The following is a 144,179-nucleotide window of genomic DNA, read 5'->3' on the forward strand; positions in this document are numbered from 1 at the left end:
AGAAACAATGTTGTGGGCTTTGAAGATAGGGGAAGGAGGCTGTGAGCCAGGGAATGTGAACTGGAAGACCTCCAAAAGTTAGAAAAACAAGGAACACCATCCTATTGATACCTTACTTTTAACTCAGTGAGACCTATGTCAGCCTTATAATCTACAGAAGTTTCAGAGAATAACTTTGTTGTTTTGAGTTACTAAATACGTGATAATTTGTTAAAGCAGCAATTAAGAATGACTACAAATAATATTGACTTGTTTTAGAGATTATATGTATAATACTGCAGAGATTTGCCATGTACAATCATTTTTCCAGTTATTGACTTATCCCAATATATTTTAATTTTATTTTTTCCTAATCCTTTCAGCAAGTATGGTTTTGCCTTTCCCTGTATTTCTTCTACTTTAAAATAAATTTTGAACATATCTTTACTTCCCTACTGAACCATACACTTGTTGATGGCAAAATTGAAGCTTTCTTGTCTATCTCCTTTAATTCTTGGTATATATTGCTCAGTCAATAAATCTTTGGCAGAAGTATATTTTAGACTATATAATCCATACAGTCTATTCATTAAAGTACTAAAATCTTCAATAAATTTCTCTGTCAATCTGCATCCATTCTTTTTTTATGGTAAGGGCATAATTTACTTTTGAGCAGGTGTTTTAGAGGAAAAGCTGCTTAAATTTTTATTTCCATGTATCGTTGCTGTCATTGCTACCTATTATTATTATTCGGTTGGTCGGTTCAGTTGCTCAGTTGTGTCCAACTCTTTGCGACCCCAGGAATCGCAGCATGTCAGGACTCCCTGTCCATCATCAACTCCCGGAGTTCACTCAGACTCACGTCCATCGAGTCAGTGAAGCCATCTAGCCATCTCATCCTTGGTCATCTCCTTCTCCTCCTGCCCCCAATCCCTCCCAGCATCACAGTCTTTTCCAATGAGTCAACTCTTCGCATCAGGTGGCCAAAGTACTGGAGTTTCAGCTTTAGCATCATTCCTTCCAAAGAAATCCCAGGGCTGATCTCCTTCAGAATGGATTGGTTGGATCTTCTTGCAGTCCAAGGGACTCTCAAGAGTCTTCTCCAACATCACAGTTCAAAAACAGCAATTCCTCAGTGTTCAGCTTTCTTCACAGTCCAACTCTCACATCCATACATGACCACAGGAATAACCATAGCCTGAACTAGACAGACTTTAGTCGGCCAAGTAATGTCTCTGCTTTTGAATATGCTCTCTAGGTCAGTCATAACTTTTCTTCCAAGGAGTAAGCATCTTTTTAATTTCATGGCTGCAGTCACCATCAGCAGTGATTTCGGAGCCCCAAAAAATAAAGTCTGACACTGTTTCCACTGTTTCCCCATCTATTTCCCATGAAGTGATGGGACCAGATGCCATGATCTTCGTTTTCTGAATGTTGAACTTGAAGCCAACTTTTTCACTCTCCTCTTTCACTTTCATCGAGGCTTTTTAGTTCCTCTTCACTTTCTGCCATAAGGGTGGTGTCATCTGCATATCTGAGGTTATTGATATTTCTCCCAGCAATCTTGATTCCAGCTTGTGCTTCTTGCAGTCCAGCGTTTCTCATGATGTACTCTGCATATAAGTTAAATAAGCAGGGTGACAATATACAGCCTTGACATCCTCCTTTTCCTGTTTGGAACCAGTCTGTTGTTCCATGTCCAGTTCTAACTGTTGCTTCCTGACCTGCACACAGATTTCTCAAGAGGCAGGTCAGGTGGTCTGGTATTCCTATCTCTTTCAGAATTTTCCACAGTTTATTGTGGTCCACACAGTCAAAACCTTGGTCATAACTTATAAAGTTAAAAAAATAAAAACCTTACAAAATTAGCAAAAAAAAATTAGTTGTTTTGATCTTTCATATAAATATACCCCAAGATTAGACATAAGAAGTATAAAAGAAGTAGAGATATTGAATGAGTCTAAGTTTTCTAATTTGACTACTATTCACATTTACTAAAATAGGCAATGAGAAATAGAAACAATGATTTTGGCTAGAAAAGATAATGTTATAAAACACATTTTGAACTCCTCTAAAACAATATAGATGTGAAATCAAATACCTAATCCTTGTGGTTTTTCTTTAACACCGACTTTTCAGGATCTCACACTTATTTTTGTGTAGCAATGTGGTACTGCAACCAAGAGTAGAGACTCTGTATTCAGGATGCCTGGATTCAAATCCCAGCCCCACTGTTGCCTGGCTGTGTGATATTTGGCATGTTTACTGTACTTCTTGGTAAATCTGCTTCCTCATTTGTAAAATGGGGATCTCTCTATCTCAGAGAATGGTTGTGAAAATTAAATGACACTTTTAAAATGCTTAAAAGTAATAACTTTAACCTTTTCTGTATCTATGTGAATTTGAAATTTCCCAAGAATGCCTCTCTGAGCTATTCTTAGACTTGTTGTTTATCACACTGCCTCTGGTTATCAGAAACTTTGCTCGTATAGGCAGAAGAAGACAGCAATACTGGAATGAGTATTCTCAAGGTTTTTGCTACCAGAAACAAGCTATTGCTGTTACTTCTGGCTTCTGCTTAACTCTCAAAGAGTGAAATACAGAAGAAACTCCCATGGATACTAAGGCCACTAGACAATAAGAACTACAATGATTCAGAACAAAATCTCTCAAGCACTTGACTTCAGGTGATTAATTGTTGTTAGATGATGTGTACCAGCCAGCAAGACTGAAAAATATGTCCCCTCCTTTCTAGTAAAGTGCTTGAGAGAAAAATATCCCTAAGTTTCATGAGATTAGTAGCCCTCCTTTCTGAAAATAATTCTATGTTCATTCATTCACTCATTTAATTATCAGAAAAATACTGAGCACTTAAAATATGTCTGGTATTATTGTAGACACTCATACATGAGGAAAACAAACAAGCAAGGTACCAAAACATTTGCCTTCATGGAGTTTACCATCTAGTGGGAGATAAAGATAAGCAAAATAAATTATCTATATGAGATAGTAAGAAATAATGAATGGTCACTGGGACAGGAAATAAGAACAAAACAAGAAAAGAGATAGCTAAGAGGTTTTGTATTGTTTTTAATAAGGTGGCTAAGGATTTAACTATTTAGTGGAATCTTATAAATATGGTTTATATCAATCTGATAAATTACACCTCCCACTTGCTCAGCCCTAAATGACTTGTCTCTGGAGAAAATTTGCCGATATTTTCTTAGAATTTTAAGTAAATTCAATACCAGACCATATTTTCTTGTTTCCTAGGGAGGAATTTCCCAGATTAATAAACCTTAACAAAGTGTCTGCCTTCTACTTAATCTGAATATATTCAGTTTTAAATATATATTTAATGTATACTATATATCTATATGGGCTTCCCTAGTGGCTCAGTGGTAAAGAGTCTACCTGCAATACAGGAGTCACAAGTTTCACAGGTTCAATACTAAGGTCAAGAAGATCCCCTGGAGGAGGGCATGGATCCCATTCCAGTATCCTTGTCTAGAGAATCCCATGGACACAGGAGCCTGGTGGGCTACAATCCATAGAGCCACAACGAGTCAGACACAGCTGAAGGGACTTAACATGCATCCACACATATATCTATAGAGAGAATATGTAAGATATATATTTAACGTATAGTATAGCTGTGAAAAGAAGAGAAGCAAAAAGCAAAGGAGAAAAGAAAAGTTATAAGCATCTGAATGCAGAGTTCCAAAGAATAGCAAGGAAAGGTAAGAAAGCCTTCCTCAGCAATCAATGCAAAGAAATAGAGAAAAACAACAGAATGGAAAAACTAGAGATCTCTTCAAGAAAATAAGAGATACCAAGGGAACATTTCATGCAAAGGTGGGCTCGATAAAGGACAGAAATGGTATGGACCTAACAGAAGCAGAAGATATTAAGAAGAGGTGGCAAGAATACACAGAAGAACTGTACAAAAAAGATCTTCATGATCCAGATAATCATGATGATGTGATCACTAATCTAGAGCCAGACATCTAGGAATGCAAAGTCAAGTGGGCCTCGGGAAGCATCACTACGAACAAAGCTAGTGGAGGTGATGGAATTCCAGTTGAGCTGTTTCAAATCCTGAAAAATGATGCTGTGAAAGTGCTGCACTCAATATGCCAGACAATTTGGAAAACTCAGCAGTGGCCACAGGAGTGGAAAAGGTCAGTTTTCATTCCAATCTCAAAGAAAGGCAATGCCAAAGAATGTTCAAATTACCGCACAATTGCACTCATCTCACATGCTAGTAAAGTCATGCTCAAAATTCTCCAAGCCAGGCTTCAGCAATATGTGAACCATGAACTTCCAGATGTTCAAGCTCGTTTTAGAAAAGGGAGAGGAACCAGAGATCAAATTGCCAACATCTGCTGGATCATGGAAAAAGCAAGAGAGTTCCAGAAAAACATCTATTTCTGCTTTCTTGACTATGCCAAAGCCTTTGACTGTGTGGATCACAATAAACTGTGGAAAATTCTGAAAGAGTTGGGAATACCAGACCACCTAACCTACCTCTTGAGAAACCTATATGCAGATCAGGAAGCAACAGTTAGAACTGGACATGGAACAACAGACTGGTTCCATAGGAAAAGGAGTACGTCAAGGCTGTACATTGTCACCCTGCTTATTTAACTTATATGCAGAGTACATCATGAGAAACGCTGGACTGCAAGAAGCACAAGCTGGAATCAAGATTGCTGGGAGAAATATCAATCACCTCAGATATGCAGATGACACCCCCTTTATGGCAGAAAGTGAAGAGGACCTAAAAAGCCTCTTGATGAAAGTGAAAGTGGAGAGTGAGAAAGTTGGCTTTAAGTTCAACATTCAGAAAACTAAGATCATGGCATGGCACCTGGTCCCATCATTTCATGGGAAATAGATGGGAAAACAGTGGAAACAGTGTCAGGCTTTACTATTTTGGGCTCCAAAATCACTGCAGATGGTGATTGCAGCCATGAAATTAAAAGACACTTACTCCTTGGAAGGAAAGTTATGACCGACCTAGATAGCTTATTCAAAAGCAGAGACATTACTTTGCCAACAAAGGTCTGTCTAGTCAAGGCTATGGTTTTTCCAGTGGTCATGTATGGATGTGAGAGTTGGACTGTGAAGAAAGCTGAGCACTGAAGAATTGATGCTTTTGAACTGTGGTGTTGGAGAAGACTCTTGAGAATCCCTTGGACTGCAAGGGGATCCAACCAATCCATTCTAAAGGAGATCAGTCCTGGGTATTCTTTGGAAAGAATGATGCTAAAGCTGAAACTCCAGTACTTTGGCCACCTCATGTGAAGAGCTGACTCATTGGAAAAGACTCTGATGCTGAGAGGGATTGGGGGCAGGAGGAGAAGGGGATGACAGAAGATGAGATGGCTATATGGCATCACCGACTCTATGGACGTGAGTCTGAGTGAACTCCGGGAGTTGGTGATGGACAGGGAGGCCTGGCATGCTGCAGTTCATGGGGTCGCAAAGAGGCGGACATGACTGAGTGACTGAACTGAACATATGTATTAATATAGTAAATATATATACTAGGGAGAAGGAATTATGCCTATAATTTCATTTGTGTTTTCCATGCTCAGCTATTCTGACACATGTGTGGTGATATTTCATAGCTGTTTTGATTTGCATTTATCTGATGCAGTGATGTTGAGTATATTTTCATGTACCTGTTAACCATGTATATGTCTTCTCTGGAAAAAATAGCTACTTAGGCCTTCTGCCAATTTTTTTTTAAATGGCTTTTTTTTTACTTTTTTTTTTTTTTTTAATATTGATTCAAAAGCACCTTTGGCAAAAGGCCTGGAGGTGTGAATGCAAGTCATGCCTTTCCTCAGGTTCTGCTGGATGCTATCATCTTAGGGAATGGAGCTTTAGGAGGAGGGGCTAGAAGAAGTGCTGAATGTGTAGACAAACCCTCTCTGCTTGGTGGCCATCATCACCATGCTATCAGAGGTGGAGGCTGCCCTGTCAGTTGCTTGGAGCAGAAGTTCTGAGATCCGGGCTCAAACTGACTCTTCCTTTTCAGTGTGGGTTTACCCCAGTGGAGTGGGGTGCTGAAACAAGTGGGGCCCATGTGCAGATAGAGGTAAAATTCTTTGCCCGTTTAGGTATGTGTGGCCTTTCAGTTCAGACTCAGCCTCGGTGGCAAGTTCCATTTGTCTTTCACAGCTGATCACTTCCCCTTGCTTCCAGCACTCCTGTTCTGTGATGAAATCACTCTGCAGGGCTGGTGGACATACTGGGAGATTAGCTGTGGTGGAGAGACTGCTAAGACATTGCTTAAGTAAGCGCCAACAAAGGCCACTGCCACGCCAGGCTGTTCCCTGTGGTCCCCAGCCACCCTATTTCTCACAGCTCTCCTCCAGCCAACCAAGTGGGTGGAGATTCCACATAAGATTCAGGGACTGGAATGCTCTTTCTGTGGCTCTCTGTGCTCCCTTCCCAAGACAGGTGTCTCCCTTTTAATCTCCCTTCTTCTCTGGGTTCCCTCCCAGGGTCACTAGTCCCCACTTGATTGTTTTTCTTTCCTTCCTACCCTATTACAGCCTTGTACAGGAGTCTCTCTGCCAGTTTCTGATTATTTTTCAGTAAGAATTGTTCCACAGGTAGATGTATCTTTGATGTATTCATGGTAGGAGGTGAACTCCACATCCTCTTACTCTGCTATCTTCATCTCCCCCTCACCATCATTTATTGACAAGACTTCTCTGTATTGTGTTAGGCTGGAGATTTTATAAAAAATTAGTTGACCATGTAAGAGTAGATCTATTTCTGAATTCTATCCTCTTCTATTGTTCAATTGCTTCATTTTGATCACATTGTCTTGATTACTGCATTATTGAAATAAGTCTTCTTAGATTGTTCTGGTTTTAGAAAAGTGTTTTGCCTTTTCTTGATTGTTTACCTATATTTACAATTTAAAATCAGCTTGTTAATTTCTTCCAAAAGGTTTTCTAAAAATTTGAATGGGATTGTATTCCATCTATAGATCAATTTGGCATGTCCAATTTTAGCAGTATTGACTCTTTCAGTCCCTAAATATAATGGGTCCCTGCATTTACATTTGTCTCTGTACGTTTCTCTGCGCAAAGTTTTGGTTTTTTCCGGGGGGATGTTTTTTTTTTTTTTTTTTTTTTTTTTACTATTTTACTAGGCATTACACTGAGTCTGTAGATCAGTTTGGGTAGTATGAACATTTTTTTCAATATTCTTTCAATCCATGAACAAAGAATATCTTTCTATTTATTTTTGTCATCAATTTCTTATAGTTTTCAGAATATAGAGTTCCAGAAAAACATCTATTTCTGCTTTATTGACTATGCCAAAGCTTTGACTGTGTGGATCACAATAAACTGTGGAAAATTCTTCAGGAGATGGGATTAGCAGACCACCTGACCTGCCTCTTGAGAAATCTGTATGCAGGTCAGGAAGCAACAGTTAGAACTGGACATGGAACAACAGACTGGTTCCAAATAAGAAAAGGAGTACGTCAAGGCTGTATATTGTCACCCTGCTTATTTAACTTATATGCAGAGTACATCATGAGAAACGCTGGACTGCAAGAAACACAAGCTGGAATCAAGATTGCCGGGAGAAATATCAGTCACCTCAGATATGCAGATGACACCACCCTTATGGCAGAAAGTGAAGAGGACCTAAAAAGCCACTTGATGAAAGTGAAAGAGGAGAGTGAAAAAGTTGGCTTAAAGTTCAACATTCAGAAAAAGAAGATCATGGCATCGGGCCCATCACTTCATGGGAAATAGATGGGGAAACAGTGGAAAGTGTCAGACTTTATTTTTCTGGTCTCCAAAATCACTGCTGATGGTGACTGCAGCCATGAAATTAAAAGATACTTACTCCTTGGAAGAAAAGTTATGACCAACCTAGATAGCATATTCAAAAGCAGAGACATTACTTTGCTGACTAAGGTCCGTCTAGTCAAGGCTATGGTTTTTCCAGTGGTCATGTATGGATGTGAGAGTTGGACTGTGAAGAAAGCTGAGCACTGAAGAATTGATGCTTTTGAACTGTGGTGTTGGAGAAGATTCTTGAGAGTCCCTTGGACTGCAAGGAGAGCCAACCAGTCCGTTCTGAAGGAGATCAGCCCTGGGATTTCTTTGGAAGGAATGATGCTAAAGCTGAAACTCCAATATTTTGGCCACCTCATGAAAAGAGTTGACTCATTGGAAAAGACTCTGATGCTGGGAGGGATTGGGGGCAGGAGGAGAAGGGGATGACAGAGGATGAGATGGCTGGATGGGCACTGACTCGATGGACGTGAGTCTGAGTGAACTCCAGGAGATGGTGATGGACAGGGAGTCCTGGCGTGCTGCGATTCATGGGGTCGCAAAGAGTTGGACAAGACTGAGTGACTGAACTGAACTGAACTGATATATATTTCAGGGTCTATAGTTTTCAGAAGTAAAAGTGAAGTTGCTCAATCATGTCCATTTCTTTGCGACCCCATGGACTGTAGCACACCAGGCTCCTCCATCCAGTGGATTTTTCCAGGCAAGAATACTGGAGTGGATTGCCATTTACTTCTCCAGGGGATCTTCCCCACCCATGGATTGAACCCGGGTCTCTGCATTTCAGGCAGACTCTTTACCATCTGAGCCACTAGAGAATCACTTCAGTTCCTTGGTTAAATATATTTCTAGATATCTGGTTCTTTTTGATATGATTGCAAATGTGATTATGTTCTTGATTTCTCTCTTGATTTCTGATTCTTCTTTATTAGTGTATATAAATGCCACAGGTGTCTGTATATTAATTTTGTTTTCTGCAACTTTACAGAATTATTAGTTATAATAGATTTTAGTGGAGTTTTTAGGGTTTTCTGTATATATTATCTGCAAATAGTGACAGCTTTACTTCTCCCCATCCAGTTTAGATACACTTTCTCTCTTTTTCTAGCTTAATTGCCATGGTTAGAGTTTTCAGTACTATGTTGCTTAAAAGTGGCAAGACAAGCACCCTTGTCTTGCTTCTGATCTTACAAGAAAAACTTTCAGCTTTTCACCATTGAGTATGATGTTAGCTGTGGGTTTGTCATAAGTGGCCTTTATTATGTTGAGGTATGTTCCTCTCCGTACACATTGTGTTAAGAGTTTTTACCAGAAATGGATATTGTACTTTGTCAAATGATTTTTTCTGCAGCTATTGAAATGATTCTGAGATTTTCATTTTTGGTTTTGTTAATACAGTATATGATACTGATTGATATTCCATATCACCTAATGTGGTGTTTATTCCCTCCATTTTCATTTCAGGTTTATATTGTTCAGCTCTGATTGATTCTTTTTATATTTTCTAAATTGTGTTGAAGTGTTTAATGCATTTCTCTGTTCTTTTTCTAAACTCACTGAGCATTTTTACAAATATATTTAAATTATTTTCATTTCATCAGAATACTGGGGTTTAATCTTGTTTCATTTAAATTATTATGTGATTTCTGTCTCCAGATTGGGCATAGTATAATACTTTAAGCAACTATGGACTTATTATCTCCATTTGATTTCAGTTTCACACCATTTCTCCTTACTCACACTGCAAATATTTAATTTGGTTGCTATTTGTGTGTGCTAAGCCACTTTAGTCCTAGCCAACTCTTTGAAACTCCATGGACAGGCTCCTCTGTCCATGGTATTCTCCAGGCAAGAATTCTGGAGTGAGTTGCTATGCTCTCCTCCAGGAGATCTTCCCAACCCAGGAATAGAACCCCAATCTCTTATGTCTCCTGTATTGGCATGTGAGTCCTTTACCACTAGCACCACCTGGGATGAAAGTGAAAGTGAAAGTCGCTCAGTCCTGCCCAACTCTTTGCGACCCCATAGACTATACAGTCCCTGGAATTCTCCAGGAAAGACTACCTTTCCCTTCTCCAGGGAGTCTTCCCAACCCAGGAACCCAGGTCTCTTGCATTGCAGGTGGATTCTTTACCAGCTGAGCCACAAAGGAAGCCCAAGAATGCTGGAGTGTAGAGCTTATCCCTTCTCCAGGGGATCTTCCCGACCCAGAAATCGAACCGGGGTCTCCTCCATTGCAGGCAGATTCTTTACCAACTGAGCTATCAAAGAAGCCTTGCTGTTAACTAACTCACGGTGGATTCATGTCAATCTATGCCAAAACCAATACAGAATTGTAAAGTAAAAATTAAAAATAAATTAATTAAAAAAAAATAAAAATAAATAAATAAATAAATATTTCTGACCCCCCCCAAAAAAAAAGAATCATGAAGACTAAATAAATAATAAGCAGAAATAAAAATGCTAACAATAACATATATGGAGAAAACTACTGCTTTAAATAGTTTTTGTGATAATAAAGACTAACAGCTTTGGCAGGTGATGAAAATAATGACTCTGTTAATGTTTTGAGTTCAGTTCAGTTCAGTTCAGTCGCTCAGTAGTGTCCGACCCTTTGCGACCTCATGAATTGCAGCACGCCACGCTTCCCTGTCCATCACCAACTCCCGGAGTTCACTCAAACTCATGTCCATCAAGTCAGTGAAGCCATCCAGCCATCTCATCCTCTGTTGTCCCCTTCTCCTCCTGCCCCCAATCCCTCCCAGCATCAGAGCCTCTTTCAAAGAGTCAACTCTTCGCATGAGGTGGCCAAAGTACTGGAGTTTCAGCTTTAGCATCATTCCTTCCAAAGAACACCCAGGACTGATCTCGTTTAGGATGGATTGGTTGGATCTCCTTGCAGTCCAAGGGACTCTCAAGAGTCTTCTCCAACACCACAGTTCAAAAGCATCAATTGTTTTGAGTAGATGACAACAATTTTCTAAGACCAAGTCTAGCAGAAGAAACATTTTCAAAGTATTTTGGGAAGAAAAGAAGATATCACTTTTGGGGCATGCATCTTATAAAAGTTGTAACAAATTATGACTTGGTAAGTGAGAAAGAGAACATCAAAGATATATATGGATATTTGTTTTAGGAAATGTTGGTAAAAGGGATTAAGACATTAATAAGTCCCTATGAGATAATTTCCAGGCTTACCATAACCTGATGGCATTTTGTTTTGATTCTGCTTAGGATGAAATCACTTGAGTCTTCCAATATTGGAATCCCTTTGGAGGAATCCCAGGATAGTTTTGAATCATAATTAATCTTTCCCTTCAGTAACTAAGATTATAGGAGTATCCCACCTAATTTCCCTGTGGGGTTAACTTCATTATTCATGAACCACTTATCCTGCAATCTCTGTCCATTTTCTACTGCTTGAAAATGAATTAAAGATTCTTGCATATTTTCTCCTGTAAGTCATTTACAAATGACACTATCTGGAAGGGTATTTCACGAAGACTGGCAGTACAGTGTCTTTTATTAAAAAACATAAATTCTCTGAAAGATCCAATATACCCCTAGGAAAAAACTGATGTTGAAACATATTAAAAATCCCTGCAGTTGACTAGAAATGACATTTAAACTAAAGGCCCAAAGAAATTTGACAGTGCTCTCTTGAAAGCATTATGACAGGAACTCCTTTAGTTCTATGAATTTTATATGAACAACATTTTTTTTTCCTTGAGACTGACAGTTGGAGATAGATTCTGTTATTACTGAAAAGTGCAGACATGTCCTTTTAGTTCAAAATGAAAACAGCCATTTGTGATAGATAAATGTTTCTTTTCTTCTGTTTTAAGTTACTAATCCTCAGGGTAAATATGCCTAGAATGTAAACAAGGTTTGTTTTTTGTTTTTCTATAGCTATTACTTACAATAGGACAGTATGTCAGATTCACCTAATTCATTTTCAGGTATTTATTCTACAAATCACTTATCATGGTGCTTCCCTAGTTCACAATGAAACAAAACTAGAACTGCCCTGAACTCATCAAATTTTTCATATATTTCCCCAGTTAATAACCTCATATGCTTTATAGTTCAGAAGGATATAACTGGCCAAGCATGGGAAAGAAAAAAATTGACAAAGAAAACATTATACTTAGAATATCTAAAATAAGGATGTAAATATCCAAAAGAAATGTTTCTAGTAATATGGATTTGCTTTGCATTCAAGATAACCATACCAATTTTCTGTTAAATAATGATGGTAGACAAAGAGGCATACCTCTGAAATGCATATGAAGACAGTCTACAGTTATTTTTTTGCCATATCAATAACTAGAGTGAAAGTGAACATTCCAAATAATCAAACAAGGAACTGTCCCCATTTTGAGAATATCTATGTGAGTTTGAGTTCTAACCATTCTGGATTTAAATTTTTATGGTTTGCATCAGCATTTTTTTTTCCATTTGAGAATTGATAAACATATAAATCATATTGATAGCTACTATTTTTATAAATGAAAGTAATCTTCTTTTTTGCTGTGTATTTTATATTCTATAAGCTGTGTCTGCATTTCTCTTATGAATTATATGAAACAAATATTTCTTTCTTGTTTGTCACAAACTCTTGAGCCTGGGATGACTCTTCAGGTATGCAATATTGAATGGCAATGCCAGATATTATCTTCAATAAGGTATATAAATAGAGAAGTAGTTTGAAGAATTTCACTTTCAGTGGGTCATAACCTTTATTTTAAAGATTTCCAGTAAGACATAGTTATCCCATTTTTCACTAATATTAGGAAATGGATTTTGATGATTTTTAAATGTGTTTTACTAATCAATAAATAATAGGCATAGCAAATATTGATAATAGCTAAATGTACAGTAATTAAAATAGCATATCCCTTAAAGCAAATCAGCTAATTTCACTTGGTTTTCAATTAAAAAAAATAGATACACTTAAAACTTTCTAATGGCAATGTATTTGCAATGGATATCAAACAAATGGAAATAAAATTAGAAATATAGCAATAGAAGAGGCTGAAAAACCAAAGTCCAACCTCCTGGTTGTTGTTGCATTGATAAAATTTCTGTCTAATGTGGCTAAGATAATATGTAAAATAATGTCATTCATTATTTAACACATAACACATAACTTACAAAGGGGAGAATTTCTAATACAGAACATTTAAATTCAATTTGGAAAGCTAAAGAATGAAATTAAAGTCTAAGGCCTAATAACATTAGCCATAGCAATGTATCTTTCACTTCTTTGTTTAATTCTTAATAGTTCTTTCCTACTGTATACTTTAAAAATACATAGATGATTTCTCCCTTTCATTAATTCCTCAAAAATTAACCTCTGTGTTCTCATAATTTGTGGGCAATAATTTGACCTGGAAATAAATTAAGAAAAAGAAAATTTACTCATTAAAGATATTTTATGAAGTTCAAATGAGGCATAACCCAGGAATATTGGCTGTACTGCTTAATGTGTACCAAGAAATATTGAGCTTGGGTAGATCTTCATCTTTAAGCCAAGTAAAATCTACTTATGTATGTGAGTCTGTAGAGATTCAAGTAAGTTAAAGCCTCTGCAAGACTGCAGTTTTTGAACTAGTGAATATTCCTTCTTCAAAATATCTTCTCTTTTGTTCTTTTTTGTGGGCTTTTCCGGTGGCTCAGGTGGTAAAGAACTGCCTGCAATACAGGAGACTTGGGTTCGCCCCCTTGGTTGGGACAATCCCCTGGAGAAGGGAATGACAAACCACTCCAGTATTCTTACCTGGAGAATTTCATGGACAGAGGAGCCTGTCCATGGGCTACAGTCTACAGGGCCACAAAGAGTCAGACATGACTGAGTGACTAACACTTTCACTTTCCTTTCTTGTTCTTCCTTAAGATTAAGACTTCCTCCTCTTGGGAATCTGTTCATCATACAACATTGACTCCTGAAATTTCTGCCTATTCTCTGCTTTTCCAGAACTTCCTACTGACAAATCCTCATAGCTATTATGCAAAAACTATTATCTTTTCTGCTAATCTCTTTTAAATATAGTCTATTCAAGTATTCTTTCCCACCACTCTATTGTACTCTACTATCCAAGCATACCATTAGCCTGTATATTATTTAAACCCTTATTTTATTCTCAGTTCTAATATTACTTGACTTAGCAACAGCATTTATTAAGGTTAATCATTTGACTTCTCAGACATGATTCATTTTTCCTCATACCTCTATAGTGTTTCTTAGTCTCATTTTCTCACTTTTCCTATTTTCCTAGACCTTCTAAATCTGAGGTGCCCAAATGTTTACTTCTTAGACCTCTTTTATTCTCTGACTACCTACACTCACTTGTTTAGTAATCTAATCCATTCCAATGTCTTTAAATGTCATCTATATGCTGATGATTGCCAAATTCATATCTCCAGAATGGACCACTCTCCTAAAACCAAGACTAATGTACTCAGCGTGCTAGTCACCATCATAACTTTCATATCTAACTTGTATCTCAAACTAAACACTGCCCTCAAACCAGCAGCACCCATAGATTTGTACCTCTGAATGAATGACAACAGTCTTTTCAGTTTGCTCAATTAAAGACACTTGGAGAAAGGAATGGTAACCCACTCCAGTATTCTTGCTTGGAGAATTCCCTGGATAGAGGAGCCTGGTGGGCTACAGCGGATGGGTCGCAAATAGTCGGACATGACAGAGATACTAACACTCTGGAGTCATCTTGACTCCTTTCATTCCCTCCTTGCTCTCTTCATCTAATCCACCAGGAAATATCTTGAATTTATTTTCAAAGTACAAACAGGTTTTACCACTTCCAATTGTTGGTAATCAAATCTCTCTTGGATCATTGAATTAACCTTATATCCAACACCTTGCTTCTCCTTGCTCCCCTAAAATATACCAATATCCAGATAATTTTGTATAAACAAGTTATATTACTCTTCTGCTGAGAATCACCTACTACCTACTGTTTTTTCATTTATTTTTTTATATTTTAATTTATTTTTAATTAGATGGTAATTGTTTTACAGTATTGTGTTGGTTTGTGCCATGTGCTGCACTGTGCTTAGTTGCTCAGTTGTATCCAATTCTTTGTGACCCCACGGATGGTAGACTGCCAGTCTCTTCTGTTCATGGGTATTCTCCAGACAAGAATACTGAAGTGGGTTGCCACCGCTCCTCCAGGGGATCTTTCCAATGCAAGGATCGAACCCAGGTCTCCTGCATTGCAAGTGGATTCTTTATCATCTGAGCCACCAGGGAAGCCCAGGAATACCAGAGTGGGTAGCCCATTCCTTCTTCAGGGGTTATTCCAAACCCAGGAATCAAACCAGGGTCTCCTGCATTGCAGGTGAATTGTTTACCAGCTGAGCTAACAGGGAAGCCTGATTTCTGCCATGCATTAGCATGAAATCAGCCATAGGTATACATATGTCCCCTCCCTCTTGAATCTCCTTCCAACTACCTATCATTTTTTATAAAAATAACTAAAATCCATATAGTGGCATTAATGGATTTCACAGTATGGCCATATTTTATATTTCTGACCTCATCTCCTCTATTACAGCTACCTCAATACCCTATAGCTCTTTTTTTTTTTTTTTTTTTCTTTCCTGGAACATATTTTAATCCAAGTATCTAAAAGATTCACTCCTTTTCTCTTTCTTATCTTTGCATACTTTCATCTGAGAGGCCCATCTGAGCACTTATTTAAAAGTTCCAATGCCTTCTTCTCAATTTTCATTCTCACTCTGTTTTTTGTTTTGTTTTGTTTTTGTTTTTTGCTTTTTACAACCTGTCACTTCCCTGATCGCTCAGTTGGTGGAGAATCTGCCTGCAATACAGGAGACCTCAGTTCCATCCCTGGGTTGGGAAGATCCCCTGGAGAAGGGATAGTCTCTCCAATCCAGTATTCTTGAACTTCCCTTGTGGCTCAACTGGTAAAGAATCTACCTGTAATGTGGGAGACCTGGGTTCAGTTCCTGGTTTGGGAAAATCCCCTGGAGAAGGGAAAGGCTACCCACTCCAGTATTCTTGCCTGGAGAATTCCATGGGCTGTATAGTCTATGGGGTCGCACAGAATCACATACAACTGAGTGAGTTTCACTTTCATCACTCCCTAATGTTTATTATAAATTTTTTATTATATTCAGTATTTGTCATCCCTATGTTGCTTCCAATACTCCTCACTACAATATGAATTGCAAAAATGCAAAAGTATTAGTTTTGAGTCTCCAACATCTAGAACTATACCTGCAAGCAATGTTCAATAAGTATTGGTGGAATGAATGGACACATTGTGAATATATTATAATTATCACGATATTATCATGTCTGCTGCTGGTACTGCTAAGCCACTTCAGTCATGTCTGACTCTGTGCGACCCAATAGACGGCAGCCCACCAGAGTCCCCAGTCCCTAGGATTTTCCAGGTAAGAACACTGGAGTGGGTTGCCATTTCCTTCTCCAATGCATGAAAGTGAAAAGTGAAAGTGTAGTTGCTCAGCTGTGTCCAACTCTTAGCGACCCCATAGACTGCAGCCTACCAGGCTCCTCCATCCATGGGATTTTCCAGGCAAGAGTACTGGAGTGGGTTGCTATTGCCTTTTCTGTTATCATGCTTAGTTAAGGGTAAGTTGATAAAAAGTAAAATCCAGAATCGATAAATGGGTTATAATAACTAGCAGCATAAACATATAAATGTAAATATCATTCTAAAATTAAATATGCTATTTACTAGCTATCTATCTTACTGAACATTTTTTTACTTTAAAAGTGGAAGTAATATATTATATATAATAATATACAATATTGATGAAGTATATTAAGACACTGTCCCAGTAAAACACAATTCCTGATGATACAAGCCAAAAAGAAATATGTAAAATTGAAGTTTTTGTAAGGGTGAATTATATGGAATTGGGTTCATTACCCAAGCGTGAGGATATTCCTTTGACAGAAGCAAGGTGTTTCATAGTCTTGTAGAAGAGCTAAAAGGAGAATATGCACATGGACAAAATGAAGAGAGCAGAGAGCTCTGTCTGAGAACTTTTATCTTCTCAAAATAGTGAAGTAATGTTGTTAGCTGAGAAAGACTGGGGAGAGCCAGATTTAATGGAGGTAGGATATAGTATAGTTATTTTAGAAAATGGGAATGTGAGTTATTGCTCTCACCCTTTGTTCATAGTTCCTTATATTTTATACTATCCTCTGAGTGTATTTGAGGGTGTGTGTGCATGCGTGTGTGTTGACTAAATGGGATAAATTGGAAAGAATTTATCTTTGTTTATGTATCCACTAACTGTATCTTCACACTTATCATTCCAGGATATATGTAAGTCTATCTTTCTGCTTATTTACAACTGTTTCTTATCCACTGAGTACAGCTTCACACATATCTTTCCAGGATAAACATCACATTATATTCTCAAGGGAAGATTTATCAAAGTAAAGCTGATGGGTTGAAACATATATGAACTAGAAGTGAAGGAAGGGTAATAGTGCTTTTGACCCAGAACCATGCTGGAAGCTCAGTTAGAACTGGTTATGAATTACCAGTATGGTGTCAGTTTTTAAGCCATGACCTGCTAGACTACTAAGTGCTATCAAGTAAACCATAGCAACAAGCTTATTTCCATTAAGCATATTATTATTATTATTTTTTTACTTTACAATTCTGTATTGGTTTTGCCATACATTGACATGAATCCACCATGGGTGTACATGCATTCCCAGAAATGAACCCCCCTCCCACCCCCCTCCCCACAACATCTCTCTGGGTCATCCCCATGTACCAGCCCCAAGCGTGCCGTATCCTGCATCAGACATAGACTGGCAATTCGATTCTTACATGATATTATACATGTTTCAATGCCATTCTCCCAAATCATCTCACCCTCTCCCTCTCCCTCTGAGTCCAAAAGTCCGCTATACACATCTGTGTCTTTTTTGCTGTCCTGCATACAGGGTCATCATTGCCATCTTTCTAAATTCCATATATATGTGTTAGTATACTGTATTGGTGTCTTTCTTTATGGCTTACTTCACTCTGTGTAATCGGCTCCAGTTTCATCCATCTCATCAGAACTGATTCAAATTCCAATTCATGTGTAAGTCCCATATTAAAAAGGTCCTAGGCATTCTCTCACCCCACTCCAGTACTCTTGCCTGGAAAATCCCATGGACAGAGGAGCTGCAGTCCATGAGGTTGTGTTCTTGCCTGGAGAATCCCAGGGACAGGGGAGCCTGGTGGGCTGCCGTCTATGGGGTCACACAGAGTCAGATACAACTGAAGTGACTTAGCAGCAGCAGACATTCTCTTTATTAAGGTACGAAGGCAACTTGGGCTTCCCAGGTGGCCCATTGATAAAGAATCTGCCTGTCAATGCAGGAGCCACAGGAGCCACAGGTTCAATCCCTGGGTGGGGAAGATTCCCTGTAGTAGGAAATGGCAACCCTCTCCAAAATTCTTGCCTAGAAAATCCCATAGACAGAGGAACCTGTGGGCTATAGTTTATGGGGTTGCAAAGAGCCAGACACAACTGAGCACACGTGCAGGCACTCTTGCACACACACACACACACACACACACACACACACACTTGTATCAACTTGAAAGTTCTGCAGCAGATGAAAACAATTAAGATACATTAAAAGATTTTAAAAAAGAATCTCCCAAGGACACTTTAGACACATTTATAAATTACAACTCAAATGCCTTTAGAGATTTTACACCTTGCAAATTTATGGGATACATCATGGGATGTTGCTTCAGAACTTGTTTCAATTTGCTTTTCTTCTTTAGCATTGCTAAACAAATTTTCTTACAAATTTGTCCTAATATCACACAATTGAAGAGACTGTGTGTGTGATGTCACTTTTATTTAGCTAGATAAACTGAGAGATAATTATAGGATTAATTTTGTCCAAATTAATTATTGAAATGAAGAATTAAGGTTATAAAAGAGTGAAATGGAATGAAGAGGATGAAAGCAACTGATTTTTCAATTGTCAAGTTTGAATATGTATTTGAAAACTTAACCTACAGATTTGCATTTAAAAGATCTAGCAAGAATTCAAGAAAATGAGGTAAATGAGCAAAAAGAATTGAGAAAAACCAAGAAAACAAAATAATAAAACTAAACAGAATTTCTAGACTCAGTTTCATCTCAACGTGAAATCTCTCTTCTTTCTTCCCTAGTATAAATTTTACTATACTTTCTTCTGTTGGAGAAGGAAATGACAATCCACTCTAGTATTCTTGTACATGCCAGTGTACCATAAGTAGTTATGCTAACATACAGACAATGTTGTATTAACTTTCAAAGTCATTTACTATGTAAGGTGATATAGCATTGTGGTTTTGATTTGCATTTCCTTGAAGATTAGTGGTTTTGAGCATTTTTTATATGCTTATTGACCATTTGTATGTCTTCTGTAGAAAAATGTCTATTCAGGTCCTTTGCTTAGTTTTCAGTTGGGTTATCTCTTATTTTGTATTTTTTTCCTACTGAGCATATATATATATATATATATATAAAATCAACCTATTATTGGATATATGGTTACAAATATTTTCTCCCATTGTATAAACTACTTTTTAATTTTGTTGATTGTTTCCCATACTGTTCAGAAACTTTTTTTAATTAAAGAGGAAGAAACACTTCCAAACAAACTTTATGGTGCCAATATTGCCCTGATACCAAATCAAGACAAGAACACTACATGAAAAGAAAATCACAGGCTAATAGAATAGCTTTAATGAACAGAGATGAAAAAGCGCTCAATAAAATACAAGCAAATTAATTCAATAGCTGATTAAAAACATAGGATACCATGTTCTGGTGGGATTTATCCTGGGATACAAGGATGTTTCAAACACTTAAATCAGTTAACATGATACACCACACTAATGTAGATAAATTAAAGATAAAATGAAGGATAAAATCACATGATCTCAATATATACAGAAAACAAGCATTTGATGAAATTCAATATCCATTCATGATAAAAACTCTCAACAAAGTGAGTCCAGAGGGAACATACTTCAACATAATAAGGGTCATATATTACAAGCCCACAACTAATATCACACTCCACAGTAAAGTTATAAACTTTTCTTTCAAGATCAGGAACAAGACGAAGGTGCCATTCTTACCACTTCTGTTCAACACAGCACCACAAGTTCTAGACAAAGAAATTAGTTAAAAAAAAAAAAGCCATCCAAATCAAAAAGAAGAAAATAAAAATAACTGTTTTCATATGATATGAACTTCTATATTAAAAAACAACCTTAAAATCTCTATCAAAAAACTCAGAACTGATAAATGCAGTAAAGTAGCAGGATATAAAACCAGCATACAAGAATCAATTGCATTTTTATACACTACCAAGAAATCATCAGAAATGGAAATTAAGAAAACAACCCTGCTTACAATAACATAAATCAAATACCCAGGAATAAATTTAATCAAAGAGGTGAAAGATATGTACATTGATATCTGTAAAACATTGATACAACCTACAGGAGCAATGTAATTTAAATGTATGACCTGAAACTGTGAAATTGCTAAAGGAAAGATTGCCAGGAGAAATACCAATAATTTCAGACTTGCAGATAATACTATCCTTATGGCAGAAAGCAAGGAGGAACTAAGAGTCTCTTGATGAAGGTGAATGAGGAGAGTGAAAAAGCTGGTTTAAAACTGAAGATTCAAAAAATGAACATCATGGCATCCAGTCCCATCACTTCATGGCAAACAGATAGGGAAACAATGGAAACAGTGAGAGGCTTAATTTTCTTGGGCTTCAAAATCACTGCAGATGGTGACTGAAGCCATGAAATTAGAAGAGGCTTCCTCCTTGGAAGAAAAGCTATGACAAACGTAGACAGCATATTAAAAAGCAGAGACATTACTTTGCCAACAAAGGTCCATCTAGTCAAAGATACATTTTTTTCCAGAACTCATGTATGGATAAGAGAGTTGGACCATAAAGAAAGCTAAGTGCCAAAGAACTGAAGCTTTTGAACGGTGGTGTTGGAGAAGACTCTTGAGAGTCCCTTGGACTTCAAGGAAATCAAACCAATCAATCCTAAAGGAAATCAATCCTGAATATTCTTTAGAGAAGGACTGATGCTGAAGCTGAAGCTCTAATACTTTGGCTACCTGATGCAAAGTGCCAACATATTGGGAAAGACTGATGCTGGGAAAGCTTGAAGGCAGGAGAAGAAGGGGATGACAGAGGATAAAATGTTTGGATGGCATCACTGACTCAATGGACATGAGTTTGAGCAAGCTCCGGGAGATGGTGAAGGACAGGGAAGCCTGGCATGCTGCAGTCCATGGGGTGGCAGAGTCAGACATGACTGAGCAACTGAACAACTAAAGAACACATGAGCGAAAAGTTCCTTGATGTTGGTCTTGGCAGTGATGTTTTGGATTTGACAACCAAAAGCATATGAGACAAAGGCAAAAATAAGCAAGTAGGAATTCACCCCTTTATGTTTAATTGATGTATATTTTTATAGTTAAAATAGGTTTCTTATAGACAGCATACAGTTGAGGTTTTTAAAGTACTCTGTTAGTTTTTAATCTTTCAATTTGTGTATTTAGATCATTAAAATTTAAAGTGATTATTGATATAATTGAGTTACTATCATATCTGTAAATGTTTCTATTTATTCCCTTGTTCTTTGTTTACTTTTTGTCTTCCACTCTTTTACTGCTTTCTCTAATTTTAATCAGCATTGTGTATGATTGCATTTTTTTCTTTTCTCTTAATATACAAATTATTTCCATTTCCTCCCTTTAACCACTTCTAATATTGGTGTCATGTATTTCATATATCCATAAACTATAATCATAAATAAACTGTTATCCATTAGACTAGCTAAGAATGGCACAATAAGGTTAAAATTCAGTGTCCTCTTTTACATTGAAGTATATTAGCATATGTTTAAATTTCTTCATAATACTCTGCTTTATAGTTTATAGCTTGATGTGTTTTATATTAACTTTCAAGTATTATTTTTTTAAGAAAGTTTTCACCCTTGAAGGGTAGCATATAATAAAAGTTTCGCCAAACATTGAGGTAATTCAAATTAATGACATGGAATTATACATGTAAGGATTTTTCCAAAAAGCAATTCTGAATAAAGAATTAGAGCCAAATGAAACATCTTTTTATAGACTGTCCAAAAAGAACAAGCAAACTGATTAAAAACAATTCCACATAATATATATTGGAGAAGAATAAATATGTTTTGGAGTAAAAGAATTATTTTGGATTTAAAAGAATTCTTTCTACCATTCAGATTTATAAAACAATCTAAAAAAAAAAATCTGTACCCATATTTTATATCTAATTCCTCTAGTGAAAAAAAATGGTATTAAATAAAACCACTTTTAGAGAGTCAAAGTAAAGAATGGGAAGTTTTAGGTATGTAACTTGGAAAACTAACTGTGTAAACTAAACTTAACAAATTTAAGAATTTAAAGATATGAAGAAAAGATAAATTATGAATGACAAAGTTTTGGCTGCTATCCTCTCCCTAATTAAGAAACTTAAAATTTGTTAACATACAATTACATTTAGAATGCTAAATGTTGTAAAAATAAGCAATAGTCTAATTTATTATAGCATTTATATTCAAGAGGATATAAGTAATTACTTCCTTGCTTTCAATTTCTCTGTTCTAATGGGAAGTATTTGGAAGCATTCACTTCTTATTTGAGAAAAAAAATTTTTTTTGGTAGGGAAAGTATAGTTTGTTTGTTTGTTTTCGTGCTTTCAAGTTTAAATTTCCAGGATTCATAATCTAATATTTAGGAGACTAACACTGATTAATAATCCCAAATAAAGACAAAAACATAGTCATATTTACTGTCTAACATGATACAACTATTCCACATGGGCTTCCCTGGTAGCTCAGCTGGCAAAGAATTTGCCTGCAATGCAGGAGACCCCAGTTCAGTTCCTTGGTTGGGAAGATCCACTGGAGAAGGGAAAGGCTATCCACTCTAGTATTCCAATGTCAGTTTGTCATTTGAGGATTACTTGAGATTATTCATCAGTCTTAGTCTCCTAAAATATTAGATTATGAGTCCTGGAAATTTAAATTTGGTTAAAAAATATGCCAATATAGAACACCATTCTTTTTTTTGTGTGTGATTTACGTATTTATTTATGGATGCATATTTATAGACATTGAATGAAGTTAGAATTTCAAATAGTGTTCACCTGTCATGAAATTCTAGTCTTCTTTTTCATTTTTTCCCCCATTTAAAAATGTAAAATCAAAGTTATTTCACAGACCTTATGAGAACACCATTCTTTAGTGTAGCAAATTACAGTCTATCTGATCTTGAGATACAAATGCTTAATAAATAGCTTCTTAGCCACTTCCCCTGGAGACTATGAATCAGTGTTACAGGAAAGGAAGCAGAGTTCTGGAATATGTCTTTTGAATCAGACTGGTGATTTTTATAATCACACTTTTCAGAAAGTTCCATTTTGTAGGGCAGCAAGAATCAACATTCAGAGTCTTCTATATTGTTCTAGTAAGGTCATATTTCTCAGTTCATTTTTTCTTATGAGAAGAGATCTCTCCAGATTTTTATCTTCCTAAAACCAGATCAGATAGCAACTCCCCAAGATCATTTATTCTGTGATATCTGTGTACTTCACACATAATGTTTTTCATGAATTTTTAAAAATAAATTGTTAACATATTTTTGTTTATTAATAGTACCAATATCCCAAGCAAGAATTCTGGAGTGGGTTTCCATTTCCTCCTCGAGGGAATCTTCCTGACCCAGTGATCAAACCGGTGTCTCTTGTGTCTTCTGCATTGACAGGCTAACTCTTTAAGCCACCTGGAAGCCCAGTTAAAACCAAAAGGATGGTAACAACACTGCAACAGGGAAGAATCCAGCATGAAGTGAATTCAATTTCACAGAAACAAAAGGCAAGATAGTTTTTGAAGGCTGGGATGTGCTAAGGAAAGGGTACTGAAGAGTAGAAAGGGGATTTGCTCCATTTGACTAGACCAGGAGGTATGCTAATTGGTGCTTATTTGGAGGAGAAACAAACCTCTCCTATCTTTTAGACAGGAGGCAGTAGTACAAGTTGGAGCATGGTGCTCCTTATGTTAGGACATTACCCTTGCAGCTGAGCAGCCTGTGTTGTGAGAGCTATCCTCCTGGATGCTTGCATTTCAAAGAGAAAGCTCTTAGGTCCTGGAATAGATGGTGCTTGTTGATGGAAGATTTATATCTCAAAAGTCTGAGAAGGGATTTATAATTGCAAACTTTCTAAATTAACTACTCTTAAAGGAAGTTCTGGGGCCTATCAGCCAATCACCAGGTTTTGGCTAGAACAAACATTAAATTTTCCTGGCAGCACTGAGCATTCTTATTTTCTTCAGCAGGCATTTTAGAGAGTGGCTGGGGTCATCCTAGGGACAGAGACACTAAGTTGTTAGAATATATGTTTGAGCTCAGTCAAGTCTTTTAATGCAGGGATTTGAATGAAGTCATTATGTGCTAAATGGATTTTTGTATTTTTCCATATAAAGTTATAAAGTTAACTATTATCAACAAATATCATATTAGACTATGAGTGGATAAAATGAGTAAAGAAAACACACAAAAAATGATTTGTATATACAAATATATGCTTATGAAAATTCGGAAAAACATACGCTTAACAATTACAGTTCTCATTCTGTAACTGGTCACCACATGGCTGTATTTGGTATTTATATCTACTTTCTTCCCTGGTGGCTCAGATGATAAAGCGTCTGTCTACAATGAGGGAGACCCGGGTTCGAGCCCTGGGTTGGGAAGATCCCCTGGAGAAGGAAATGGCAACCCACTCCAGGATGATTGCCTGGAAAAGACTATGGACAGAGGAGCCTGGTAGGCTACAGTCCACGGGGTCGCAAAGAGTCGGACACGACTGAGCGACTTCACTACTACTTCTCTTCCTGATGGTCCCTTGTGGCTCAGATGGTAAAGAATCTGCTTGCAATGTGGGAGATCTGGGTTCAATCCCTGGGTGGGAAGGTCCTCTGGAGAAGGGAAAGGCTACCCACGCCAGTAATCTTGCCTGGAGAATTCCATAAACAGAGGAGCCTGGCAGGCTATAGTCCCTGGAATCTCAAAGAGTTGTACACGACTGAGCAACCAACACTTTTTCACTTTCATTTTCCTTTTGCTAAACATTTAAGTGGCTTTTTCCATAAGCAAGTAATATATGTGTGAGATGACAATGACTTCACTCCTGAACAGTCCTGTTTAAGCTGTATTATACTTTTCCATTTATTGTAATTACTAGCACTAAGGACATAGTACTAAGAAGTTCCTTAGATTTTCTGCATTCCAAACATAGTCTTCCTTGTCTGCACTGTGTAAAAACAAGTTGATTTCTTCTTGATAGTTAGAATCAATCACCCCAGCATCTTCCTTCTTTGTCTGTTGCTTCACTGGCATGAAGAGACTAACATATCTAAGTATGCTTTTCAAATTTCAGTTCATTGCAACCACTGCTACATTTCTACCCTCTAGTATTCTCTATATTTTAAAACCTGAGGAGAGACATAGAAAAAACAGAGCAAAATCAATTTCAACAAATGAATGTTAATGTGTGAATTGAAAAATTAACTGTATAGGATTAACAGCAAAGTAGATACAGCACAAGAAAATGTTAGTAAAGCTGACTACACAACAACAGAAAATATGCCACAAAAAATAAAGAAAATTTAGAAATTAAAGAAAAATAGAAAAAATAAAATAATTAAGTAATAAAATAAAAAATAAAGAAAAATTTTAGAAGAAAATGAATATATCATCAGTGATCTGTGAAAACTTCAAGTAACCTAATATACATGTAAGTAGTCATAGATGGGGAAACAGTGGAAACAGTGGTTGATTTTATTTTTCTGGGCTCTAAAATCACTGCAGATGGTGACTGCAGCCATGAAATTAAAAGACGCTTACTCCTTGGAAGGAAAGTTATGACCAACCTAGACAGTATATCAAAAAGCAGAGACATTACTTTGTCAACAAAGATCCATCTAGTCAAGGCTATGGTTTTTCCAGTGGTCATGTATGGATGTGAAAGTTGGACTATAAAGAAAGCTGAGCGCTAAATAATTGATGCTATCGAATTGTGGTGTTGGAGAAGAATCTTAAGAATCCTTTAGACTGCAAGGAGATCCAACCAGTCTATCCTAAAGGAGATCAGTCTTGGGTGTTCATTGGTAGGACTGATGTTGAAGCTGAAACTCCAATACTTTGGCCACCTTATGCAAAGAACTGACTCATTTGAAAAGACCCTTATGTTGGGAAAGATTGAGGGCATGAGGGGGTTTGGGTGAACTCCAGGAGTTGGTGATGGACAGAGAGGCCTGGCATGCTGTGGTTCATGGGGTCGCAAAGAGTCAGACATGACTGAGTGACTGAACTGAACTGAGTCCATAAAAGAAATGAGATATAAAACATTATTTGAAGAAATAATGGTGGAAACATTTTCAAATTTACTGAGAAACCTAAAAACCACAGATCCAAAAAACTGAATGAAACTGGAATGCAAGAAACCCAAAGAACTACAGCAATAAGTCAGAAAAGGAATAAGTAAGGGTGAAATACAGAATTTTATTTTTCTTATCCTAAATTGATGTAAGAGATAAGTGAAAGTTTAAAGAAGTCATGTTACAAAGTATTGAGTATGTAGAGCATATATAAAAGTGAAATCAACAACAGTGAAACAGGGATGAGAGGGAGGAACATGGGATAGATATTTTGCTGTATTTCCTGCACAACACATGAGCAGTATGGTACTATTCTAAGTAGCTTTAGATTACTCAAAATCTATCTTGCACACTCTTTTGCTACATTACTTTTTAAGTGTAATTGATAGCTTAATAGATTAGATAAAATTGAAGCATAGAAATTCTCAATTAAAATACGGAAGTCTAAAAAAATTGTGGGGAACTAATCAATGAACAAATGTAATGAACAGAAAAGAGAAAATTTTTAATCAAAATATTTGAAAATCACTTTATATGTAAATAGTTTAAATACAGTTAAAAGGGAGAGATTGATAGATTGGATTAAAAAAAAAACAACTAAGTGCTGTCTGTATAAAATTGATAATTTTTTAAAGAGCAGATTAAAAGTAAAGAGATGCAATAAGATATAACATACTAACACTAATCAAAGGAAATTTATAGTAGCTACAATTCTATAATTTAACATAAAGTCAACTTAGGGCAAAAGAAGAGTATCAGGGACACTTTACAATGACACAGAGATCACTTTTATAAGAAAAGATATAAAATTCCTAAACATTTATGTTTCTAGCAACTGTTTTAACTATATTACCCTGGTAAAGTATGATGAGGCCAGACACATATCAAGAGAGGGAAGATGGGGAAGTTTTATAGTTTAACTTAAATTCCCCTGAGAATAACATAGTACAGCATGCAGGGCCACTCAGGTTTCTGTGGAAGAAAAGGGAAAGACAGGGGAAGCTGGTTTGAAAATGAAGAATTTGATTAATTTCAGCAGCTATGGGGCATAGGACTGTCCCTAATTATCTAGTACCTCACTGGGGAAATTAGGGCAGGCACTTAGTGGCCCAGAGTGTGAGAGTGAGATGTCCAATAGAATGATTGGGAATGTGGACTTTGTTGGATGCTCAAGGAGAGGAAGTAACTAGTCTCTCTCCAGGGCCTCAAAACTGGATCAAGATAGCACTTTAAAAAAAATATACCAGGAGTTTCAAAATATATGATACAAAAACTAATGGAAATTAAAGGAGAAATAAACAAGTCCACAACTATAGTTTGGCATTTCAATACTCCTGTCTTGATAACTGATATATCAAACAGGCAGGAAATCAGTAAGAATATAGATGACTTGAACAGCACTGTTTGTTAACTTGACCTATTTGACATTTATAGAACAATCCAAATAATATCAAAGTACATATTCTACTCATGCTCACACACAAAATTCACCAAGTTGGGTCATGTGCTAGATCATAAAATATACCTTAAACAATTTAAAGAACATAAATTGTACAAAGTACTTTTAATATCATATAATGAAATTAAATTTGAAATTAGTAACAGATAGATAGCTGGAAAAGCCCTAACTATTTGATGTAAATAATCCATGAGCATTGCTTCTTGGCCTTTTGCTAAAATCACATGTAATTAATCCATGGATAAAAATAAGATGACCCAAGAGAAAATGAAATTTATTTACAACTAAATGAAACTGAAATTTATAACAGCAAAAATCTAAAATGCTGCTTAATCAGTGCTTAGAGAGGTAAATTTGTAGCATTAAATGTATATATTAGAAAGGAAGAAAGATATAAAATCAATAACCTCAGTCTCTACCTTACTACACTGGAAAAGTTGAGTGAATTAAAGCAAATAGAAGAAATATATTAAAAAATTAATGCAGAAATCAATGGAAATGAAAAAAAGGGAAAAAAACAAAAAAAATAGGAAGACAAAAATTTTGTTCTTTAAAAATAAAGGAGAGAAACATCTAGACAGGGTAGGTGAAATCTCTAGACAGGGTTGCTAAAACAAATCTCATGGAGGTAATGGTTTTCCAGCTGAACTATTTAAAATCCTAAAATACGATGGCATGAAAGTGCTGCTCTCAGCATTTCACCAAATTTGGAAAACTTAGCAGAAGACATAGCACTGGAAGAGATTCATTCCAATCCAAAAAAAGGGCAATGCCACAGAATGTTCAAACTACCATACAATTGGGCTTATTTGATATGCTAGAAACTTTATGCCCCAAATCCTTCAAGTTAGGTTTCAGCAGTTTGTGAACTAAGAACTTTCAGATGTATAAATTAAATTTAGAAAAGGCAGAAGAACATCAATATGTCAGCAAATTTGGAAAACTCAGCAGTGGCCACAGGACTGGAAAAGGTCAGTTTTCATTCCAATCCCAAAGAAAGGCAATGCCAAAGAATGCTCAAACTACTACACAATTGCACTCATCTCACACGCTAGTAAAGTAATGCTCAAAATTCTCCAAGCCAGGCTTCAGCACTATATGCACCATGAACTTCCAGATATTCAAGCTGGCTTTAGAAAGGGCGGAGGAACCAGAGATCAAATTGTCAACATTCGCTGGATCATCAAAAAAGCAAGAGAGTTCCAGAAAAACATCTATTTCTGCTTTATTGACTATGCCAAAGCCTTTGACTGTGAGGATCACAATAAACTGTGGAAAATTTTTCAAGAGGTGGAAATACCAGACCACCTGACCTGCCTCTTGAGAAACCTGTATGCAGGTCAGGAAGAAGCAGTTAGAACTGCACATGAAACAACAGACTGGTTCCAAATAGGAAAAGGAGTGTGTAAAGGCTGTATATTGTCACCCTGCTTATTTAACTTATATGCAGAGTACATCTTGAGAAACGCTGGGCTGGATGAAGCACAAGCTGGAATCAAGATTGGTGGGAGAAATATTAATAACCTCAGATATGCAGATGACACCACCCTTATAGCAGAAAGTGAAGAACTGAACAACCTCTTGATGAAAGTGAAAGAGGAGAGTGAAAAAGTTGGCTTCAAGCTCAACATTCAGAAAACTAAGATCATGGCATCCAGTCCCATCACTTCATGAGAAATAGATGGGGAAACAGTAGAAACAGTCACTGAGTTTATTTTCTTGGGCTCCAGAATCAGTGCAGATGGTGATTGCAGCCATGAAATTAATAGACGCTTACTCCTTGGAAGGAAAGTTATGACCAACCTAGACAGCATATTAAAAGCAGAGACATTATTTTGTGAACAAAGGTCCATCTAGTCAAGGCTATGGTTTTTCCAGTGGTCATGTATGGATGTGAGAGTTGGACTGTGAAGAAGGCTGAGCACCGAAGAATTGATGATTTTGAACTGTGGTGTTGGAGAAGACTCTTGAGAGTCCCTTGGACTGCAAGGAGATCCAACCAGTCCATTCTAAAGGAAATCAGCCCTGGGTGTTCATTGGTAGGACTGAGGTTGAAGCTGCAACTCCAATATTTTGGCCACCTGATGCAGAGAGCTGACTCATTTGAAAAGACCCTGATGTTGGGAAAGATTGAAGGCAGGAGGAGAAGGGGATGACAGAGGATGAGATGGTTAGATGGCATCATTGACTCAATGGACATGAGTTTGTGTAATCTGCAGGAGTTGGTGATAGACAGGGAGACCTGGTATGCTGTGGTTCATGGGCTCGCAAAGAGTCAAACATGACTGAACTGAGTACATCATGAGAAATGGAGAGCTGGGTGAATCACAAGCTGGAATCAAGATTGCAGGAGAAATATCAACAACCTCAGATAAGCAGATGATACCACTCTAATGGCAGAAAGCAAAGAGGAACTAAAGTGCCTCTTGATGAGGGTGAAAAAGAAGAATGAAAAAGCTGGCTTAAAACTCAGCATTCAAAAAACTAAGATCATGGCATCTGATCCCATCACTTCATGGCAAATAGAGGGGGAAAATGTCAAATTTTATTGATAGTGATAGATTTTATTTTCTTGGGCTCCAAAATCACTGTGATGGTAACTGCAGCCATGAATTTAAAAGATGTTTGTTCCTGGGAAGGAAAGCTATGACAAATCTAAGTAGTGTCTTAAAATGCAGAAACATCACTTTGCTGATCAAGGTCCATATACTTAAAGTTATGTTTTTTTTCCAGTAGTCATGTTCCGATGTGAAAGTTGGACCATAAAGAAGGCTGAGCTCAGAACAACTGATGTTTTTGAATCATGGTGCTGGAGAAGACTCTTGACAGTCCCTTGGAGAGCAAACATTTCAAACCAACTGATCATAAAGGAAATCAATTCTGAATATTCATTGGAAGGACTATTGCTAAAGCTCCAATACTTTGACCCCCCTGATGTGAAGAATCGACTCATTGGAAAAGACCCTGATGCTGGGACAGACTGAAAGCAAAAGGAGAAGTGGGCAGCAGAGGATGAGATTGTTAGATAGCATCACTGACTCAATGCACATGAATCTGAGCAGACTCTGGGAGACAGTGAAGGAGAAGGAAGCCTGGTGTGCTGCATTTCATAGGGTTGCAAAGAGTCAGACATGACTTAGTGACTCAAGAACAGCAACAAAATAGTAACCAAGTATAAAGAGAGATAACAGGAATTATCAGTATCAGAAGTAAAGCAGCAATCATCACCACTCCTATGCTATGCTAAGTCACTTCTATTGTGTTTGACTCTTTGTGACTCCATGGACTGTAGCCTGCCAGGCTCTTCTGTCCATGAGATTATTCAGGCCAGAATACTGGACTGAGTTGCCATGCCCTCCTTGTCACCATTGTTCCCATGGAAATATTATATACAACTCTATGTACATAACTATGACAACTTAGATGTCATGGACTTATTTACTGATAGAGGCTAAGTACCAAAACTCACCCAAAGAAGAATAGACAAACTGAATATCTTTGTAACTATTAATGACTTTGAATTAGTGCTTAAATACATACACATACATATATATATATATATATAATGAATGTAAAATAAAATAGTTATGTAAGCATATATTTACATATAAAATAAAATAATAATAATGAAACCCTTTTAACTGGAAAAAACCCTGATGCTGGGAGGGATTGGGGGCAGGAGGAAAAGGGGATGGCAAAGGATGAGATGGCTGGATGGCATCACTGACTCAATGCACATGAGTTTGGGTGAACTCCGGGAGTTGGTGATGGACAGGGAGGCCTGGCATGCTGAGATTCATGTGGTTGCAAAGAGCTGGACACAACTAAGCAACTAAACTGAACTGAACTGAATGAAACCCTCTGCCCAGATAATTTTACTGATGAATTTTATCAAATATTTAAGGAAGAAATCACACCACTTTTAAGCAATACTATATCTCTTTCAAAATGATAAAAGTGAAAGAAATATTTCCAAACTCATTTTATGAGGCCTGCATTATAGTAATACCAAACTAGATAGAGACATCTCAAGAAAACTGCAAGTATCTCTCATGAATAGAGACACAGTCTCTTCAGCAAAACATTAGTGAACAAATCCTGCAGTACATAAAATGGCTAGTACATCATCAAGTGTGGCTCATACCAGGAATGTAAGGCTTATTCAGCATTCATAAATCAATAGATGCAATGTATCATTACAAGGAAATCAGTAAGAATTTCTGGGAGGCTTACATGGTTTAAGGGCATCCCCAGTGGCTCAGAGGTTAAAGCGTCTGCCTGGAATGTGGGAGACCTGGGTTTGATCCCTGGGTCGGAAAGATCTCCTGGAGAAGGAAATGGCAACCCACTCCAGTACTCTTGCCTGGAGAATCCCACGGAGGGACGAGCCTGGTAGGCTACTAGTCCATGGGGTCGCAAAGAGTCAGACACGACTGAGCGACTTCACTTTAAATGGTTTAGAGGACAAAAAAGTAATGCAAGAATCAGATGAAGAAGAAGGTCCCTAAGAAAAGCCCAAGATCTTATTTACAACTCCTAAAGGACTACTTTCTTTGCAGAATTATAAGCTAGAAATGCACTGTATCACTCAGCCCTCTCAGCTCAACATTTATATGATATGATATCCCTATAGTCTAGCTGCCTGCCAGAATGAAGTAAATACTGGAGGAAGATAATGTCCAAAGGCTCAAATTATCAATTCAATTTGTCATTCATAAAGTTTGATAGTTTGGTGTGCAAATCAAATAATCCCTCTCAAAAGACAAAATATTGAAGAGAGATGATGGCAGATGGATGACTAGTGTTAGAATAACTAGATAGCATACCTCACAGCCTGCTTAATGAGGAAATTGAAACTTAAATTGACGCTCACTCCAAGGCCTGCATCTTTGTTCTTTATCATGTTGCTCTCCACAATCCTCTCCATGGAGTAGGAGACTGACAAATAGACAAGCATAACTCATGGCCATGATTATAATGCCAGACTTAGGAGGAAGCGAAGAGAGAGACCCATTCTGCCTTAGATATCAAAGAAGACTTTCCATGAATAGAGAATTTGATTTATTTGATTCTGCGGTTTTCCTGAAAGCAGAATATCCAACAGATTTAAATATCATAGGTTGCATTGGTTTAATTGTGACCCACAAAGTACATGTTGCAGTCCAATCCCAGGAACTTGTGAATGTAACATTATTTGGAAATACAGTCTTTGTAGCTACAATGAAGTTAAGGTGAGGTTGTTAGGGTGGTTCCTAATCCAGTATGACTGGTGTTCTTATAAAAAGAGGAAAATGCTATATAATAACAGAGGCAGAGACTGGAGTGATGCAGGTACAAGTCAAGGAAAGCCAAGGATGGATGGCCACCACCAGAAGCTGGGAAGAGGAAGAGGAGGATTTCATTCATATTCTCAGAGGAAAACCATGGCCCTGCTGACACCTTGGTTTCAGACCTCTAGCCTCCAGAACTAAGAGGGAATGACTTTATGTTGTTTTCAGCCACCCAACTTGTGGCAATTTGTTACTTCAGCCCTTGTAAACTAATACCTAGACTGACCAAGGATGCTAATCCTTGCAGACAAGTTTATAAACTTGCAAAGGAGCAAAGTATCAATCAAGACGAGAATTCTGAGTGAAGGGAGTCAATGAGATAGATTAGTACAGGAGTCTGGCTACTGTTAGAGATTAATCCTAAATTCATGGAGGGGCATTATTTCTCAAGATGGTATGATCACCTTAAGGAAGAGGAGAGAACAGACTCTCGGACAAAAATCATCTATCCCACAGATAGGAAGACCTGTGAGATGGGATTGTGGTGGGGGGCTCTGTCAAGGTACTAGAGTGTTTTCCAATAACACAGAATTCCCATGAGGGAATAAACTGGTGGCAGAAATCCAGGAAGGCAAACTCCTTTTCAGTATTGAAGTGACAAGCAAATAATGCCCACTTTTCCTGAGAGGCATAAATGATCCATTTCTTTCTACAAAGGAGAAAAAAGGTTATGTCCTCCCCACCCTACATATCTGTCAAGTATGTAAAGACTGAAGTTAATAAATATGTCCCAACAACCTAAGTGATGTGCAATGACAAGCATCACAAATGTGTTTCTTCTTTTCTTTTTTTTTCTCAGCACTAACCAAGGGCAGTGCCCTTAGTGTCAAGCACAGTGCCTGACACAGAGCATCTGCTGGATGAATGTTCACTGGCTTAATGGGAACTTCTTCCAACTCTAATACTCAGCTACTCTACACATACAACAGAAATCTAGGATAACAACCTATTGATTTATTTACCCTTACTTTGCCATTTTAAATTAAACCCAGTGCACTCACAGAGAAACTGCACTGACTGTAGCTATCTGGTATGTGATTCAGATTAATTGCCTCTGCAGTCATTCATGAGTTTTGGCACTGTTTGTATTTTGGTAGGCAAAATGAGGGGGATTTATTTTTGGCCTTCTGCATCAATCTTTATTTGGACAATGAAATGAATCACTATAAAACCTCACTGTCAAAACGGTCGATGTGATTTGGTAACATAAAGTACGTGATTACCTGGCCTTATAGTTCCTTTGGGTTTTCTGCTGTTGAGAATATCACCTGCATCTTTCAATTGCAAATATTTGGGCATTTAGCCAGTTTCCATTTTACTACATAAAACTGACCTGAGAATTCAGAAACCATTCCAATCAACACTTATTAGAAAATTAAACAATTTGCAAGGTCCCAAATGATAGACGGCAATGAAGAAATGCATTGTACATGTGCTTTCAATATAACTTTTCAGAAGTAACTTTGCTTTTAAATATGAGGACAATGCATACCTGTTTGTCCTAAGTGGTCCTAGTTTAAACCAGATTGTTGTTATTGTTGTTTAGTCACCAAGTCATGTCTGACTCTTTGTGACCCTGTGGACTGTAACCCAGCAGGCTCCTTCTCTGTCCATGGGATTTCTTCCCAGGCAAAAATACTGAAGCAGGTTGCCATTTCCTTCTCCAGGGGATCTCCCCAACCCAGGGATTGAACCCTGGCCTCTTGCATTGCAGGTGAATTCTTTACCACTGAGCCACCAGGGAAACCTTACAGCAGATGACCTGCTGTAATTAGGAATAGCATTCATATTTAATTTCCAATTTTCCCTGTTTGCTTGTAAAATATATGGTCACACTTGTATATAACACCTTCTTTAGTGTTTCATAAGTGAATAGATTCTAGGAGCCTAGGAAGTATAAGATACAAATATTTATAGCCTTCTGGAAATGGCAAGACAAGAGATGTATCATATACAACACAGGTTCAGCAAAATGAACAATGGATCAAGGATAGTGGATAGGTTAGTGAAAGAACAAACAAATATATCCAGGCAGAAAGGAGAAATGAGCCATCATAACTCAGGAAATAATAAAAAGTATCATGGTACCAGAAAGCCTAGCAAACTGCAAGAATAAAAAGTCAGCAAAATCTGATGGCAACGATTGTATAAGTTATTGTTTATCGTGCATCTACTCTGTGCTAGGACATGGATTTAATGATCTATGCACACAGATGTATTAAATACCCCTACAGATCTAGGAAATATGCATTTTTGTCCGTGTTTTATATGAAAATGGAGACCCAGAGAGTTTAAGTAATCTGTTGAATGAGTTACGTGATGGGAAGTTTTTCATGAAACTGGACCCACCTGGCCTACAAAACTCTGTATACTCAAATAGAGCACCTTCTGATATTTCTCCAGGCCCTGTGATTGATGACTTCTGATCCCAAGGCCTGATACTTGGTGTTTGTAAAGCATAGAAAAATCTCACAAGATTTCATGGAAAGGAAAAGAGAAAAAAACTGAAAAATGGCAGGTAAATAAATTTCCTAAGGTATTAGTGGCACAACACTAGACCCACAAACCATCTAGTAGTGATACACTTACTTATTGATATCTCAGAAATAAAAGATAAAGAAACTGAAGATTTAAAAATACATACTTTACATCATGGTTTCAGAATTAGGCTGAAATTTATGTAAAACAATATATCCTTATCAACAATTTATTTATTAAGGTTCTACTTGGTAAATCCTATGTACTTGTCAACTTCATATATAATTCTAGATATTACTTGAGAAAACTTTTAAAATTATGTTTGTGACTAATATCTTTCAATATGTAAGATAAAAACATAATTATTTTCATGGTTATTCTGAGACTAACTCAATGATCTTCAAGTCTCAGTGAAAACTATCTTTGAGGTTATTTCCAGTTTTCCCAGGACTCATTTGGGATCTATCCTTACTTATGTTCTTCTTCATTTAGTGAATCACTAAATTCATGCTTTCTCAGAAGCTCAGAAATCCCCTGCCACCAGGAGCTATACTTAAATATTGCCTATAAATAAAACACAGAATTTTGTCATGAGAGGGAGGATTATGGAATAAATGCATGTCTGTAGAACATTTTTGAGGATGAAAGTCATTCCCAATGGGAATAACAACATCTTTAGTTACCAAGCAAACACTGATTGAAATCTGCTCATCTGCAGGTGACAATAGTAGTAAAGAACCTGCCTGCCAATACAGAAGATACAAGAGACGCCAGTTTGATCCCTGGGTCAGGAAGATCCTCTGGAGGAGTCCCCGGCAACCCACTCCACTATTCTTGCCTGGAGAATCCCATGGAGAGAGGAGCCTGGTGGGTTACCATCCATAAAGTCATAAACAGTTGGACACAACTGAAGTGACTTAGCACAGTACACACCCTCTGCAGAGCATGAACAAGTGATCACAGAATTTACCAGGCTGAAACTCTGTTTCCCCTAGATTTAGACCACATATTATCCAAACTTCTCAGCCACCTGGAGTTACCACTGACTTCTTCCATTATGCCTCCATCATATTTCTGTGTGGGAGAACAGTTCCCTATTGCTCCCTTCTTCACGTCATTCCAATTGTTTATTCAACAAGTCTTATGAACTCTCTCTCACTCAATTAACACCATCATCCCTGCTTGCCAGGAGCTTTTCAAGTGTTCCTTCATTGGTCTTCCCGCTTCTGTTTTATCTTAGGTCAACAGACTTCTATAAATGTTCACATAATAAATCCTTTCAGTTTTTCACGCAATCCATTTCCAACCACAGCAACTCAAATCAGCTCTAGTAGCAGGATAGAATCATAATCACAAGTAAATAAATAGGTGTGGCTGTGTTCCAATAAGACTTTATTTACAAAAACAGGAAGCAGCCAGGGAGTCATCGCCTTCATAGTTTGATAACCTACAGATTGTATTAAGTCTCTTAGAGAAAAAATAGCAAGCAAATAGACAATATTCATGGATTAGAACAAAGTCTCATATTTGGTATATAACACTACTTACAGTCATTTAAGGCTTATTCCTAACATATCTTTCAAGTCTCATCTCCTGATATTTTCACTCACTCACAATATTTGCATGATATCTGGCACATAATAGATAATTTGTAATATAAGTAATTCAAAAGTCAATCAGCATTCTGAGCACCTACCATGTATAGACATTGTTCAAGGCTTTGGAAATACAGCAGTAAGAAAAACAAGAAAAACTTCTGGTCTCAGGCAGCCTATATGCTGGTAGGAAGGAAACATGAAAGAAACAAGGAAAGAAATATATAGTATGTCAGGTATGACATAGTGTGTCATAGTATATTTAGTCAAAGTGTCAAAGTGAAGTTGCTCAGTCATATCTGATTCTTTGCCACCCCCTGCACTGTAGTCTACCAGGCTCCTCCATCCATGGGATTTTCCAGGCAAGAGTACTGGAATGGATAGCCATTTCCTTCTGCAGGGAGTCTTCCCAACCCAGGGATTGAACCCAGGTATCCTGCATTGTAGGCAGACACTTTTATCATCTGAGCCACCAGGGAAATCCTAGTATATAAAGTATATACTATGTATACAGATGCATAGTTCGTCAGTGCTAAAAGTAACACAGAATAAGGTAATAAAGAATGACGATGAATCCTCTTTTTATTAGAAAATCAAGAAAGTTTTCATGTATAAGTTGACATATAAGCGGACTTGAATAAAGTGGTACATTAACTCAACACCTCTATAAAAGTGTTGAATAAATGAATGAATTACAAGCCCAGGTGCATTTAAGTGTCCCACAGTTTTCTTCATGCCTTTGACTCTTTTTCCCCCCAGGTTTTTGCTCCCACTATATTGACATAAGTTAGTGACAGTTAATGATTTGGGGGAATGTCTCCCAATGTACCTGAGTGATATAACTTACTCTTATAAGTTACAGCACATTACTGTGCCCATGGGGAGTTATTTTCACTAGTAGAAGTACAACCTCCCTCCCAGATACCAGAAGAGAAGTATCAGAATATCTCAAATCATAATAAAATTTAACCCTTCCCTTCCCATGTGATCCCAACATGTATTATGGATTAGACCTTGATCTCTCTAAAACGAGTCTAACTAATTCTTCAGTTCCGTTGTGAGAGCATTTTCATGATCTGCTATTATAACACTCAGTACATTGTTTTAAAGTTAATTGCTTATACATTTATCTCATCCATATCATGAGAGCTCTTTCAAAGCACAGACTCCATCTTAATCACTCAGAAAATCAGGATGCTTGGCACAGAGTTCCCATTAAGTGTTCATCAAATTAAATTGATTATTTGCCAGTCGCAAATTTTCTCTACACCTGCCAAAACATTCAAGACACAAGTACAGTGGAGAAACTTCTTTTAGTTGTCATTCAAGGACCTCTTGAAATGCAGCATTTAGCTGAGGATCATTATCTCTTTTGTGTTTTTACTAAACTAAGAGTCTTAACAATAAAATAAATGTTACATTGAACTGGCACATAATAATTTAGTGGTTTAATTTGAGACTTGGAAGTCTGAAATATAATATTGTCAGGCTTTGGCCCCTGAAGGATCTCAATATTCCGAAATTATTTTAAAGAGGATTCACTGCCCTGTCATTTCTTCCTGTTCAATGAACAGGGTCTTAATCAAAGAGATCAATTGAGAATACTCTTTACTTCATTTAATTCTACGTGTAATATAGCTGGCAGATTTCTAATGGGAATAAAGGGAGACTGCATGAAAGAGAAACAACTTGGCTAAAATTTCTTTGCTATTATATGCCTTCTGGAAATATTTTTTATATGCCCAAGGCTCAGATTCAGGCTTCCCCAGTGGCTGAGTAGTAAGGAATCTGCCTGCAATGCAGAAGACACAGGAGACACAGTTTTGATCCCCGGGTTGGGAAGATCTGCTGGAGGAGAACATGGAAAGCTACTCCAGTGTTCTTGCCTGGGAAATCCCATGGACAGAGGAACCTGGGAGCGTACAGTCCACAGGGTTGCAAAAAGTCACACACGACTGAAGTACCTGAGCACGCAAGGCTCAGATTCAGATTGCTGCTGCTAAGTCACTTCAGTCGTGTACAACCCCATAGAGGCAGCGCACCAGGCTCCTCTGTCCACAGGATTCTCCAGGCAAGAATACTAGAGTGGGTTGTCATTACATTCTCCAAAATTCAGGCTACCATATAGAAAATTCTCTTACCCAATAGATACACACATAGAACTTTAAATAAATAAATATTTTCTTCTCACATTTTACTAAAAGCCACTCATATTGAGTGTGACTTTCTCCAAATACATCCTACCTAATTCCATACTATCCAAGGCAATGGAGAATAAAATATATTTTGAAGAACAGTAAACATGACCAATTACATAGTTTTCCTACTGTTCATGAAGAGGTATAATTGACTCATCCCTAGAACTGAAATTACAAAGAGGAGAGGAAAGCATTAAATTTCTGTATTAAAAACAAATATCTTTTTGCTTGGTTTCAAGAGAGGGACCAGTGTTGAAGGCTCAAAGTCACAGTCATTTATCCAGGAAAGTTTTGATTATTTGTTTGTAGAGCAAATTCATAGTGCACCAGGTTTAAATTTAAAAGGATAGACTTAGACCAAGATGTTACATTGAACAGAACAGAAAACACTTTCCTGGTCTAAATCATAGAAAATGGTGAATCATATATATATATATATAATTAAAATATTAAAAATACATCTCTGAGACTACAGAGATGAAAGAGAAATGCCCAAGTGGTCTAAAAACAGAACAAAACCACAAACCCAACCAATAGCACCTCATAATCATTTTGTTAACCAAGCATCAAAACTGAGCAACTGGTATTGTACTGTAACCAGATAAGGAAATTGTAAGTAAAAGAAATGTCTACAAAATGAGAGTAAAGACAGCATACTTTAAGTAGCAAGAACAGGACTCCCAGTCTGAAGCTGGATTTCAGGAAATGTTGACCTCATTTATAAATGTTGGTCTAGAGTTTTGTTCTGGAAGTAAGGAGAGATGAAGTCATGAATAATTGACACCCTAAGACTAAAATACAGTTTTGAAGATCAGTTTTGTGCAAACCATATAGTATATGAATAGAAACCCTAAATGTAAAAATCTCACATACAATGTATTTCAGAACTGATAAACTCAGTGGAAAAGAGGCAGAGGTAACCAGGAAACAATGCTCTGGAAGGCAGCCTCACGGCACCACCCATGTGAGACTCCTGAGATGTAATCCATGGAATTTGAACTCTTTGACCACAAGTATGTTTAACCAGTGGATATATGAGAAAGTTATACGAAGAATGACAGCTAAAAACTGCATAACTGGGAGGACTTATGATTGGGAATTAGAGCTGTCTGAAAGGGACTTTAAAATAAATGTGATATGTGTAAAGAACTAAAAGGGTTAATAACATCTATAAAAGGGGGTGAAGTGTGGAGAAAGATCAGACAATTCTTTTAACCAACAAAGCAGAAATTTTAAGAAGATTATTCACTATCTTTGTGACCTTAGATGTGTACTCCTCCCATCAGTTTCCCATTGAATTGATGTGGGACTTATTACAGTTAAAGGATATAGTAGCTGGTGCAACATGGCAATCCAGTTCAGTATTTTTGCCTAGAGAATCCTGTGGACAGAGGAGCCTGTTGGGCTGCTGTCCATAGGGTCACATAGAGTTGAACATAACTGAAGTGGCTTAGCATGCATGCATGCATTGGAGGAGGAAATGGCAATCCACTCCAGTATCCTACCTTGAGAATCTCAGGTAAAGAGGAGCCTGGTGGGCTGCTGTCTATGGGGTCGCATGGAGTCAGACACAACTGAAGCGATGTAGCAGCAGCAGCAACAACATAATCAATCATTGCATACGAGCAGTTATCACTAGAAGAGATGATGGCATATATGTAAAATATAAAGAGGCTAAGAATTAGCAAATAAAAAGTTTTTGTTTAGATTAAAACTTTTTAAGAGAAAATCTGAAAATCAGAGAATAAAGAAGGGTGAAAGCAAATATAATAATGTTTTATGTAAATTGAAGATAGACAAAATTTAAAACAAATAGAATTGGAAAGAAGCAGAGAAAGTTTAGGATACACAAGATTAGTCTCCGAAATGCCAGTTATTCCTAATATAAATAGAGAGACAAAAGTGAGAAGGATTAACAAAGAAATAATATTTGTTGGGGATTAAAAAATTATACTCAGTCCTAAATGTGATTAAAAAAATGAATCCATAACTGAACTGCAGATTATAAAGAATCTCCAAAATTGCATGAAACAAAAAAGAGAACACTTATCAAGGTACAGAATTACACTTTTCATCAGCAACAATATACATTAGAGACAACAGGATTATGTCTTCAAATTGCTGAAATAAAAATATTAATAATTATGTTTTAAAAAGTCAAAATGGATCTGCTGCTGCTACTGCTGCTGAGTTGCTTCAGTCGTGTCTGACTCTGTGTGATCCCACAGACCGCAGCCCCCCAGGCTCCCAAGAACACTGGAGTGGGTTGCCATTTCCTTCTCCATAAAATGGATCTAAATGATACCATTTCTAACAAAATGTGGTCCATTGGAGAAGGGTATGGCAAACCACTTCAGTATTCTTGCCTTGAGAACCCCATGAACAGTATGAAAAGGCAAAAAGATAGGACACAGAAAAATGAACTCCCCAGGACCATAGGTGCTCAATATGCTACTGGAGATCAGTGGAGAAATAACTCCAGAAAAAATGCAGAGAAAAAGCAACATAAAAAATGGAGCCAAAGGGGAAAAAAAAAAAAAAAACCCAGTTGTGAATGTGACTGGTGATAGAATTAAAGTCCAATGCTGTAGAGAGCAATATTGCATAGGAACTGGGAATGTTAGGTCCATGAATCAAGGCAAATTGGAAGTAGTCAAACAGGAGATGGCAAGAGTGAACATCGACATTCAAGGAATCAGTGAACTAAAATGGACTGGAACGGGTGAATTTAACTCAAATGACCATTACATCTACTATATCTACTCAGATGACATAATATCTAAGGCAAGGATCCCTTAGAAGAAATGGAGTAGCCATCATAGTCCTCAAAAGAGTCCGAAATGCAGTACTTGGATGCAATCTCAAAAACAACAGAATGATCTCTGTTCATTTCCAAGGCAAAAAAAAAAAATCAATATTACAGTAATCCAAGTCTATGCCCAACTGGTAATGCTGAAGAAGCTGAAGTTGAATGGTTCTATGAAGACCTACAAGACCTTTTAGAACTAACACCCAAAAAAGATGTCCTTTTCATTATAGGGGACTAGAAAATGCAAAAGTAGGAAGTCAAGAAAGACCTGGAGTAACAAGCAAATTTGGCCTTGGAGTACAAAATGAAGCAGGACAAAGGCTAATAGAGTTTTTCCAAGAGAATGAACTGACCATAGCAAACACCCTATCCAACAAGAGAAGACTCTACACATAGACATCATCAGATGGAAAACACTGAAATCAGATTGATTATATTCTTTGCAACCAAAGATGGAGAAGCTCTATACAGTAAGAAAAAAACAAGACTGAGAGCTGACTGTGGCTCAGATCATGAACTCCTTATTACCAAATTCAGACTTAAATTGAAGAAAGTATGGAAAACCACTAGACCATTCATGTATCAAATCCCTAACGATTATACAGCAGAAGTGAGAAATAGATTTAAGGAAGTAGATCTGATAGAGTACTTGATGAACTATGGATGGAGGTTCGTGACATTATACAGGAGACACGGATCAAGACCATCGCCAATAAAAAGAAATTCAAAAAAACAAAATGTCTGAAGAGGCCTTACAAATAGCTGTGAAAAGATGAGAAGCAAAGGAGCAAAGGAAAGATACCCATTTGAATTCAGAGTTCCAAAGGATAGCAAGGAGGGATAACAAAGCCTTCCTCAGTGATAAGTACAAAGAGATAGAAGAAAACAATAGAATGGGAAAGGCTAGAGATCTCTTCAAGAAAATTAGAGACATCAACGGAACATTTCATGCAGAGATAGTCACAACAAAAGACAGAAATGGTAGGGACCTAATGAAGCAGAAGATATTAAGAAAGGTGGCAAGAATCCACAGAAGAGCTGTACAAAACAGATCTTCATGACCCATATAATCATGATGGTGTGATCACTCATCTAGAGCCAGACATCTTGGAATGTGAAGTCAAGGGGGCTTTAGAAAGCATCACTATGAACAAAGCTAGTGGAGGTGATGAAATTTCAGTTGAGCTATTTCAAATCCTGAAAGAAGATGCTGTGAATGTGTTGCACTCAAAATGCCAGCAAATTTGGAAAATTCAGCAGTGGCCACAGGACTGGAAAAGGTCAGTTTTCATTCCAATCCTAAAGAAAAGCAATGCCAAAGAATGCTCAAACTACCACACAATTGTACTCATCTCACACACTAGCAAAGTTATGCTCAAAATTCTCCAAGCCAGGCTTCAGCAATACATGAACCATGAAATTCCAGATGTTCAAGTTGGTTTTAGAAAAGGCAGATGAACCAGAGATCAAATTTCCAACATCCACTGGATCATCGAAAAAGCAAGAGAGTTCCAGAAAAACATCTATTTCTGCTTTATTGACTATGCTAAAGCCTTTGACTATGTGGATCAAAATAAACTGTGGAGAATTCTTCAGGAGATGGGAATACCAGACCACCTAACCTGCTTCTTGAGAAACCTGTGTGCAGGTCAGGAAGCAACAGTTAGAACTGGAGATGGAACACCAGATTGGTTCCAAATAGGAAAAAGAGTACGCCAAGGCTGTATATTGTCACCCTGCTTATTTAATTTATATGCAGAATATATCATGAGAAACGCTGAGCTGGATGAAGCACAAGCTGGAATCAAGATTGCTGGGGAAATATCAATAAACTCAGATATGCAGAAGACACCACCCTTATGGCAGAAAATGAAGAAGAACTGAAGAGCCTCCTGATGAAAGTGAAAGAAGAGAGTGAAAAAGTTGGCTTCAAGCTCAATATTCAGAAAATGAAGATCATGGCACCTGGTCCCATCACCTCATGGGAAATAGATGGGGAAACAGTGGAAACAGTGGCTGACTTTATTTTTGGGGACTCCAAAATCACTGCAGATGGTGACTGCAGCCATGAAATTAAAAGATGCTTACTCCTTGGAAGGAAAGCTATGACCAACCTCGACTGCGTTTTAAAAAGCAGAGACTTTATTTGCCAACAAAATCTCTCCCATCAAGTCTACTGTTTTTCTAGTATTCATGTATGGATGTGAAAGTTGGACTATAAAGAAAGCTGAGCACCAAAGAATTGATGCTTTTGAACTGTGATGTTGGAGAAGACTCTAGAAAACCTCGGACTGCCCTGAGATCCAACCAGTCCATCCTAAAGGAAATCAGTCCTGAATGTTCATTGGAAGGACTGATGCTGAAGTTGAAACCCAATACTTTGGCCACCTGATACAAAGAGCTGACTTATTTCAAAAGACCCTGATATTAGGAAAGATTGAGGTGGGAGGAGAAGGGGATGACAGAGGAAGAGATGGCTGGACGGCATCACGAACTCAATGGATATGAGTTTGGGAAAACTCCGGGAGTTGAAGATGGACAGGGAGGCCTGGCGTGCTGCATTTCATGGGGTTGCAAAGAGTTGTACACAACTGAGTGACTGAACTGAATTGAACTGAAATGATATCAAATCTGGTTTTGAATTAATCTAAGCAATGCATCAACCTAATGGAAATTTGCTTAGTCAGTTATGTGGAATTTCTTTGGTCCTGTATTGCATATCTGTCTAAGCATTGAGTGTTAAAAGGTTTTAATATGGTCAGCAGAGGTAAAGGGACCAGATTACACTCTGAAATGAAACAGTTTTGGACATCAGTGTCTGATGATCTCCATTTTCTGAGAGTTTAATGATCAGAGATAGAAAGTAAACAAGTGTCATCACTGAATTAAAATAACAAGTATGTTAAGTACTATGAAGGGCAAAGATGAATTACTACTAACATGTAGGACAGGAAAACCTGTAGGCTGGGAGTCGAAGACGAGAGACTAAGAGAATTGCAGCTGTTAACTATGTGGGATTAAAATATGAATGAGACTTAGAGCTCCATATAATAAGATGAATTCCAACTAGAGGAAAGGATACCCCATCATTTATCTAAAATATGTTATAATTAAACTTTATAATAAATTAATGCTAAGATTAACTTAGTCCAACTGTAATACAGGTTAATTTAGTACTGTGCATTCTCATGTTGGCACTTTTATCTTTGTTTATTGATTTCAAAATTAACTTTAAATACCTGAAATAGTTACTTTCTATTATTATTATTAAGACAAGAATGAAGAGTCTTTCCTCCCCAAAATAAGTCTGGTAGAAAAGATTATGTGAAAATTCTCTTTGAACATATATTATTCTTGGTCCCTAACATCTCGCCTCAGATTAGTTATCAAAAATATCTAAGCAAATAGTGTAAATATCTTCTCCCAAATTATTAAAGCAGCTTAGTCTTTATATTATTTAAATGAAGTTATCTCCAGGTTTTTATCATTCAACTAATTTGAGAAGATAGGCAATTTCCCTTTTAAGCCAGTCTCTTCCATAGGGTAGTAATTATAGATTCCCTGACAAAAGTTAATGAAGAAGAAAACCACCATACTTGTTTCATCACTATTCTATTCTGATGTGACATTTCCTACAATTAAAGTAATCTAATAAGCACAACAGTAAGCATTTGAAAAATTTTTTTCTGGAACTAGGCCTAAAGCTTAGAGTATGGTGAAATCATTGTTCTTTGGGAGTCCTAATATAGGGAGTTTTTCTTTAGGGTTCCTTAGGGGTTTCAATGTATTGAGAAGTTATTATTTTTTTTTTTTGGATGCTAGAGATTTTTTAGTAAAAAAGACAAGAATAGTAACACGAAAAAATGGAATTTGGTTGGAGAAGGCTCCTAACTAAGCATACTTCTAGTGTTACATTATAGACTTCATACTCTGCAGGTTGCATTAGAACTACACAATAATTGCAGTCTGTGAGTATTTAGAATCAATTATTTCCTATGTTCCAAGGTTAAGGCACGCCTGAACACATCACAGCATGATTGCTGTGGTCAGGATCCATAACATTTTACTTAAAAAAAAGCTTTTACTTTCACACCCCTAACCCAATTTCACAATGAAATACAGTAGCCAGTTCTGAATATGTACTAAAGCAGATAGTTATACTTCTTTTCTTATTTTAGAAATTAATTTCAGCAAAATATCATAGTTGAGTCAAAGAACCCCTGAAGACAAGAAAGAGTTGAGGAGAAAATAATCCCATGTTTTGAAGATATATCATCTGGGAAACTTCTGAGACAAGTTCCTTTTCTACCATTGTTTTTTCCTTATCTATGTACATAGTGTGTAGAGTAAATATAACTAGCCAGCACAGATTAAAAGGACAATTTCCTGTTTGATGGAAAAGTCTGTGGGACCCTATGATGGTTCACCAAGTTTTTTCCTCAGCTGAGAGGACAGTCTAACCCAGTATTTCTAATACTACCTAGGGCAATCCTAGGCTTCCCAGGTGGCTCATGGTAAAGAATCTGCCTGCAGTGCAGGAGACATGGATTTGATCCCTAGGTCAAAAAGATCCTCTGGAGGAGGAAATAGCAACCCAGTCCAGTGTTCTTGCCTGGAATCCCATGGGCAGAGGTGCCTGGTGGGCTATAGTCCCATGGGTTCACAAAGATTTGAACATGACTTAGCAACTAATCAGGTGCTTCCCTGGTGGCTCAGAGGATAAAGCATCTGCCTGCAATGCAGGAGGCCTGGGTTCGCTCCCTGGGTCAGGAATATCCCCTGGAGAAGGAAATGGCAACCCACTCCAGTGTTCTTGCCTGGAAAATCCCAGGGATGGTGGAGCCTGGTGGGCTGCCGTCTATGGGGTCACACGGAGTTGGACACGACTGAAGCGACTTAGCAGCAGCAGCAGCAGCAGCATGGTGGGAACGATTGAGAAGGGAACAAGAAATATTTGAGTAAAAAAAAAAATCAATTTCTCTCTTTTTTTCCCACTCAACTTTTAGATTTTCATTTTTAAGTATGGTTGGACTCCTAGCCTTTTTTACATCAAATCTTGGCTCAAAAACACTTTCTAATTTAAATACAATCCATTTGAACTTATACATTTTTTCCCTTTTAGGTCTTGTTCTTTTGAATTATTTAGTAGAGTATTCTTAAGGCAATTAAAGGGATCCATTCAGCAGGATTTAAGCCAACAAATCAGTCAGCAGTTTTCGGTCACCTCATAAAGCAGTTAAGTATTACATCCAGTCCATGTATTTGATATTTCACATGCTTTCATAATAGAGCCATCAATTTTCTGATTTGCAAGCCAGCTGACAGAGTTAATACCCCAAAGGGCTATTGCAGTGTTAAGCTCCTAAAATTGTTTTAGACTCACCCATAAATTAGACTATAGTCCAATCATGTATGATTTTATCCTTGTGCTCCTTGAAAAAGCATGAGCTCAATGTTCCAGAAACAACACTCTTTAGAAAAATAGCCTATTGGATCCATTGTCTTTTATTAACTTTTGATACTGACTAAATATTCAGGCTCATCACAGCATGCTGTAAGTTACATAAGCAACAATAAGATACTACTTGACCTATCATTTTTGAAGTTGATGCTTTAAGTATTAGCAGAGCCTGACATATTCCAAGACAAATACGAAATATTCAAAATGTGAGTTAAAAGCTGTCTATGATCGTTTGCACTGCTTGGCTAGAATAAGGCCTAACTTTACAAAGAGATAAAGCTAAATTTTCATACACCGTGATTAAATCACATAATGATTTTGACTGAAAATTATCCCTCCTAAAGAAAGGAAATCCCAGAAAAAAAATATAAACTATGACAGAGTAAGTTTTTAAGTTTTCATGACTCACTCACCAGCTCATGTTATACAATATATTTTTTGTGGTTTGTTAATAATCATCTCTGTGCCAGACAAGAAGTTTGTTCCTGAATCAGCACGTATGAGTAAAGTAAGTTTACAGATATCAGTGATACAAAAGAAAAAGGAGCACACACATTTTCTACCACGTGTTTGTGCTCAGCCGCTAAGTCGTGTCCACCTCGTTGTACCTCCATGGACTATAGCCCACCAGTCTTCTCTGTCCAAGGGACTTCCTAGGCAAGAATGTTAGAGTGGGTTGCCATTTACTCCTCCAAGGGATTTTCTCAGCCCAGGAATCAACTCAGATCTCCTGAGTCTCCTGTATCAGTAGGTAGCTTCTTTACAACTGTGGTACTTGAGAAGCCCTTATATCACTGTTTCTAGATTATATAAAAATCTGTCCCAGAATAATTTCAGTAGGACTCCTAAAGAAACTTTTCTTTGACTTAAAAAATTTGAGTTGAAGAATATGAAAATATTCATGAAACTATCTGTCTATACTCATGTGCACACAAAGTTATACTAGAAAGAATGGTACAGTGTAATCCAGCTCACTTCTCCCCTATCCTGCCTCCAGTTAACTGGAATAGCTATTCACCAACTGGAATAGCTACTCTAAGCTATTTACCAGCTGCATCCTAGTTACCAATCTTAAAGATAGATTTTAGCCCTTTATCTACTTGACTAATCTTCAGTGCTTGATTTTATTGACTGCTCCCACTCTCACCCATACAACTCCTTTTTGAACAGAGTGCAATTCATGTCTTCTTGTAACACTCTAGTTTTCCTACTCTTCTCTGTCTGTCTTACCAGGAGATTTTCTTCCCATGATACTATAACTTCACCTTAGTTCAGTCGCTAAGCCATGTCCAACTGTTTGCAACTCTTTGGACCACAGTACGCCAGGCTCCCTGTCCATCACCAACTCCCAGAGTTTACTCAAACTCTCCTCCTTGGAGTCAGTGATGCCATCCAACCATCTCATCATCTGTCATCCCCTTCTCTTTCTCCCTTCAATCTTTCCTAACTTCAGAGTCTTTTCAATGAGTCAGCTCTTCACATCAGGTGGCCAAGTATTAAAGTTTGGTCCAAAGTATGGTCATCTGAGTTAAGTTCACCCATTCCAGTCCATTTTAGTTCACTGATTCCTAGAATGTTGATGTTCACTCTTGCCATCTCCTGTTTGACCACTTCCAATTTACCTTGATTCATGGACCTAACATTTCAGGTTCTTATGCAATATTGCTCTTTCCAACATAAGACCTTGCTTCTATCACCAGTCACATCCACAACTGGATTTTTTCTTTTTTTTTTTTTTTTGGCTCCATCTCTGAATTCTTTCTGGAGTTATTTCTCCACTGATCTCCAGTAGCATATTGGGCACCTACCGACCTGGAGAGTTCATCTTTCTGTGTCCTATCTTTTTGCCTTTTCATACTGTTCATGCGGTTCTCAAGGCAAGAATACTGAAGTGGTTTGCCATTCCCTTCTCCAGTGGACCACATTTTGTCAGAACTCTCCACCTAGACCCTTCCGTCTTGGGTTGCCCTACATGCATGGCTTAGTTTCATTGAGTTAGACAAGGCTGTGGTCCATGTGATTAAATTGGTTAGTTTTCTGTGATTGTGGTTTCAGTCTGTCTGCCCTCTGATGCCCTCTCTTAGCACTTACCTTCTTACTGTGGTTTCTCTTAGTTTGGACATGGGGTATCTCTTCACGGCTGCTCCAGCAAAGTGCAGCCACTGCTCCTTACTTTGGATGTGGGGTATCTCCTCATGGCCACCACTACTGACCTTAGACGTAGGGTATCTCATCTTGGCTGCTCACTGCTCTGGAGCCATGCAGCCATGGCTCGCATGAGACTATAGTCCTGATTCTGTATTGATTTCTCATGGAAATAGATCTTCCCTTCTGTTTCTTCAAGTTAACTCACTTCTCATTTCCCCTGTTTTCCATCTCCTCTTTTAAGGTACTTTTTCTAAAAACTTTGTCTTCACTGATGTCAATAGTTTTGACTGGTGTAACTATATGCAGACTATATTCTTAGAGGGAGTCCAATAACCAGTGCCCTTCTTCTCTATCTGGATTCTGATCATATAGAGAAAGAAGATAGAGACTTAGGTGGGTAGAAATGAAAACATCATATTTACATTTTTGAAATGACCAGTGTCTTTGAAAGTGAGCTATATATTTGGGAATGTTGAATGTCAGAAAATAACATAATAAAATGAGGAGTTACCCACTCATTCATTGGCAATAATGGATGACTGTGGTATGCTTTGTGGAAATATTATTTGTCTTTAAAGCACATCACATGACAAAGAATATTCAAGAGCACATGCTTTCTATAGATAGCATGACCCCCCAAGATAAAGGAGAATGAAAGATGCTGAGTTTCTCATATTTGGTTTGTCCTTTCAGATAATCAGATGTAAATAAGATAGATTGAGGAAAGATTATTCCAGAAGCTTTCTCCCAAAACTGAGAAAAAACACTTTCTCCCACTAAATTTAATGATAACTCTCAAATTCATATTTCTGATGTTATTCTCTATTTGAGTATATATATTCCACAAACTGAAGGATATATTTGACTCACGTCTCCTACAGATCTTTAAATGCAACATGTTCAAAATTGAATTTACCATATTCTACCATTAACATACTTATTTTGTACCTCATCTCAATGAATAAAATATTCAGTTTTCCAAATATAGAAATATGAATCCTTTCCTTCATTTCCCATATCTACCTGGTCAATAAAATTTATCAGATCTACCTATCATCACTTGATTTGATCCAGTTTCTTCAATGCATTTTATCATTGACTTACTTTATCTTAATTTCTTATTTGTATATACCAAGGACATTTAAAAATTGTTTTCATCTCTGTCTGCATGCTAAGTTGCTTCACTTGTATCTAATTCTTTACAACCCTAAGGACTGTAGCCCACTAGGATCCTCTGCCCGTGAGTTTCTCCAGGCACAAATACTGGAGTGGGTTGCCATGCCCTTCTCCAGGGTATCTTTTTGACCCAAGGATTGAACCCACATCTCTTATGTCTCCTACATTGGCAAGCCAGTTCTTTACCACTTGTGCCACCTGGGAAGCCTATCCCTGTCAAGCTATTCTAAAAAGCTTTCTCCAAACTGTACTCAAAGTGACATTTCCAAAATAAAACTATAATGCTTATTACTGGTATTGATAATGATAGCTTCCTTTCACTCTGTAATTACAATGTGTCTGACATAATCTAATATAGGTTATCTTATTGATTACACACACACACACACACACACACAGAGTGGTATAGGTAACAGTATTATCCCTACTTTAAAGGTGAAAAAGTTGTCATTTGCCCAAGGCTATATTCTATGTTGTAGAAATAGATGTCTTATTTAAGAAACTAGGCACTTAACCATTATGCTATGCTGCCTTATTTCAAAAGAACAAGTAAGTAATCACTCTCTTGAATAATTGTAAAGTGTTTCCCCTTTGTCTTTAAAATAACATCAAAACACTTGGCTCAAAAGACTTAGTGATCTTACTAATACTATCCATCCATCCAAACATCTCACAGTTCACTTTCATTATGGAACTGTGTTAAATGGCCTTCCCAGGTGGCGCTAGTGGTAAAGAACCCAGTAGGAGAAGACATAGAGGTATGGGTTTGATCCCTAGGTCAGGAAGATCCCCTGGAGGAGGGCATGGCAACCCACTCCAGTTTTGATGCCTGGAGAATCCCTTGGACAGAGGAGTGTGGCGGGCTACAGTCTACAGGGTCTCAAAAAGTCAGACACAAATAAAGCAACTTAGCACATATGCACCATGTTAAATATTGCTTCTACAATTTTACTCATCCTATTCTCTCTACTTTGAAAATCCTTATATGACCCTATATGACTTCTCTGATTGAATAATATAGAGGATTCTTGAAATTCTTTGTAGCTAACTCTAATTTCTTTCACCTCTAACCAGGAGAAATGACTTATTTCTGATTCTGTGATGTGCATGCATCACAGGTAGGAATGGATTGGATCACTATTGACTTTGAAACATATTGGAAGGTGATGCTTAGGTGCTACCACCCAACTCCCATCTCAAGCAAGCTCATATACTCACTCACTCTTTGGTATTCTCTTTTGTATCCTCCCTATGCCTTGTGACTTGTATAATAAAGTTTTAGCAGCACTTCTCTGGTGGCTCAGACAGTAAAGGTTCTGTCTACAATGCGGGAAACCTGGGTTCTATCCCTGCGTTGGGAAGATCCCCTGGAGAAGGAAATGACAATCCACTCCAGTACTATTGCCTGGAAAACCCCATGGACAGAGGAGCCTGGTAGGTTACAATCTATGGGGTCACAAAGGGTCGGATACAACTGAGCGGCTTCACTTTCACTTTCAACATACCTACCTGATTCCCCCTCTTATTCTCTAAATTCTTTGCTTAAGTTTGGGTTCATGTGTTTCTATCACCAGTCTTTAAAACTGATAAGAGAACTATTTTGAATGCAGAAGACCAAAATTTGAATCATGGCTTTGCAGTTTAGTCATCAAAAAGAGCCATGTTGCAGTCATGGGGTCTCAAAGGGTCAGACACGACTGGGTGACTGAACAACAATCAAAGATTGGCATAGCTTGGCGATATCGCTGGTTTGGTTTCAGACCACCCCAATAAAGCAAATATCACAATAAAAGCAAGTCACTCAATGTTTTTGGTTTCCCAATGTATATAAAAATTATGTCTTTATTATGCTGTATTCTGTAAAATGAACAATAGCATTATGTCTAAAAATGTATACACATAATTAAAAAATACTTTATTGTTAAAATACACTAACCATCACCTGAGCCTTCAGTGCATTATGGAAGTAACATACAAAGATCACTGATCACAGATCACCATAACAATTATAATAATAATGAGAAAATTTGAAATATTGTGAGAATTATAAAAATATCAGGTACATAAAGTGAGCACATTTAGAAAAAATTTTTTTGTTCTTTCTTTTTTTCTTTTTTTAAGTCACTCAGTCATGCCCAACTCTTTGCAACCCCATAGACTGTAGCCCACCAGGCACCTCTGTCCATGGGATTTTCCAGGCAACAGTACTGGAGTGGATTGTCATTTCCTTTTCCAGGGCATCTTCCTGACCCAGGGATTGAACTCATGTCTCCCATATGGGCCAAAGGAGTCTTTACCACTGAGCCATCAGGGAAGCCCTGAAGAGAGCATATACCACTGGACAAATGATGCTGATGAACTTTGTTGACTCAGGGTTGCTATGAAATACCTGTGAACTGTAATAAAGTGAACTGTGATAAAATGAGGTATGCCTGTAGAAGTGCAAGTCATCTAGTTTCCATACCTTCAGTTTTCTCATTAGAGAATGTTCACAGGAAATAATTCTATCCTCCATAGTTATTCTGAAAATTAACTGATAAAGTATATCCAAAAGGAAACAACATATTCCAGACCTACAAAATGATGCAATATATGCAAATTACAAGCAAATATGTAAAATATACACAAGAGTAGCAAATCACCCCAAAATAATTCAAACTGATTTAGTGAGTTACTGAAATAATTAAGAAATTCTCAGTCAAGTTCGGTTTGGCTACATATTCCATCATGTTTGTTCTCGAGATACTGAAAATCTAATTGTGTTAATGCTTTTTATGTGATGGAGTAATACTCTAAATGACTTTGATAGGACAGTGATACCTCATAAATGGTGACATAATTCTTAATAATAATCTTTCTCAAAAAATGGTTTGCAGCCTTATCATTGGTTTCTGTAGACAGATACATTTGCAGAAGAGACAAAAAAGGAAATAAGAATTTGTATTTAGGCCAGCCTTTCTAAAACATGGGACTATTGAACTTTGGGTAAAGATTTTTTTTTTTTTATGTTTTAGGGATTAACCTATGAATTTTAGAATATTTAGCAACTTTCCTCAACTCTACTAAGAGATCCCAGTAAGAGTCAACTCTCTTACTGGCAGTGTGACACCCAAAAATGTCTCCAGATATTGCCAGATATTTGGCTGACAACCATTGATTTAGATTAGTAAAAAGTAACTAATAGGTGGCCCTCATAAAGAACTTTGGGGCACTCATAATAAATGCCAGAATACTGCTGACTTTGAGGTCATGTTATGAGTGTTGTAACTATGGCATTATTAATACGCTCCAGAATGACTTGCTGTTTTCTATTTCCTTTTTTTTTTTAAATCATGTAACCTCACAATAGCTGTGTCCCTGATACTCCAATAAATGCATATAAGTTTTTCTGTGCTATGAGTAGCTTATTCTTAAGCTTAGCTTAAATGGATAATGTTGAAAGAGTAGAGATGCCTTTTTTATTTGAAGTCACTCAGTTATTAGCTCTAGAAGGTCCATGAGTGGAACACCTCTATTCCAGTTGGTAGGATTTTCACAAGGCCACTCATGGCAAAACATCAATGAAAATAAATAGACTATATGCAACTGAAAGACAAAGACCTTTTCAAATAAACACTAGACACTCCTTCTGTTTTCTCTGTCTCTTTTTCCCCATCTGAAAATTGTCACATGAATTCAGCATTGGGTATAGAACAGGACAAGTTTTAATAATTAACCACCTACACAGACACTGCACTGGCTAATTTTACTGACACATCAACCCAGGTTCTCATAGCCATTTGTGGAGGGGGGAACAAAAAAGCTGCTTTAGAATAGACCTATTCTCTATGTTTTCCCATGAAAGTAGTACACGTGTGTGCAAATCAACATAGGTGTAAACATTGCCTCTCTCTTTCTCTGTTTTCTTCCTTCTTACCTGACCATGATTTCTCTTTAATTTCTTACTTGACTGATTTTTCTTATAGCTGCTTGAAAAACTAATGCAATTGCAGGCTACATTGATAGATACATTGATATAAAGTTGGGTCTATGAGGAAGAGCATATCTACTACTTGGGGCCATTCAGCCTGCAGCTGTGTTGGGGCATTCTTACACAGCAGTAATAATAATGCATTTCAGAGTTACAACGAGCTCTTCTTTTAGTGCCAGGTTTTCTCTTTATAATGTCTGCCTTTATATTCTTCAGGATAAGTAATATTTCAGGTCTCTTTCTTATCATTTTAGGTAATGTTAAGGCTCTAACTTTAAGGATTCTCTACTAAATTGAATCATCCCGTGATAACATTCATTCCATTATTTCTCAGATTTTAAAACATTTTAATTACTAGGTAGGATTTGTATGGACTTCCTTGGTGGCTCAGATGGTTAAGTGTCTGTCTACAATGTGGGAGACCTGGGTACAGAAAAGGGAATGGCACCCCACTCCAGTACTCTTGCCTGGAAATCTCATGGATGGAGGAGCCTGGTAGGCTGCAGTCCATGGGGTCGTGAGGAGTTGGATACGACTGAGCGACTTCCCCTTCACTTTTCACTTTCATGCATTGGAGAAGGCAATGGCAACCCACTTCAGTGTTCTTGCCTGGAGAATCCCTAGGGTGGGGGAGCCTGGTGGGCTGACATCTATGGGGTTGCACAGAGTCGGACATGACTGAAGTGACTTAGCAGCAGCAGGATTTGTATACTTTTATTAATTTTCATCTACATACCTTGAAAATTTGTGAGAACTCAAGACAAATCCAGTTTTCATATTTCTAGCAAAGAAAAGAACAATTATTATTTGTCTCTTATGATGGGGTTCAGTACTACTTCTTGTCCTGTCAATATAATGTGTGTGGGTTCAGTTGCTCAGTTGTGTCTGACTCCTTGTGACCTCACAGGCTGTGGGCCACTAGGCTCCTTGGCCCATGGAATTTTCGAGGCAAGAATACTGGAGTGGATTGACATTTCAATACAACTTGCAGAATGACTTAAGAAGATTTGTAAGAATCTGACCTCTATCTGTGGCAATACTCAACAGTCAAAGCTTCTGATAGTGATATCATCTTCATCCCTGATTTAAAAACTGATTATCTTTCTATTTTCTATCAGAGTCGATTCCAAATAATCAATATTAATAAATGAGTAGAGAAACAATGGTTATGTGTGCATTTTATTAAAATTCAGGGTAAATCTTTTATTGTCTTTTCTTAGAAAATGTTATTTTTTGTATAAATTTATCATCTTTTTTATATCACATAGTATAACCTTCATTAAATTCTGTCCATCTATGGAAAAGTCTCATGGAAATGTTGTTTGCAATACTTGGCAGCCTAGAGAGTTGTTCTTACCTTGATGTGTTGTGATTATAATAAGTGTGATAAGATATGACTTGTTATTGATATAATTTTATTAAATTGAGTGTCTATTTTTAACTGTATTCTTCCACTGAGATCTCCCTACAAAAAAAAAAAAAAAATTTGAGGTTGAAAGACAAAGGTTCAGTTCAATTCAGTTAGTCACTCGGTCGTGTCCGACTCTGCGACCCCATGAATCGCAGCATGCCAGGCCTCCCTGTCCATCACCAACTCCCGGAGTTCACTCAGACTCACATCCATGGAGTCAGTGATGCCATCCAGCCATCTCATCCTCTGTCGTCCCCTTCTCCTCCTGCCCCCAGTCCCTCCCAGCATCAGAGTCTTTTCCAATGAGTCAACTCTTCGCATGAGGTGGCCAAAGTACTGGAGTTTCAGCTTTAGCATCATTCCTTCCAAAGAAATCCCAGGGCTGATCTCCTTCAGAATGGACTGGTTGGATCTCCTTGCAGTCCAAGGGACTCTCAAGAGTCTTCTCCAACACCACAGTTCAAAATCATCAATTCTTCGGTGCTCAGCCTTCTTCACAGTCCAACTCTTACATCTATACATGACTATGGGAAAAACCATAGCCTTGACTAGATGGACCTTAGTCAGCAAAGTAATGTCTCTGCTTTTGAATATGCTATCTAGGTTTGTCATAACTTTCCTTCCAAGGAGTAAGCGTCTTTTAATTTCATGGCTGCAGTGACCATCAGCAGTGATTTTGGAGCCCCCCAAAATAAAGTCTGACACTGTTTCCACTGTTTCCCCATCTATTTCCCATGAAGTGATGACACTAGATGCCATAATCTTAGTTTTTTGGAATGTTGAGCTTTAAGCCAACTTTTTCAGTCTCCTCTTTCACTATCATCAAGAGGCTTTTTAGTTCCTCTTTAGTTTCTGCCATAATGGTGGTGTCATCTGCATATCTGAGGCTATTGATATTTCTCCCAGCAATCTTGATTCCAGCTTGTGTTTCTTCCAGCTCAGCATTTCTCATGATGTACTCTGCATATAAGTTAAATAAGCAGGGTGACAATATACAGCCTTGATGTACTCCTTTTCCTATATGGAACCAGTCTGTGTTCCATGACCTGCATACAGGTTTCTCAAGAGGAAGATCAGGTGGTCTGGTATTCCTATCTCTTAAAGAATTTTCCACAGTTTATTGTCATCCACACAGTCAAAGGCTTTGGCATGGTCAATAAAGTAGAAATAGATGCTTTACTGGAACTCTCTTGCTTTTTTGATGATCCAGCGGATGTTGGCAGTTTGATCTTTGGTTCCTCTTCCTTTTCAGCTTGAGCATCTGGAAGTTCACAGTTCATGTATTGCTGAAGCCTGGCTTGGAGAATTTGAGATTACTTTACTAGCATGTGAGATGAGTGCATTGTGCAGTAGTTTGAACATTCTTTGTCATTGCCTTTCTTTGGGATTGGAATGAAAACTGACCTTTTCCAGTCCTGTGGCCACTGCTGAGTTTTCCAAATTTGCTGGCATATTGAGTGCAGCACTTTCACAGCATCATCTTTTAGGATTTGAAAGAGTTCAACTGGAATTCCATCTCCTCTACTAGCTTTGTTCGTAGTGATGCTTTCTAAGGCCCACTTGAATTCACATTCCAGAATGTCTGGCTCTAGGTGAGTGATCACACCATCGAGATTATCTGGTTTGTGAAGATTTTTGTATAGTTCTTCTGTGTATTCTTGCCATCTCTTCTTAATATCTTCTGCTTCTGTTAGGTCCAGACCATTTCTGTCCTTTATAGAGCCCACCTTTGCATGAAATGTTCCCTTGGTATCTCTAATTTTCTTGAAGGGATCTTTAGTCTTTCCCATTCTGTTGTTTTCCTCTATTTCTTTGCATTGATCGCTGAGGAAGGCTTTCTTATCTTTTCTTGCTATTTTTTGGAACTCTATATTCAGATGCTTATATCTTTCCTTTTCTCCTTTGCTTTTCACTTCTCTTTTCACAGCTATTTGTAAGGCCTCCCCAGACAGCCATTTTGCTTTATTGCATTTCTTTTCCATGAGGATGGTCTTGATCCCTGTTTCCTGTACGGTGTCACAAACCTTATTCCATAGTTCATCAGCCACTCTGTCTATCAGATCTAGTCACTTAAATCTATTTCTCACTTCCACTGTATAATCAAAAGGAATTTGATTTAGGTCATACCTGAATGGTCTAGTGGTTTTCCCTACTTTCTTCAATTTAAGTCTGAATTTGGCAATAATGAGTTCATGATCTAGCAATAGAATGCAATTAATTGTACTTCTGAATGTACAATTTTGTGACTTAAAATTATAAATAAGTACTATAAAATTAAAGCATTGTATTTGGGAAACAATTTTAAATATTATTTATAAAAATGCTCTAGTCAAAGTGGGCATTCCTTGTGGCTCATCTAGTAAAGAATCTGCCTGCAATGTGGGAGACCTGGGTTCAATCCCTGGGCTGGGAAGATCTCCTGGAGAAAGGAAAGGCTAACCACTCCAGTATTCTGGCCTGGAGAATTCCATGGACTCTATAGTCCATGGGGTCACAAAGAGTCAGACACAAAGTCAGACACGACTGAGAGACTTTCCCTTTCACTAGTCAAATCATTCGAAAATACGTTAAATATATAAAATATTTATTTCAATGTTATTTAATATGATAACATATATAAAGGCTATATGTTTACACACAAAAGCACATATAAAAATATATATTTATTTCTCCATGTGTAGGTATTTGATTCAAAGATATTTTATTTTATTTTATTTTTTCCATTTTAGTTTTTTTTATGTATAAAAATCTTTTATATGTAGATACATACAAAACAATATACATGTTTTAGGGTAGCACATACAATATTGAGATATATTTTTATTTATTTTTTTTTCAGAATCAATGCAATCCTGCTTTTTATTTTTTTATTTTTTATTTATTTATTTTTAATTTTTTTGTAATTTATTTTTTATTTTACTTTACAATTCTGTATTGGTTTTGCTATTTTTTTTTAACTTTATTTTACTTTACAATAAAAATCCTGCTTCCTTTAGTGATCTACTATATATTGCAACATACAGAATTCGGGGGATTTACTATGTCTCAAGGCAGATAGTTCCTTCATTTGATGAAGGTGACAGTGACCAGTATCTTCCTTAAATGCGCTGGGAGCCATGTCTTTCTAAATCACATATTAATCATGATTTTGCCCTCAACAGTGACAAAGAATAACTTTGTGCTCTTTCTCTGTCCCTTCACAGTGCTTCAGATATTTGAAGACAGCTGTCATGTGTCTTCACTAAGACCTCTTTTCTCTGGGGAGAAACTTTCTAGGCTTCTTCCTCTTTTTTTTGTTTTTCTCTCTCTCTCTTTCTCTCTTTTTCTTTTATTTTTTCTCCCACTGTGCTTCATGAACTTCCATCAGCTCACCATTCTAGATGCCCTTCACTGTACTCTCTCTTATTTTTCAATTCCTCTTTTAAAACGTGGTACTCAGAATTCAACACAATACTAATTCATGTGGTTTGAATGGTATGCAACACAAGCTTAATATTTTTATATTCTATTCTCTAAAATCTATTACTGCAATCTAGTAGGAGTACACAAGTGATTTTAATACTACATTACACCATTGGTTTATTTTAAGGTTGTGTTTAAGATATCAGAAAGATAATGATAGCCAAAGTTTGATAATACTGGACAAGATGAAGCAAGGAGTCGTTATCATTTAGGCCAGCACCAAGGTGAAAGCTGGACTAAATGGCCTATCACAAAAATCACAGGGGTAGAGAAGATTGTCAGTGGCAGAAGCTAGACAAAGGATACCAATAAAAAATGACAAATGCTGAACAGGGCTATTCCACTGGAAAGCAAACATTTTGGCAAACAAACAGTAATCAAGAAATCTTGAGGTACTAAAGAATCACAGTACTTTTAAAACATCTGGGGGAAAAGGAAGCTTTTTTGGAGTAATCTGATAGTACCAGTATTATTAGCATTCAAGCTTTAATTTGTAGTGTGAATTTCAATACTTTTACTTGGATCCATTTTATTAATAAGGAGATTATTTATTTATTTATTTATTTTTTATTTTACTTTAAATTCTGTATTGGTTTTGCCATACATTGACATGAATCCACCACGGGTGTACATGCGTTCCCAAACATGAACCCCCCTCCCACTCCCCTCCCCACAACATCTCTCTGGGTCATCCCCGTGTACCAGCCCCAAGCATGCCGTATCCTGCATCGGACTTAGACTGGCGATTCGATTCTTACATGATATGTTACATGTTTCAATGCCATTCTCCCAAATCATCTCACCCTCTCCCTGAGTCCAAAAGTCAGCTATACACATCTGTTTCTTTTTTGCTGTCCTGCATACAAGGTCATCATTGCCATCTTTCTAAATTCCATATATATGTGTTAGTATACTGTATTGGTGTTTTTCATCCCGGCTTACTTCACTCTGTATAATCAGCTCCAGTTTCATCCATCTCATCAGAACTGATTCAAATGTATTCTTTTTAACGGCTGAGTTACACTCCATTGTGTATATGTACCACGGCTTTCTTATCCATTCATCTGCTGATGGACATCTAGGTTGCTTCCATGTCCTGGCTATTATAAACAGTGCTGCGATGAACATTGGGGTACATGTGTCTCTTTCAATTCTGCTTTCCTCAGTGTGTATGCCCAGGAGTGGGATTGCTGGGTCATAAGGCAGTTCTATTTGCAATTTTTTAAGGAATCTCCACACTGTTAGGAGATAATTTATTAATTTGAGATAAATTAACATAATGATTGATGATGGGTTTTTAATTTGTACAACCATTTTTGGCAGCAGGTTAGTGATTGCTACTAAAGTTGAAGATGCAAAATTTGAGACCAGTAGTTTTCAGTGTCTATCCAAAATTTCTCTCATATATGTAAACAAAGAGATGTATATGAGCACCCTCAATACTATCTATAATGACAAAAAAGGTGAAAATTTTTCTAATAGGGGAATAAACAACAAATTATTAACTGAGGTTAAAAAGACTATATTAGATCTTTATATGTCTCCATAGTAATGTGCCAATGAAGGTCCGTCTAGTCAAGGCTATGGTTTTTCCAGTAGTCATGTATGGATGTGAGAGTTGGACTGTGAAGAAGGCTGAGAGACGAAGAATTGATGCTTTTGAATTGTGGTGTTGGAGAAGACTCTTGAGAGTCCCTTGGACTGCAAGGAGATCCAACCAGTCCATTCTGAAGGAGATCAGCCCTGGGATTTCTTTGGAAGGAATGATGCTAAAGCTGAAACTCCAGTACTTTGGCCACCTCATGCGAAGAGTTGACTCATTGGAAAAGACCCTGATGCTGGGAGGGATTGGGGGCAGGAGGAGAAGGGGACGACAGAGGATGAGATGGCTGGATGACATCACTGACATGATGGATGTGAGTCTGAGTGAACTCTGGGAGTTGGTGATGGACAGGGAGGCCTGGTGTGCTGCAATTCACGGGGTCGCAAAGAGTCGGACATGACTGAGCGACTGAACTGAACTGAACTGAACTGATAGTAATGTGGGCTTCCCAGTTTGTACTAGTGGTAAAGAATCCACCTGCCAATGCAGGAGACCCAGGAGACGCCGGTCCAATCACTGGGTCAGGAAGATTCCCTGGAATAGGAAATGACAACCCACTCCAGTATTCTTGCTTGGAAAATTCCATGGACAGAGGAGGCTGGCAAGCTACAGTTCATGGGGCCACAGAGAGTCAGACAAAACTGAGCAATCAAGCACACACACATGGACACAGTAATATGGGAAAAACTGTTGGCCAAAACATGTTAAAAATGGTACCAAATATATCCATAGCCAAAATAAGTATAGAGTACATAAATTTAACTGTTAAAGAGAAAGGGACTCTCAGATTACAAAACAATAAAACATCTAAATAGAGTTTAAGAGAAGCATATCTAAAGTGTAACAATATGGACTTTAAAAGTAAATGGGAAGAAAAGATGTATTAGTAAATGATAAAGCAAGAAAGTAGAATAGCTATTTTAATAGTATCAGAGAAAATACACTGAAAATTAAAGACAATGAAGATAAAGATCTACTAATGTTAATGAGAAACAATCTGCTTAATATATACAATTCTGAATGAATGGGTAAAACTAAAGAGCTGCAAAATATCTAAAGCAGCCATGATGAAACTATAGAGAAAAATTATGACAACCATATCATATTAGAAGAGTTTTAAGACATCTATTTCAATAATTGAATCATTAAGCAAAAAAAAAAAAAAAATTAATGAATGATTAAAATACCAACATAGAGCATTGACACAACACATTCTTTTAAGTGTGCTTACATGGAATACTTCCAGCAATGACATTTTTCCTAAATAACTATGTACTGGCCCATAAAGAAAATAATACCAAAGAATCAGTAATATATGTATAATTTTCTTTAAATACATGTCAAAATTAGAAATCAATATAAAACAAATTATAAAATACAATTTTGGGAACTTAAATGCTGCTACATAATAAATGAATTATTTAAGAAATCATAATGCTAATTCACATCGACCATGGGGTTCTCGAGGCAAGAATATTGAAGTGGTTTGCCATTCCCTCTTGCAGGGGACCATGTTTTGTCAGAACTCTCCACCAGGACACATCTGTCTTGAATGTCCCTGCATGGCATAGGTCATAGTTTCATTGAGTTAGACAAGCCTGTGATCCATGTGATCATTTTGGTTAACTTTCTGTGATTGTGGCTTTCTTTCTGGAGGTGGTGAGATTACAGTTCTTAATTCTGTCTGCCCTCTGATGGATGAAGGTAAGAGGCTTGTGCAAGCTCTCTGAAGGGAGATTGTCTGTGGGGAAAACTGAGTCTTGCTCTGGTGGGCAAGGCCATCCTCAGTAAATCTTTAATCCAATTGTCTGCTGATGGGAGAGGCTGTGTTCCCTCCCTATTAGTCTTTGGGCCTAAGGTGGACCAATCCTGGAGTTTACAAGCTCTATGGTAGGGCTACTATATGCTTGGTCCCTCAGTTGTGTCTGAGTCTTTGTGACGTCATGGACTATAGCTTGCCAGGCTCCTCTGTCCATGGGGATTCTCCAGGCAAGAATGCTGAAGTGGGTTTCCATGCCCTCCTCCAGGCTGGCGACCTCCAAAAAGAACTTATGTCAACACACGCCTCCCAGAACTGCTTCTGTCGGTGCCTTGTCCCCACAGCACACAACTTCCAACCCATGCCTCCTCCTCCAGAGACCCTTATAATGCTCACAGGCAGGTCTGACTCAGTCTCTTGTGACATCACTACTCCTCTCCTTGGGTCCTACTGTACACAAGGTTTTGTTTGTGGTCTCCAAGAGTCAGTTTTCATTGCAATCCCAAAGAAAGGCAATATCAAAGAATGCTCAAACTACCAAACAACTGCTCATGTCACATGCTAGCAAGGAAATGCTCAAAGTCCTTTAAGCTAGGCTTCAATAGTACGTAAACCAAGAACTTCCAGTGTACAAGCTGAGTTTAGAAAAAGCAGAAGAACCAGATTTCAAATTGCCAGCATGTACAGAATCATAGTAAAAGCAAGGAAATTAAAAAAGAAAACATCTACTCCTGGTTCACTGACTATGTTAAAGTCTTGGATTGTGTGGATCACAACAAAGCTTGGAAAATTCTTAAAGAGGTGGGAATACCAGAGCACCTTACCTGTCTTCTGAGAAACCTGTATGCAGGACAGAAATGCAAAAGTCATAACTATACGTAGAACAACAGACTGGTTCAAAATTGGGAAAGGAGTACAATATGGCTGTATATTTTCACCCTGTTTATTTAACATATGCAGTGTACATCATGCAAAATACCAGATTGACTGACTCACAACCTGGAATTAAGACTGCCAGGAGAAACATTAGCAACCTCAGACATGCAGGTGATATCACTATAAAGGCAGAAAGTGAAGCTACCAAAGTGAAGAGGAAATAAAGAGTCTCTTGGTAACAGTGAAAGAGGAGAGTGAAAATGTTGGATTAAAACTTAGCATTCAAAAAATGAAGATCATGACATCAGTCCCATCACTTCACGGCAATTAGGTGGGTAAAAGATGCAAACAGTGAGATTCTATTTAATTAGGCTCGAAAATCACTGCGGACTGTGACTGCAACCATGAAATTAAAAGACACATGCTCCTTGGAAGAAAAGCTATGACCAACCTAGACAGCATATTAAAAAGCAAAGACATCACTTTGTCAACAAAAGTTCTTATAGTCAAAGCTATGATTTTTCCAGTAGTCATGTATGGATGTGAGAATTGGACTATAAAGAAAGTTGAGCACTGAAGAACTGATGCTTTTGAACTGTGGTGCTGTAGAAAACTTTTGAGAGTCCTTTGGACAGCAAAGTGATCAAACCAGTCTATTCTGAAGGAAATCTATCCTGAATATTCTGGAAGGACTGATGCTAAAGCTCCAATACTCTGGCCACCTGATGAGAAGCACTGACTCATTTGGAAAGACCTTGATGGGAAAGATTGAAGGCAGGAGGAGAAGGGGACGACAGATAAGATGGTTGGATGGCATCACTGGCTCAATGGACGTGAGTCTGAGAAAACTCCAGGATATTGTAAAGAAGAGGTAAGCCTGGCATGCTGCAGTCCATGCGGTCACAAAGAGTCAGACACAACTTAGCAACTGAACGATGAACAACAATGCTAATTAGAAAATATTTATAACTGAACAATCTGCAGAACATATTAGGGTTAGTGGCTAGAAAGACTCAATATCATACAATGGTCCATTGTTAACCTCACTAACATTTAACTTCAGTGTAAATACTAAATACCTTTTCTTAAAGTTTTACAAATTCATGTAGAAAACAAAGGACAGAATTGCCTATGCAATTTTCAAGATATGTAAGGGTATACTTGCCCTCCACATATCAAAACTTGATACAAAGCTAAATTAATTAAGATGGTGGAGTGCTGGTAAAGAAATAATAAAGGTAAAAGGAAAAATGCTCAAAAACAGCTCATTGTAAAAACTGGAAATTTGCCTGTGATGGAGGAGTCATTGCTTTTCACCATTTACAGATGAAGAAAGAGACACTGAGTTTTAGAAACTTGGTCTAGATTCTGTAGCAAGCAAGTAGCTCAGTCTACTCTGTCCCAGATTTTTCAATGTGAGAATTTGATATCTCAACCTCTATGCTGCTGGGAGAGAAGAGGAAACGTGTGCTATAAAGAATCATGTGTTAGTGATTGGTGTTGATCATCCAACATTTCTGGTGCTGTCATTTGGTGCACATGATAAGCTGCACTTCTCAATTTATTTTGGAGATAGGCATGATAATGAGAATTGCTTTGGACAACAAAATGGGAGATTACATAGGGTATCTCACTGCCATGCAGAGGGTGAAAAGTAACTGTATGATTTAGATTCTATGTTTCTCTCCCAGTGCTGTTTTGATTGGATCTCTGACTGAATTTGCTGACTATGTTGTTTATATAATTTGAGCAAAAATCACAACTTTGTTATTTGAATCCACTGATAATTGGCAGCATAATCTAGCCCTACCTAACAAAATACAATAATTATGAGGGGAAAAAAAGGACCATTAGACTGAAAGACATATCACTCAATCTTTGTACCTAAGTTAAATCATGAAATTAATTTTTACTTCTTTCAAGGCCACACTTTAACTCACACAGACTTTGACTCAAAGTTAATCCAGTCAAAGAATTTTTTAATTTAAAATGCAAAGAAGTCATAAATTAATCCCCTGGATTCAAAATGTCACAGAGATAGATTGGGCTAATGGCTAAAGCTCTATATGGTTAAACTTGTGTTTTAATCTCCTATAAGAGAGATCTTGATATTTAAGAGCCAAATCAGAAAGGAATCAAATAATGTTGGTACAATTCTTTTCAACTGGCCTGAAAAGCCATACGGTAGAGTAGTGGTGACTTACCACATTGAGATGATCTCCTGGGAAGAGGATAAATGAAGTATTTAATTCCTGCATATGATTCAAAACCAGGAAGCCAAATCCCAACTTGTGTTTTGAGAATCAACCATCAGGGTAATTTCTGGCAAGAGCCCTTCTATTCTGTTAAGACAGAAAAATGTATGAATGATTCAGATTAGCTTCCTGGCTTGATGCAAATCACAGGAAATTGCTTAAATTTCTACTATTCCTCCTCTACAGAGAAACTGCCTGTGAGCAATTTGCATTTTTTATTCATAGAACACAGAAAATTAGGTTAGTAAATTTTATTATTATCAAACACCATAGCTTTGTCAGATATGTGAAGTGTCAACTACGATTTATAAGTATCTAAGTGAAAGGAACGAAATATTTTAGGGCTGTACATGGAAAGACATAAAACTACAAATCAATTTGTGCACTAAAAGAAAAATCGTATAAAAAATTTTATTTTCTCAAGTTAAGAAATAGGAAGCTTCCTATTTAATGATTAGAAAACTATTTATTCATTCATCCATTTTAAAAATTGTTTTTCAGTCTTGTTGAAGTTCAGTTTCGAGAAGGAAATGGCAACCCATTCCAGTATTCTTTCCTAGAGAATCCCATGGACAGAGGAGCCTGGTGGGCTGCTGTCCATAGGGTTGCACAGAGTCAGACCCGACTGAGGCGAGTTAGCATGCATGCATGCATTGGAGAAGGAAATGGCAACCCACTCCAGTATTCTTTCCTAGAGAGTCCCATGGACAGAGGAGCCTGGTGGGCTGCTGTCACACAGAGTCAGACATGACTGAAGTGACTTAGCAGCAGCAGCAGAGGTTCAGTTGCTAAGTCATGTCCAACTCTTTGTGACCTCATGAACTGCAGCACTCCAGGCATCCTTGTCATTCGCCATCTCCCAGAGTTCACCCAAACCCGTGTCCATTGGTTGGATGATGCCACCCAACAGTCTCGTCCTCTTTCATGCCCTTTTCATTCTGCCCTCTTCCTTCTGCCCTCAATCTTTCCCAGCATCAGGATCTTTCCCAAGAGTCCCAACACAAAAAACAAGAACAACACTCTTAAATTTTCAGAAATCTTTATTTTCATTTTGCTACATTTACCATAATTTTAGCTATTAACTCATTTCTTATTACAGTTTATTTTGAGAGAAAGTATAGAATTTGAACTCAGAACTAGGTTTGAACATTAAATCTAATAGCGATCCTCTTGGCTTAATTTCATAAACTCACAAAGCCTTAGTTTTCTGATCTAAAAACTAGAATAATATTTACTCCATAGGTTTTATTCTAATTTGGGAAAATATGTAGAAAACTTCTAAAGTGCCTAGAGTACTGTTGTTATAACTCAGTTGCTCAATCGTGTCTGACTCTTTGCTACCCCATGGGCTGTAGCATGCCAGGCCTTCCTGTCCTTCAACATCTTCTGGAGATTGCTCAAACTCAAGTCCATTGAGTTGGTGATGCCATCCAACCATCTCATCCCCTGCCATCCCCTTCTCCTCCTGCCTTTAAGCTTTCCCAGCATCAGGGTCTTTTCTAATGAGTAAGCTCTTCACATCAGTTGGTCAAAATATTGGAGCTTCAGCTTCAGCAGCATTCCCTCCAATGAATATTCAGGACTGATTTCCTTTAAGATTGACTGGTTGTATCTCCTTACAGTCCAAGGGACTCTCAAAAGTATTCTCCAACACCACAGTTCAAAAGAATCAATTCTTCAGTGCTAAGCCTTCCTTATGGCTCAATGCTCACATCCATACATAGCTACTGGAAAAACCATAGCTTTGACTAGACAGACTTTTGTTGGCAAAGTAATGTCTCTGCTTTTTAATATGCTGTCTATGTCAGTCATAGATTTTCTTTCAAGGAACAGCATCTTTTAATTTCATGGCTGAAGTCCCCATCTGCAGTGATTTGGGAGCCCCCCAAAATAAATTCTCTCACTGTTTCCATTGTCTCCCCATCTATTTGCAATGAAGTGATGGGACCAGTTGCTATGATCTTAGTTTTTTGAATGTTGAGTTTTAAGCCAACTTTTTCACTCCCTTCTTTCACTTTCATCAAGAGGCTCTTCAGTTCCTCTTCACTTTCTCCCATAAGGGTAATGTCATCTGCCTATCTGAGGTTATTTATATTTTTCCCAGCAGTCTTGATTCCAGCTTGTGCTTTATATAGCCTGGCATTTCATATGATGTAATCCGCATATAAGTTAAATTAGCAGGATGACAATATACAGCCTTGATGTACTCTTTCCCAATTTGGAACCAGTCTGTTGTTCCATGTCCAGTTCTAACTGTTGCTTCTTGCCCTGCACACAGATTTCTAGGAGCAGGTCAGTGGTCTGGTATTCCCATCTCTTTCAGAATAAAATACTGATGAAATAAATCAAAGAAGACACTAATAGATGGAAAAATATACCATGTTCATGGATTGGAAGAATCAATATAGTCAAAATGAGTATACTACCCAAAACAATCTACAGATTCAATGAAATCCCTATCAAGCTACCAGCGGTATTTTTCACAGAACTAGAAAAAATAATTTCAACATTTGTATGGAAATACAAAGAACCTGAAATAGCCAAAGCAATCTTGAGAAAGAAGAATGGAACTGGAGGAATCAACTTGCCTGATTTCAGGCTCTATTACAAAGCCACAGTCATTAAAACAGTATGGTACTGGCACAAAAACAGAAATATAGATCAATGGAAAGCCCAGAGATAAATCCACACACATATGGACACCTTATCTTCGACAAAGGAGGCAAGAATATACAATGGAGTAAAGACAATCTCTTTAACAGTGGTGCTGGGAAAACTGGTCAACCACTTGTAAAAGAATGAAACTAGATCACTTTCTAACACCACACACAAAAATAAACTCAAAATGGATTAAAGATCTAAACCTAAGACCAGAAACTATAAAACTCCTAGAGGAGAATATAGGCAAAACACTCTCCAACATAAATCAAAGCAGGATCCTCTATGATCCACCTCCCAGAATACTGGAAATAAAAGCAAAAATAAACAAATAGGATCTAATTAAAATTAAAAGTTCTGCACAACAAAGGAAACTATAAGTAAGGTGAAAAGACAGCCTTCTGAATGGGAGAAAACAATAGCAAATGAAGCAACTGACAAACAACTAATCTCAAACATATACAAGCAACTTATGCAGCTCAACTCCAGAAATATAAAACCACCCAATCAAAAAATGGGCCAAAGAACTAAATAGGCATTTCTCCAAAGAAGACATATGGATGGCTAACAAATACATGAAAAGATGCTCAACATCACTCATTATCAGAGAAATGCAAATCAAGACCACAATGAGGTACCATTTCACACCAGTCAGAATGGCAGCGATCCAGAAGTCTAAAAGCAAAAAATGCTGGAGAGGATGTGGAGAAAAGGGAACTCTCTTACACTGTTGGTGGGAATGCAAACTGGTACAGCCACTATGGAAAACAGTGTGGAGATTCCTTAAAAATTTGCAATTTCTTTAAAATTGAGAAAATAAATGAAAAATAATGAGAAGTCAGTTTAAGGCAGGAGTCTATAAAAACATACTGATGAGATAGTAGTAAATATTAGACAATAGATATTATTTGAGATAAATACAGATTCAGTTCAGTTCAGTCCAGTTCAGTTCAGTCACTCAGTCGTGTCTGACTCTTTGCGACACCATGAATCGCAGCATGCCAGGCCTCCCTGTCAATTACCAACTCCTGGAGTTCACTCAGACTCACGTCTATCGAGTCAGTGATGCCATCCAGCCATTTAATCCTCGGTCGTCCCCTTCTCCTCCTGCCCCCAATCCCTCCCGCCCCCAATCCCTCCCAGCATCAGAGTCTTTACAATGAGTCAACTCTTCGCATGGGGTGGCCAAAGTACTGGAGTTTCAGCTTTAGCATCAGTCCTTCCAAAGAAATCTCAGGGATGATCTCCTTTAGAATGGACTGGTTGGATCTCCTTGCAGTCCAAGGGACTCTCAAGAGTCTTCTCCAACACCACAGTTTAAAAGCATCAATTCTTCAGTGCTCAGCCTTCTTCACAGTCCAACTCTCACATTCATACATGACCACAGGAAAAACCATAAGCCTTGACTAGAAAGACCTTAGTCAGCAAAGTAATGTCTCTGCTTTTGAATATGCTATCTAGGTTGATCATAACTTTTCTTCCAAGGAGTAAGCGTCTTTGAACTTCATGGCTGCAGTCACCATCTGCAGTGATTTTGGAGCCAAAACAAGTAAAGTTTGACACTGTTTCCACTGTTTTCCTATCTAATTCCCATGAAGTGATGGGACCGATGCCATGATCTTTGTTTTCTGAATGTTGAGCTTGAAGCCAACTTTCTCACTCTCTTCTTTCACTTTCATCAAGAGGCTTTTTAGCTCCTCTTCACTTTCTGCCATAAGGGTGGTGTCATCTGCACATCTGAGGTTATTGATATTTCTCCCAGCCATCTTGATTCCAGCTTGTGTTTCTTTCAGTTCAGCATTTCTCATGATGTACTCTGCATATAAGTTAAATAAGCAGGGTGACAATATACAGCCTTGACCTACTCCTTTTCCTATTTGGAACCAGTCTGTTGTTCCATGTCCAGTTCTAACTGTTGCTTCCTGACCTGCATACAGATTTCTCAAGAGGCAGGTCAGGTGGTCTTCCCATCTCTTTCAGAATTTTCCACAGTTTATTGTGATCCACACAGTCAAAGGCTTTGGCACAGTCAATAAAGGAGAAATTGATGTTTTACTGGAACTTTCTTGCTTTTTCCATGATCCAGCAGATGTTGGCAATTTGATCTCTGGTTCCTCTGCCTTTTCTAAAACCAGCTTGAACATCAGGAAGTTCATGGTTCACGTATTGCTGAAGCCTGGCTTGGAGAATTTTAAGCATTACTTTACTAGCATGTGAGATGAGTGCAATTGTGCAGTAGTTTGAGCATTCTTTGGCATTGCCTTTCTTTGGGATTGGAATGAAAACTGACCTTTTCCCGTCCTGTGACCACTGCTGAGTTTTCCAAATTTGCTGGCATATTGAGTGTAGCACTTTCACAGCATTATCTTTCAGGATTTGAAATAACTCAACTGGTATTCCATCACCTCCACTAGCTTTGTTTATAGTGATGCTTTCTAAGGCCTACTTGACTTCACATTCCAGAATGTCTGGCTCTAGATGAGTGATCACACCATCGTGATTTTCCAGGTCATGAAGATCTTTTTTGTACAGTTCTTCTGTGTATTCTTGCCACCTCTTCTTAATATCTTTTGCTTCTGTTAGGTTCATACCGTTTCTGTCCTTTATTGAGTCCATCTTTGCATGAAATGTTCCCTTGGTATCTCTAATTTTCTTGAAGAGATCTCTAGTCTTTCCCATTCTGTTGTTTTCCTCTATTTCTTTGCATTGATCGCTGAAGACGGCTTTCTTATCTCTTCTTGCTATTCTTTGTAACTCTGCATGCAGGTGCTTATATCTTTCCTTTTCTCCTTTGCTTTTCACTTCTCTTCTTTTCACAGCCATTTGTAGGGCCTCCCCAGACAGCCATTTTGTTTTTTGCATTTCTTTTCCATGGGGATTGTCTTGATACCTGTCTACTGAGTAGAAGACAATAAAAGAATAAGAGTATCTTCTTTAAAGTGTTTATATCTATGCATCCCTCATAGTCTAACTGAAGTGAACTTGACTTCTTTCATCCTTTTGCCTGATTTTTTTTTCTTAAAAAGGAAAAGTATTATGACTGAAGAGGATGGAAATTCAAGTTAGAGAGTGAAACATAAGGCAAAAAAATTAAATTGATTTGGGGCAGGCCTTGGCTATATAGTATTGAGAGTGTACCTGTTGGGAAAATGGGTTTGAAGAGGTGAGGATGAAGTCCTTAAAGAAAAACAGAATAAATTACCATGAACACAGTTCTGTTTTCAAAATTTTACTACTGTTCATCCTAGGCAGAGGTGATATCTCCATTTATATTATTCTCATATATTTTTATGTCACTGATCTCAGTATATAGAATTTGCATTAGTAAAATCTGACTGGCAAACTATTATTTATTACATTGATTATATGGTAAAATTTACTCTAACTTCTAGACAATCAACTTATAAATGAATTTTTTAAACTGCCTTTATTGACTGTCCATATACTTGGTAGACAGAAACTAAAGAGTATGTAGATAGAGTTATAAATCCATGCCATATTATGTAACAAAGAGACATTTCTTCAACAGTAACAGAAAAAAAATGAATTAAAGAAATGATGACATGAGAATGTGAAGAAGTTATATTGTCTCAACTATTTAACTTATAAAGTATCACAAAATATGCTATGTAACTGAGATCTCAAGTGATGATAGAATATGCCTATTTCAGAGGACTGTTAGTAACTGTGGAATACTTATACACCTTGATGACATCCAGTATTAAATTTTATTCAGAGAAAAAATGTTTGAATAAATTAGCTATAGAATTTAAGGAAAAATTTACTACATGCCTTCATGTAGAAACACATAGTTTCTAATTTCTCTTCTAGTAACTGGAAGTGTTTTGCAAGTCATCAGTGTGGAGGTATAAAGGAAGCCAGGAAAAGGAAAGAGTGGATCTCAGTTTTTCTCATCTACAAATTTCTTGTTCAAAAGGAATGCCTATTAAGACAGAAAATCACAAAGATAGATCAAAGTTATCTACCTGCCTTTACTCTTTTCTTTTTACATAACTCAGCATTATTTCAAACTGGACTCCATCCTGTGCTCCTCCTTTCAAAGAAAACCTAGAAAAGTTTAAGTCATGAGCCACCTTTTATGTGATTTAACACAAATACTACCTATTTAATAGAATGTTTAAGACCTGTTAGAAACAATTGATTACATCATTTGCCCTGGTAAGGCATAAAACAAAGCTTGCTATTTGGGACATAGGTTTAATAAGATGAGGGAAAATGATTAGGGGCCTTCAAAATGTCAAATAGTTTAAGGAAGCTGGCCTGTGCTGTGCTATTTCAAAGACTAATGGTAATAATTATGGTACAAACTCACACTTAATAAAGTGCAACAATAGACTTTATAATAAAGAAAAAGAGAAATCTATTATCTTCCTGCTGAATGTGACACTGTAAACCAGAAAATATTTCAATCATTTCTTGAGGGTTGCTATTCACTGGGAACATATCCATTGTTTTCAGTCTCCTTGAGTTAGATTAATATGTGTAATATCTTACACCAGAAGCCTTTTTGATTGTCATGGGGAGAGAGTCATTAGAACACAACCTTAATTCAATGGTGACTAGTGACATTATTTTAGTCATTGATACCAACTTTTATTGGCAGAATAGCAACCTATTCTTATTCACAATCTGTCAACTTCTTCTGAAGTCTTTAAACTTAAGCTCTGTATGACATAACTTAATATTAGAGGTATTGACCTTGAGCAATTTTGTGTGAACATGGTTGACAATTATAATGGTCACAGGAAGTTCAGACAATTAGATTGAAAAAATGAGTTTCACTATATAACAGTATACTCCACCCCCAAGTTTTATTGTTGATGAGTTAGATACACATCATGTCAATTTTTAAAGGTATTTTGCCATCTTGAAATATTATAGAAATACTTATCCAAAATCCCTCAATGACTGGAGAATGACTTCCTATGTTTATTATACTTTTTAAAGACTATTAACAGCAGAGGACTCAAGGAAAAAAAAATTGAAGTGACAATTGCATAAGTCTCCAAACAGCTTTTTACTTCTCAGAGGTAAGTACTCTGTAAGTATACAGTTGTGAGAAATTTGCAATATCATTGTCATAGCTATAGAAATGAAAACACAACAACCCAAAACCTGTGGGACACTATAAAAGCAGTGCTAAGGGGAAAGTTCATAGCAATACAGTCATACATCAAGAAACAAGAAAAAAGTCAAATAAATAACCTAACTCTACACTTAAAGCAACTAGAAAAGGAAGAAATGGAGAACCCCAGGGTCAGTAGAAGGAAAGAAATCTTAAAAATTAGGGCAGAAATAAATGCAAAAGAAACAAAGGAGACCATAGCAAAAATCAACAAAGCCAAAAGCTGGTTCTTTGAAAGGATAAATAAAATTGACAAACCATTAGCCAGACTCATCAAGAAATGGAGAAAAATCAAATCAACAAAATTAGAAATGAAAATGGAGAGATCACAACAGACAAGACAGAAATACAAAGGATCATAAGAGACTACTATCAGCAATTACATGCTAATAAAATGGACAACGTGGAAGAAACGGACAAATTCTTAGAAAAGTACAACTTTCCAAAACTGAACCAGGAAGAAATAGAAAATCTTAACAGACTCATCACAAGCACGGAAATTGAAACTGTAATCAGAAATCTTCCAGCGAACAAAAGCCCAGGTCCAGACGGCTCCACAGCTGAATTCTACCAAAAATTTAAAGAAGAGCTAATATCTATCCTACTCAAACTCTTCCAGAAAATTGCAGAGGAAAGTAGACTTCCAAACTCATTCTATGAGGCCACCATCACCCTAATACCAAAACCTGAAAAAGATGACGCAAAAAAAAGAAAACTACAGCCAATATCACTGATGAACATAGATGCAAAAATCCTCAACAAAATTCTAGTAACCATAATCCAACAACACATTAAAAAGATCATACACCATGACCAAGTGGGCTTTATCACAGGGATGCAAGGATTCTTCAATATCTGCAAATCAATCAATGTAATTCACCACATTAACAAATTGAAACATAAAAGCCATATGATTATCTCAATAGATGCAGAGAAAGTCTTTGACAAAATTCAACATTCATTTATGATAAAAACTCTCCATAAAGCAGGAATAGAAGGAACATACCTCAACATAATAAAAGCTACATATGACAAACCTACAGCAAACATTATCCTCAATGGTGAAAAATTTCCCCTAAAGTCATGAACAAGACAAGGGTGCTCACTTTCACCGCTACTATTCAACATAGTTCTGGAAGTTTTGGCCACAGAAATCAGAGCAGGAAAAGAAATAAAAGGAATCCAGATTGGAAAAGAAGAAGTAAAAGTTTCACTGTTTGCAGATGACATGACCATCTACATAGAAAACCCTAAAGACTCCACCAGAAAATTACTAGAGCTAATCAATGAATATAGTAAAGCTGCAGGATATAAAATCAACACAGAGAAATCCCTTGCATTCCTATACACTAATAATGAGAAAAAAGAAAAAGAAATTAAAGAAACAATTCCATTCACCACTGCAACGAAAAGAATAAAATACTTAGGAATATATCTACCTAAAGAAACTAAAAACCTATACATAGAAAACTATAAAACACTGGTGAAAGAAATCAAAGAGGACACTAATAGATGGAGAAATATACCATATTCAAGGATTGGAAGAATCAATATAGTGAAAATGAGTATACTACCCAAAGCAATTTACAGATTCAATGCAATCCCTATCAAGCTACCAGCGATATTTTTCACAGAGCTAGAACAAATAATTTCACAATTTGTATGGAAATACAAAAAACCTCGAATAGCCAAAGCAATCTCGAGAAAGAAGAATGGAGCTGGAGGAATCAATCTGCCTGACTTCAGGCTCTACTACAAAGCCACAGTCATCAAGACAGTATGGTACTGGCACAAAGACAGAAATATAGATCAATGGAACAACATAGAAAGCCCAGAGATAAATCCACACACGTATGGACACCTTATCTTCGACAAAGGAGGCAAGAATATACAATGAATTAAAGACAATCTCTTTAACAGGTGGTGCTGGGAAAACTGGTCAACCACTTGTAAAAGAATGAAACTAGATCACTTTCTAACACCACACACAAAAACAAACTCAAAATGGATTAAAGATCTAAACGTAAGACCAGAAACTATAAAACTCCTAGAGGAGAACATAGGCAAAACACTCTCTGACATACATCACAGCAGGATCCTCTATGACCCACCTCCCAGAATACTGGAAATAAAAGCAAAAATAAACAAATGGGATCTCATTAAAATTAAAAGCTTCTGCACAACAAAGGAAACTATAAGCAAGGTGAAAAAAAAAGCCTTCAGAATGGGAGAAAATAATAGCAAATTAAGCAACTGACAAAAAAAAATAATCTCAAAAATATACAAGCAACTCCTGAAGCTCAATTCCAGAAAAATAAACAACCCAATCAGAAAATGGGCCAAAGAACTAAACAGACATTTCTCCAAAGAAGACATACAGATGGCTAACAAACACATGAAAAGATGCTCGACATCACTCGTTATCAGAGAAATGGAAATCAAGACCACAATGCGGTGCCATTTCACACCAGTCAGAATGGCTGCAATGCAAAAGTCTACAAGCAATAAATGCTGGAGAAGGTGTGGAGAAAGGGAACTCTCTTTGACACAGTTGGTGGGAATGCAAACTAGTCCAGCCACTGTGGAGAACAGTGTGGAGATTCCTTAAAAAACTACAAATAGAACTGCCTTATGACCCAGCAATCCCACTGCTGGGCATACACACCGAGGAAACCAGAATTGAAAGAGACACGTGTACCCCAATTTTCACTGCAGAACTGTTTATAATAGCCAGGACATGGAAGCAACCTAGATGTCCATCAGCAGATGAATGGATAAGAAAGCTGTGGTACATATACACAATGGAGTATTACTCAGCCATTAAAAAGAATACATTTGAATCAGTTCTAATGAGGTGGATGAAACTGGAGCTGGTTATACAGAGTGAAATAAGCCAGAAAGAAAAACACCAATACAGTATACTAACACATATATATGGAATTTAGAAAGATGGTAATGATAACCCTGTATGTGAGACAGCAAAAGAGACACAGATGTATAGAACAGACTTTTGGACACTGTGGGAGAGGGAGAGGGCAGGATGATATGGGAGAATGGCATTGAAACATGTAACATATCATGTAAGAAATGAATTGCCAGTCTAGGTTTGATGCAGGATACAGGATGCTTGGGGCTGGTGCCCTGGGGTGACCCAGAGAGATAGTATAGGGAGGGAGGTGGGAGAGGGGTTCAGGATTGGGAACTCATGTAGACCGGTGGCGAATTCATGTTGAGGTATGGCAAAACCAATACAGTATTGTAAAATAAAGTAAAATTTAAAAAAAATAATAATAAAGAAATAATGGTAGAAAACCTCCCAAATTTGGGGAAAAGTATAAATTTGTAGATCCCCAAAGCACAGCAAAATTCAAATGGATAAACTTAAAGAAAATCATAGGCAGATATATCACAATCAAACTGCTTAAAGCCAAAAGATTAAAAAATAATAATAAAAGCAAACAAAAAATTACCAAACGAATCATATAGGTGAACAAAAATTCATATGACAGCATTCAGGTCAGAAAATAGTGGAACATTTTAAAATAACTAATTATTGGTTCAGATGGCTTCTAAAATATTTTCTGTGAATTGCAAATAAATATGGTGTTTGGATATAACTGGATTAGCAACTGTACACACACAAAAAAGGAGATACTGAATAATCCACTAAAGCTTACTACCTTCTCTGCCTGAGGATTAGAGAGAAAAAGGAAAGGCCTTGCTATTTATTCTCTAGAGCAACGATTCTCAAAATGTAGTCCAATGCCCCTGGGGGAGCCAAGACTTTCAAGGGAATTTCACAAGTTCAAAGCTTTTCACAATAAATTCTAAGACCTTAATTACCTAGGTTGACATTTATTTGATAGTGAAAAACCAACAGTGGGTAAAACTGCTGCTTTCTTAACATGAACCAAGGCAGTGGCACCAAACTGTACTAGAAAACACTATATTCTTTCCCACTATACTCAGAGGAAAGAAGGAAAAGAAAGCAAGTTTTATTTTAAACATCTTTGATGAAGTAATAAAAATTACTGGGTTTTAAAAATCTAAAAAAAAAAAAAAAAGAAATATTCCACCAGATTTTGCACTAGTTTATAATTTATGAGTATTAGTCACTGAGTAGTGATGAAACAGTTATCATTACACCATTTAGAGTTTTCATACCACTTACACAGCTGGATTATCTTCTCTTCATCTCTCCACATATATGTATAACTAAAATATTTCCATTTTTATTGCATATATCTTATGATATTTAATAAACTAATTATATGTAGTCACATACTGAGCTTTTAACTAGATTAGCATAAACATTACTTTATAGTTAAGTGTGAACACTGTAGTTCGACAATATACATTCAGATGCCAGCTCTTTAACTTCCTAGCTGTGTGATCTTGGAAATGTTGATTAGCAAGTTTCAGCTTGTTTCCTCAACTACAATATGGGAATAATTTACAAATATATTATTTGTAATAATAGTAGTATATTTCATGGTATATTAAGTAAACTCATTGCCTGTCCCAGAGCAACTATTCAATATGTTTTACTTTGCCGCTGCTGATAGTGATGGTGATACTATCATATGTTGTATGTTTACCCTTTGGTATTTCAACATCCAGGCTAAGAAATCTATGAAATTACATAGGTTGAGCTGAGAACATTGAGAAATTTAGATTTGGTTTTCAGAGTTTTGAGGAATGTAAGTTCTCTTTAGTTAAAATTAATCGTTCACAAATAAGTGAGCTATCTGTGTTTATCTGGATCATTACAGGCTTTTGAGTCTCTTTCCTTCCAAAGTCTTCTGTACTTAAACATTCTGTTTCTTTTACACTGTGATGTTGAGACGTTTTTTGTTACAGTTTCAGAGTGGAATGGCATAGTATGGAATATCTAGATTTCAATTATAATTCTTCAAATGAATAGCTGGATTTTTATTCTATAAGTTATTGAGTCTTGTTAATCCTCTTTTTCTTTCCAAATGTAGATAGTAAACTTTTAAGAATTATTTTTAAATGTTTAAATAGTCAGATCCTGGATTCTGAGATATTTGGGTTTGAACATACACTCCACTATCTCTTGGCAGTATGATAATGGGTAAACTAATTGAGCTCTGTAATCATCAGTAAATTGAAGTGGTAAATTGAAATGTAAATTGAACTCTGTAAATTGAAATGGCATATGTAGCTACTTGGGCTTCCCTGGTGGCTCAGTCGGTAAAGAATCCACTTGCAATGCAGGACACTTGGATTCAATTCCTACGTTGGGAAGACCCCCTGGAGGACAGCATGGTAACCCACTCCATTATTCTTGCCTGGAGAATCCCATGGACAGAGGAGCCTGGTGGGCTACAGTCCATGGGGTTGCAAAGACTCAGACAGGACTGAGTGCCTAAGAACACCCAGGTAGCTACTTCATTACTTCATAAGAGTTTTTTGATAAATAAAACATTCAAAACAATTTACAAATTGGCCTCATAGAGATATATGCTCAATAAATGTGTATTACAAATAAGTAACAGAAAACTCTGCGGGAAGTACTAATCAATTTTCTTCTTTTCTTTTCCCACTTGAAACATAAATATATGCTTTGAGAATGCTTAAATCTAGATTAATGAAATCAAATCCTCCAAGAGTCAAGGTATTCCTAGGAGACCTCTAAATTAGGTCCACAGACAGTTAATGACTGTTCTTGTATGTGAAGACAGCCCTCAATAGAAACACTGGTCAATACACGTATTAGAATTGATTTTCCTTGGATGTTGTGAGCTTTCCCTATGAAAAGACACTTTTTCCTATAGGTATCATTTCTGCCAAATGAAATCCAATAACGTTGTTTCTCCTTTTTAACCATTATACACATACTTATGACAAATGAATGGAACATGTTTTTCCTTTCTTCTTTTTTGGAGGGGAAGTGTTGTTAATGAGGCATTTCACGGGTTGCCAAGTTGATTTCCTATCACTGGTATTAGTAAACTTTAGAGCAAAATATACAGGTTTAAATGTTTTTCTCTATATACATGTATGGTCAGAAGAGTATTTTAATTGCACATATCAATTTGTCAATTAAAGGGGTGAAGTCTATATTCAAACTAGTTTAATACATTAAAAACAATCTCAATGTCACTCAGCACGTCAGAGTTACCCATTACAGGAATCATCGATCTCTCTCTGCAATAAGCACCTTGAGGTCCCATGCTGTTGATATTGGCTCAGGAGAAATAAATTTGTCTTTTCCAGTTGTCCCTGCAGCTTCTCTAAAACTGTCAGTAAGTCTTCTGAGATACCATAATAGGTTGCAAGCCTGACTTCTCAAAACAATTTCAATGAGTTTTAAACTGCTCAAATTAATATGTTCATTTTGGGGTAGGAAATCAAACTTATAATGCTAATTAATTTATTGCCTAATTTCAACTGTGTGATTTCAAATTGATATTGCTTGTCATTTCTCTCTACTGAGAGAAGAAACAGAGTATACAAGTACTTTAGATAATTCTATTATTACATTAAATGAAATGAATGCACAATTAGTGCTTTAGCATCATAGTTTCATATTATTAGAGGTATGATACAGTTTCCTGGAATCTCAAACAAAGTAATAATTTAAAATAAAAGTTATAATTTTGCAATGATAGGTAAATTTCTAAACCCTTTGGACTGTGACACAGCTATTTTTCTGTAGATGTTTATAAATTTCCACATCCGCCCCCCATCAAACAAAACACAGTAGCCTTCATCTGCAGGGTTCTGGTCATCTTTCTATTTGCCTTGGAATCCATTCTGAATCCTTTCCTGTCCATCACTGTATTGCAGAAAATTATATGATTATAAATCATAATCTCTTGCCTACTTGCTTTTAAGGCAATTCAGTCAGAGTCTTCAGCAGAAGACAAAGTTGGGAGATGGGGCAAGATGGTATATTTTTCATCTTTTTCTTGGAGCAGCTGAATCTTCACTAGACAGCTCTTAACTTCTGTGATCTCAGCTCTAACCAAAAGGAGCTAGTACTTTTCTAGTTTCCACCTGTTTGACAAGAGCTCATGATACCTAGTTACATAATTTACTCTTTGTCCCTCTAGCCCTAGAGATGAACATTTCTTGATATTTCATCTTTTAGTTATTCATTGTCCTAAATCTAGAGTATGTATATTTTCTGACTGAACCTTAACTAATACATTTAAGTTAAAAAATAAAATATCTGGCCTCTACCTACAGGAAGCTATATTCCTTCTTTCTGAAATCTTCTGGAATTTAGTCATAATAGATCAATTACATTAAGGAACTTGCCAGAACATTTTCCAGAAGAAGAAAGGTCTAAAAGTATATTTTATTGGTTATATAAGTTCAGTTCAGTTCAGTTGCTCAGTCCTGTCCGACTCTTTGTGACCCCATGAATCACAGCACGCCAGGCCTCCCTGTCCATCACCAACTTCTGGAGTTCACTCAGACTCACGTCCATTGAGTCAGTGATGCCATCCAGCCATCTCATCCTCTGTCATTCCCTTCTCCTCCTGCCTCCAATCCCTCCCAGCATCAGAGTCTTTTCCAATGAGTCAATTCTTCACATGAGGTGGCCAAAGTACTGGAGTTTCTGCTTTAGCATCCGTCCTTCCAAAGAAATCTCAGGGATGATCTCCTTCAGAATGGACTGGTTGGATCTCCTTGCAGTCCAAGGGACTCTCAAGAGTCTTCTCCAACACCACAGTTCAAAACCATCAATTCTTTGGCACTCAGCCTTCTTCACAGTCCAACTCTCACATCTATACATGACCACAGGAAAAACTATAGCCTTGACTAGACAGACCTTAGTCAGCAAAGTAATGTCTCTACTTTTGAATATGCTCTCTAGGTTGGTCATAACTTTTCTTCCAAGGAGTAAGCATCTTTTAATTTCATGGCTGCAATCACCATCTGCAGTGATTTTGGAGCCCAAAAAAAAATAAGTTTGACATTATTTCCACTGTTTCCCTATCTATTTCCCATGAAGTGATGGGACCAGATGCTATGATCTTTGTTTTCTGAATGTTGAGCTTTAAGCAAACTTTTTCACTCTCTTCTTTCACTTTCATCAAGAGGCTTTTTAGTTCCTCTTCACTTTCTGCCATAAGGGTGGTGTCATCTGCATATCTGAGGTTTTTGATATTTCTCCCAGCAATCTTGATTCCAGCTTGTGTTTCTTCCAGTCCAGCATTCCAAAGAATAGCAAGAAAAGATAAGAAAGCCGTCTTCAGCGGTCAGTGCAAAAAAATAGAGGAAAACAACAGAATGGGGATGGCTAGAGATCTCTTCAAGAAAATTAGAGATACCAAGGGAACATTTCATGCAAAGATGGACTCGATAAAGGACAGAAATGGTATGGACCTAACAGAAGCAGAAGATATTAAGAAGAGGTGGCAAGAATACACAGAAGAACTGTACAAAAAAGATTTTCATGACCCGGATAATCACAATGGTATGATCACTCACCTAGAGCCAGACATCATGGAATGTGAAGTCAAGTAGGCCTTAGAAAGCATCACTATGAACAAAGCTAGTGGAGGTGATCGAATTCCAGTTGAGTTATTTCAAATCCTGAAAGATAATGCTGTGAAAGTGCTACACTCAATATGCCAGCAAATTTGGAAAACTCAGCAGTGGTCACAGGACTGGAAAAGAGCAGTTTTCATTCCAATCCCAAAGAAAAGCAATGCCAAAGAATGCTCAAACTACTGCACAATTGCACTCATCTCACATGCTAGTAAAGTAATGCTCAAAATTCTCCAAGCCAGGGTTCAGCAATACATGAACCGTGAACTTCCTGATGTTCAAGCTGGTTTTAGAAAGGCAGAGGAACCAGAGATCAAATTGCCAACATCTGCTGGATCATGGAAAAAGCAAGAGAGTTCCAGAAAAACATCTATTTCTCCTTTATTGACTGTGCCAAAGCCTTTGACTCTGTGGATCACAACAAACTATGGAAAATTCTGAGAGAGATGGGAATACCAGACCACCTGACCTGCCTCTTGAGAAATCTGTATGCAGGTCAGGAAGCAACAGTTAGAACTGGACATGGAACAACAGACTGGTTCCAAATAGGAAAAGGAGTAGGTCAAGGCTGTATATTGTCACCCTGCTTATTTAACTTATATGAAGAATACATCATGAGAAATGCTAGACTGAAAGAAACACAAGCTGGAATCAAGATTGGTTATATCATTTACACCTAAACTATATGGAAATACTGCATATCATTAGGTTAACTAATGTACAAAGGAGGAAAAAATCGTATGATTATCATGATTCCAAACAAAGAACTTTTTTTTAATTCAAATTCAGCATTGTGTACATGTGTTAGTTGCTCAGTTGTGTCCACCTCTTTGCCACCCCATGGACTGTAGCTCACCAGGCTGCTTTCTCCATGGAATTCTCCAGGCAAAAATACTGGTGTGGGTTGCCATGTCCTTCTCCAGGGGATTTTCCCAATCCAGAGATTAAATCCAGGTCTCCTGCCTTGAAGGCAGATTCTTTACCATCTGAGTCACCAGGGAAGACCTCAGACTCAGTACCCATTCTTAACTGAAAACACACAGACACACATACATATACCCACACAGACACTTGTGAAAATCTTAAGACACTATAAATTTTTAAAGTATTAGGAAGATTAGGGCTCAAGTCATAGAAAAAAATACTTTTAATGGTAAAATAAAGTATTTCTACTGAAATCAAAAGAAACATAAAATCACCTGCTGCTATATGATCATGTAATTTTGTGTTTAATCAAACCAATATGACTTAAAACAGAAATAAGAGCTTTAGTAATGAATAGACTAAAGACAAAAAATTGTCCATCTGCTCTGAAAACCTAAAAAATATTAGGAAAAAAGTCAACCAAAAGAATAGGAATAATCAGTTAATTAAAGTCAAGAAAAAATAGATATAAAATTATGTAGCAATGATTATTAACACATGTTCTTATAATAAGCAGTCAGAAACATAAGAAGAATTAATTCATAAGGACACAGAATGTGAATTTTAGAGCCATTCTAACAAAACATATGCAAGATTGGTGTGTATGTATGTGTGATTAAATAAGAATATAGTATATTCTGAATGCATAATATTGCATGCTAATTATTCCTAAGTGTGCCCTAATAACTACTAAATATATTTGAATCATAATAAGTAAAACAATATGATACATATAGGTTGAATGGAATCTCAGTTAAGGAACTTAGAGTCCATGATTTTGACTTTTGTTAAATAGATTTTTCAGAATAACTTGGAGGAGGTAAATATTTAACAATATTACCTAACAGAAGCAGAAGATATTAAGAAGAGGTGGGAAGAATACACAGATGATCTATGCAGAAAAGATCTTCATGAGCCAGATAACCACGATAGTGTGATCACTCACCTAGAGCCAGATATCCTGGAATGTGAAGTCAAGTGGGTCTTAGGAAGAATCATTATGAACAAAGCTAGTGGGGGTGATGGAATCCCAGTTGAGCTATTTCAAATCCTGGAAGATGATGCTGTTAAAGTGTTGCACTCAATATGCCAGCAAATATGGAAAGCTCAGCAGTGGCCACAAGATTGGAAAACGTCACTTTTCATTCCAATCGCAAAGAAAGGCAGTGCCAAAGAATGTTCAAACTACTGCATGATTGTACTCATCTCATTCAGTAGCAAAGTAATGTCCCAAATTCTCTAAGCCAGGCTTCAACAGTATGTGAACTGTGAACTTACAGATGTTCAAGCTGGATTTAGAAAAGGCAGAGGAACCAGAGATCAAATTACCAACATGAGCTGGATCATTAAAAAAGCAAGAGAGTTCCAGAAAACACATCTACATCTACTTTATTGACTATATCAAAGCCTTTGACTATGTGGATCACAACAAACTATGGAAAATTCTGAAACAGGTGGTAATACCAGATCACCTGACCTACCTCCTGAGAAATCTGTATTCAGGTCAAGATGCAACAGTTAGAACAGGACATGGAACAATAGACTGCTACCAAATTGGGAAAGGAGTATATCAGGGCTGTATATTGTTACCCTGTTAATTTAACTTATATGCAGAGTATATCATGCGACATACTGGGCTGTATGAAGCACAAGCTGGGATCAAGATTGCTGGGAGAAATATCAATAACCTCAGATATGCAGATGACACCACCCTTACTGCAGAAAGTGAAGAAGAACTTAAGAGCCTCTTGATGAAGGTGAAAGAGGAAAGTGAAGAAGTTGGCTTAAAACTCAATATTCAGAAAACTAAGACCATGGAATCTGGTCCCATCACTTCATGCCAAATAGATGGGGAAATAATGAAAACAGTGAGAGACTTTATTGTGTTTTTTTTTTCCTCCCAAATCACTGCAGATGGTGAGTGCAGCCATGAAATTAAAAAAATGCTTGCTCCTTGGAAGAAAAGCTATGACCTAGACAACATATTAAAAACAGAGACATTACTTTGCCAACAAAGGTCAGTCTAGTCAAAGCTATGGTTTTTCTAGTAGTCATGTATGGATGTGAGAGTTGGACTATAAAGAAAGCTGAGCACCGAAGAATTGATGCTTTTGAACTGTGGTGTTGGAGAAGACACTTGAGAGTCCCTTGGACTGCAAGGAGATCCCACAAGTCAATCCTAAAAGAAATCAGTCCTGAATATTCACTGGAAGGACTGATGCTGAAGCTGAAACTCCAGTACTTTGGCTACCTGATGCAAAGAACTGACTCATTGGAAAAAATGCTAATGCTTGGAAAGATTGAAGGTGGGAGGAGAAGGCAATGACAGAGGATGAAACATGAGTTTGAGGAAGCTCCAGGAGTCGGTGGTGGACAGGGAAGCCTGGCATGTTGCAGTCCATGGGGTCGCAAAGAGTCGGACACAACTGAGTGACTGAACTGAGTTGAACCATTATCTTATTTAATATAAAAGCTATCTTAAGTTTCTACCTACAGAGTTTGCTTTTTAAAGATTATATTTCCTTTTGGGTAATCTCTTTAGTTTTAAAATTTCATCTAGAGCTTCCCTGATGGATCAGCTGGTAAAGAAATCCACTACAATTCAGGAACTGTTTGAGACCTGGGTTCAATCCCTGGGTCAGGAAGATCCCCTGGAGTAGGAAACAGCAACCCACTCCAGTATTCCTTTCTGAGAAATTCCATGGACAGAGGAGCCTGGTGGGCTCAGTCCATAGGGTCACAAAGAGTCAGACACAACTAAGCACACACACACATCATCTCTAGGAATAAGGCCACCAAATCATTCTCTTTATTCCTTTCTTTTTCCTGATAATGAAATGCATATTTCTAAATAGAACAAGTCCCGAACTACACTCAGTCTTTTTACCTACTTCATCAAATTGTGGTCTCATTTTCACTGAAGACCAGCTAGCTACCTGTTCCATTTCTGTCTCCTCCATAGTTTTGAAAAAATATTGAGAAAACTTACAAAAACGATATGGTGTGGAATATGAAGATGTCATTTTTTCTGTATGATTCTACCTCCCAATGCTTGAGTGATAAAAAGATAAATACCTCACTCTGTTCTGTTAGGAGGGACAGACTTCTCAGTAATAATACTGTAACCATGGATACTAAAACCACCTCTTAGTCTTCAGGTGCTAATTATGTTCAATACTACTCTTTGTAAAAGACTTGTTAATTTATGCACTCTTCAAGGTAACTTATCTAAATAGTTTTTTTTAATGTAAATCTAAAAAGAGGAAAATTGTATATCCTCCCCAAAGCCAATGTGCAAGCATAAATGATCATTTTCATCCTAATGATGAATTTTATTTATTATGAAACAGCTATCTAAGTAGTTATTTACATATAATTCATACACTGAAGTACTACATTAATATAAATTTTAATGTATAGAATATGGCTTGCTATCAGTATTTAAAAAATAGATAATGTAATTTCTTACAAGGTTTCAGAATGCATACTTCATTTAAAAACTACATTCTTTTTTTTTTTTTTTTTACTTTATTTTACTTTACAATAGTGTATTGGTTTTGCTATACATCAACATGGATCCGCCACGGGTGTACACGTGTTCCCAATCCTGAACCCTGCTCCCACCTCCCTTCCCATACCATCTCTCTGGGTCATCCCAGTGCACCAGCCCCAAGCATCCTGTATCCTGCATCAAACCTAGACTGGCGATTTGTTTCTTATACGATATTATACATGTTTCAATGCCATTCTCCCAAATCATCCCACCCTCTCCCTCTCACAGAGTCCAAAAGACTACATTCTTTAGAGACATATTATTTTTAGAATCCCTGCAAACTTTTAAATTTTGAAGAATGCCGCCTCATTTGGTAGGCACATTAGAACTTCTGTTTAGAGGTAGGATGAGGTAACAAGCAAAAGACTCAAACATAACAAGAGCAATAGATGCAAGAAATTCAGATCAGTTGTCTCAGGGGAAAAATACTCAGCAGAGCTTTTGGTGGAGACAAGGAATTTCAAGTATATGGTTACTTTGGCACTCATGGCATTTACCTTATTTGGGAATTCCAAGGAGTCAAGGTGAAAACAGAAGCATCCAATGTTGGAAAAACAGCATGGGGAATTAAGAAAAGGGATCTAAACCTACCAGAGTAAGGGATCAGAAAATATCAAGATTTCAGTTGAAAACTCTGGAAGCCAACTGATAACCTGGAGAATTCCATGGACAAGGGAGCCTGGTGGGCTACAGTCCATGGGTTCGCAGAGCTGGACACGACTGAGGAACTAACATATAGCAGAAGTAAACTAAGTCTCACCAAAGATGAAACCCAGGATTTCCCAAGCAAGAGTACTGGAGTGTGTTGCCATTTCCTTTTCCAGGGAATTTTCATGACCTAGGGATGGAACCTGTGTCTCTACAGCCAGATTTTTTACTGTCTGAGCTACCATGGAAGCCCAAGATGAAACCCAGTTTTAGCACATCATGTGCGTGAGCCACGCAGAAAGCCCAGTGCAACACATCCCTAATTAAATTAAGGTGATCAGTCATCAATGAATCAGTGTAGTAACAGATGTGGCGAACATAGTTTTCCAAAAAGATAACATCAACTTGCTGCTGCTGTTGCTGCTGCTAAGTTGCTTCAGTCGTGTCCGACTCTGTGCGACCCCATAGACAGAAGCCCATCAGGCTCCCCCGTCCCTGGGATTCTCCAGGCAAGAACACTGGAATGGGTTGCCATTTCCTTCTCCAGTGCATGAAAAGTGAAAGTCAAGTTGCTCAGTCGTGTCCGACTCTTAGTGACACCATGGACTGCAGCCTACCAGGCTCCTCCGTCCATGGGATTTTCCAGGCAAGAGTACTGGAGTGGGGTGCCGTTGCTTGAATACAAATAATATGTGTGTGTGTGCTCAGTCATGTCCGACTCTTTACAACCCCAGGAACTGTAACCTGCCAAGCTCATCTGTCTGTGGGATTGCCCAGGCAAGAATACTAGGGCGGGTTGCCATTTCCTCCTCTAGAGAAGCTTCCTGACACAGGGATCAAACCCACATCTCTTGTATCTCCTGCATTGGCAAGAGGATTCTTTACCACTAGCACCACCTAGGAAGCTGATATACAAGCAATCAAATATTATTAGGTATGCTCCCAAGGAGATAAGGAGATGGCAGCATCTTGAAATCTACTTTATATCTTTAGTGGGGCCATCTCGGCTACAGAAAGAACAAATGCAAACATGCTAACAACAGACCTCCTAGCTATTTGAGTAAGAGAATTCTTAAATGTTGAGTACTATTAATAGAAAGTAGTTGGTCTATGTAGGTTCTCTATGGTAAATCATACTGAAATTTGTGAATGTATGGCTAAGCTTGTTTCAGAATGTCAGGTAAACTATATAATTTAAAAATGTAAATATATTTTATAAATTAATTGACTCACTCTATTCAAGCAATACACCATCTGCACTGCTCATTTTCAGCTTTCTGGTTAAATCTAGAGCAGAATGAATTCTGTAGTGGGAAAAGAAGGAATTTTCACTACTCTATTTTATCCCAGAGATAATACCTGATAGATATATCAGTGAAGGAGTCCCAGAGACATTTCTAGCTATCATTTCTATGCAAAAGGATTAATTGCATTCATTGACCAAAAGACCAGCAGCTGCTCTCATGCCACCATATTGAAAAGTATCTTAAATCATATGATCAGAGGTTAGTCTTTTTTTAATCATAAGATTGGGAATTCAGGACATGGGTTAAAATTAATTTAGTCAAATCATCTAGTTTTATAAGTGCAAAATTATTCTGAGAAATGTGAGATTTGATCAATATCTTGTAACTATTTTCAGATAAACCAGTATCTAAAAACAACATTTCTAAATTTTTATCCAAAATATTTTAAAACACCATGTTTCTCAGTGACACAATTTTTACAAGTCCATCTAATTAAAAGCAATAATGAACATATTTGTGGTCTATCTTACAATGGACTGTAAGAAATCAATGTTATACTTGTTCCCTACACACATTTTTTGAGCCCTTGAGAGAAAACTACTGCAGATATCAAAATCAATTCCTGGAATGAAAGATACTTGACTTTTTTGTTGTTTTTTTTTGCAATTTGGTGAAACTTTGTAGTTGAGATTTTCCTGAACCTCTTCAAGGGTACAACATTTTGAAGTGAAATGCTCCAACATTTATTTGATATGCTCTGTACACAGGTAGAGACATGAAGATTCTCTCTACAAAATAATCTTTTAAAATGTTTGTTCTTTTTTTTTAAATGTTTGTTCTTTTAATGTATACCATATATAGACAGTGACTATAAAATCTGGAGACATATAGAATATATTTTTGTCTTGCAAATAATATCAATAATATTAAATTTGTATATAAAGCTATACTTTGAAATGTTATAGCCAATAGTTAACTTTCCACCCAGTATCACAAGCCCAAACCTAGAAGTGATTGTTGACTTCCTCCTTTAATAACCAGCAGGATTTTCTCTTTATTTTACCTAATAAATATCTTTCATTTGTCTATTTTTTAATTTCCTCTACCACCATATTAGTCCAAGTTTTTTAAAAAATTCTATTTGGGCACGGGGGATGACTGAGGCCAAGCCTGGTGCCATCATCAGGGCTCCCCATTTGCCTCACATAATGACCTTTTCTCTGTCTTTTGTCATATTTTACGGGGTGGTGGTGGTATTGCTATCAAACTTACAGGACTTTTTTATGGTTTATATTGACTCTGAAGCATGGGTCCAGTAATAAAGTTAGGATACGTCTTTGCCTTTGGTGCGGCTAAAATAAAAATAATGTTTCTTTTCCGTCCTTGAATAAAACCAAAAACACAAAGATATACGGTCTTCATTCTATCACAAAAATTAAATTCAGATTGATTTCATGTTTGCATGGATAAAAAATAAAAGTGTCATCCTTGGGCTCCATCAATTTATGGCTGCATCTCTAAGCCTCACACATAACTAATCTAATAGGTGCTACTTCATGTGACTATTTGTTTAGAAAAAAATTTACTAGGTCCTTACCAAGGTATATTCTATTTTCCCTGTAAGCATTTTCAGCTATTTCTTCTTTTCTTCCATAAAGATATTTTAAGAACCATCCTTAACCTCTATTATCCTCTATAAATGCACACATTGATATACATTATAAATTTAATGTCTAAAATGAAATACAGCAGTCAAGATGTGGAATGGCCAGGTTGGAATACGCCTAGAGTTGACTTTATGCCAGAACAGCCATTAAAAATCTCTTCAGCAGTATTCTTATAGTTACTCTAAATCTCCTTATATTTTTCCCTCTGAGGTAAAATGTATATATACTGAAATACTCACAGATTAAATGAGTTTTGATACATTCATACATTCAAACATCCATTACTTTGTAAGACTGAACATTTCCTTCACTTCAGAATGACCCCTCCTCAGTTCCCTTCAAGCAAATTCCCACTCCACCTAGGGTAAAAAATTCATACTTCTATTCCCATTAATTAGTCTGTTTTCTCTGTTTTTTTTTAAAAATTGTGCAAACCAAAAAATATAATATGTACTCTATTGTGTCTGGCTGGAAATACAGGAGACATGGGTTCCATCCCTGGGTTGGGAAGATCCACTGGGAAAGAAACTAGCAACCCACTCCAGTATTCTTTCCTGGGAAATCCCATGGACTGAGGAGCCTGGTGGGCCCCAGTAAATGGAGTCACATAGTCAGACACAACTGAGCACATGTACATATCTTTATTCAACATAATCTTTCTGTGATTAATATATATCATTGCATGTATTTATTTCTGCTTAAGTTTATATTGCTGTGGTATTATGCCATGGCTGAAACACACCAACATTTCTTTTTGTTTTTTATTCACTTGTTAATGGATATTTGAGTTATTTCCATGTTTAGCTTATGAGTAAATCTGCTTTGAACATATCTATACAAGTGGCTTGCTTGGTTATTTTATTTTATTTTTAGTTTCTTTGTATGCTTTTAGACATAACTAAGACAGGTTGAAAGCCAGTCTCAGAGTTAATGTTTACTTAGCTTTGAGGAAAACTGACAAATAGTTGTAAAAAGGAGTAACATCATTTCATTTGTCCACTAGCAATGTATAGGTGTTTTGATTGCTTCACATTTCACCAATGATTGATGTCAATCTGATTCATATTAACCATTCTTTTTGTGTGACTTGGTAACACATTGTGATTGTAAAATGCATTTTCTGATGACAAATAAACTGAGCATCTTTTGCCCATATTTATAATATTTATTTTGGCTTCTTACTATGTATTGATGTTCTTGAAATATTTTGGATATGAATCTGTATTCTGAGTTGAATTGTGTGAATTATGTATTCATGTGTCATGGATATTTTTCTACTATAATTTTTTAACTCAGTTTGTCTTTTCTGTAAAGTCAAAATGTACATATTTATTTGTTTAAAGTAACTGGTTCTAAGAAAACTTCCCTTACTGCAAAATCACTAAGATTGACTCCTTATTTTCTCTTAGACTTTGCATGTTTCTTGCTATATTTAGGACTATGATCCATCCATTTTGTACGTAAAGTGATATAGGTGAAATTTTATTTAGTTATTTTTTTAGATATAAATATTGAATTTTTCCAATACCATTTGTTAAAAAATTGTTTTATTAAATTGACTCATAATTTCAAATCAATTAACAGTATAAGGAAAAGTATTATATATATACATATATATATATATTTGAATTTTTCAGTAAGGATAACTGAAACATCTATATCAATTCTGAGTCTGCTTCCACTTTCTTCTTTCTTGATCATAGGTCCTATTTTCATGCTTCATTAAATGTCTTATAATTTTTTTATTTCATGTTCGATATTAAGGGGAAAATCTATAGAAACTGAAATTCCATTCATTTATTTGTCTACATTTAAAACAATACTACATTGCTTATGGTGATTATAGCTTTATATCTTAACAAAGCATTATAATTTCTATTGCTATTTATTCACCTTTGTAGTTATTGACTTTTATCATGTCTTTAGCTTGAAAATTTTCCCTTGGAATTACTTGTAGTGGAAATCTGTTGCACATAAATTCTCTAAACAATTGACTGAAAATGATTTGCATTGCCTTCATTTTTGAAGAATATTTTTTTCTGTATACAGAGTTTTAGATTGACTATTCTTTTTCTTTCAGCACATTAAATCTATCTTGCAATAATATTTGGCCTCCTCTCTCTCTCTCCTTCCCTCACACCCTCCCTCCCCTTTCTCTGCTTTTAATAAGGTTTGTTTTTCTCTATGGTTTCAGCAGGGTGACTATAATGTGCCAAGGTGTGCACCACCACCCTCTCCCCCTGCCCTTGGTCTTAATCTCTTTGAATATGTCCCCTGTACCACATTTTTTGTTCTCTTTTTGAAGATCCAATTGTAAATGTTTTAGTGCATTCAATATTGCTCCATAGGTATTGAAGGTTCTGCTCATTTTTTACTGTTTTCTTCTTTTCTTATATTAGTTTGCATTCTGGCTTATTTATCTTTTCTCATGTTGGATTCAGTCTTTTATTGAGCCCTTCAAGTGAAATCTTCATTTTATATCATATTTTTCTAGCATTTCAATTTTATTCTATTTTAAACTTCTATCTCTCAGCTAAACACTTTCATAAGTTCATTAAGATTTTCCATGTTTATAATAAATCCTTTAATATATTTATCAATTACTTTAAAGTCCCTCTCTGATACAGATGATAAGACATCTGTATCAGTTCTGGGACTGCTTCTACTAATTTCTTCTTTCTTGACCATGGATTCTCTTTTCATGCTTTATTAGATGCCATGTAAATGTTCTATTGCTAGACAGACTGGAAAAATTATAGAGTTTTCAGTTAATACTGTTTATGCCTACTAAAGGCATGTCTTCTCTTTATGGCTGCATGTTTGTAGTACTAAGTTAATCTAGTCTCTAGTTGAGATGAATCAGCTTTTTGGCATATTTAGTTTGAATACATTTCATTAGTAAGTTCAAATATTCTGAAGGCAAAATTGTAACAATTTTTTTTTTAGATCTCAAGATGCAAATGTGAATAATATTCTGGAGATGTTTTCTTTTTCAATTAATGATTCAGCCTTCAACTTTTTTAACTGTGGTATATTTCTCTCTGTTTTTTAGCTTGACTACCAGTTTTCTGAATTTCTGCAAAATTGTTTCTACTTTCCTGTTCCACCCATTACTTTCTTCATCTAAAAAAAAAAAAAAATCACTTCCTTAACTTAGTTGCAAAGGGGCTTCCCTGGTTACTGAAATGGAAAAGAATCTGCCTGCAAGGTAGGAGACTGTTTCAGTCCCTGGGTTGGGAAGATCCTCTGGAAAAGGGAATGGCAACCCCCCCCCCCCCGCCAGTATTCTTGTCTGGAGAATTCCATGGACAGAGGAGCCTGTGGGCTACAATTCACAGAGTCACAAAGAGTCAGACACGACTGAGTGTGCAGGTATTTGATGAGTTTCAAAGGTGTGTGTGCGTGGCACGTGCATTCTCAGTCGTGTCCAATTCTGTCCATGGAATTTTTCAGGCAAGAATACTGGAGCGGGATTGCCATTTCCTACTCCAGGGGATCTTCCAGACCCAGGGATCAAACCCAGTCTCTTTTGTCTCATGCATTGGCAGGCGGGTTCTTTACCTCTAATGCCACCTGCGGTAATTCAGTGACTTGGTTCAGTGTCTCTGAGCATTTCTGTCCTGAATCCAACTTGAGAAGGAAAACTTTCCTTGAGAGTCAAACAAAAATTCATTTTGCCTGAGAGCAAACTCTGTCAGCTCTCTTGATCATACTGTGAGAAGGTTTTTGAGACAAATGTGCCAGGTAGATAAAAATTTTCACTGGTGCTGCTCAGGGTACTAATCCATCACACTAAACAACACACAAGTATAGAAATTCATTAGATGCTGGCTTTATTTCTGTTTATGATAGATTTTTCTTCTTAACAGCTCTCTGACAAAAATGGAAGAAGCCATGCTTCTGTTTTCTCCAAGATAGGGCTTGTCACTTTCTATAATTTAGTTAATTTAGGTTTCTTTGTAACCTCTGCTCTCTGATTTTCTTAATCTCACATTTCATAGTTTGTCTGGCAAGTTTCTGTGATTTGAGTGCTGACTGTGTGCTCTTGTGACTTCCTTCAACTATGTAGTAGTGAAAGTTTAACCTCCAGATTCTGACTTCCCCACTGGTTTTTTATTTCAACTTGTTTTCAAATGACAAACATTTTTTTTTTTTTCTTCTGCTTCTTTTCGTACTAGGGACTTGGTTTATCTGTATTGATTCTCAACAGCACTTAGGTTTCTACTTTACCTCTTTGTATTTTTGCAATACTAACACTGACCCCTTGAGTTGCTGTCCTGTTGGCTTACAGTTTTTCTTTCTGGGAACATTTTGAATGGTTTCTGAGAACCTTTTAGATTTTCACTTAGACACATCATAGTTTTTATTCATGTTGTGCTTAGTATTATAAGTCTTTGTGAAGGTGAGCCCTAACACTGCTCTGAGAAGCAAAATTAGTATTGGTCCATTAAATGTTCTTGAATTTTATTGCTTTGGCTGTTTGATCTTATGCATTATATTTTCTTATCAAATCTAATCACATCTTTGATACTACATCTTCTAGGTGAGTAATTTTAGTTAAATTGAGCATCTCTTTTTACATTTCAAACATAGACCTCAAAATGAGATTTTTGCTTTTATCATTGTAAGAACAAATAATCTATTTTTCTGCATGAGATATAAAACAAAATTATAGTATTGTTTTTAAAGCACTAAAAATGTAATGACTATGTTACTTTGAAAATAAATCTTGCAGAGAAATCACTAGTAACTCATGTTTAAAGACAATGTGTTAAAAATGAAAGTTACATATGCCATATTTTTCTATTTTACCTAAGCCTAAGCTAATCATTAAATATCTAAAAAAATTTTTAGATTCATGTTTTCAAAGTAATCAGTATTTTCATGACATGAGGAAAATTACAAAGACACTAAACATGCACAATTTTATTAAATTATTAAACATTCCATTTCGTGTATTTTGTGATTCTATAGTATATACTTTTCTCTAAATTAAAAAAGATAAATGTAATATTTTCCTCTGTTTAACCCCTCTTCCTTAGGTAATTCTCCAACTACACTGGATATTCATGGGCAGCAATGACAACCTTTTAAAATCTGTATTCTCAGACTTCCCTGGTGGTCCAGTGGTTAAGAATCCACCTGCCAATGAAGGGGACACGGGTTCCATCCCTGGTCTAGGAAGATCTTACATGCTGCTAGCAACTAAACCCATGTGCCACAATCACTGAGCCCATGTGCTGCAACGACTAAAGCCCACACATCTAGAATCCATCCTCTGCAACAACAGAAGCCACCACAATGAATAGCATGCACACCACAATAAAGAGTAGTGCCAGCTTGTTGTAACTACAGAAAACCCACATGCAGTAAAGTCTACTAATTAGAATGATATAAATATGACTAGTTATATATATTTTTTCCACTACTTGGGTATACCAGTGTAAAAGACAGAGATAATAGTCATCAAGAGGCAAGGTTTGACTGAATACTATACCTATGTATGGTTTTCCATGCATCTATCTGGTTTGGAGTTCACTGAACTTTGGTATGCTGATTTTTTTATCACATTTACCAAATTTTCAGTCAATCTTTCTTTGGTTATGTTTTCTATGACATTCTTTTTCTCTTTTTTTCTGAGATTCCAATTACAATTTTTGTTAACCTTGTTGACACTCTGCCATCTGTTTTTAAAATTCTCTCCCATTATCTTGAAGGTGATCAGACTAGGTTGATCACAGCTATGAGACGGCATTGGAAGGAGCAGTATTGTGAGATTGAGATTATTCTTATGTTTGAGTTTGTACAAAGAGTACTACAAACATTTAACTAAGTTATAGTGGTGTATATGTGTCTGTATTCAATTTTATTGATGTAGAATCTTAAAATAGTAGGAGACAAGTCCTTTGACAGATAAATACGTGGCAAATATTTTCTCCCAGTCTGCAGTTTATTTCCTTAACAGTATATTTTCAAAAAACCAGTGCATTTTTAATTTTTATTAAGTCCTATATGTCAACTTTTTCAGTTATATTCAGTACTCATTCTGTCCTAACAATGAAATTTTCATAGTTCAAGTTTGTCACTTTGCTTTTAAAACTTGTCATTGCCAGGGCAGATGTTCAGTACTGAGCTGTTCATCACTGATGTCTGTTTCTTTAAATCAGCATTGCAGATAGCAACAAACCAAATAAAATATTATGTAATTCTTTCCAGCTTCATCAGAAGCTCAGAAATGCTGTGTCTGACAGTATCGAGCATTGTGGCCTAAGGGAAGTGCTGAAATTGTTTGGCAAGTCTCATTTTCTATTTTGATGGTATTTTTATCTTGCTAAAATAAGCTGTACAAAGAGCAATTAGGCAGCAAGACTGTGGTTTTCTAATTGATGCCCTGGCCTTTAAATCTGCCTTCACATGAGCTGTGATATCCTAAAGAAACACTTTACTCAAGGGGCCATTAAGCAGAAATGCTCTTTCCTAATAAATGATGTCTTGCCCTTTCAATTTGTCTTTCTCAAGGTGGTTCTTTATTTAAGGGGTACCTTGAAGAAGGAGAAATGAGGAGTGGGAAAAACTAAAATGTATTCCTTACCATTATCTCATGCCTAATAACCCATGTTTTACATTTTTCTTCACCAAAGTAGGTACTTAAAGAGGAATCCATTTTATTATGAGAAATTTCAGACTTATAATATCTGCAGTCAATGCATTCTCCTATGTATTTTCTTTTCTAAAGAAGGATAAGTTATATTATGCTTAGTGAGACTAGCCTCACAGAGGTCACTCTGTGAACTCGACACACACCTACTGGAGGTTGTGAGCTACTGTTTGATAATAGGCTTGAGGACTCTAAAGGTATGAATGTATAAAAGTATGACAATGAATCTGAGCTGACAGGAGAGAGACAGAGAGAGAGAGAAGGAAACAGATTCTCGTGCATCAGGAAATAGCTTCATTTCTCATGGCAGGGGACAAGGGCATGTTCCACAAAATACAAGTGGCAAACACAAAAGAAAGAGCCTGCAAGGAGTCATTTATTATCTGCCCCAAAGGACCAACTGCAATGGTATTTGTGATCCATAGAAAATTAAAGAAAAGAAGAAAATGAAATCAAGGCAGAACCAAAGGAAGAGTAATATAGTGGTAAACACATTACTCATTATCACAAGGAATGAAGTTGAATACTACAGATCAAGTCTTCTGAAGCACCTATAGAAGTTTCTTTCAAGAGAAAGACTCAGTTCTAAATACCTGCCTGGTCCAGAGAGGACAAATTCACCTATGAAGTTTCCTTATCAGGTGTGAACCTCATATTCCCCTTATGGTTCTCTCTCCTACCATTTAGCTACCACTGGTAGGACCACAAACTTTGGTTAACTATATGAAGGAAGAGAAGAAATTATAAGAGCAGGAAAGGGATAAAGATCAACTATATCCTTATCCCTGAATGGATTACAAAGTACCTGCATACCTATAACCTGCTCTAGCAGCCCTGTGTTATCTGTGAAGGTAGATTAAAACTGATGTAAATTTTGGACAGGACTCTTGCAATTACTGACTTCTGACTTAGAAGGGTGGTATCATTTCCAAAAAGTGATGGAAAAATCAAAGATCCATCTGATTTTTTACCTACTGGCAAAATGAGAACTGACACAACAGAATAAGTGTACAAGGGGGAGGAAGACAAAACTGAAATTGCAGTTTGCATATATCCCAAGAGTCCCACTGCTTCACCATAGAAAGTTAATACCTAATTTCCAAAGCCTCTGTCTCTAGCACAGTGTTGAAGAGAAGAGGTGATAGCAGGCATCTGTTAGTTCTTTCTGATAATTCCCAAAGTTCTTCTAAAGTTTTACCATTTGGCATATTTGTTATTGAATCTCCGTATACCGTATACTCTTCATGAGGTTTCTTAATAAAGTTCTTATCTATTTCCAGTTTGCTGGAGGATTCCTTTTCATTGCAAATAAGAATTAAACTTAATTAAATGATTTTTCTGCATATACCAAGAAGCTTTTATTTTCTTCTTTTAATGTGTTAATGTGATGGATTTTTTAATTGCTGAAATAAATCCATTATGGTTTTAATATATGACTAGAATTTTTATTTACTGAAAAATTTATTAATTTTTATATTTTGTTCATGATTAAGTGTTTTGGTATGTTTGCTATTAAGATTATGCTGGCATTAGAGAAAGATTAGTAAGATGTATAAATATTATATAATAAGTAGTATTTATGCATATAATTATTTAACATGTATATACAAACTGAATATAATTGTTTATATATACATAACTTGTATATGATTGTTTTGTGTATGTATATAAAGGTACACACACTCACATATATATATATATACTTTTTAAATTTCAACTTTTATGTACACCATTGATTTTTTGGCATAATTTCTCTCTCAGTGTCATTTTTATAGAATTTTACGCTGACAGATAAGTTACATTAGCACTTGATGTTATTTCTCTATTTTTAACTATCAGAAGTCTGTTTTCAATATAAATTTTATTACAGGCTCTTATTCCTGCCTGAAATTTTTCATATTTTTTCTTTATTCTTAATGTCATATATTTCATTATCATGAGTCTAGATATTGAGCTATTTTCTTTATCCTGATAAATATTTGATAGGCTTTTCAATTTCAAAATTCTAGTCTTCCCTTTTAGAAAATTCTCTTATAATGGTTCTCTACTTTTCATTGTCTTCTATTTTTCTGGATTTTTTTATTTGACCAATGGTGGGCCTTTCAATCTCAGAGGATCTCTGTTCCTCAGAGATCTAAAATCTTTCTTTTATATTTCCCATTTATTTTTATCCTTCTGTGCTAGCTTCTGGGTGATTTATTCAGTACATTTATCAATTCACTAAATGCCTTCTTAATGTGTTCAGTCTGAAATCAGTCATAACTACTGAGAATATTCTTTTATTTAAATGAAAAAACTTTTTTTCACTTTGAGACATTATATTTTGTTCTTTATTATAGCAACTTGTTCTTATGTTACCAATATCTAAAACATATTTATTTTTCTTTATTGATTATTATTCTAAATTTAATTCTTTTGAAAATTACATTTTAAATTATTTAAAAGTATTTTATCTCCTGTGTTTTTGTTTTAACCTTATGTATGGTGATTTGAATCTATGATTGTTAATATACAGCTATATTTCTTAATAAATTTATATTTGTTAGTATGAGATTTTGTCATATATTTCTTTAATTTTAATTGTAAGCTCAGGTTAGACAGGAGGTACTTTTGTTTATTTGCTTGATTTTTCACTTTCTTAATTCATTCCATATATTCTAACAAGTTTATATTGCTCTCCACTAGTGTCTTGGCTGACATCCCAGAAATATGAATTTTAGATTGATTTTGGATTTCTGTTCACTGTTGAACCACTAATAATGCAATATTTACTCATAAATGGAGAAAAGTGTGTTCAATTTTATGGTCACTGGCTATGTATGTGTTATCCCACTTCCATACACCTGAGAATTATTTTTATACCATTGATCCCAATAATGGTTAATTGTAGCTTTCTAAAATGTTGTTGTACTTCAATTACAGCAAGGAGTCATCTCTACCTCCCAAGCAAGGATGGAGCACTTTGGGTATGTTGAATATCTGGCCAACACTTTGTTTCTGTGGTTCTCCCCCTTCGTTTAAAATAGAAATATCTGGAGATCTTTTTTAAAAATTGATGCTCAGACCACACACACTCCTTTTTCAACTTCTTATTTAAACTGGTCTAGAGTAGGGAATTATCAAGGGTATTTGAATTTATTGGCAATCCGTCTAGTCAAGGCTATGGTTTTTCCAGCAGTCATGTATGGATGTAAGAGTTGGACTGTGAAGAAGGCTGAGCACTGAAGAATTGATGCTTTTGAACTGTGGTGTTGGAGAAGACTCTTGAGAGTCCCTTGGACTGCAAGGAGATCCAAACAGTCCATTCTGAAGGAGATCAACCCTGGGATTTCTTTGGAAGGAATGATGTTAATGCTCAAACTCCAGTACTCTGGCCACCTCATGTGAAGAGTTGACTCATTGGAAAAGACTCTGATGCTAGGAGGGATTGTGGGCAGAAGAAGAAGGGGACGACAGAGGATGAGATGGCTGGATGGCATCACTGACTTGATGGACGCAAGTCTGAGTGAACTCTGGGAGTTGGTGATGGACAGGGAGGCCTGGCATGCTGCGATTCACGGGGTCGCAGAGAGTTGGACACGACTGAGCGACTGAACTGAACTGAACATGCAGCCAGGATGGAAAACACTAGCCAAATTGGCAACTAGAGCACAAGTCTTAACTCTAGCCTCATCCATTGCTTTGTATTTCACTTTTGTTTCTGCTTCATAGAGGTGTTTACAGTCACAAACTGTCCAATTAATTGTTCTTTAGTGAATGCTGAAGACACAAATCTGTTCATTAAATACTTGATTGTTAGGGACTAAAGAAGGCTGGGCCATTCTCACATTCCCTTCCAAAAATATTCCTACGTTTCTCATTAATGTGACATCACTTATTGACTGTCTAATGTATGCTAAGGGCTATATTAGGACTAACAAAATTGAATAACCTTTAAACTTAGAGAAAGATAGGCAAATAGGCAAACACAATAAAGTTGAACAAATACTTGAACACTAGAAGCTGTAACAAGACCAGTGTAAGTGCTTTGCTGATCATGACTTAAGAAAAACTGAAGGAGGAATGTTATTCAGTCAAAAAATGAAGGAAATTGTGTCATATGCAACAATTTAGATGAACCTTGGAGACAAGGTGACAAGTGAAATGAACTAGTCACAGAAAGACAAGTACTACATGATTCCACTTCTCTGAGGTATCTAAAGTAGTCAAACTCTTACAAGTTAGAAGCAGAGAGTAGAACAGTGATTGCCGGGGTCTAGGGATAAGAAGACATGGAGAGTTGCTGTTCAGTACATGCAGAGTTTTTCAATCATGCAAGAGGCAAATGGTCTAGAGCTCTGTATCACAACATCGTGCTTGCAGTTAACAACACTCTACTGCATACTTAAACATCTGTGAAGAGGTCTTGTCTCAAATGATCTGTTTATTATAAAAAAGGAAAAAAAAAATGAAGAGAAGGAGGTAGCCAGGGGAAAAGTCACAGACAAGACAAGTCCAAGGAAAGAAAGTAATGACAACAAAGAATTGAATCTCAAGAGAGCACTGGGGAAATCCAGGTACTTTAGTTCAATTTGCTTGGAGCTTAGAATGAAGACAGTGGATGACACAAGTGGGCTCCTTCCACCTCAATAAAGAATTCAGGTTGTACCCATAAATACAAAGCGTTCAGAGGAAATGCCAATATAGTTAATATCTGGACCACTGGTTTTCAACACTTTTGTTAGTAGAGACATTTATTTCCAGTAAAATCTAACATGAAATTACAATGTATAAAACAGATAAAATTAAAGGTGCTCTGCTTTTAACTGAGAAGTACTGCCACTGATTCCTTCCAGCCCAAACTCTGCCTCCAAGGCTACTTCAAGGAAATTCCATGGGCTTCCATGGTGGTTCAGAGATTAAAGCATTTGCCTGCAGTGTGGGAGACCTGGGTTCGATCCCTGGGTCAGGAAGTTCCCCTGGAGAAGGAAATGGCAACCCACTCCAGTATTCTTGCCTGGAGAATCCCAAGAATGGAGGAGCCTGGTAGGCTACAGTTCACGGGGTCGAAAAGAGTCGGACAGGACTGAGCGACTTCACTTTCACTTTCACAGGGAGAGAAGATTGAAAGCCTCTGATAAAGAGAAACCTTAAGCTGATAATTTTATCTAACTTTTAACTAGAGCAAGTTTTGTTTGATTATCTGTAAATCCCCAAATTATCAGCCAACACTACCTCACACATTTCTACTATCTTCTGACCCAAGGTTGATGGCAACTGATGCATGATAAAGTAATTACTATAAAATGTTTTCTAACATTTAGCATAACATTGACCTTGCTAGTGATTAATTACATTATGTAAAATGTCTTATCTGCATTATGAAGTAATTATTCCCTAGTTTATTTATAAATGTTTATATTTTTATAGACTGCATGTTAGCTTGTTCCCCCCAAAAAAATCCATCATAGTATTATTTACAATATTATCATAATTATTTTTCCTAAACATTTTATTTTTAGGAATATTTGATCAATATATATATAATATGAATATAATAGTATATATATGCAAATGTATGGTACATAGTTTTAAAAGCCATACATATATATAGTCTTTAATAATAGTAGTGTCTATGTAAATGCATATTATATATAGATATATCTGCATATATATATTGTAGATATGGCATATAACTATAGGTGATTAATATACTTAGCTTCATTGCACTTTTGAAATTAATTGTACATTTATTTTAAATGTATACAATATTTTATATGCCTTGTTGATACAGTTATAGGCATGTCAGAGGGCTGTATATAAAGCTAATAAGAAACTATTTTCTATATGGAAAGAAAAAGAATAAATAGCATAAATATACTTTTAGGGGAATATGTTCATTGCACAAGTGTTTGCTATGGGTATGAATTTTAAAATCTCAGTTATTTTCTGAAAATTGTGTTAATTAAATTATTAAAATAAAATGTTATTGGGTCAAGTTGGCAATGGTTTTCTCTCAAAGTAAAACATTTTGTCTATAATGGATGTCAGATATTTGATTCTAGATAATTTGGAACAGCTACCACCTAAATTCATTGCCACAAAACATTCTGAAATTTCTGAAAGAGAGAGAGAGAGAGCCATTGGGAGAGACAGAGAAGGAAAAAGAAGAGGAGGAGGAGAGGGAGGGAGAGAAGAAGAGAGGGAGGGAGGGAAGGAGGGAGGGAATGAGGAAGAGAGGAAAGAAGGATAAGATAACTGCTTAGCTTCTTAAACCAAAACAACAAAAATCTTCTGTGGTGTTGCTCCCATTGCGTAAGGCAATTTTAGTACATAAACTAACCAATTAAAACACTTATATGAATATCCCTTGGCTCCCTGGTGTCTCAGTAGTAACAAATCCACCTACCAAGCAGGAACATGGGTTCAAGCTCCTGAGATGGAAAGATTTACTGGAAAAGGAAATGGCAACCCACTCCAGTATTTTTGCCTGGGAAATCCCGTGGAGAGAGGAGCCTGGTAGGCTACAATCTATGGGGTCACAAAGAGTCAGACGTGACTTAGTGACTAAACAACAACAATGAATATACCCAGAGAAACAAAATCTCAAGCCTAATTTGTCAAAAATAATAAAAATAGAACTTTGTCATTCAGTCAGCAAAGGCCCCAAAGGAAGTTAAAGCAACTGATGAATGCACTGCTCTTGGCTGAGAACATTTGTGATGGTGCTAATTACTGCCTTGAACACAGACAAGACTGGGTGGTAAAAGATTGGTAGAAAGGCTCCAAGACTGTGTCTATACAGGCTTCTGGAATCTGACATGGTTGAATGGTTTGCTTCTTCCAATTTGCTACAGGCCACTGATGTGACTGAATAGCAGTGAAGTCCCAGAATATACATTCTGACTCTTACTTGATCATAGGAACAAGGCTCTTCACTGTTTTCCTTACTCAAAAATTACACGGTGATTAGATTTTTTTGCCAAGATAAATGTTCTGCTATGAATCTTCCACCTTAAGCATTCTTTTTGAATTTATTTTTAAAAGCAAACTCTCCAACAAGGTAATATGTACAAAATATGTGTATGCAGAGTTGTGGAGGGCTTAGTTCTTAAAATATAAAAAAGCAAGAAAAGGCAAATGAAGTAAATTTGTCCTTTACTTGCATTTCAGTTCAGTTCAGTTCAGTCGCTCAGTTGTGTCCGACTCTTTGAGACCCCAAGAATTGCAGCATGCCAGAATCCCAGGGACGGGGGAGCCTGGTGGGCTGCCGTCTATGGGGTAGCACAGAGTCAGACACGACTAAAGCGACTTAGCAGCAGCAGCAGCAGCAGCAGCAGCCCGCCTCCCTGTCCATCACCAACTCTCGGAGTTCACTCAGACTCTCATCCATCAAGTCAGTGATGCCATCCAGCCATCTCATCCTCTGTCATCCCCTTCTCCTCCTGCCCCCAATCCCTCCCAGCAACAGAGTCTTTTCCAATGAGTCAACTCTTTGCATGAGGTAGCCAAAGTACTGGAGTTTCAGCTTCAGCATCATTCCCTCCAAAGAAACCCCAGGGCTGATCTCCTTCAGAATGGACTGGTTGAATCTCCTTGCAGTCCAAGGGACTCTCAAGAGTCTTCTCCAACACCACAGTTCAAAAGCATCAATTCTTCGGCGCTCAGCTCTCTTCAGAGTCCAACTCTCACATCCATACATGATCATATATATGGGTAAATATTGATGTGGGTAAACAGACTTATTGTGTGTGTGTGTGTGGCGGGGGGGTGTATGTTGCTTGTGTGTTGGTAATTTTTATTTGTCTAAAGGGAAAAAAAAATTAACAGACAAACAGGGACTTCCCTGGTGGCTCAGATGGTAAAACGTCTGACTACAATGCGGGAGACCCAGGTTCGATCTGTGCATCAGGAAGATCCCCTGGCAAAGGAAATGGCAACCCACTCCGGTACTCCTGCATGGAAAATCTCAGGGACAGAGGATCCTGGTAGGCTACAGTCCATGGGGTTGCAAAGAGTCAGACATGACTGAGCGACTTCACTTCATAGGAAAAATAAAAAAGAATGTTCATACATGATTAAAAATCATGTATATTGTAAAGACCCCTATGCTGGAGTCAAGAGGCTTGCCCTACACTCCTTATTCTATTAATAGTCAATTAGGATTTATCTGATAAGATTGGACTGATAGTAGATCTTGGACCTGACCAAGATCTTCTGATTACAGGCTATAAAGTAGATTTATACTAATTGCCCAACAATTTTGTAACTCTGAATGGAGAGCTAAAAGTAAAAAAATAAGGCCCCACTGTGGGCCTCTGGATGGGAATAGTTCAGGTCCATTGCTACTTCTGAATCTATAGGATCTCAGAAAATCATATAGCTCTGTTGAATTTATTTGCTATTCTATAAAATAATGATGTAAAATACATCTCAAGGATTGAGGTATATAACTCATATAATTATGGCAATGGCTAGACATTGTAATATCAGCATCAAAATACCCAAAAGCATTTTGGCTACTATCTCTCCATCCGGAGTAAGCTTTGGGGTGGAATTTTACAAGGTATCTTGAAATTAGACCATAATACTACAATGTAGAAAGCTTCTCCTCTCCTTAACCACAAAGTTGGCTTTGATCACTTTAGTAATGTGAAAGACTAACAAAATAGAGTTAAATCACAATGTGCTCATTATTTCTCTTCCTATAGACCAGGAACCAAGCTAAGACTTTACCTGTACTAACTAATTTTATGCTTATGGCATCCTTTACTATAGTTTCTATCATTTTATCCCCATTTTACAGATGGGTATACTGCAACAAAAAGATATATAACTTGCCCAAAGACCTAAGCTAACAAATAAAGGGATAGGAATTTATATTCAGGTAGTCTAACTCATAGTAATCAAGGTCTGAGAGGATGGAATAACATTCAGCTCTACCTCATGCATTGTTATTATTTTTGAACTTGTATATGCCTCTTACTTGTAAGCTGTTTACTCTTGGTAAGCATCTTGACATGCAGCCTGTCACAAGATTTACTTCAGTAGCTGCTTATGTGATTTGTTCCCTCACCTTCATTGTCCCTCCTATGATCAATTTCACACAAAACAACCAAGTTGATATTTTAAGAATCCAGTCCGCTCTGCTCCAAAACCATGCAAATTTCCAATCTTTCAAATCACTTTGAAGGTTTTTATCTGATACTCAGAGAGTACCCATATGTACTCATCCTATATCTTCCCTTCTATAATCCACCAAATTGTAGTTCTGAAATGTAAGTGCTTAGCAGCTCCTGAAAAAGCCTTGACCTTTCACATATTATGTCTCTGATCATACTATAGAGATACCTTCTTTTTTCATACCCTGTTTCTGCCACTTGGCCACCATCTCTGATTCAGGATAGAATTTAAATGTAATTTTGACCATCATTTTTCCCTGATTCCCCCAGCCTAGAAGCTGTTTCCTCTTCTCTGAGGAAATTTTGGCACAGAATGTGTCCTTTTACGGTGTGCTTATAATAAATCAATAAGATATGTGTGCATATACATGTGTCCATGTTCCAGTGAGTTGTTTCTATCTTACACATTTTTGTACCATTTTTGGTGCATATCAATGTGTTTGTATCAACTAATTATCAATAAATGTTTTATATGAGTGAATGAGTGAATAGCAGTATCAATTGTTATTTATCTGATGACTTTCTGCTGAGAAAATTTGATTGTCCATTTTACTCATATCATAAGGGTCTGTTAAGCACATTGTAAAGGTATTAAAAAGGTTTTAAAAAAAAAAAGAGGAAAAGAGACCTTGGAAAGCAAAATAAATTGAAGTGACATCATTGACTGTTACTGCAGAAGCCACATATCTGCAGAGATATATCCTTACCTGAGCTCTACCAAAATGTGATCGATATATTAACAGACTTTAATAAAAAGAGTTACTAACAGATAGCAATCAACTTTAACACTGAAAGCAAAAGTGCCAGGCATAATCCATAAAGTCATTGAGCTTTAGATTAATTCAGTCACTTGAAAAACACTTGTTCCATTTCCAGAGAGTGTAATCCAGAATTCTGTGTCCTCTGAGAAAGTCAAGATCTGAGAGTAATTAAGGATCTAGTAATTCATTGAGAAAGGTATATTGTAAGTGTCTGTTATGAAGCATGCACAAATGCATTTATCTTTGTGTCCACAAAACATTTGTAATCAATCAAAAGTTTTGTTCAAATACTATAATGTAAATAAACACCCACTCCATTGCATGCAGACTAGATGAGAATACCTGAGATAGACAAAGGGAAACCCAAGAGGCAGTCCCTCACTGGCACCTGACTCCTTTGTTGGTTTGTTCTGAGCCCTTCATGACAGACACTTTGTCTAAGGATGACAGCATTTCATCACCTTCAAGAGATTAAAGCTCCCTTTCAAATACTGGTTCCAACACTGTTCAAATGTGTCAGCAGAGTAGAAAATTCAATAAAGATCCCTGAGGGTGAGATGCCAATTAGGTATAAAGATGCCAAGTTTTGCCTGGGAACAATGGGGAGGCCACAGAGACTATTCAAATGGCACAGGTTTCCAAGCACTCATTTATTCTCTAGTCCTATTGACCTTGGGGCATTTTTCAATTTCTTTGTTCTTTTTTGAAGGGGTGGGGTGCTGGGGATGGGTTCACTGGGGAGGCATAACTCATCCTGGGTCATAGACTGAAGTTATTCTGACAACTGATGGCATTGCTTTTATTGAATAATGTGTCAAAATCATAATCAGGCTTATAAAACCTATTTCTACTTATTTTACTTGGATGTTAAACTGAAGAGTTTACAATCAAAACTGTCTATTAACCTTTGTTTGAGAAACAGGGTGGGGATTTCAGTCTCTTACCACAGCTCAACAAAAGAAATATATAAAATGTATGTGTGTTTGTGTGTATCTTGGGGAAGTAATTTAAAAATAATTAGCTTTTAATTTTTAATTATCACTTAAATTTTTATTAATTATACAATAATAGCAGCTATGCTTTGATCTAGTTTAATAGATATAGACAGCACTGTGGCAGATATACAAGGGAAAGGAACCAATGGCAGATGAGTTCTCATGGGAAGGAAAAAGGAAAATCTCTGCAGCAAAGCATGTGGAAGAGCAGGGCAAAGCACCCAGAAAACCAGGTTACCCTCAGACGGTTTTGAGGAAAGCTGGGATACAGGAAGTGAAGCAAAGATGCAGAAGACCAGTATCATGTTTTCTCCAACTGAAAGTAATCAAGACACACACACACACACACACACACACACACACACACGTGTCTTGTAGAATAAAATGAAGGACAATAGCCCTGAACAAGCCCTCCTTTTCAGGCTGACACTATGGACTGGGTCTTTACATGTATTATTTTAATAATATATGTAAAATAATTCATGTAAAGACCCCAGGACAACAATGAGATCAAACCAGTCAATCCTAAAGGAAATCAACTCTGAATATTCATTGGAAGGACTGATGTGAAACTGAAGCTCCAATACTTTGTCCACCTGATTCAAAAAGCTGACTCACTGGAAAAGATCCTGATGCTGGGAAAGACTAAGGGAAGGAGGAGAAAGGGGTGACAGAGAATGAGATGGTTGGATGGGCTCATGGACTCAATGGACATGAGCAAACTCTGAGAGCTTGTGAAGGACAGGGAAGTCAGATGTGCTGCTGCCCATGGGGCCTCAAAGAGTTGGACAGGACTGAACAACTGAACAATAACAACAACAAATCTTACTTAACACACAAACACAGCGAGAGATAGTATTCTAATTCCCATTTTACAAATACTCTGGAACATTAAAAAAAATTCTCAAATGCGTATAGTTTTTCACATAGCAAGACAGTAAACTAAAATTCTAAATGGAAAGGTCACATACACACACACACACACACAACTTGTAGAATAGGACAAATATTGCTTGATAGACTCAAAATTTAGCTAATTTATATCAGATTGATACCATGTGTTTTATAATTTAAAATGGAGTTTAATCAATATTAATTAATTAAATATCAATACATTATATTCCAGCAAATTTCATAAGAATTGGAGGAGAAAGTCATCATTAGTAGTACACCACATAAAAGGATAAAAATGGTTTTAATTACCAGGTGCACAAAAGGATTCAACTGTGTAGTATGACTACTGACACACTGAAATTGTGGCTGCATGAAGTGAAATACAACATCTGAAATGAAGAATTAATCTGTTCTAAATTTAATAAATCAATTGTAACATAATATGCTCTGTAAAGTTCTATTTGGGATATTCATGAACAGAGAAAGAAAAACAGAACACTGCAGAATAAACACATGTAATCCAAATAACTGAAATATATATATGAATATCTGCATGATTCTGGAGGAAAATAGTTTCTTAAAACATACATAAAAGCACTACACATAAAAGAATAATGTATTTGATGACATAAAATTAAAATTAATTAATACTAAAATTTCTATAGTCAATTCAAAACAAGTGACAGATGGTGAGACTTCATTTATATTTCTTATCACCAAGAAAGGATAAGTATCCGAATGCAAAAATTGCCCTCCTTGAATCAATAAGAAACTATTCCACAACTTAATATGAGCAATGTATATGAAATAGTGTTTTACATAAAAGGAGAGTCATTTAGAAAATAAACAATAAAAAGATGCTAACTTCACTATTAATCAGGCAAGCAATAGAGAGATGTTTTACCACATCCATAAGAATGAAAAATTTGCAAATTACCAGTTATTGTTGACAATGTGAGATAAGAGGAATTCAAATGCTGTTGAGAGAAATACAATTTACTTCAGAAATTTTATAGGGCCCTCACAATTTCAAATAAATTGAGAATACTTCTCTCAGTCTAGCAATTCCACATGTATAAGATTTGAAAGCTTATATTCATAGTATCATTGTTAGCTTGAGACAGAATGGTAAATACCTAAGTGCACATTGATTATGAAATGATATGTTATAAATACATAGTACACTACTAGGTCAGAGATAAAGTGAATAAACAAACTAGACCAACATCAGGTCAGCATTGATGAATACCAAAACACAAACAGCCTAAAGTTGCAAAAATATACTTATGATGTGGGAGGATTCACATTATAAAACAAAGTAATACTATGTTGTGGATCTGTATGTGTTAAAATGTACAAACATGGGCCAAAATGATACACATCACATTTATAGTAATCTTTTCCTCTGAAACATAAGTGAAGGAAATAGGCTGGGGAGGACTGTAAGGAAAATTTCACTTTTTCTATTCACTTGTTTGTGTTAAAATTAATTTGAAGTGAATACAGCATTTAACATTAGCTGATTCTGAGTGATGAATACAAGGATGTTTACCATATTATTTTCTTGACTCACTTTTGTTATTTAATTGTGTTTTATAATCAATATATATATATACATATATATATAGTTTAGACATGGTCTGTCTATTCTTGAAGAAATGATGGCATTTAATAGCTTCCAGGCCAAAATTTTTCAACTATTAAAAGAATGGCCAAAAAAGATCATGAATCTTTTTTGATTTTTTCAATGCAAGTCTCAGTAAGAACTTTTCATAAAAAGTAGTGGAATTGGATGGCAGGTTAGACTATATAAATATTGAGGTCCCTACTAACTCTAAAAAAATGGATTCTAAAACATCTTAAATGAACTCTTTATTGCTTATTTTTGTCATCCAGGATTAATATAGTTAACATTCAACTAAAATTTTCATTTTTAAAATTAAATTTGTATCTCAATATAAAAGAAACATGAGACTTCAAATACTGAACAACTACAAACTTTTTATGTTCAGCCACACTACGACTTAGATTCAGCTTCATCAACTGCCTCTGAATTTATGGGTCTCAAGGAGGGAACAGTATTGTGGCAGAATTGAGAAATTTGTATTTCAACACTTAAATATGGGCAAGCAATCAGACTCAAGATTACTTGTCTGTCACTCTTCACTGATTTTATTTGCCTTTTCCTACTCTGAGCCCTTTCAATTCCCCTCTGAACATCTTTGGGAAACATTACTGTGGCATTCAGTCAACTAGGAGAGCTTAACTAAAAAAGAGTTGGCCAGCTTTATTCATAGAGATGAAAAGCAGGGAGCTGCAACAATGCTCATGATGAGAACAGTCTGGAGTGAGGCACTCCCCTGGACTCATGTCTCAGATGGCCCACGGAGAGTGGTGTGATTTTGTATGCCCAGAGAAAAGGAGCAAATGTCAGTTTAGCTGCCAGGTGAAATGCAACAAAAGGGAGAAAAGGCCAGTTGAGGTGTTCTTTGAAATCTTTGAGTGTCTTTTACCCTTTTCATTCCAACTGCTGCTTGTACAAGCTTTGTCAACTCATGCCTACGTGGGAGGAAAGGAACAAAGAACAAATGAGAGAATATGCTTGCTAAAGAGCTGCATTCAAGCCCCTGGCCATGGAAAGCAGGGCAAAAGGGTCAGATGTCTGATGCTGCATCAGCACTCAACTGGAGGGAAAGCACAGAAGAGGTGGAGGGAATGACCCCTTTCCTTCTGACACATGTCCTTGGGAAGACTCACCGTAGGGTGTTTTACCTCCTCAATGAGGCAGATTCAGGATACATGCTACCCGCTCATCTTTAATTCATTTGATGTGAAAACAATCTGGCTGTAAAATAGAGTGAGGGCACAAAACCCTAGAATCAACAAAATAAGTCTCTTTAGAGGGAAAAAAAAAAAAAAAAAGTAGTGGATGCATTTTCTATTTTTATATATCTTTCCCTTGGTCACCAAATATCAGACTGAGTATTTGTTCAGTAAGAAGGATTCATTATGTTTGCATTTTATTATATAGAAATATTCCTAGAGCTTATGAGAATACAATGGTACCCATGGTTTGTGTAGGGCTTTATCATCACATTTCCAATAATCTGCATATATTGGAAAATGTAGGTAATATTTCCATTTTTCAAAAGAAATTGAGATACTTGCATAAGAAGTACTATTCCCATTCCCATTGACCAAATGTTTGTGTCCCAACTAAATTCATATATTGAAGCCTTAATTCCTAATGTGATGGTGCTTTAAAGTAGAGTCTTTGAGAGGTAATTAGGTCATTAGTGTGGAGGCCTAATGATGGAATCAGTGCTTGCTATGGTCTGAATGTTTGTGTTCCCCCAAAATTTGTATGTTGAAATTGTAACACCCAAAGTATTATGACTAAGTGGGGCCTTCGGGGAAGTGCTTAAACCACGAGGGAGGGGCTCTCATGAAGGTGATTAGTGCCTTAGAAAAGCCTCCCGAGAGATACATAACACCTTCTACCATGTGAGGACACAGGGAGAAGGTGTGTGTGTGCTTAGTGGGGTCCTACTCTTTGGGACCCCATGGACTGCAGCCCACCAGGCTCCTCTGCCCATCGAATTTTTCCAGGCTAGAATACTGGAGTTGGTTGTCATTTCCTCCTGTAGGGGATCTTCCTGACCCAGGGATCAAACTTGCATCTCCTGCGTCTTCTGCATTGCAGGATTCTTTACTGCTGATCCATGGAGGCCTCTGCAAATCAGTAAGAAGATTCTCACAAGGAACCTAACTTGCCAGCACCTTAATCTTGGACTTTCCAGACTCCAGAACTGAAAGAAATAAATGACTGTTGTTTTAGTCACCCAATTGCCAGTATTCTTTCATACCAGCCTGAACTAACTAGGATATCCAAGGTCAACAAGCTAATTAGTAGCGAAGTCTGATCTAGAATTTAGACTCTAGTCAAAGATGTTTTTGTTTCTTTTATTATACTGAAATATTATTACTAATTTAAACGTTAAGCATTTATAATTTTTCACAAAGAAATATTTATAAGGACTGGATAGATAATATAAATGTCTTCATTGATTATGCATAGAGGAATGAAGACTTATTACATATGAACATTTAGAAACTGTGGGCATCATATAACTCATTCAAAATATTGTTTAAAAATGCATGAGTTAAACAAATCATATTCATATATATATATATTTATATATATGATGCTTCTTATATAGTAAGCTGAATAATGTATGATTGTCATTATGATTTATATTTACTCTCGCTACATTGTGGGAAATTAGACCTGAATCTGCAATGGGCAAAAACAAAGAAACATTATCATTAACAACAGCAAAAATATATCATGAACTTATATATACCAAAACTAATTTTTGTTGAAAACATCTGAAGTCTCTTCATATTAGAATAACTTAAATATTTTCAACTGAATGAACATTTTTGAAACAAAGCCTTGTATGCATCTCTTGTGGGCAAGATGATCTAGGTAGGTACACACAGAACAATAAACAGAATGGAGACAAACTAGGAAAAAAGTGAGTGGGGTTAGTGTTTAGAAATGCCAGCCTCAGGGTTCTTAAATATGTAATGATCTTATTTTCCAAATTGGAACACATTTGAAAGTGAAGGGAGAGCTCTTAATAAGTATTTTGGAATCATGGGTGTGACCTGAGAAGAATGATTCATGTCAAAATAGACCATTAATACTGTCTTGAGATGGAAACAATTTTCCATTTAAACCCAGGGGCTGGCAATGTGAAAACAGTCCTTTCTGACTTAATATTAGACTAATAGGTCAAACAAAATCTCTGTAGCAAGAATTAAAACATTGAATGACATCTTTATTTTTATTGTAATGATTTCACTCATTAGTAAACTAAAAAAAAATACTATGCTTAATTTTTTTCAAGCTGCATCAAAATCAATTCTTGAATACAATATGAAACATACAAAGATTTCTCCCAGTTTATTTCTTAGATACCTGAAATTCTTTATTATTCTCTTTATCAAGTGTCCATTGTCACTTTAACAACCTATAAAAGTTCTACATTAGTCCTGCCCAGTGACTTGTTACATTCCTTTTTAGCCCCCAAATCATTTCTGTCTCCATTTCATACAATTTTTGATTCAGTGAGAGAAGCATTACTTACTTTTGGAGAACTTGAGCTACTATGTTTTCCACACGCCTTATTATATTGTTTGAGAATGAGTTTCAATTTATCACCTGAAGACAGTCTACCAACACAAAGCAAGGTCAAAAATTTTCTAATTTTCCATGTTCAACCTACATATAATTTCACTAAAAATATACAAAACACCAACATTCTGTCATCCTAATGAAATTGATGGCTATCACTTAGAAAGAAAATTGGATTATGTTTTCTACAATAGTAATTCATATTTTTGAAGAGTGCATCATTTCACACTGAAAAAAATCCTATTCTGACTAAAAAAAAAAACCTTTTATTTTAAATTGCAATATTCCAAGACAACACATTGTTGAGACATACTGAGATAGAATATGCTCTTCAATTTATATTGATAAATTTGACTTAAATGATCATTTTATTTCTGTTTTCATAGGCTATGACATTACATTTAGTGTCCGTATTCATAACAGCCTAAATATCTTATATTTTTTATAAAGACATTATTTCATACTATTTAGGTGCATGTTTAGAATGAAACTCCTTAATCTATGTCTGTTTTATGGCCATTTTGTCAGTATGGGGAAAAAACAAATTGAAGGCAACAATTTTCATTTTCCTTTCTTTGATTTCACTTTTTTCCCAACAGGAAGTTATCCGAGTTATTCCCCCTTGTTAACATATTTCTTCATCAACTCTAATTGCAAACCATTAAATTAGATTGCCTTCTTTTAATCTTTGCTGTCTTCAATTCTCTTATGAGTAGGAATATTATAAAATTCCAGATTTGAAATATATATATATATATATATATCATTCTCAGCACTGAGGGGGGAAAAAATCACGTTTAATAGAATGGCTTTTCATCATAATGCACCTTAACATGTGCAATTATGATAATTTGAAGACTACACACTTGCATAGAAATGGAAAATGTTTTCATTAAGGAAGAAAAGCTATCATATTAAATCAGATGGCATTTTCAAATGCAACCCTCTTAGGTCTTTATAGAGACTTTAGATTTAGAGAAGGCTTCAGGCAAAAAATGCTACAAAACAAATAGTATCACTTAAAAGGCCAATTTACATTCCAATATAAAGTTTATAGAGATAGATTTCAAAAGCAGGTAGTAGAATCATCGTGAATATACTGTATCATCCGTAAAATAATGTACATTATGACAATTCTAATCTAAATTTTAAAAAGAGGGAAGAGTAAGCAGTATTAAAAAATCTTGTAACCAGGGTAGATCCTGTTTCTATCTTGATTTATCGCATGATAAGAAATTGGCAATGGGTACTGAATAGAAAAAATGTGTATTCTGTTATTTTAATCTGTAGTATGTTCCCCCGATAGAACTAACACCTCAGCATTTAGTATGAAAGAAAAGAAAGAAAGTGAAGTTGCTCAGTAATGTCCAACTCTGCAACCCCAGGGACCGTAGCCTACCAGGCTCCTCTGTCAATGGGATTTTCCAGGCAAGAGTACTGGAATGGGTTACCATTTCCTCCTCCAGGGGATCTTCCCAACCCAGGGATTGAACCTGGGTCTCCTGCATTGCAGGCAAACACTTTATCATCTGAACCACCAAAACAGCTGGAAATAGTACCTAATTTTTTTTTTCATTCATTTTGGTGTTCTGCTCTCATATGGAGTCAGTATAAGAAGCACATTCATAAATTCTTGCTGCCCCTACAGAAAAACCCCAGTTATTGATACACTAGATGTGTGTATATCTTTTAAACAGGTCTAGTTTCCACTTTACATGGAATAACCGGAAAAGTGTAAAAACTCAAAAGTGAAATAATAAATTATCAATTAAAAAAATTAAAATAAGGTTAATAGGAAGGCTTGTACTAAAGGTTACGTTCTCACTGTAGTTTTGTAGTTAAATATAATCATACAGCCACCATGAAATTTTTCCCAACCAGAACACTTCCACACATCTTCTCATTTATCTTTGGCATCTAGGATTACTGCTTTGTAGAGTTTTCAATTATATGTGTTTGCAGCTCTAGCACCAGCATGCTTCCTTTCCACCCCCACCACCTTTAGTCTGGCCAGGATTGTGTCTTGTCAGTGAATCTAGGAAAGAACATTTTCTCACATCCTTTACTGAGCCATGACCCAGTATTTGCACTTCCCTACTGCTCCCAGTTCAGCTCTCGGCCACTTTTCACTTTGATGATTAAACTTACTGCAACTACCGGGCTTCAGTCTCTGTATTGGTTCTTGTTCCTTACACACTATTATCAAGAATTGGGAGTAAACTAAGGGAACCCATGTAGTATGGACAAAATAAAGAACGATATGATTCACAGGACAGTTTTCATAGACTAGATAAAAAGTATATGTACACAAATGGGCTTGGTGCAGGGAATCTGTTTGCATTCACTTTTTATTGGCCTTAGAGTTTTTATTCCTTTCAGAGAGTGCCTCTTTCAAACATCTACCAGACAAGCATAATCATCTTTTAGAAAACCCCACGTCCCACATTAAACGCTGATTATGCAAATTATCTATTATCTATCTGACTTTCTTATGCCATATTGCTATCTTATGAGAGAAGAAAAACATTATGGCCATCTTAAATATTTAAAAAGAAAGAAAACAAAAAGACTGTGAACAATGTGATTTAATGGTAGTTGCAAAAAATATGTCTAAAGAAAAATTATCTCATTTCATTACAATAGGTAAATTGATTTGATCAGCAGTAGCCATCTGTCCTTAAACACATGCATGTACACACATCCAACACCACTCTTCCTCTTCCCACACACACACATTAGCACTGATTTAAACTTAGAACATAAATTATTAGTCATTACTAGAACTGAAAATTCTAGGAAACTCTGTATGTGCAAGATAAAAATTGACCTGTTTTAAAAATAGTGATAGTATGAAGATGTAACTTTAACTGTTTTATTTCACTGATTTAGTTTCATCTTTAAAAAAAATCTATGATCATCAAAATGTTGCTTCCATTTGCTCAATATTCCTGTAGATCATCTCTAATCTGGAGGAACACATCAAAGAAATATGGAAAAGGTACAATTTAGAGAAAAGGGTACATGAAACCACTCTGCACAATTCCAAGTGGTTTTTTATGATACTTTATTAAATGAGATATCAGACTTTAGATTTGTATTTATTTATAACTCATTGGATACATAGTCCCATATATTTTATGATTTCTGCTCCTCACACAGGGTTCATAAACTAGCAAAAGTTAGAGAAGATTAAAGTCACTACCTGGATATGTGAAGTGTAGAAACTACAGAAGGCAAATTATCGTTTTACAAGATTATATTAAGGCTTCTTTGTGACAAAAGAATGGGTTCAAGGCCACAAGTCAAAAATGTCACAATCTGAGTGGTTTGTACCAGCTCGATAAGTAGAAAATGAAAATTTTGTCCTAGAGAAATGGATTTTCTCACTCTCAGTTTTTCTTTAGGGCAGTGTTATGGCAGCTAGAGTAGTCTAAGGTAATGTGTGATGTGTGCAGATAGTTTTAGTGACACATAATTATGTCCTAATTTCTAAAACATCTAAATTAGTGTATACTGCAATTAATTGTACCTTGTGGCCATCTGGCTACAAAATACATCATTTGATTGTGTGTGAAATGAAAATTTTGAGACAGGCTTTCATGCAGAAACTAGCAACCTCAGTGGGAGTCTGGTGACAAGTGGAGAAGATGCTCAAGCCTTTACCTGCAACTTGACTCTGGGCAAATCATTTCTCACATCTAATCTCCAATTTTGTTAGCTGCCTAGGTCTTCTCAAAGATGTGTAAAATGGTTGAAATCTTCTTTAGAGATTAAAGACCGCAGTGTATAGCTCTCTCATGACAGAATTGGAGGAAAGGCATGTAGTCTGCCTCCTGACCAGCTACTGAACTTTCAACAAATCACCTTTCTCTCCTCTTTCCCCATTTGCAAAATGAGTATGTTTGACCAGATGTTCCTTAATATCTAACCTGTCTCTAAAAGTATGACTTTTAAATGCAAGCTTGTAATCTATTATTTTAAATATTGAGACTTCTAATGATCTCTTTGGTCCTGAAATTTTTCAGGTATCAGAAACATGCCATGTGCAAAGCTAAGAAAACATGGCCATGTGATTGAAATAATTGCATTATTCTGATCATCAAATGAAGACATAAATCCCCCTATTTGTGAGTAAACTAGGATGAGGATGTGCTGCAAGAATTTAAAGATAAGCTGACTTTAATCTCACAGACTGAAGATTCTGGGTGTGGCTGAAAATGTTATGGTGCTGAACTCCCATCTGCATTATATCCAAAGCTGAATAGTAACATTAAAATGTTCCAAAACATGCCGGCTTTACTTTGCTCTCTTAACAGAAAATGTTTGCACTTTTAAAATTTTTTTAAATATAAATTTATTTATTTTAATTGGAGGTTAATTACTTTACAATATTTTCTTGGTTTTGCTATACATCAACATGAATCTGCCACAGGTAGAAACGTGTTCCCCATCCTGAAGCTCCTTCCTCCTCCCTCCTCATACCATCCCTCTGGGTCGTCTCAGTGCATTTAAAAATCATTCACTTACAACTGAGAAAATGACTTGAGTGGCCATAGCGTCGACAGTGTACCCCAAGGTGCTTTTAATGATAAAGCTAAACTGGAATGTGCTTTAGGGGACTATCCTTATATTAGGTAGTATGGGTGAGTGAACTGTGTCACTATGATTTATGGTACCTCAGCTCTGCCTGGGGAGAACGTAGCTCTTCTGAGGAGCTGCAGTCTTATTTCGGAGACTCAGTTTGGGGTTGCTAATTGGAAATTCTCAAAATGTGTTGCCTCAGTCCCATGAGAATTTACCAGGCTAACTTTACCCAAACCAATAGTAAATACAGTAACACCTCTGATTTGTGTATACCTGCTCATGATTTTCAAATTGGGTTTTAACTTGACTGACGATAATTTGACTGTGAGTGATGTTCTTAGTCTAATTGTCTGTAAGGGTAATTAAAGGTGGTTGAATAAATGCACTATAAAATACCAGGTAATATTAAACCTGAGACAATTCATTCATCAAGTATTTTAAAAACTTAATAAATCTCTGAATAACTAACATTTTAGCATCAGTTCAGTTCAGTTTAGTTCAGTCATTCAGTCGTGTCCGACTCTTTGCAACCCCATGAACTGCAGCACACCAGGCCTCCCTGCCCATCACTAAATCCCGGAGTTCACTCAAACACGTCCATCGAGCCAGTGATGCCATCCAGCTGTCTCATCCTCTGTCGTCCCCTTCTCCTCCTGCCCCAGTTCCTCCCAGCATCAGAGTCTTTTCCAATGAGTCGATGCTTTGCAAAAGGTGGCCAAAGTACTGGAGTTTTAGCTTTAGCATCATTCTTTCCAAAGAACACCCAGGACTGATTTCCTTTAGAATGGACTGGTTGGATCTCCTTGCAGTCCAAGGGACTATTAAGGGTCTTCTCCAACACCACAGTTCAAAAGCATCAATTCTTCGGCACTGAGCTTTCTTCACAGTCCAACTCTCACATCCATACATGACTACTGGAAAAACCATAGCCTTGACTAGATCGACCTTTGAAGAGGTGGCAAGAATACACAGAAGAACTGTACAAAAAAAGATCTTCACAATCAAGATAATCACGATGGTGTGATCAGTCACCTATAGCCAGATATCCTGGAATGTGAAGTCAAATAAGCCTTAAAAAGCATCACTACAAACAAAGCTAGTGGAGATGATGGAATTCCAGTTGAGCTATTTCAAATCCTGAAAGATGATGCTGTGAAAGTGCAGCACTCAATATGCCAGCAAATTTGGAAAACTCAGCAGTGGCCACAGGACTGGAAAAGGGCAGTTTTCATTTTAATCCCAAAGAAAGGCAATGCCAAAGAGTGCTCAAACTACTGCACAATTGCACTCATCTCACATGCTAGTAAAGAAATGCTCAAAATTTTCCAAGCCAAGCTTAAGCAATACGTGAACTGTGAACTTCCAGATGTTCAAGCTGGTTTTAGGAAAGGCAGAGAAACCAGAGATCAAATTGCCAACATCTGCTGGATCATGGAAAAAGCAAGAGAGTTCCAGAAAAACATCTATTTCTGCTTTATTGACTATGCCAAAGCCTTTGACTGTGTGGATCACAATAAACTGTGGAAAATTGTGAAAGAGGTGGGAATACCAGACTACCTGACCTGCTTCTTGAGAAACCTATATGCAGGTCAGGAAGCAACAGTTAGAACTGGACATGGAACAACAGACTGGTTCCAGATAGGAAAAGGAGTACATCAAGGCTGTACATTGTCATCCTGCTTATTTAACTTCTATGCAGAGTACATCATGAGAAACGCTGGGCTGGATGAAGCACAAGCTGGAATCAAGATTGCCAGGAGAAATATCAATAACCTCAGATATGCAGATTATACCACCCTTAGGGCAGAAAGTGAAGAGGAACTAAAAAGCCTCTTGATGAAAGTGAAAGAGGAGAGTGAAAAAGTCGACTTAAAACTCAACATTCAGAAAACGAAGATCATGGCATCCGGTCCCATCATTTCATGGCAAATAGATGGGGAAACAGTGGAAACAGTGTCAGACTTTATTTTTCTGGGCTCCAAAATCACTGCAGATGGTGATTGTAGCCATGAAATGAAAAGATGCTTACTCCTTGGAAAGAAAGTTATGACCAACCTAGATAGCATTTTAAAAAGCAGAGACATTACTTTGCCAACATTTTAGCATAAGGGTCTGTAAAGGGCTAGAATAAAAAAATATTTTTGGTTTCTTGAACTGTATGGTTTCTGTCACAACTATTCAGTTCTGTTATTATTGATCTGAAATAAGCATAGATAATATGTGAAAAATTGGATGTTGTTTTATAACACTGAACCGTTATTTTGAAAAACAGGCAATAGGGTTTGGGTTACTGGGCTCATGGGCTATAATTTGCTCTAGTAGTCTGCCTTTTGATAAATATGGAGAGTCACATGTGACATGCATACAAATCAAATAAGAAAGAAAACACAAGACAAGAACAGAAAATAAGACGATGATATAAATGACAAATGTTACTTAAATTCAGAAAAAATTTCTGTGGATGGAAGTGATTCTTCAGGTTATATACAAGTGATACAAATTGTACATACAATTTTTATTTCTATAAATTCCCTTTACCCAACTTCATGATAAGTACCTTGACCATGATCCTGTTAGTTTCTTTTATAATTCTTTATTTTTTGCTACATTATAATGTGGTATAATTTACATGTGTCTGGAATGGTAATAACTGTTTGATGGCTATATTAGATGGCCCTCTGTGTTAGGATCAATCATAAAATCATAAAAAAATGACTCTTTTACATAAAATTCTTCTCATGAATCCATCATAAACTAAATTGACAAGCCTATTATACTCAAAAACTGGCAAGTTAAAATGGTTCAACTTGGAAGATAGGGATGAATAGATTCCTAATCCATTTATTTATTGCTTTCAGCTCTATAAATGATTTTATCACAAAGCTGTGATTCAGTCAAATGAAGACAAGTATCAAGTTGTGAAAAGAATACTTTTCTTAGCAATTTAGTCACTTGCACCAAGTATTTGTCTGCCTACTAAGCCCAGCTAGTTTTGTCTACCAAATTGAAATCATATTTTAATTTCAAAATAATGGGTTAAAGCTCTTCAAGAAATCAATTATATGACTGAACTACTCAATTGGAACAATGCATTAGGAATTATATAAACACTTTTTACTGGCATTATTTATGCCTTCAGGAAAATTTTATCCCATATATCATTTACAATGTATTTAAGTGGCTTGTCAGCTTGTTGCTGGCTTGCTCTGCTTTGGAAAAGAAAAATCTTTTGCTTCCTGCCAATTTCTCCAAAGAACACAGTGAAAATGATGGCTACTCTGTGGCTGTGATTCAGTGGTACTTACGATTTGCACTATTTTCTTTAATATGGAGCCAAGATGAGACAACATATTTTTATCTTCCAACTGTTTTCTGTGATTAAAGCAGTGGGTGCCCAGGCACTCAGGTGCAAACCTTTATTCATGTCACAGCATTCTTCTTTGCATCACTGCTCCATCAGCCTTTATTCCAATAAAACTGTGTACAACCACATAAAAGCTTCAAATAATAAATATATACTCACCATATATGTGCCAAGAATAGATTCATACACTGAAGTTTTAGAAAAATGTAAATTTAAAATCTGCAGTTTTGCATACAAGATACTACTTGCATTTCCTAGTTAAAGTACTTAATATTGGATGGACAAAAATGTCATTTGATTAAGGATTGTGACAATAGTTCATTTTGTTTCTCTGCAAGGACAAGTTTGTTGGTTATTCCTTAAACTACTGTGCAGGCAATTGACTAATTTTTTTTTTTTTTTTTTATCATGAGGAAAGCAACTTCAAATAATGTCTTCATAGATTTGTTATCTTCTCTACTTTTAGTGACTGTATCTATCAAAATCATCCTAGACAACGTTATTCTGCGCTTGTCTTGGAAAAATCTATTGACACAACAGAGAGGCTACTATACTTCATTTGAAAATGTCAGGAAAATAATCTATGGCTTCAAGACACTTTGGCCGAAATTTTAACACACAGGACAGTAGTGGCTAGGAGCACAATGGTTGCCTTTACCAACAAAAATCTAATTTTCAGACATCTATATTGTACTTCTTATTCACTTTCTGTTTTGAACAGCTGTATAAAGCCACCCCACTTGCAGATTTAGTGCTTTGAACACAAAAAGATTCATGTTCTATTCTCCGATTAATAGAATTTGTGAGCTCTTATTATGCTTTGGCTAATTGTGTGCTTTAAAGCATTATTTTTGAGCTACTAGAATTCTTATTACAATCCAGGATATAAAATACCCAGAGAGATGATATGGGGAGAGTGGTGGGAGGGGGGTTCAGGGTTGGGAACTCATGTACACCTGTAGCGGATTCATGTCAATGTATGGCAAAACCAATACAGTATTGTAAAGTAAAAAAATAAATAAATAAATAAACAAAAACAATGCAACTGTCAACTTACGAAATGAAAACAATAGCACTGAAAAGATGGGAAAATACTGTGCTTGAGGTGAGGATCAATATGTAAACTTAGTTCTGTAAAAGAAACTGTCCAAGTTTCTTGTGGTGGTATTTTGGTGAAAGTCTGACTCTTACATATAATAAAATTAGTGAAATAATTGTGAACAAGTCATTTTATAATTTTTTTCATCCAAAACAACCAAAGTACTTAGAGATCTCTAATAAAACCATATGTGTTTATTATTCATCTTATTATTTATTATATATTTATTTTAATTTATATTTTATTATATGTGAAACACACTTTTATATTTTATAATATATAAAATATTATAGATAAAAATATAAAATATTGAAAGTCTCCCTGTAGCCCACAAAACACATGGTGGAAATCCTTGCCTTATGGCTTTCATCAAATCCCAAAATCTAAAAGATTTCAGCAGCTCAAACTGCTCATCTATCTCTTGCCTGCAGCAAAAATTCCACTCTCTTGACTAAGGCAGGTAGAAGGAAGGTGAAAGTCCTTAATAACCCCTCTTATAGTCTCCCAACGGAGAAAAAGGAAAGAAAAAGAAAACCAATGTATTGATTAAAAGCATAACAAGAGCCAGATGGAAATGTACAAGGCCTAGAGGTACAAGGTTATACTGTGAGGAAGTGAAAGTCTGTCTTTCTACCTTATATCTGATCTCCTTGCAACTTCCTACTGCCCTCTGAGGACACTTTCATTTTAGCTAGTCAGGCCTTTGGGAAAGGAAGGAAAGGTTGGTATAGTAAATAGCAATACTCACATTTCTCCCTGGGTAGCACTGTTTTCCCTTATAATTTGGACAATTCTACAGTAAGTGTTAACCACAGAACTTCTAATGAAATATTTAGCAAATTTCTAATGAAATTGTTGCAGAAAGGGGGACCCCTTCTAGGGCTTGAGAGTGGGCTCTTGTCTAACAGTAGAAAGAGAATTGTTCTAGAAGACACACGTGCTGACAGAGCAAGAGACTTTATTGGGAAGGGCCCAGGTGGAGAACAGCAGAGTAAGAACCCAGGAGAATTGCTCTGCCATATGACTTATTGTTGTCTAGAGTTTTATGGTCATTGGGTTAGTTCTGGGTTGTCTCTAGTCAATCACTCTGACTCAGGGCCCTTCTTGCTGGCCTGCTCAAATTCAGCCAAGGTGGATTCCAGTGGGAAGGATTCTGGGAGGTTAGTAGGACATATGGACTGAAGTCTTCTCTCTCCTTTAGAAAGAAAGAAGGTGAAGTCGCTCAGTTGTGTCCAACTCTTTGCAACCCTGTGGATTGTAGCCCACTAGGCTCCTCCGTCCATGGGATTCTCCAAGCAAGAATACTGGAGTGGGTTGCCATTTCCTTCTCCAGGGGATCTTCCTGACCCAGGGATAAAACCCATGTCTCCCACGTTGCGGGAAGATGCTTTAACCTCTGAGCCTTCCCCAATTTTTCCAGTTGGTGATAGCTTGTTAGTTCTGTGTTCCTTACCAGGACCTCCTGTTTAAGATAACTTATGCAAGTGTTACTATGGAGCCTGGCCAAGGTGGGCAGTTTCAGTGGTTCCCCTAACACAATAATAAGTGGGAAGGATAAATCCTGGCCTCCTCAGCTGAAATTAGACACTTTCCCTGTCTTGGTCCATGGTGTGAGAGAGTTGGTAGTTCTTGCCAATGCATCCTGAGAAGGCATGCTGGCTTTGATAATCAAAGTAAGTTTGACTAAATGATTTTATTCAGTTACAGTTTCTTCAATCAACCAAGACATAATACGTACAAGACTCTATTTTGCCAAGAAAAATCCTTCAGTTGTCAAATTGCCATGAATTCTAAGGTGTATGATTAGTATTTGTCCATTCATTGTTAATATCCTTGATTGCATTTCAATATTTTTTTATAAAGTGTCACCATGCTTCCAACAGTAAAAAGGCCAAGTCATTTAATTTTAATTCTAAACTGAATAAATAAACTATAAGAGGCAGTTTGTTTATTTTGAAAAGGATTTTGTTATAAAGGTACTTTGAAACAATAAATTTAGTAATGTATCTGAAAAACCTATCTAGTTTAAGCTATATTATTGAGTTTGCAGATGGACAATTGGTCTAAATTGACAATTAGATCTAAACTGCATGATGGATGATCTGTTGTAACATATAAAGTCCTTGACTCTCAGGTACTATCTGTTTGTGTAAGAAACATAGCTTTCCTTAGTTGAAAATCATGATTAGAATGCTGAACATCTCCTTCCTTGTACATTCTTCAAAGTGAAAAGTGAAAGTCACTCAGTCTCTTAACTCCCTACATTAAAATTCTATCAGTAAGAGATATATAAAATGTTATCTTTCCATGAAGATATATCTACAACATCATGTCTACCTGCAAAATGTGAACTTTGAAATTTCCATAATATTCATCATTATTTATTCTGCTACAGATACCATGCTAGGGATTTACATGGGTCATTCTAAATTCTTAAGTAGCCTAGTAAACTAGTCACCATTAATACTCCACAGGTAAAGACACTGAGTCAGAGAAAGGAAAAATAACCTGTCCGTGTTCACACAGCAAATAAGCATCTAAGATTATTCTTTAAATCAGTATTTCTCTAACTTCAAAGAGTTTAGGTTGTGGCACACATATTGACATTGTGCCACTTGGGTACTGGTACTGTGGTATACTTGTTCCTTCATGTATTTTATCTCCCCTATTGGACTGAGCTCTAGAAAGCTTTAGGCAAGCTTTCCTTGTTTCCCTCAGATCTATCCATATGAATTATCTGGAAATCTCTTTTAAATACAGATTCTGATTCAAGAAGTCTGAGGCTGGCCCTGATAATGTGCATTTTTAACAAGCTCCTAGGTGGTGCAGATGCTTCTTATTCCTGGGAAACATGTTGAGATGCAAAACCTTACAGACTTAGTAACATAGGTTTTCACATAAATAAATATTCATTCAATAAAGGTATTTAAATGCAAAAATGTACGGTTTCATGAATGAACAAATAGCTTTCTCATTGCTAACTAGGCAAATTCCCAACATGCTACTAACTAAGAAAATTTCCATGGACAACTGACTACAAGTACTTATCATCTTGGTAAAGGTGAGAAGTAACCAGAACACTCCCTTTGCACACTTGCAAAATGAGTAGGCATCCTCTAGGGTAGAATTCCTGCCAAATGTAAATACACTTCAACAGTGTACCTTTCTTGATCTCTGGTCAAACATTTGTGCCTGTAATGTTATCCTCCTCTGTGCTCACCATTGGTTAACTCCTGCATTTTTTTCTAGACAAACTTCCTCTTATAATAATTCCTAAACCTTCCTCAGAACACAGAACTGTCATTCAATTTTCCAGGCACACACTTGCATCAATTCTACTATTTGTTTCTAAATAAATATTTATTAAGCAGGTATTATTTGCCAAAATTTATAGCAGGCATTTGCCTCCATATTGATAGAAAATTTCATTGCACTTATTTGATTATTGACATTCTTATTGGAATTTAAATCCTATTGAAAACAAAGATTATGACTTAAGTATCTTATACTCTAACCCTTATACTGTAACTCATGTACTATTAGAGTGTCTTGGACACAAAATTTATATTTGCTAAACAAAACATGAGTTAATTCTTCAAAATGCAGTTATTTTAGCTATCACCTACCAAACATTTCAAGAAGAGTTAACACTTAACATTCTCAAATTATTCCAAAAAGTTGCAAAGGAAGGAACTCTAATGAACTCATTCTATAAAGCCTGATACCAAAACCAGACAGATATATCAAAAAGAAAAGAAAATTACAATCCAATATCACTGATGATCATAGATGCAACAATTTTCAAAAAAAGTTAGTAAACCAAATTCAACAATATATTAAGAGGCTCATATACCAGGGGGTTGGGGGGAGGGAACAAGATGGTGGAAGACTAAGTGTACGTGAAGTACATCTCTCTCAGACACAGAAGTGCATGCAGAACACCAGCTGAAAGTGGACAGAAGTACCTGACCAGCCGAAAAGAATATATAGAACCACACAAAACTTGGTAGGATGAAGGAACTAGGGGGAAAAACAGGAGTGTAGTAAGATTGGACCTGCCCTCGCTGGGTGAGGGAACTGTAACAGGGGTCTGATCTCCATATTGGGGCAATTGTCTGAGTCTGAGGAGAATCGTTTAAGGCTTAGAGTGAAACAGGTGATCTGTGGCAGCCTAAATGGAATAAGAATCAGACAGTCCTTGCCGCAGCCATACATACCCCGGACAGGGACACAGGTCCCCTAGAAGGTGCAGCAGCTGGGAGTTTAGGGATTGTCGAACAATCCCAGGGTGAGCACTGCTGTTGACTGCAGAGAGACAGATCAAGAGGATGTGAGGGAGGAGACAGTGGTGGGAAATACCTGTGGAGGAAAGCCAGGCAACCATGGAAGAAAGGTGATACTGCTGAGTCATGCAGAGGAGGTGAAGCCATCACCATAGCCTCTCTCTCCCCAGATGCCAGTATCAGCAGCTGAACAATAGAGAGGCTGGCCCATCAGATGCCTGGTGCACTGAACTACAGAGTAGGACCCCACCTAGGGTGCCCTTTAAGTGCCTGTCATGCCAAACAACAGAGAAGGACCCCAGGCAAGGGAGTCCTCTAAGTGCCTGAGTAGGCAGAGCCACAGAGAAAGACTGGCCAAAGAGGCCTTCTGATTGCCAGCTACAAGAGGCTTGAAAAAAGACTGATCATGGCCATAACTCCTGGGGCAAAGGCAGTTTGTGTCCCTGCACACTTGGTGCCGCCAGGGTCCCCTCAAGCCAAGCGGCTGCACCACCTTCACGCGCAACTCTCACTGGGGCAGAGCTGCCACCGGCAAAAAACAAAACAAAACAAAAACAAAAACCTTGCATCTGTGCGTTCAGGGTTTCTTCAGTAGTGTCCAACTCTTTATGGCCTTGTAGACTATGGCCTGCAAGGGTTCTCTGTCAGGGGGTTCTCCAGGCAAGAATACTGGAGCATATTGGCCAATATAGGTTACCATACCCTTCTAGAGCACGTTATTTCCTGCTGCCCTAGCCACCAACTCTTCTGAGTACCTCATACTGTCAGAACCCCTGTGACCCCAAGCAGCTGCAACCACCTCCATACCTGCCCTTCACAGGGGCAAACCTAAGTCCTCCAGGCCAGACTCAGGAGCAAATCCCAATGGACTACCCACATGCAGAGGTGGAAATAAAGCAACAGTTGAAACCCAGGGGCAATCTGGCTAAGGAAGAAGACCCAAAACCTTCCCACCAGATATACAAGCTGCAGATTAAATCCACATGATCAACTAGGCAGACTGTGTCTATGAAATATATAAAAGGACATTGAGAACTCCCACAAAGGAAAACACACTACTTCTAATAGCTGTGGACATTGGAGGCAAAAACACAGATGCTCCCCACCCCATCCCTCTGGGTCATCCCAGTGCACTAGCCCCGAGCACCCTGTATCATGATCCAGAGATCAGCACCATGATGGAGAGCATGCTAGGGAAGTGAGGTGGACTGCAACTTCCAGCAAGGGAAAGGACTCTAACAGCAGTGAATCAAGAAAAGCCTTTATTATTCTTAGGTTTTGACTTGTTCTGCAGATTCTTTTGGATTTTTTTTTTCTTTTTCGTTTTTTTCCCTCTGTTGTAGCTGTTGATTTTATTGGCACAATGACATCTAATTAAGCTTTGGAGCATTTTTTTTTTTTTCCCCTCAGTCACATTTGTTGTTGTTATAAACCTCTGCCTCTATGTTGGGCTTTTGCAGTTCTGTGGAGTTTTCCTTTTTTCTTTTCTCTTTTTAAAAATTTTTATACCTACTATTTTTTTTTCAACATTTCTGATTTCCTACTGTTCTTTTCCCACTGTTCTTTTCCCCTTACAGTTAATCTTTAATGTAAATGTTCTTTATCTACCTCTATTTAATTTTGCATGTCTATTCTTCCTTTCTTTCCTTTCCTCTCAACATATTTGTTCATTTTATTTTCGCTGCTTTATTCAACAACTGGCACCTTGCTTTAGTTTTGTATTCCAGTTTGTGCTTTAGTTAGTTTTGTTCTTAACTGGTAAATATAATCTTTGGTTTCCTTTGTTTGCTAGGTCAATCTATTATACTTTATTTTTGTTGAACTGTTTTGATTTTGCTTATGGGTATATATCAGAGAAGGCAATGGCACCCCGCTCCAGTACTCTTGCCTGGAAAATCCCAAGGACAGAGGAGCCTGGAAGGCTGCAGTCCATGGGGTCACTGAGAGTTGGACATGACTGAGTGACTTCACTTTCACTTTTCACTTTCATGCATTGGAGAAGGAAATGGCAACCCACTCCAGTGTCCTTGCCTGGAGAATCCCAGGGACAGGGGAGCCTGGTGAGCTGAATTATGGGGTCACAAGGAGTCGGACACTACTGAAGCAACTGAGCAGCAACAGCAGCATGAGTGTATATGTATATGTGTATATTCAGTTATGCTTTTTATTGTTGTTATAAACCTCTGTCTCTATGTTAGGTTTTTGGAGTTCGGTGGAATTTTCCTTTTTTGTTTCTTCTTCTTTAGTTTCTTCTCTTTTTTATAATTTTAACGTAAATTTTTTTTTTTTTTTAGTTTTCTTTATTTATTGATTTTTACTTTAAAATATTGTATTGGTTTTGCCATACATTGACATGAATCTGCCATGGGAGTACATGTGTTCCCCATCCAGAGCCCCCTGCTCACCTCCCTCCCCATCCCATCCCTCTGGGTCATCCCAGTGCACTAGCCCTGAGCACCCTGTATCATGCATTGAACCTGAACTGGTGATTCATTTCACATTTGATAATTTACATGTTTCAATGCCATTCTCCCATATCATCCCACCCTCGCCCTCTCCCACAGAGTCCAAAAGACTCTTCAATACATCTGTGTCTCTTGCTGTCACGCATATAGGGTTATCATTACCACTTTCTAAATTCCATATATATGTGTTAGTATACTGTATTGGTGTTTTTCTTTTTGGCATACTTCACTCTGTATAATAGGCTCCAGTTTCATCCACCTCATTAGAACAGATTCAAATGTATTCTTTTTAATGGCTGAGTAATTCTCCATTGTGTATATGTACCATGGCTTTCTTATTCATTCATCTGCTGATGAACATCAAGGTTGCTTCCATAAGCTGGCTATTATAAACAGTGCTGCAGTGAACATTGGGGTACATGTGTCTCTTTCAATTCTGGTTTCCTCAGTGTGTATGCCCAGCAGTGGGATTGCTGGGTCATATGTCAGTTCTATTTCAAGTTTTTTTTAAGGAATCTCCACACTGTTCACAGTGGCTGGACTAGTTTGCATTCCCACCAACAGTGTAAGAGGGTTCCCTTTTCTCCACACCCTCTCCAGCATTTATTGCTTATAGACTTTTGGATAGCAGCCATTCTGACTGGCATGAAATGGTACCTCATGGTGGTTTTGATTTGCATTTCTCTGATAATGAGTGATGTTGAGCATCTTTTCATGTGTTTGTTAGCCATCTGTATGTCTTCTTTGGAGAAATGTCTGTTTAGTTCTTTGGCCCATTTTTTGACTGGGTCGTTTATTTTTCTGGAATTGAGCTGAGGAGTTACTTGTATATTTTTGAGATTAGTTGTTTGTCAGTTGCTTCATTTGCTATTATTTTCTCCCATTCGAGAGGCTGTCTTTTCACTTTGCTTATAGTTTCCTTTGTTGTGCAGAAGCTTTTAATTTTAATTAGGTCACATTTGTTTATTTTTGCTTTCATCTCCAATATTCTGGGAGGTGGGTCATCGAGGATCCTGCTGTGGTTTATGTCAGAATGTTTTTTGCCTATGTTTTCCTCTAGGAGTTTTATAGTTTCTGGTCTTACATTTAGATCTTTAATCCATTTTGAGTTTATTTTTGTGTATGGTGTTAGAAAGTGTTCTATTTCCTTCTTTTACAAGTGGTTGACCAGTTTTCTCAGTACCACTTTTTTTTTCTTTTTTCTTTTTTTTTAGTTTTTTCATTTCCTTTATTGTTTTATCACAATGACCTGCTTTGTACATGATTTACTCATTGATGTTTTAAAGAATCCTGCTCTGTCACAGTTCTGTATTTTTATTTTTTTAATTTATTTTTCTTTTAATTTTTATTTTTACTTCATTTTACTTTACAATACTGTATTGGTTTTGCGATACATTGACATAAATCCGCCACAGGTGTACATAAGTTCCCAATCCTGAACCCCCCTCCTACCTCCCACCCCATATCATCTCTCTGGATCATCCCCGTGCACCAGCCCCAAGCATCATGTATTCTGTATTGAACATAGACTGGCGATTTTTTTCTTACATGATAGTATACATGTTTCAGTGCCATTCTCCCAAATCATTCCACCCTCTCCCTCTCCCACAGAGTCCAAAAGAATGTTCTATACATCTGTGTCTCTTTTGCTGTCTCGCATAGAAGGTTATCATTATCATCTTTCTAAATTCCATATATATGTGTTAGTATACTGTATTAGTGTTTTTCTTTCTGGCTTACTTCACTCTGTATAATAGGCTCCAGTTTCATCCACCTCACTAGAACTGATTCAAATGTATTCTTTTTAATGGCTGAGTCATACTCCATTGTGTATATGTACCACAGCTTTCTTATCCATTCATCTGCTGATGGACATCTAGGTTGTTTCCATGTCCTGGCTATTATAAACAGTGCTGTGATGAACATTGGGGTACATGTGTCTCTTTCAAGTCTGGTCTCCTCGGTGTGTATGCCCAGCAGTGGGATTGCTGGGTCATATGGCAGTTCTATTTGCAATTTTTAATGGAATCTCCACACTGTTCTCCATAGTGGCTGGACTAGTTTGCATTCCCACCAACAGTGTAACAGGGTTCCCTTTTCTCCACACCTTCTCCAGCATTTATTGCTTGCAGACTTTTGGATAGCAGCCATTCTGACTGGTGTGAAATGGTATCTCATTGTGGTCTTGATTTGCATTTCTCTGATAATGAGTGATGTTGAGCATCTTTTCACGTGTTTGTTAGCCATCTGTATGTCTTCTTTGGAGAAATGTCTGTTTAGTTCTTTGGCCCATTTTTTGACTGGGTGGTTTATTTTTCTGGAATTGAGCTGCATAAGTTGCTTGTATATTTTTGAGATTAGTTGTTTGTCAGTTGCTTCATTTGCTATTGTTCTCTCCCATTCAGAAGGCTGTCTTTTCACCTTGCTTATAGTTTCCTTTGTTGTGCAGAAGCTTATAATTTTAATTAGATCCCATTTGTTTATTTTTGCTTTTATTTCCAGTATTCTGAGAGATGGATCATAGAGGATCCTGCTGTGATTTATGTTGGAGAGTGTTTTGCCTATATTCTCCTCTAGGAGTTTTATAGCTTCTGGTCTTACATTTAGATCTTTAATCTATTTTGAGTTTATTTTTGATGTGGTATTAGAAAATGATCTAGTTTCATTCTTTTACAAGTGGTTGACCAGTTTCCCCAGCAAAACTTGTTAAAGAGATTGTCTTTACTCCATTGTATATTCTTACCTCCTTGTCGAAGATAAGGTGTCCATACATGTGTGGATTTATCTCTGGGCTTTCTATTTTGTTCCATTGATCTATATTTCTGTCTTTGTCCCAGTACCATACTGTCTTGATGACTGTGGCTTTGTAGTAGAGCCTGAAGTCAGGCAGGTTTATTCCTCCAGTTCCATTCTTCTTTCTCAAGATTGCTTTGGCTATTTGAGGTTTTTTGTATTTCCAAACAAATTCTGAAATTATTTGTTCTAGTTCTCTGACAAATACCATTGGTAGCTTAATAGGGATTGCACTGAATCTATAGATTGCTTTGGGTAGTATACTCATTTTTACTATATTGATTCTTCCAATTCATGAACATGATATATTTCTCCATGTATTTCTGTCCTTTTTTATTTCTTTCACCAATGTTTTATAGTTTTCTATATGTAAGTCTTTTTGTTTCTTTAAGTAGATATATTCCTAAATATTTTATTCTTTTCGTTGCAATGGTGAGTGGAATTTTTTCCTTAATTTCTCTTTCTGTTCTCTCATTGTTAGTGTATAGGTATGCAAGGGATTTCTGAGTGTTAATTTTATATCCTGCCACTTTTCTATATTCATTGATTAGCTCTAGTAATTTTCTGGTGGTGTCTTTAAGGTTTTCTATGTAGAGGATCATCTCATCTGCAAACAGTGAGAGTTTTATTTATTTATTTATTTATTTTCAATTTGTATTCCTTTTATGTCCTTTTCTGCTCTGACTGCTGTGGCCAAAACTTCCAAAACTGTGTTGAATAGTAGCGGTGAGAGTACACACCCTTGTCTTGTTCCTGACTTTAGGGGAAATACTGTCGATTTTCACCATTGAGGATAATGTTTGCTGTATGTTTGTCATATATATGTTGAGGTATGTTCCTTCTATTCCTGCTTTCTGGAGGGTTTTTAACCATTAATGGATGTTAAATTTTGTCAAAGGGTTTCTCTGTATCTATTGAGAGAATCATATGGTTTTTATTCTTCAATTTGTTAATAAGGTGTATTACATTGATTGATTTGTGGATATTGAAGAATCCTTGCATCCCTGGGATAAAACCCCCTTGGTCATGATGTATAATCTTTTAAATATGTTGTTCATTTCCATTTGCTAGAATTTTGTTAAGGATTTTTGCATCTATGTTCATCAGTGATATTTGGCCTGTAGTTTTCTTTTTTTGTGGCATCTTTGTCAGGTTTTGGTATTAGGGTGAGGGTGGCCTCATAGAATGTTTTTGGATGTTTACCTTCCTCTGCAATTTTCTGGAAGAGTCTGAGTAGGATAGGTGTTAGCTCTTCTCTAAATTTTTGGTAGAATTCAGCTGTGAAGCTGTCTGTTCCTGGGCTTTTGTTTGCTGGAAGTTTTCTGATTACAGTTTCAATTTCTGTGCTTGTGATGCGTCTGTTAAGATTTTCTGTTTCTTCCTGGTTCAGTTTTGGAAAGTTGTACTTTTCTAAGAATTTATCCATTTCTCCCACGTTGTCCATTTTATTGGCCTATAGTTGCTGATAATAGTCTCTTAAGACCCTTTTTATTTCTGTGTTGTCTGTTGTAATCTCTCCATTTTCATTTCTAATTTTATTGATTTGATTTTTCTCCCTTTGTTTATTGATGAGTCTGGCTAATAATTTGTCAAATTTATTTATCTTCTCAAAGAACCAGCTTTTGGCTTTGTTGATTTTTGCTATGGTCTCTTTTGTTTCTTTTGCATTTATTTCTGCCCTAATTTGTAAGATTTCTTTCCTTGTACTAACCCTGAGGTTCTTCATTTCTTCCTTTTCTAGTTGCTTTAGGGATAGAGTTAAGTTATTTATTTGACTTTTTTCTTATTTCTTGAGATAATTGGTATTGCAATGGACCTTCCCCTTAGCACTGCTTTTATAGTGTCCCATAGGTTTTGGGTTGTTGTGTTTTCATTTTCATTCATTTCTTTGCATATTTTTATTTCTTTTTTTTATTACTTCTGTGATTTGTTGGTTATTCAGCACCGTGTTGTTCAGCCTCCATATGTTGGAAATTTTAATAGTTTTTCTCCTGTAATTGGCATCTAATCTTACTGCATTGTGGTCAGAAAAGATGCTGGAATGATTTCAATTTTTTTGAATTTATCAAGGCTAGATTTATGGCCCAGGATGTGATCTATCCTAGAGAAGGTTCCATGAGCACTTGAGAAAAAGATGAAATTCATTGTTTTGGGGTGAAATGTCCTAACATATCAATTAGTTCTAACTAGTCTATTGTATTTTTAAAGTTTGTGTTTCTTTGTTAATTTTCTGTTTAGTTGATCTGTCCATAGGTGTGAGTGGGGTATTAAAGTCTCCCACTATTATCATGTTATTGTTAATTTTCCCTTTCATACTTATTAGCATTTGTCTTACATATTGCAGTGCTCCTATGTAGGGTGCATATATATTTATAATTGTTATATCGTCTTCTTGGATTGATCCTTTGATTATTATGTAGTGGCCTTCTTTGTCTCTTTTCACAGCCTTTGTTTTAAAGTCTATTTTATCTGATATGAGTATTGCTACTCCTTCTTTCTTTTGGTCTCTATTTGCGTGGAATATCTTTTTCCAGCCCTTCACTTTCAGTCTGTATGTGTCCCTTGTTTTGAGGTGGGTCTCTTATAGACAACATATATAGGGTCTTGTTTTTGTATCCATTCAGCCATTCTTTGTCTTTTGGTTGGGGCATTCAACCCATTTGCGTTTAATGTAATTATTGATAAGTATGATCCCGTTGCCATTTACTTTATTGTTTTGGGTTCGGGTTTATATGCCCTTTTTGTGGTTCCTGAACCAGGAAGAAATAGAAAATCTTAACAGACCCATCACGAGCACAGAAATTGAAACTGTAATCAGAAATCTTCCAGCAAACAAAAGCCCAGGTCCAGACGGCTTCACAGCTGAATTCTACCAAAAATTTAGAAGAGCTAACACCTATCCTACTCAAACTCTTCCAGAAAATTGCAGAGGAAGGCAAACTTCCAAACTCATTCTATAAGGCCACCCTCACCCTAATACCAAAACCTGACAAAGATGCCACAGAAAAAGAAAACTACAGGCCAAATATCACTGATGAACATAGATGCAAAAATTCTTAACAAAATTCTAGGAAACAGAAACGAACAACATATTTAAAAGATCATACACCATGACCAAGGGGGTTTTATCCCAGGGATGCAAGGATTCTTCAATATCCGCAAATCAATCAATGTAATTCACCACATTAACAAATTGAAAAATAAAAGCCATATGATTATCTCAATAGATGCAGAGAAAGCCTTTGACAAAATTCAACATCCATTTATGATAAAAACTCTCCAGAAAGTAGGAATAGAAGGAACATACCTCAACATAATAAAAGCTATATATGACAAACATACAGCAAACATTATCCTCAATGGTGAAAAATTGAAGCATTTCCCCTAAAGTCAGGAACAAGACAAGGGTGCCCACTTTCACCGCTACTATTCAAACTTCCATAGTTCTGGAAGTTTGGCTACAGCAATTAGAGCAGAAAAAGAAATAAAAAGAATTCAAATTGGAAAAGAAGAAGTAAAATTCTCACTGTTTGCAGATAACATGATCCTCTACATAGAAAACCCGGAAGACTCCACCAGAAAATTACTAGAGCTAATCAATGAATATAGTAAAGTTGCAGGATATAAAATAAACACAGAGAAATCCCTTGCATTCCTATACACTAATAATGAGAAAGTAGAAAAAGAAATTAAGGAAACAATTCCATTCACCATTCCAATGAAAAGAATAAAATACTTAGGAATATATCTACCTAAAGAAACTAAAGACCTATATATAGAAACTATAAAACACTGATGAAAGAAATCAAAGAAGACACTAATAGATGGAGAAATATACCATGTTCATGGATTGGAAGAATCAATATAGTGAAAATGAGTATACTACCCAAAGCAATTTACAGATTCAATGCAATCCCTATCAAGCTACCAATAGTATTTTTCACAGAGCTAGAACAAATAATTTCAGAATTTGCATGGAAATACAAAAAACCTCAAATAGTCAAAGCAATCTTGAGAAAGAAGAATGGAACTGGAGGAATCAACCTGCCTGACTTCAGGCTCTACTACAAAGCCACAGTCATCAAGACGGTATGGCACTGGCACAAAGAGAGAAATATAGATCAATGGAACAAAATAGAAAGCCCAGAGATAAATCCACACACCTATGGACACCTTATCTTCAACAAAGGAGGCAAGAATATACAATGGAGTAAAGACAAACTCTTTAACAAGTTTTGCTGGGAAAACTGGTCAATCACTGGTAAAAGAAGGAAATTAGAACACTTTCTAACACCATACACAAAAATAAACTCAAAATGGATTAAAGATCTAAATGTAAGACCAGAAGCTATAAAACTCCCAGAGGAGAACATAGGCAAAACACTCTCTGACATATATCACAGCAGGATCCTCTATGATCCACCAGAATACTGGAAATAAAAGCAAAAATAAACAAATGGGGCATAATTAAACGTAAAAGCTTCTGCACAACAAAGGAAACTATAAGCAAGGTGAAAAGATAGCCTTCAGAATGGGAGAAAATAATAGCAAGTGAAGGAACTGACAAACAACTAATCTCAAAAATATACAAGCAACTTATGCAGCTCAATTCCAGAAAAATAAACAACCCAATCAAATAATGGGCCAAAGAACAAAACAGACATTTCTCCAAAGAAGACATGCAGATGGCTAACAAATACATGAAAAGATGCTCAACATCACTCATTATCAGGGAAATGCAAATCAAGACCACCATGAGTTACCACTTCATGCCAGTCAGAACGGAAACGATCCAAAAGTCTACAGGCAATAAATGCTGGAGAAGGTGTGGAGAAAAGGGAACCCTCTTACACAGTTGGTGAGAATGCAAATTAGTACAGCCACTATGGAGATCAGTGTGGAGATTCCTTAAAAAACTACAAATAGAACTGCCCTATGACCTAGCAATCGCACTGCTGGGCATACATACTGAGGAAACAAGAATTGAAAGAGACACGTGTACCCCAATGTGCGTCGCAGCACTGTTTATAATAGCCAGGACATGGAAGCAACCTAGATGTCCATCAGCAGATGAATGGATAAGAAAGCAGTGGTACATGTACACAAGGGAGTATTACTCAGCCATTAAAAAGAATACATTTGAATCAGTTCAAATAAGCTGTATGAAACTCCAGTTTCCTATTATACAGAATGAAGTAAGCCAGAAAGTAAAACACCAATACAGTATACTAACACATATATACGGGATTTAGAAAGATGGGAATGATAACCCTGTATGCAAGACAGCAAAAGAGACACAGATGTATAGAACAGTCTTTTGGACTCTGTGGGAGAGGGAGAGGGTGGGATGATTTGGGAGAATGGCATTGAAACATATATACTATCATGTAAGAAACGAATCACCAATCCAGGTTGGATGCATGATACTGGATGCTTGGGGCTGTTGCACTGGGATGACCCAGAGGGATGTTATGGGGAGGGAGGAGGGAGGGGGGTTCACGATGGGAAACACGAGTATACCTGTGGCAGATTCATGTTGATGTATGGCAAAACCAATATAATATTGTAACTAACCTCCAATTAAAATAAATAAACTTATATTAAAAAATTTAATAGTTATTTGATATTTAGCAGAGATGTAAGAATAGCTACATGGAGAATAGATAGCTTTTTACACAAATGGTATCGTAATAATTGGCCATCCATAGGCAAAAGCAATAGATATGGATTGAGTTAAGTCACACACCTCATACAAAGATCAACTTCAAATAAACTATAAATCTAAGTGCAAGTCTACAGTTACAAAACTTTCAGAAGAAACTCAGGCAATATTTATCATGACCTAGGTTTAGAACAAAAGTTCTTAGAAATGCACCAAAAGCTAATTTGATGATAAAAATGATAAGACTTCATCAAAACTGAGTGAGTATGTTGCTTACTTTTGCTCCCTTGTGCTGTAGCATGAATCCCATCAAAACCTTCCCTAAATTCCTTCTCTATAATCAGTATATCTGATTAAAGAGTTTAACCCTGGTATCTATCATACTTCATGGTGACACTGGAAATGCTTGTGGGGCCTTTTTCCCCTCCCTGGGAGAGGATGCCGTCACCTCCAGGACACAAAACAATTCCTCTGGGTGACAAGGGTCTGCCTGAGTCTCTTATTTTCAGTGTCACAACATTTATTGTCTGCCTTCTGGGTCCCTGAGGGCCTCAGTATCTCATTCCAGGGACACTTCCCCCTCCCATTTGTCCTCTTCCCTCTCCTGATACCCACCTCTCTCTCTGCCTCTCCTTTCTCTGTCCTTATCTATTTCACTGTCATATCCTTCCTAGAAACAGTGAATGTCCAGTGGTTACAGCACCACTCCCCTCAGTGTGTGAAACCTGCTCCTTCTAGCCAGCAATATCTCATCTTGGCTGAATGACAAACAGGTGGGAGAGGCTTGCCTCACACCCTGCAGATGTTGGTCCAGGGAGATTTCTGAGAGTGATAGATGTTCAACCTTCATATCATGTAGTGGCTAAAAGTCCAATCATCACAATATTCTCACCACCACCACCACCCTTTTTTTTTTCTTGTCCTCAAGAGAAGTCCCATTAGGAACAGGCTGAAGAAGCAGATTTCTATGTACACCTGTGGGTACAAAGCCCACCTGTGAATCAGAGTCCCTCAGACAATGTACAAAGGGCTGGTTCCTGGAACTGATTGCCCCAGTGGGCAGTGGACAGGGTGCCCTCTCCTTCACTGGCCCCTTTTTGAAGTCCTGGAACTGGTGTCTGAATAGACCCCTGCAGAGAGCCGGTTTGAAAGGGCAATCTCTCTCCATCTGAATCACTTTTTCTGTCTTTCCTATTTTTTTCTTCTTACATGTGCAGGCCTTTATGGAACTTTACTAACATTCCAGTCTGAGGGATTCCTGCTGTGTGTGTTGCCTCTATTTCTGTGTCACCCCCAAAAGATTCACAGCCAGACAATTTCACAGACCCTCTTTCAACCACCAACTAGCCATCAGCACATCAAGCCTCTTTCTCAGGCCCCCATTTCCTCCCCTTCACCATCACCTTTAGCCTCTGGACATCCCCTTACCCATTCACACAAGAAACCCCAAAATTAGATCCCCCATAACATCCCCAATGGGTTTCCAATCAAGTTTGAAATTAGCCTACACTTTTGCCCCACAAAAATACTGGGAAGTAGCTGATGGGAATGGAGGGATTACTAGAGTGCATGTCCTCTTCTCAAAGGTTGCATGCTATAAGAATCTATTTATATATACTGAATAGAAAACCAAACTTTAGTGATAGAGAACAGGTTGGTTCTCAGGTTTAGGGTAGGGCAAACATGTTACTGTATATGGAGAGCATGCAGAATTATTCTGTTGACAGTGATTATTGTATGAATCTGTATATATATGAAAAATCACAGAACTAAAAATAAAATTAAAACCTGTACATAAAATGAGTAAAAAAAATTGAATTGTTTAATAATTTAAATATAAGCACACATAGTTTATAGGGTGTTTTGAGAAATATATTTTCTAAAGACATGTAATTCTATAGAAAGTATGCACATATGAAGCAGTAATAACCTCTTGTCATGATGTTAGAGACTCAAATATTTGTCAATGCATATAAATTTTATGGACTTCTCTGATGGCTCAGCAGTAAAGAATCCACCAGCAGCACAGTAGCGCAGGAGATGCAGGTTCAACCCTTGAGTTGGGAAGATCCCCTGGAGGAGGGCATGGCAACCCACTCCAGTATTCTTGCTTGGAGAACCCCATGGACAGAGAAGTCTGCTGGGCTACAATCTATAGGGTTGCAAAGAGTTGGACATGACTGAAGCGACTGAGCACACAGCATGTAAATTTTATATGTCAGTTGGACAAAAAGTAGAGGCAACTGCGTGTCATCTGCATTTCTTTCCAAATGCAACAAAAGTAATAAGGCAGAAGAGAAATATGAAAAACCTTAGCCTTGGTTCTCATTACCAAACCCAGATGCATCTTTGTCATTACATAGCAGTGGGAAACAGGCATTGTCTAGCTTTCCTTTTATCTCACCTTCTGCTTTAGATTTTAGTTGCAATTCTTGCTGCTGGTCCTAATTCAATTCCTCACGAGATATTTAAACCAGTGTCACGTGGTATATTGTTTCTCTATATGCAGATGATTTACTACCACTGTTTGCATACTCAGAATTTTCCTCTGCTCATTTTTCAGATCACAAAAAGCTATTTTTAAAATAGGATTTATCTGTCAGTAGGAATAAAATTGAACTTCCATTGCACACATCTCTTTAATGACTTAAACTTGTCAGTGACTATTATATATTTCATTGAGTTTTTGCTGCTATCAGTTTCTTACCAGCTTGGATTTCTTTGTATCTTCTCTCTCAAAATAAGGTTTAAAGAGCATCTTTCATTTCATCTCTAAGTGAGGATATAAAACATGCATGAAGAATGGTTTTGGTCATAATTTTTATTAATAAGTCTTAAGAAAACTTCATTTGTTAATTTTTATATACTGCCTAGGTTTACTTTCTTTCCTGTTATTTTAAAAGAAAATTCTTTGGCATTTGTCCTCCACTAGAATACTGAGTGATCTATTGTAACTTTAATATTATTGTATCAAAACATATTTTAATACTATTGTATCAAATATTATTGTAATATTTTTATTATTAGAATATTATTATATCAAAACTAGAAATTTCTGGTATCAAATCCACAAATCAAATCCCTTATGATTTATACAGTGGAAGTGACAAACAGATTCAAGGGATTATATCTGATAGATAGAGTGCCTGATGAACTATGCATAGAGGTTCGTGACACTGTGCAGGAGGTAGTGATCAAGACCATCCACAAGAAAAAGAAATGAAAACAGACAAAATGGTTGTCTGAGAAGGCCTTACAAATAGCTAAGAAAAGAAGAGAAACAAAAGGCAAAGGAGAAAAGGAAAGAAATACCTATTTGAATGCAGAGTTCCAAAGACAAGCAAGGAGAAACAAGAAACTCTTCCTCAGTGATCAATGCGAAGTAATAGAGGAAAACAATAGAACGAGAAAGACTAGAAATTTCTTCAAGAATATTAGTGATACCAAGGGAACATTTCATGCAAAGATGAGCACAATAAAGTACAGAAATGGTATGGACTTAACAGAGGCAGAAGATATTAAGAAGAGGTGGCAAGAATACACAGAAGAACTATACAAAAAAGACCTTCATGATCCAGATAACCGTGATGATGTGATTACTCACCTAGAGTCAGACCATCTTGGAATGTGAAGTCACATGGGCCTTAGAAAGCATCACTATAAATAAAGCTAGTGGAGGTGATGGAATTCCAGTTGAGCTGTTTCACATCCTAAAAGATGATGCTGTGAAAGTGCTGTATTCAATAAGACAGCAAATTTGGAAACCTCAGGGATGGCCACAGGACTGGAAAAGGTCAGTTTCCATGCCAGTACCAAACAACGGCAATGCCAAAGAATATTCAAAGTACCGCACAATTGCACTCATCTCACATGCTAGTAAAGTAATGCTCAAAATTCTCCAAGCCAGGATTCAGCAATACATGAACCGTGAACTTCCAGTTGTTCAAGCTGGATTTAGAAAAGGCAGAGGAACCAGAGATCAAATTGCCAACATCCATTGGATCATAGCAAAAGCAAGAGAATTCTAGAAAAACATCTACTTCTGCTTTATTGATTATGCCAAAGCCTTTGACAGTGTAGATCAGAGCAAACTATGGAAAATTCCTTAAAAGATGGAAATACCAGACCATCTTACCTGCCACCTGAGATATCTGTGTGCAGGTCTAGAAGCAACAGTTAGAACTGGACATGGAACAACAGACTTGTTCCAAATCGGGAAAGGAGCATGTCAAGCCTGTATATTGTCACCCTGCTTATTTAACTTATATGCAGAGTACATTGTGAGAAACACTGGGCTGGATGAAGCACAAGCTAAAATCAAGATTGCCAGGAGAAATATCAATAACCTCAAATACACAGATGATACTACCCTTATGGCAGAAAGTGAAGAGGAACTGAAGAGCCTCTTGATGAAAGTGAAAGAAGAGAGTGAAAAAGTTGGCTTAAAACTCAACATTCAAAAAACTAAGATCATGGAATCTGGTCCCATCTCTTCATGCAAATAGATGGGGAGACAACAGAATCAGTGAGATATTTCATTTTGGGGGGCTCCAAATTCACTGCAGATGGTGACTGCAATTAAATTAAAAGATGCTTGCTCCTTGGAAGAAAAGCTATAGCCAACCTAGAGAGCCTATTAAAAAACAGAGACATAGCTTTGCCAACAAAGGACTGTCTAGTCAAAGCTATGGTTTTTCCATTAGTCATGAATGGATGTGAGAGTTGGACTATAAAGAAAGCTAAGTACCAAAGAATTGGTGCTTTTGAATTGTGGTGGTGGAGAAGACTCTCAAGAGTCCCTTGGACTGCAAGGAGATCGAACTATTCAATCCTAAATATTCAGAAATCAGTCCTGAATATTCATTGGAAGGACTGATGTTGAACCTGAAACTTCAATACTTTGGCTACCTGATGCAAAGAACTGACTCACTGGAAAAGACCCTGATGCTGGGAAAGATTGAAGCAGGAGGAGAAGAGGTGACAGAGGATGAGATGGTTGGATGACATCACTGACTCCATGGACATGAGTTTGAGTAAGCTGTGGGAGGTGGTGATGGACAGGGAAGCCTGGAGTACTGCAGTCCAAGGGGTCTCAAAGAGTTGTACATGACTGAGTGATTGAACTGAACTGAACTGATCAAAACTTTCTCCACCCACAGTCATGGCTTTGTATTGTTGCTTGTCTTAAGTCTTAAACCCTAACCTCAGAATTTTCAGTTACAGATTTGTACATTATACCCACTACCTTTGTTTCACTTGTATAGTAATCACTAAATTTAGTGCTTAGATCATCTCTAACTGTAGAAAATTTTCTTGTATGCAGAATCCAAGATTTTCTATTTGTATGACTAAGCAAACTAAAGTTCTGGTGAATAACAGATATTTAGTAATGTGGCTTAATTGCAAAGCAGATAGATATTAAGGTATTTATATTTATTTTCCTTTTCTTCTCTTATTACCATCATATTGGGTTTGAATGTCTTGGGAAGTATTATCGTTCTCTTTCCCTTATTACATCTTATATCTAATAAGATTATTTATGAGT

Source organism: Oryx dammah, unplaced genomic scaffold (genome assembly GCF_014754425.2).
Source record: "Oryx dammah isolate SB20612 unplaced genomic scaffold, SCBI_Odam_1.1 HiC_scaffold_25, whole genome shotgun sequence".
In the NCBI taxonomy this organism is placed as follows: Eukaryota; Metazoa; Chordata; class Mammalia; order Artiodactyla; family Bovidae; genus Oryx; species Oryx dammah.